Genomic DNA, 144,179 nt, shown 5'->3' on the forward strand with positions numbered 1-144,179 from the left:
GAAATCTCCACATGTAACAGCCCCAAAGAACTGACCCCATCTGAAGCCAACCAATAAAGATTTAATTAAGATGTTAGGTACTTCAGATGTGAAAGCAGCAATGCCAGACTACAAAGAACATGGAAAATCAAGAAAACACATCATCACCAAAAGAATAATTTTCCAATAACTGAGCTCATAGGTATGGTGTTCTGTGATCTAGCTGATAATTCAAAACAACTATTTTGAAGAAATTCAATGAATTACAAAAAAAACTTAATTCAATTTTATCAGGGAAAAATGTACATGAACAAGATGAGATGTTTACCCAAGGAATAGATATTATAAAAAATTATTCTGGAGCTGAAGAAATTCAATGAAGGAAATGAAAAATGTGATAGAGAGCATCTATAGCACAGTGAAGCAAATAGAAGACAGGATACATGACCTGGAAGACAGGAATTTGAAATAAGAGCAGAAAAAAGAAAAATGAGTGAAAAAGAATAAAGAAAGTCAATGTTATCTATGAGATTCCATCTAAAGAACAAATATATGAATAATCAGTGTTCCAGAAAGAGTAGAGAGGGAGAAGGGGGCAGAAAATTTATTCGAAGAAATAACAGCTGAACAGAAACCTGAGGAGAGATTTGGATATCCAAATTCATGAAGATAACAGGTCAACCTATGATCTCAATGCAAAAAGACCTCCTTTAAGACACATTATAATGAAGTGAAGTTGCTCAGTCATATCTGACTCTTTGCGACCCCATGGACTAGCCTACCAGGCTCCTCCGTCCATGGAATTTTCTAGGCAAGAGTACTGGAGTGGGTTGCCATTTCCTTCTCCAGGGGATCTTCCCAACCCAGGGATTGAACCCAGGTCTCCTGCATTGCAGGCAGATGCTTTACCATCTGAACCACCAGGGAAGCCCATCATTATAATGAAACTGTCAAAAAATTAGAATTCTGAAAGCAGTCAGAAAAAAAAGATTATATAACTTACAAAGGAACCACCATTAGGCTATAAGCAAATTTCTCAGCAGAAACTCTACAGGTCAGAGGAGAGTGGAGTAACATATTCGAAGTGTTTATTGAAAGAAAAAAACTGCCAGCCAGGAATACTTTATCTGACAAACTTACCCCTGAGACACGAAGGAGAAATACTTTCCCAGAAAAACAAAAGCTGAGGGAGTCCACTAGACTTGCTTTGCAAGAAACACTGAAAGGAGTTCTTCGAAGCTGGAATGAAAAGATGCTAGTCAGTGACATGAAAATGGGAAAGTATACAACACACTGGTAAAAGGTATGAATATAAAATCAATTACGGAATCAGTTGCATTTATATTTGCATGCATGCATGCTCAGTCATGTCTGACTCTGTGACCCCATGGATTGTAGCCTGCCAGGCTCCTCTGTCTATAGAATTTTCAGGCAAGAATACTGGAGTGGGTTGCCATTTCCTTCTCCAGGGGATCTTCTCAACCCAGGAATCAAACCTGCATCTCCTGCACTGGCAGGCAGATTCTTTACCACTGAGCCACCTGGGAAGCCCCACATTTATATAATACCAATAACAAAATATCTGAAAAGAAAAAAAAATTACCCCATTTACAATGGCATCAAAACAATAAAACATTTAGGAATAAATTTGACCAAGGAAGTGAAAGATCTGTACAATGAAAACTAGGAGACTTTGATGAAAGAAACTGAAGAAATTGAAAGATATCCTGTGTTCACAAACTGGAAGAATTAATATTGCTAAAATGTCCATATTACCTAAAGTCATCTATAGAGTCAATGTAATCCCTATCAAAATTCCCATGGCATTTTTCACAGGAATAGAAAAAATAATCCTAACATTCATAAGAGATTTAAAACAAAAGACCCCAAATATCAAAAGCAATCCTGAGAAAGAAAAAAGCCACAGGGATTACACTTCTTCGTTTCAAACTATACTGCAAAGCTATGGTAATTAAAATAGTATGTTACTAGCATAACACACACACATAGATCAATAGAACAGAATAGAGAGCCCAGAAATAACCCGCTGCATAAACAATCAACTAATATTTGATAAGGGAGCCAACAACTCAATGGGGAAAGGACAGCCTCTTCAATAAATGGTGCTGGGAAAACTGGATAACCATATGCAGAAAAATGACACCCCTATCTTACATCACTCACAAAAATTAACTTGAAATGGATTCAAGACTTAAAGATAAGACTTGATCCCATAAAGCTCCTAGAAGAAAACATAAAGAAGCTCCTTGATACTGATCAGTGTGGTGATATTTTAGGTATGACATCAGGAGCACAAGCAACAAAAGGAAAATCAACAAGTAGGGCTACAAACTAAAAAGCTGCTCACAGAAAAAAAAAAAGCAACATATGGAATGGGAGACAGTATTTGCAAAGCATTTATCAAGCAGTTAATAGCCAAAATATAGAAACCAAACAAGAAAAAAGCAAATAATCTGATTAAAAGATGGGTATAGAACCAAACATTTTTCCAAAGACAACATCCAGGTATATGACAGGTGCTTAACATCACTAATCACCAGGGAAATGTAAATCAAAACCTCGTATGTTAGAACGGGTGTCATCAAGAAGACAAAAGTTGTTGTGAGCATGGAAGGATAAGGGAACCCTTCCTTGTACCCTGTTGGTGGGAATGTAAATTGGCACAGCCACTACGGAAAACAGTACAATTCCTCAAGAAATAAAAAACAAAACTACTTTAGGACCCAGCAATTCCACATCTGAGTATACATGCAAAGAAATGAAAATAGGATATTAAAGAGATGTATACACTATGTTTACTGCAGCATTATTCACAATAGCCAATATATGGAAACAACCTAAGTGTCCATCAACAGATGAATGGATAAGTTATACAGACATACATACAATGGAGTATTAGCCATAAGAAATGAGGAGTTCCTGCCATTTGTGACAACATGTGGCTAATGCTAAACCTCTATCACTCTACACCTACTTATATAAAGCAATATATAAACATATCTAATCAACACATTGAACCCTGGCCTCCTGCACTTCACGTGGATTCTTTACTGTCTGAGCCACCAGGGAAGCCATTGTACACTTTAAACTTACACAATGTTATATAGTTTACTATATACCTCAGTAAAATTTTAAAAATTGTACTCTATTGACTTTAGGGAAAGGCCCAGCACTACCCTTGCTGCCTCATTTGAGAGGGCCCCTTAAATCAAGAATTCTATGCCTAGGCCCTCATGTAGCTGTATCCCCATCTGCAGGGCCAATAGGATATGACCACCTGGAGCCCATTTCATTTCAATCTAGGTCATATTTAAGGTACCTGGGACTCAAACTTCCTGCTCAGCTTCCAGGCCCATTTTCCCAAAAATGTACCCTTATATTTAAGGGTGGTCAAGAGGTGGCTCTTTGCAGGGGGACAAAACTTAGGCATGTAGGCTGAAAAACCCACAAATGTTCCTTAGTGGCTATTAAGAGATTGAATGGTGGAAGAGGAGGAGAGGAATGGGCTGTGGGCTGGCTCTCCCCTGGCTACCACCTCTGGAATTCTGAGAAATCAGAAAATTCTAAAATCCAAGCTGCATGTGCATGTTGTGTGAACATAATAGCTTGTTTGCTTGATTTTATAACATCAAAATATTTTGACCTGTTTCCTCAGGCCCTGCAAATATTAGGGGGAGGATATAGGAAAGAGAAAGGCAGTGATTGCTAAATAGATTTCAGGCAGAGTCCTTCTTATCAGAGATGTCACAACAGAGTCCTGATCAGTTGTAGGTAAGTCGACTACTTAAGACCTACCACCATCTTTAGCCAGTGGACATTTACATTCCCATATCTAATCTGTTTCTTGCTGAAGTTTGAGTCAACCAGAAGGACAATAGAAAGTTCTAAAATATCTTTATAGGTTCCTCGAAGCCAGAAGACTAATCCTAATTCCTCTGTTACAAAGTTATGTCATGGTCCTTTTATGCCTGTGCCACTGTATGCAAGCTCATCTGAATAAAAAACTGATTCGTTGGTAGACTAAGATCATAAAGGCAGTGTTGTATAGTGGTTAAGTACACAACTCTATAATAAGAATGCTTGGGTTTAGTTCCTAGATTGAGAGTCAGTTAATGTCCCCAGGCACAATGACAACATGCTGGACGTGGCTTGCACCAGCTCAGGGAGAGCCCATTACATGTTTATTTTCCCATGATTCAGTGACATCATTGGTAGTTTGCTATTAGCCATGGTAGAAGTATTTACACCACAAATTGTTCAAATTAGTTTCTTAGGTTTTAAAGTTAGTAATAACAGTAGTTCCCACATTATAGGGAAGCTTAGATAAATGAGAATATGTGTGTGTGTGTGTGAGAATCATGTAGCAAATGCTCAATAAATGCTACCAGTTATAATACATGGTCAGAATATACTAAGGCCAGAGTTTACAAAGCAGAGGAAACAAACTTTGGAAACAGAGACATATACTTCCACTAAGTATAAAGTGTTAGTACAAGATCTTTGTACTACTGATCTTCCTAATTCTATTTCTTTGAAACTTATTTCATACAGGTTTTGTGGTCTTTCTCAGTAGAGAAAGCGGGGGGAAGGGAGCTAAAATAAGATTAGACAGTAATCCTAACTGGTCAAGCCAGAAAGCCCTCTGTGGTAAAGCAGAGGTATTGGTCGAGATCTCTGAATTTCTGAAAGCTTGTTTTTAACCTCTAACAGCCAAGAGATAGAACCTATAAACTTGTGGGAGCTATTGAAGAGCAGGTAGTAAAACTGTTGGAAGTTATCATCACCTCCCATTATAACATGCCTCTTATTTGTACAGCGCTTCATTTTTACACAGCCCTGTGAAGTGGGGGATGAGGAAATAAACTTAGATGAAGACATTTGCTCAAATGTATGGTTAACTGAGTTTCAACACAAGCTGACACTAAGTCTAAGACACTTTGAACTAGAAATACAAATCTCAGGACCCTCATTTTTGAAAGGGTTTACCTACCAAACATTAGGATTTAGTTAGCTTCCTCTCAGTTGACATAATTCAAACTAAAGCACAGTATCTTTGATAATTAGCCTTTTAGGGCTTCTGATCTATGTGGATGTATTATTCTAGTTATTCTCATATAACACTGATATTAAAGCAGCATCCATTTATTACAGCAGCATCCATTTTGCAAGAGGATGATGGTCTAGAGAAATGACAGACTTGCCTAAAGTGAGGATCAGGAAAACCCAGGGATAGTCTTCCATGAAGAATCACACTGTACTCCTTTATCTGATTTTTCAGCACAAAATATACAAGTCCTTTTACTCGGTCAACACAAATTCTACTTAAGCTCCTGAGTTTCAGAAGGGCTAAGGCCATTTCTTCTGCCTTTGGAAGATGAAGCATCCTCCATATCCATCTAATGACCCTCAGTGTACTGACAAATTCATTGATTGTATCAAACATTATTGGAAGTGGGGCCCATCAAGAAGGACATAGTTATTTTACCAAGTATTTGTTATCAAGAAAGGTTTTGACTTGTTCCTGGAAATCATAACTTGGATATAATGCGACAGCACAGATCTGCTAATGAATTAGACAAAAGCTATTCCTGAAAGACTAATTTTAGGGCTTCCCCTAAGCCTGGCAACCACACACAGCTTAAGACTGAAGCTCCTCTTTCTAGTGACCATCTTCCTACAGTAAGTCCATGATATTTCCAACGGGACTGACCCTAGGGAGGGATGGGTACTTCATAATTTGTAACAGTTGAGTAACTACTGTTCCCCAGATTTTTGTGGGCGTGACTGACTCCAGGAGGTAGCTGGATCAGGTTTGTTTTCTCACTGATTTGAAAATGGCGTTGCACTTCTAAGGTTCCAGATATTGCAATCCACATCTGAAACTAACATAAGAGCAAGAGCTAAATATCGACTAGAAATTGAGTGGGTCTTTTTTTCCTACTAGCATAATTTGTAATTTTACCATAGAATGCAGTAAGAGAAAGTACTCTTAGGAAAAGTATCATTAAGGACAATGAATATTTCTCCCTCAGTTCACTGATACTCTTAAACATCTGAGGGTTCAAATTGTGATGTGATTTCTTAGAATTAAAAAATTTTTTCTTCAATACCAAGCCACCTAATCCTTAGCTTTTTTACATTACCCAGATGGCTACATAAAGTGATCTCTCTCTCCATTCTTATATTCTTTAAAAAACAATCCATTATTTGTATGGTACTTCATAATTTACAAGTCTTCACATACATAATATCTCACGTAACCTTCACACAAAGCAAAAATTTTCATCACTTAACATGAGAATACTGATCCTTTACCCAGGTGATTTTACTGGTAATGGGGAGTATCAAAAAGAGAACTTGGGACTTTGAGACCAGTATTCTTTTTTTTCTTATACCAAGCCACTCTTAAGTATAAAAGATTCTGTTCCAAAGCATTTCTATTTGTTCATAAAAAGTTTTTTAAAAAACCTAGTACAAAAATTCACAAAGATAAAATGACTTGCCCTCAAAGCCTTACTGGTGGTACACTGATTTCTGGAGTCACACAGTCATGTCTCAGCATGTTCAGCACCACGTAGGTGTGTTCTACACCCTACACAATCACTGCCCTACAGCTTTCTGATCAAATCAAGTACATTACAAGAGAGGCAGGATAATACATTACTACGGACCTGAATAAATGACCTCACAAAGTGAAACAGACCTTTCTGAAAGCTTACCCGAGTGCAAGCTGTTCCATCCTCTGACTGGGAACTGGTAATGGAATATTAAGAAGCTGAAACTGAGATTCCTGCTATGAAACTAACAACACAAAATACTGTAATTTTAGAAAAGTTTGTAAAAGATTGCTGATTGGCTATGTTCAAACTATCAGTGGCCAGAAGCTACATTCTGAAAACTTAAATACCAGAAATCCATTTTAACTTTTAAGAAGTTCAGGGATTGTGAACATGGCAGGCAGAAAGAGAATCTGTACATCTAAATTCCAACAAAAGGTCTGAGAGCACTGGCCTGTTGAAAAAAAGGATTACAATATGATGACTATTCAAAGCCTTCCAGTTGGCATTCTGGCTAGGATATAGGATCTTTTTCTAAAATGTGTTTCTTATATGTGAAAAGGATTTAAAAATTATAATACCATATATTAAGTGCAAGCAAATTATTACCTTCTTAGGGCACTAAAATTGATTAGTTAAAAGAATGTTAAAAAAAAAAAAATGTTAATTGTAATCCCCTTCTTCAAAAGAAATCATAAACATGCTGCTCCCTTCTTGCCTTTGGGGCAAATTTCCTCTTCTTTGCTAGCTCGAGGCCCCCAGTCTGTAAACCAGATCTCTAAGTAAATAATTTCCTGCTGCTCCTAAGTTACTACAGTCATGTCTGAACTCTTTGTGACCCCATGGACTACAGCCTGCCAGCTCCTGTCTATGGGATTCTCCAGGCAAGAACACCAGAGTGGATTGTCATGCCCTCCTCCAGGGGATCTTTCTGACCCAAGGATCGAACCTGCATCTCTCACGTCTCCTGCATTTGTAGGCAGGTTCTTTACCACTGGTGCCACATGGGAAGCACTAAATAATTTCTTCAGCACTGTTTTTAAATGAATAAAAAATAAGATTCCTGGGTATTTTTCCAAACCTGTAAGGTCCCTAGTTGCCTAGCAATCAGCAAGAAAATAGCAGGAAAGCAAGAATTCCTTTCTTGCCTCTAGCTTGGCAGAGGGGCTGGACCTCAATGGGAATCCCATAACATAAATCATCAAACAAGGCAAAGCTACAGCTTTTGAGCTATAAGCCCAAGATTCAGGCATAATACTGTCATGTTGGGTACTATGTTACGTTTGAAATAACTTGGTTCTCACAGCCACTGAGCAGCTGGAGTTGTAACTGAAGCTCTGTTCTCTGCAATGTACTACTTTTTCTAATTATAAAATATCACAATGCCAATGCTGAAATACCAGGATTGTGGGAAAGACATTTAAAAAGCATTGCCTGAGGACTTCCCTGGTGGGTCTGTGGTTAAGAATCTGCCTGCCAATGCAGGGGACACAGGTTTGATCCCTGCTCCGGGAAGACTCCACATGCTGTGGGGCAGCTAAGCCTGTGCACCACAACTACTAAGCCCACACATGTTAGAGCCCATGCTCTGCAACACAAGAGAAGCTACTGCAATGAGAAGCCCACACACTGCAACTACAGTAGCCCCTGCTCACCGTACTAGAGAAAGCTTGTGATGAAGACCTAGTGCAGCCAAAAATAAATATTTTTAAAACTATAAAAAAAAAAATGAAAGCAAATGCCCGACAGAATGGAAAGATGAAAAATTATAATCTTCACATCAGATTTTTATTCACTCATTCAAGCACCTTCTTTTCCATGTGGTTCAAGTGGTAGAGGTTACAATCTATTACTACTAGTACAAAACAGAATGAATCAACATTCTTACAACACTGAAAGACTAGGATCATTCCTAACACTACTTTACTTTACTTCTTACTCCTAAATTTTAAGTCATCCATTCCTTCAATATGCAATATCTCAGCATTAATGAAACAATGTTTTATATCTAGAGATTTTCTAAACTTTATAGGGAACTAGATTTATAAACTGGAAGATTTTTTTTTCCAGTTATTAATACAAAAAAACGATTATTTCTGAGGTTTACAAGCTAATTATTGTCTGCAAAACTGAGTATTCTTCCTCTATACAAAGGTAACCAACTTAATTTCTCATTAGAAAAGAAAATAACCAAACAACAAACACAAAATAAGAAATTAGCCAGAAAGCTATGGCTTGTTTCCCAGTCATAACAAAAGTATAACTAGTAACAAATAAGGTACAATTTCCATAAGTGGATATTTTTTTAAACTTGTAAGGTTTCCATTTCTAAAACAGAAGAGTTGAGACACTTTTCTAAGCAGCTTAATCTGTCAGAAGATTTCATATCAATATTTACACCCTCAGTGCTTTCTATTTTGCTTTTACACAGTTAACTTTACAAGGCAATTTCTCCCATTAAATTCATGTGTTACTAAAAATGTAGGCTAAAGTTAAATGGGCAAAGATAAAGGCCTACAATGTATTTTGGGGGAGGGGAAAGAAAGTTATTTCCAAAAAGCAAGAACTCTTTGGTGAGAAGTATTTGTTACTAACACTTACCAATTTTATTCTTTCACAATTGGATGCATCAACTTGAGTCCAATGAGCATCTGGATTTGCCACATCTCGTGATTTCCAACCTTAATCATAATTGTGTCTTCTCTTTTTGTACTCATTTATACGAATGGAGGGCAAGAATACAATAACTATTTTAGTGATTACATGAGTTCTATACTAAGACAGTGTGACCCTGCTAAGACTGAATTTTTGGCTCACAGACATTACTACCATGAGGTAACTTGTTTGCTGCTGATATAAAAAATTCTCTGGTATATAATAGGCAATTATGGGGTGTAATCTTATGAAAACTGAATATATAAAAATAGAGAATTGGCTGAAGTAATTACAATCAATAATTTAAGAGCTGGAAGGAAATTTAGAAATCATCTAATCTTAATTCCTAGATAAAAAGTCAGATATAAAGACTTGGTTGTCAAAAACCACACTTCTCATGAGTGCCAGAGCTAGAATTTGGAGTTAATATTCCAGGTCAATTATTCCTCACAGTATACAATACTCATAGTTAAGAATGAATTACTTGGAAATTTATTTCCCAACAGATCTTTGTTAGACTAAGAAAATCAATCCAAACAGAAATGTTCAAAATCTGCTATCTATTCTTCCTTCTTAGTTCATGTTGCTGAATAACAGTTAAACTTTAGAAGGACAAAAGGTCAAGGAACTCAAGGAACTAGATCAAGGAACTAGATAACTTAAAGTGAATAAATTCAACATCTGAGCATAATCCTTTTCTCTAGTCCTGAAACAGGTCAATTTCAACACAAATTCTTAGATATTTGCCACTTACCTTTCAGGCTTAGAGACAAAGTTGTAACAGATCTCAATGTGGAGTTGATTCAATGACAAAAACTTAATTTGAGAACTTTCCTTCATGGTCGCTACTACAACCACAGAATCAATTTCTCTCAAAGGAGGTTTCAGTCTCAGAGGGCTCACATATAATCTCAATTAGCGAAAACAATAGGCAGCTTTCTGTTTATTCTTTACACTATGTATATCATAGATGGGAAGAAAAAGGGAGTAAAACAAAAATTAACCTAGAAGAAATTTTTTCACTTAGACAGATTACCTAGACATCAGCTCATAATGAACTGGGAGTTCTATAGTATACTGTACGGTAATTTAAGGCACAAAGCTTTACAGGATTTGAGGCAGCTGCTTACAACAGGAGCTTAAAGCAAGATGAAGACAAGATACCTTATAAAAGAGACAGAATTTAATAAAATTTTAATGGCAAGGGGTAAATCAAAATGAAAATTTGAAAAGTTAAAGCATATTTGTTTTTATTTATAGACAGTTATCACAAGAATTGTAAAGAAAAAGAGAATATCAGAATGGAACTGGATAGATGTTTTCATGCTATAGCTAAGAATAAACAATGTTCCTTACATATTATGGTCAGTGAGCACATTATAACAGTGAATTGTGGTTATTTAAAAATATGTAGACCATAATCTGTGCTTTAGAAATAACTGTATATAGTGTTATAAGCTGAAAAGACTTCAAAAGAATACCAAATATACACCTGTGTATAAGAATTCAGAAAAGGTTGCATTTTGTAAAGTCAATCAGCTGTATTAAAAATGACACAAATTCAAAACAAGATGCATGTTATATAAAAAAGGACTTTGTAAGACTTGCTTGCTGCATTAAACCCATAGTTTAATCCACAAAATTTCCTTTTAATTATCATTTAGACAGAAGCATGCAAATAGTTCTAGGATCTACTTCAAGTCTTCCCCAAATCCACTAAGGCTACATATTCTCTCTTCAGGAGCTAAGCAGGTATTCGGGTAGCTGCTTCCTCCTCTGCATCTGCTCGGTTTGCGTTAATTTCTGCAAGTGTTCGGCCAAACCGTGCCCATTCATCATTTCGGGGGACAGCAATCTGCTGTTAAAAGAAATACAATGCTTTATGTACAATGAAATAGAAGATCATCTTACCCACTATTTTTCAGTGTTTTCAAATAATTTTTCCATTAAAAAGTAATAATTGACTTGAATGTCCCTTCCATAATTACAGCTACTATACCAATGATTTATAACATTTCAAAACAAAAGATAGTGTTTGAGAAGTATGTTTTGACAGCCTCAGAAATGATTTTGCTATTATCAGCATCTGTGCAAGAGAGAATGACAATGATGCTCTGTAAATATAACTCCTATGCACTATCTCATGGATTTTCTGGTGAGCAGGAATTCCTGAAGAATTTTTACTTCTTGCCCATTAGTATGAAGTAATTTTTGAAACATGGTTCATAAGAGGTTGGTTTCTTGTTTAAGTATTTTTGTTTGGAGCATAAGATAACCTTTCTTGATGTATCTTAAACCTTTCGTCAAAAGGTATGCTGCTACTTACCAATTCAGTGACACACCAATAGTAAAAGAGGAAAGGACGCTTGTGATATATTTCCCTCACTGAAGCAGTTCAATAACCAAAAATTTTTGACAGCTGTCATTATAATATTGGAGGAATCTAGTAAGCCATATTAGGGCACAGAGCATTCAGTGTGGCAAATGGATGTGCCTGCTTCTAAATCTACTGTACGACTTTAGACTAGATTGGACAGTGATTATAGATTGGACCCAGTATTGTAGCTCCCAGACAAATGTGACTATTTACATTTAAATTACTTAAAATGAAATAAAATTGAAAATTCACTTATTCAATTGTTATAGCCACATTTTAAGTGTTCAGTAGCCAAATCTGGCTAATAGCTACTATGTTGGATGGTGCAGATACAGAGTAATTCCATCTATGCAGACAATTCAACTGGCTGCTCTAAATGATCCAATTTACCTCTCTCCAGATGCAGCTGCTAGAGACTGTGGGATTTCCAGAAAGGATGGAGAATCATAAGGCACAGCAAAAGAAAAGAGTGACTAAGGCACTAGCTAGGGCTAAAACATGAGGAAACCACTCCTGAGCATTGTGCGCAGTCAACCCAAACAGTAAAGATGAGAGGGCTGCAACTCATCCTGTTGGGTTCACTCGTAATGGCTTTGCAACAAGGCTCAAGGAGTCAAGAATGACATTTCACATAGTCATGAGATAGCTCTTAAAAGATACTACTTTTTATTTGAGCTACTTGGTCCAAACAAATCTACGAATACAGAAAAATAAAATCTTATCTCAATGTCAATTCTGTAAAGCCCCCAAGTCCAACTATAACTCAATTTCTTTTGCTTGAAGAATTTCTAATTTCCAGCAACGCATGATGGAAAGTACTTTCGACATATGATACTACCCTCAAAATTTGTTGCACAGGACATTCAGTTTAGAACGGAAACTAATCTCAAAAGTTGCTTCTTTAATGAAAAGTAAGTTTTACCTTCACAAACACATGAGTTATTCAATTCATGAACCTCAAAGACTAGATTTAGCCACAAAGATACTGTCACTATAGTTCCATGAAAGCTAAATAGATGTGTCAAAATTATAGGCAGTGAGCCCCATACCTCTCCCACATCATATATAACAATCTGTCCTTCAGAATCACCCACGGCAATCTCTCTTCCAGAATGGGTCCATCTTACACGATTAAGAGCAGGATTACCTTCCACAGAAATGCTTGCAGTTGGCACCTGAAGTCATTTAAAATATAGTTCAGTGTTAAAAGTTTCATCAGGATTTCTATAAACATGTAAAATAGTAATTCCTTTTTCTTCCAATCTGGCTAGGTTTTTGAAAACAAAGATGAAGATACATAAAGAATTTTCCCAACTTCCTTCCTGTTCAGTGATACATTCTGAATGACATTACAGTCAATCCTTGAAAATGGTTTGGGAAAATAACTTAAGTCCTTTCATAAGAAATCTTCACATGACTGGACACATCATTTTGAGAAATCTTCTCTTTAATAAAGGATTCTTTGTTGTTTTGACTTTTTTAAGAAGTCAAGCCATTTGAAAACAGATGGCCAAAACCTCATTTAAAGAAACATCTCAAAAGCCCGCATAAACAGATTATGGTTCAATTTTAGAGGACAGGAGTTACTTTTGTAGCTTGTGTCTCCGTTAGCTAAAACCTGTGATTTGATCCACAGATTCTACAGTTCATACTAAAGATGTAGTATGGGTCATTCCAAAGCCCTTGTTCCCATGAACTATCTGGAGCAAGGCAAGATGACAGCACCAACACAATGGCACCATCCCTTGGATTATGACTGTACCCTTGCTATGCTGAGGAAAAAGAAATTATTTGCCACTCACAGAGCAAACCCTTAATGTTTGACTCAGAACAGAATCACAATATTTTTAAATTTTTGAAACCTGATTAAAAATAATCCTTCTATTTAACACAAGTCATCCCCAAATGATTAACCTTCTAGAATGTCAAAATAGTTGTAAGAGAAAAATTATAACTTAGCTTTATTGAGTTAAATTATAGAACAGATCCAAATTTAATTGTAACCACAAATGCCTAACATGAAAATCCAAATTAAGAAAATTGTACCACTCTAGGTAACTAGAAATGTATAATTAAGTCCAGTCATGTATCCAGGACTCAATATCTTTCCCTAGCAGTATCTGAATGTTGCTCTTCAAACTACTAGAGCAGAAGTTAGCATGATGTTAAAATACTTGTATTTCCAATATATAAATTCCTTGTCCTGTATAATCAACTAATTTACTTCAAGGATTATGATAACACATATTTAGCCAGTAGAAATATCAAGAGATGGGAGAAACAGTGGCTGTGAGAGAAGGCACCAAGAGACTTTCTCCTCAACAACTTTTATTGACAGAACTGCTGTTGTCACTTCTTAACCACCACGTTGCAATACAGAACTCTAAGAACACGCTAAGCCTCTGTCTACATTGATAAAAACAAACATGGTTAAAAATAAATAATAGCTGCAGCTAAATTTCATTCCAAATAAGTCATTTTAGTATAATAATTAGGAAATTTGATTATTTCTATATTAATTTTATAGTAATAGTAACACTGTTTTTAATCTTTCACAGAGCAGGTCATGAAAATACATTTTGTGTCACTCAAGTCAGCCTAACCCTAGTATTTATGGGTAATATACAATTCTACCAAGGCTAAGAGATGATTCAGAAATTCAGAATTAAGGTTAATGTATGTCAACAGCCTGAAACCATCTGCTTTCTAGCCTATGAATGAAAAATATCACAGTTGCCTTATGAATGAGACTTTGCCAGGACATGAAGAGACGTGACAATGCTTTTCAGAAGTAAAAGGAATGCCCCAGTGCTCCTGGCAACAATATTTCTCCCTTCAGTTCTGCACAGCAGGCTGTTTATTATTTAAGGTACAAAGCTTATTTGCTTTCTTTGTGATGAAGCTACAATCACAGAGTCCTTTCACATTCCTTGGGATAAAAGGAATTTCACAAATTATTCAATAAATCTCCAATTTTCTATTTTTCAGTGCAATTTTTGTTATTTTCCTGCTCACCTCTGTGTCATTATTGAGATTCCACAAATCCAGCCTACCCATGCCATCCACACAGGCAAACAGGGCTGGGTGAGTGGGTGACCACATAACATCATAAACATAGTCTGAATTATCTTCAAATGAGTACAAAGGCTTGTTATTCTGAAAGGGAAAAGTTGATTTTTAGCACAGTCAAAACATGACATACATTCAATAAGTATGATAACATTTTATGATACTTAACTCAGCCTAGAAGAAGTTCCTATAATCTGTTTCACTATAGAATTACCTGTAGTTATGAACTACGAATCAACAACTGGATCGCATTTTCTATTTAACTTGTAGACACCATACTATTTTAAAAAAAGGAATCGGATGTACTTTAAAAACATTTCAATGAGAAGATTCTGGAAAGATGAGAGCAATGGCACTGTACTTTTTGAATCTCCTCTAAATCTCCCCATAAACCCAGACAAAGCACTGAGGATAGCAAAACCAAAGATTCATAAACAACATCTACAACAAAATCAGGAGACAAAACTTCAAATGTAAACAGGTGGAAACCTTGGCCAACTATGAGATCTGCATGGTTCATCTGTGTGAGAAGTATAGGAAGGCACGAGGGCTTCTCACAGCTGGAGAATAGAACAGAAAAGCCTCAGAGTACACAGTGGGTGATCACTGGACAGCATGGGGGTCAGTCTGAGAACAGCAGTAGAGACTGGGAGGGAGTTAACACAATTTCATTTACACACTGAAAGCAGACTCCACTGTGATATAAGTAAGGTCTGATGATGCAGTCTGAGCCCCGAAAAACTCGCAAAATTAACAAATCAAAGCTCCCTTTCCAAGACAAAGTCTCACCAAAAAGAAACTAAAGGGAATGGAATCCAAGTTGTGGAATACAGCACAATAGGGACAAGGGAAAGAGAGGGTTCAGATAAAGGCAGTGGAGAAGAACGGAAAAGATACATTTCAGAAAGTACAAGACACAGAGATATATATCCACCTTGCAAAAAACCCAGGAGAGCTTTAACCTAGACTACAAAACTAGAAAGGGCTTCCCGGGTAGCTCAGTGGTCAAGAATCCACCTACCAAAGCAGGAGACACAGGTTCTATCCCTGGTTCAGGAAGATCCCCTGGAGAAGGAAATGACAACCCACTCCAGTATTCTTGCCTGGAAAATCCCATGGACAGAAGAGCCTGGCAGGTTATAGTCCATGGGATTGCAAAGAGTAGGACACAACTGAGTGACTAAACAACAACATGAAAATAGAAAAGTTATCCATGCCTGTTCCCTCCTCCTTAAACACAGAGAAAAACTCATTTCACTACTAGATAATAAGGAACAAAAAAAAAGGATCTCAGTCAAATCTCACGCAAAGTTATTGTGACAGATCTTTAACGAGTGTAAGGATGTCACGACAATTAAATATGAAAAGAACAGTCTTTTCAACAAGTGATGCTGGGACAACTGGATATACACATGCAGAAGAATGAAGTTGGACCCCTCCTTCCCCACATCAAACCCAGAAATTAACTCAAAAATATCTTAGATCTGAATATAAGAGGTAAAATAATACAACTTCTAAATACAAGAGGTAAAAACAGTAAAACTTAGGAGAAAGCACAGGAGTAAGTCATTGTGACTTTGGACTTGTCAATGATTTCTTAGATGAGATCAAAGCACAAATGACAAAAAAAAAAGTATATATATTGGGGTAAATCAAAATTTAAAACCCTTGTGTTTCAAATAATACCCTCAAGAAAGTGAAAAGAGAGCCTATACAATTGGGCAAAAATATTTGGAAATAATATATCTGTAAGTAACTTGTATCTACAACTCTTAACAAAACTTTAATAAAAAAGCAAACAACCCAATTAAAACTTGGGCAAACTTTTAATAGGCATTTCTCCAGAGAAGATCTACAAATACAAATAAGCACTTGAAAAGATGTCCAACATCATTATCCATCATGGGAATGCAAATCAAAACCACAATGGAATATCATTTCATACCACCAGGACAGCTTAAACAAAATCCCCAAACCACTGAATTGTACACTGTAAAATGATGAATCTTATGGTATCTGAATTATGTCTCAATAACACTGTTATTTTTAAAAAAAGAAGAGATAAATTGAATTTTTTTAAAGTGATAGACAAATGAGATTAACAAAGATTTACCTGTAACAGCAGGCCCTAAAAAAGAAAATCAAAGCAATACTATAGAATACAAAAATAATAATTTTAGAGAACTCTCCTAAAATAAAAGACAGCCTGAAATTCATATTAGAGTATCTTGTGTATCTATACAATCAACCCTTAAAAAAAAAGAAAAAAACAATTTGATCCAGATTTTTAAAGACCAAGTTATGAGGTGATGGAAAAAAACAGGATTGTCATCAGACTTTTTGACAATGCTTTTGCCAGAAAACAAGAGTAATATATTTAAGGTAATCAAAAAATGTAAACTGTAGATTTTATATATAAGCCAAACTGGTTTCCCTGGTGGCTCAGTGGTAAAGAATCACCTGCAATGCAGGAGAAACAGGAGACACGGGTTTGATCCCTGGGTCAGAAAGATCCTCTGGAGGAGGCCATGGCAACCCACTACAATATTTTTGCCTGACGAATCCCATGGACAGAGGAGCCTGGCGGGTTACAGTGCATGTGGTCACAAGAGTTGGACATGACTGAAGCGACTTAGCAGACAGCATAAACTGACCTTCATAAACAGACTCTTGTGAATACAAGAATAATGCACCCATGAGCACCTCCTGAGGAATCTACTGCAGAAGCAGTTCCAGATGACCAAAAAGAATAAAGAGACGTCAACATAAGGACTGGGGTACACCAAGCTTCTCCTTACAGAATTATAAACAATCTACAACTATACACAACAATATGAACGATACCACAGAATGCAAAATCCAGACTGTGAGAAACTAACAGGACAACCAAACTGGTTTCTTCAACAGCAGTAGCAGCAAGAAAACAAGACAGAGAAGGAAACCCTATTTTTAAGAGAAGGGCTCAAAGGATGTGTCAATCATAAACAAATGAACCTCATCTGGATTCGGCTTCACACAAATAAATGGTAAAAAAAAAAAAAAAAAAAAATTTTTTAATTGAATACCGATCACCTATTTGATGAAATTAAGGAATCACTATTCATTTGGGGGGGAGGGTGCAACAATGATATGGTAGTATTACAGGTTTTTTTTGTTTTGTAGATATAATATTGTATATTATAAGTCTTTGTTTAAAATAATCCAGTGGTAGGGAGGGAATGTATGTAGGAATAGATCAAACAAGGTTGGTCATGTGTTGATAATTTTAGGAGCTAGGTAATGAGCACAACGGTTTAATTATACTCCTCTTTCTGCTTTTGTATCTATTTGGAATTTTCTATAACAAAAAGTTTAAAATTATGAATCTAAAATTTTCCAGGTATCAAAGTAAATGTCAACTGCACAATTATCTTAAAAGCCAAAAAAAATGTTTGTAATTAAGAAAATAAGAATTTTAACCAAACTTAAAAGTAAGCTAAAAACAGAAAGTAAGAGTTTTTTCCTTCTTAAGATCATTATTTTCCTATAACTCCCCTTAGCAAACATGCCAAGTGAAGTCTCCCTTCAAGGTAGTGGATTTCAACTGGGATGAGTATCACAATCATTTGCAGAGCTTTTAACAAATTCAGATGCAGGGTCCCACCTTCAATGTGCATCATGAGTCTCTCTGGTGTTGCTCCACTAAAGGTTCTGATGCACATCAATGATTAACAAACACCCTGCTTAGAAATAGCAAGGAAAGATAAGAAAGCTTTCTTAAGTGAACAATGCAAAGAAATAGAGCAGAACAATAGAATGGGAAAGACTAGAGATCTCTTCAAGAAAACTGGAGATACCAAGGGAACACTATAAGAAAAGACGGGCACAATAAAGGACAGAAATGGCAAGGACCTAACAGAAGCAGAAGAGATTAAGAAGAATGGCAACAATACACAGAAGAACTTACACAATAATGTCTAATGACCCGGATAACCACAATGGTGCGGTCATTCACCTGGAGCCAGACATCCCGGAGTGTGAAATCAAGCGGGTCTTAAGAAGCATGACCCTGAACAAAGCTAGTGGAGGTGATGGAATTCCAGCTGAGCTATTTAAAATCCTAAAAGATGATGCTGTTAAAATGCTGCACTCAATATCCCAGCAGATTTGGAAAACTCAGCAATGGCCACAGGACTGGGAAAGGTCAGTTTTCATTCCAATCCCAAAGCAAGGCAATGCCAAAGAATGCTCAAACTACCATACAATTGTGCTCATTTCACATGCTAGCAAGGTAACATTCAAAATCTTTCAAGCTAGGCTTCAACAGTACTTGCACTGAGAACTTCCAGATGTATAAACTGGATGTAGGAAAGGCAGAAGAACCAGAGATCAAATTGCCAACATCCGATGGATCATAGAAAAAGCAAGGCAATTCTAGAAAAAACGTCTACTTTTGCTTCATTTTCTACACTAAAGCCACTGACTATGTGGATGACAACAAACTGAAAATTCTTAAGAGATGGAAATACCAGATCACGTTACTACCTCCTGAGAAACCTGTATGCAGGTCAAGAAGCACCAGTTAGAAATGGACATGGAACAATGGACTGGTTCAAAATTGGGAAAGGAGTATGTCAAGGCTTATTTAACTTATATGCAGAATACACCATGTGAAATGCCGGGCTGGATGAATCACAAGCTGGAATCAGACATGCAGATGATGGCAGAAAGTGAAGAGGAATTAAAGAGCCTCTTGATGAAGGTGAAAAAGGAGAGTGAAAAAGCTGGCTTAAAACTCAACATTTAAAAACTAAGATCATGGCATCTGGTTCCATCACTTCATGGCAAATAGATGGGGAAAACGTGGAAAACAGTGAATGATTTTCCTGGGCTCCAAAATCACTGCAGTGACCGCAGCAATGAAATTAAAAGACGCTTGCTCCTTGGAAGAAAAGCTACAACAAACCTAGACAGTGTTTTGCAAAGCAGAGACATCACTTTGCCGACAAAGGTCCATACAGTCAAAGCTATGGTTTTTCCAATAGTCATGTACGGATGTGAGAGTTGGAACATACAGAAGGCTGAGAGCCAAAGAATTTGATGCTTTCGAACTGTGATGCTGGAGAAGACTCTTGAGAGTCCCTTGGACAGCAAGGAGATCAAACCAGTCCATCCTAAAGGAAATCAACCCTGAATATTCACTGGAAGGATTGATGAAGCTGAAGCACCAATACTTTGGCCACCTGATGTGAACTCATTGGAAAAGATCCTGATGCTGGGAAAGACTGAAGGCAGGAGAAGGGGGCGACAGAGGATGAGAAGATTGGATGGCATCACCAACTTAACGGACCTGAGTTTGAGCAAACTCTGGGAGACAGTAAAAGACAGGACTGGCATGCTGCAGTCCATGGGGTTGCAAAGAGCTGGACACGACTTAGCGATTGAACAACAACGTCTATAATCCTGAGGTGATTGTATACTTCAAGAAAATCCTGTTTTTAGGCAATTTTATGGTCTCTCATCAAAGACTTAAAACAGTTGTTCACAGTCATGTACACATACATGTTCAACTCTGTAAGAATATATATTGGTCTGCAAGATTTTTTTTAATTTAAAATACTGGTAAAACTATTTTGGAAAATTGCTCAGCAGTATCAACTGAAAACATGCATATCTTACGGCCAAGTATTTCCCTCCTAAGTATGTGCCCAACAGAAACGAGTGCTTATGTTCACCAAGACACCTACAACTATGCTCATAGCAGCATTATCCATAACCCAACCCCAAACTACAATCAACCCACATACCATCAGCAGCAGAATGGATAAATTATAGTATATTTACATAAGGGAATACTATATATCTGAGACAATGAACAATCTAACAATCTACAACTACATTCAACAAAATGGACTGACTCTCACAAACATAATGAACAAAAAAGCCAAACACAAATAAGTATGTATCATATGATTCCATTTTTTATAAAATATGAGAAATTTAATGTACTAATTTGATTAAAACACATAGAAATTATATATAAAGTGAAAAAGAAGATTGTGGAATGTCTCAGGAAATTATTAATAAAATTCTTCATCTAATTCAGTGGACTATGATGCAGCCAGAGGAAAAGAGCAGGATGCATTAAAACTGGGTAAAAGTATATTAAAAATAAAAATACAATAAATGGCAACATGTTTCCAAATTTATAAAATGTAATTAGAAACCTTTGGTAATTTTTTCAAGTTTAATTTAGAAAACACAGTCATCCAAGGATTAACAATTTTCTCCCTCAAAGAGAAAGAAAGAACACACACAATACCAAAATTGTTCATTAATATATTAATCTTATATATGACACTGCAAATTAAAATCACAAATGGATCATTTGAATTAATTTGATGAGAACTTCTGCCTAAATGGAAGAGAGGCAGCAGGAAAGAGCTGAAGAGGGACACAGGACCTAGACTCTTATTTCAGGGCTACCAATAACTAGCTTTAAGGCTTTGGAGAAGTCATCTCATCATTGCAGGCCCCTACTTCCTTATTTGCAGAACAAAAGTTCTGTATCAGTGGTTCTGAACTTTGACTATACACTGTAATCCCCCTAATCCTGGAGGGATTTTCAAAATTATGCTGTTGCCAAGTCTCCTTAGATATTATGATTTAATCAGTCTCAGGTGCCAGGTGAGCACTAAAAGTTTTCAAAATTGCCAAGGTGATTCTAATATGACCAAAACTGAGAGCTACTGAACTAGATCAAAACTAAGAGCTACTGAACCAGATGATGTCTAAAGGTCACTGCCGCTCTAAAATTCTTACAAACAAAAGGTTTGCAAATACATTTGCCAAGAAGAATGAATCAAAAGAATGCATTGTTTCTTGAACAACAGGTAGAATTTGAATAATCAAAGGCAGCTCATTGTAGTACATGGTGAAAATAAACACTGAATGGTCAAGAGACAAACCATATTTTTTTTAGTTCTTTACAGTTATGTATTGGGTTAAACAGTGTCCTGCCCACCCCAACCCCCCAACTCCCTGCCAAATTCAAGTCTTTTTGGAACTTGTAAATGTGATGTTATTGGAAAAAGGGTCTTTTGCAGACTTAATTAAACTGGGGTTATATTGCTTAGAGTAGGCCCTGAATCTAGCATGACTGTCATCTTAAAAGAAGAGAAAAATCTGGACAGACATGTAGGGAGAGTGCCATGTTGACGACAGAGGCAGAAACTAGAGTGATGCACCTGGAAGCCAAAAAGCACAAGATTGCTGGCAACCCTGAAAACTAGAAAAGAGACAGGGAAAGAGGGATAGATTCTTCCTCAGAGCCTCCAAAAGTAACCAACCTTGCCAACACCTTGATTTCAGACTTCTAGCCTCCTGTGAGAGCATAAATTTCTGTTAAGTTACCCAGTTTGTGACAATCTGATACGGCAGCCCCAGGAAATGAATACAGTAATTCTGTATTTTTCTGGGGGCATCTGGGAAGTTCTAGATTAATAACCAAAGAGTCCCTATAGTAAATCCATGAACATAACAGTGAGGTACTCTCCAGAGAAGTGGGAAATAAGTACATACTCACTTGAATCAAGGTAGAAAAAAACAGATTCTCATTAAAAAGAAACAATTCCAAGGGCAGAAATACCTTTCTATATAACCTGAAAGAAGATACTAACTTTTTGAGAAGGAATGTATGCATCCATTAAAAGAAATGGAAATATAAAGAAGCAATCTTATAAGAAAACTGAGGAAATGCCTAATTAAAGCACTGTTCTGGAGACAGTGTCTCTGTCAAAGGATTCTGAGGATTACCACCTATGGCAGGGTTATCTCTATGTGAAGATGAATGAATCAGGCTATCTTTGCTTGATGCCATTAAACATTCAAATTAGAAAACGTCTTTTGCTCCAATTCCCTGCTCACCAAGCAACCTTCTGATTATAATTTGGCTTCTCATGTGGGTTATCCAATAGAGGGAACAATGAACTGGTCAGGCAAGTATGAGTATCTGGGCCTTCTGGCAGTTGTTTCTCATTGTAAATTAATACATTGACCTTCTCCAATGTATCGGTGTCTTAGACACCTGTGAGTTCTAATTAGCACTCCCTAGCTAATCAACTTAGTAGACTGATAAAACTGAGTTTCTGAGTATGCAAAGGACAGGCTGGACACTGGCCAACAACAAGTTATTACAGTAAATGTTGCCCTGGAGGACTGGGTCCTGATGGTCACTCAGCATTTTCCAAGAAACATCCCAATTTCAGAGCATTTCTTCATTTTGTCTAATAGGTGCATAGTTGCTATTAGAAGCATTAGTAAAATCTCTTTAACCCTGTTTTAATGCATATATTTTCCAAGAGTTAAATAGGTTAAAGCTTTTCAAATAAGCAGGGAATTTAAGACATCAGAAACTGTGAAAAAATTTTAAGGTGTATATGGACTGCAAAAATTCAAGAACTACCTATTCTGAGAAATACATTAATGATCTTAACTTTGTCACTTTATGGTAAATATGCTCCCGAAAGGCATCAGTTCTGAGATTAGAATATACTGTGCATATATTAATACATTTTGTCCTCCAGATAAATAATTCTTATATTTTTAAGAGTAATCTGTAGTAAATACAGTTAAATGTGGTTGGAATATTAAGCTTATTTATCAGGTCTACCCCTAATCAAGTGCTCATAGAATCCTCAAGTTATCTTCAAGATAACTATTCTATTTCTCCTACTATTTTTCAGGACTGCCAAAGTAATTCTGTTGTGAATTTTCAAATTTGGTATTTAAAAAAGTTAACAGTGTCCTTTAACTATATTACAAGCAACATCTTGGTTGGTTTAAATTAAACTTCACCAAAATGCGGGAAACTATCTTTATCTTCTTTATTAAAAATAACTGAGTTCAAAAAAGTAAAGAAAACAATTTGATGATCCAGAACCTTGTCACTGCATTAAAATCCCTGACTCTGCAAAAACTAGAAGATGACAGAAGATAGATTACTTGAAACTAAATTTGAGGCAGTACCAAATTGAGATTTTAAGTGATACACAGAGGACTTACAGAAAGGGAGAAAAGGAAAGAATCTTGTTTCGCTATTGGGGCAGAGCCAGATCTTAAAAGATACAAAGATACAGCAATATCTAATGATTCATTCTTCCAGTTTATGGGGACTCAATTCCTAGAGTCAGAAAACACTTAAAAAGTAGAGGCAAAGAGAAAAACATTTAAAGTCTGTCAAATTTATGAATTTGAAGACACTGGTTTAAAAAGCTTAAAGCTTTTTAAGCTGGAACAATGTTTTAGGAAGAGATTATCTTAAAATTTTGCCTATTATTCATTATCATCATATTGGAGAGCAGAGAGGCTCTACCAAGTTTTTAGGGAAGAAATGAAGACCAGTAACACAATTAACCATGAAGTATAAATCCAAGGTCAAAGCAACAATGACTTTGGGAGTCATAATATGGCCAAATAAAAAGTACTTAGCAGATTGTTGCTCTTTCTTCCTTCATAGACTAGAACTATTTATGTGATGAAAAGTCAGAATAAAAGGTAATTCTTCTGATATAGTTTTGAGGGTATATCATCTATAAAATCACCCTGTTCTGTGTTGTCCTATTCTTTGGTCACTAACATTGGAGTGACCAAAGAATAGGGTGGTGGGGGAAGGGAGAGCCATGTATTACAGTGGAATGACTAAATGAGTCTTCTATATGAAGCTTACAGAAGGAAGCAATGCCTAGCTCAATTAGCAAAGAAAGAGATATGGCTGGCTGTCATTCTTATTCAGTAGGCAGTTTTACGTTGAAATACAGGAAAATACAAAATCAAAAAATATCAACCACCAATCAACCAGCTGTGTAGTACCACAAAAGCAAGCACCAGTCAGTCCACTATCACAGATGCAAGTACTGTTCTTATTTAGGCAAGATGAAGTCTTCATTTTCTAGTCCTATTTGGTGGTTTATTTAAGAATGGAAGCCTCAAATTTAAAGATAAAAGGATGGCAAACTGAAGCCCTGAGATATTAAAAATAACAAATCTACAAATAGATAAAAGATTCTTTTCAAATACTGAAAAAGGGTACTGGCCAACAATCTAAGATGTAAGGTCTCCTGTGTCTCTATAGAGGACTACTAAGGTGAAAGCATATCCAGAAATCTAGCTACTTAGGTGGCCACCTACAGCGTAGAGAGAAACAATTGGCTTCATCTCTCCAATTCTGCATTTTGCTTTGTTTTTGCTAGCTGGATTATGCATTTCTTTGCTTACAGACGTGAGAATCTTCTACCTCTACCTTTCTCCACTGTATAAATCTCATTCAAAAACAAAAATTCAAGAGCAATCAGGGAAAGAAAACAGATGATGAACTAAATGCATTAACACTCTGCCTGATCACCATGGAGGAGAAAAGGAGGAACTGAAGGAAGCCTGTGAAGTCTATTAGGCTAGATAGACACTGTGTTAAACAGTTTTTAATACGTTTTCCTTCATTAGACTTAAATGCTGTTTTTAATGCCTGCTAATTAATCCCAAATGTGCTTAGTCGCTCAGTCATGTCTGACTCTTTGTGACCCCATGGACTGTAGCCCGTCAGGCTCCTCTGTCCAGAGGGATTCTTCAGGCAAGAATACTGGGGTGGGTTGCCATGCCCTCCTCCAGGGTATCTTCCCAAACCAGGGATAGAACCCAAGTCTCCCCCATTGCAGGCAGATTCTTTACCATCTGAGCCACCAGGGAAGCCCAAAAAAACTGGAGGTAGGTAGCCTATCCCTTCTCCAGGGGAACTTTCCGACCCAGGAATCAAACCAGAGTCTCCTACTTTGCAGGCAGATTCTTTACCAGGAAAGCCAATCCCAAACATGAAAACGCTCAATTTTAAGAGACAGTTTTCTAACTCACTTCCTACTACACTGAAAGAAAGCATCAGGAAAGGACAAGAGTGAATAGTGAGTTCATCCCTGATTTCCAGGGTCAACATTTGATAAATAAATGATTCCACTGTAATAGTGAAGAAAATCTCTTAAGAGCACCAGGTTTTCTTAAAGAAACTGAAGAATCAAAGTTAGGATAAGGCAGATGAAAACATGAAAAAACACAGCCTAAAATTTAACTGAATTGAAATAGAATCTGATATTCTAAGAATGCAACTTTGTCAGCAACAATGTAATACTGCAGAAAAGCTAGACAGCAAAGTAAAGGCACTTTGGATTTGCCTTGAGACTTTCAATAATTCATGGCAAAGTCACATATTTCTGGAATTGCTGGAGGATCAGGAAGCACTTCTTAACATAAAAGGTTTTTGAAGCCTTATTTAAACCCAAACAAACTACTTGTATTATGTATTATGGTCAACAAAAATATATATGCATCCATAAGTATAAGTATTTACTTATATATAAGTATTTATTTACAATAAATTTACTTATTTAATATAAAATAATTTTAATATGAAATAATATAAATTTACTTATACTATAATAATTTATAAGTATTTACACAATACTTTCCTAATGACTCAAGTTTATGACATAGTCTTATTGTATAACAGTTTTTATCTATCTTTTCTCCAGTTTCCATCAGCTCTGTGAGTCACTGCAGTTCTGAACATCTTCTAAAGGCTCTTCAAAGAGCAAATGCACAGCTTTTGTGACAGGCTATAGGGGAGCTGTATGAGAGTCATGTGAGATCTTCAGAGGCTTTTCCCCCAGCTCAGTTCAAAATAAGAAGTTCTATGCTTCAATCTCTTTAACAAGTGGTGCTGGGAAAACTGGTCAACCACTTGTAAAAGAGTGAAACTAGAACACTTTCTAACACCATACACAAAAATAAACTCAAAATGGATTAAAGATCTAAACGTAAGACCAGAAACTATAAAACTCCTAGAGGAAAACATAGGCAAAACACTCTCTGACATAAATCACAGCAGGATCCTCCATGACCCACCTCCCAGAATATAGGAAATAAAAGCAAAAATAAACAAATGGGACCTAATTAAACTTAAAAGCTTTTGCACAAGGAAACTATAAGCAAGGTGAAAAGACAGCCTTCAGAATGGGAGAAAATAATAGCAAATGAAGCAACAGACAAAGAATTAATCTCAAAAATATACAAGCAACTCCTGCAGCTGAATTCCTGAAAAATAAACGACCCAATCAAAAAATGGGCCAAAGAACTAAACAGACATTTCTCCAAAGAAGACATACAGATGGCTAACAAACACATGAAAGGATGCTCAACATCACTCATTATTAGAGAAATGCAAATCAAAACCACAATGAGGTACCATTTCACACCAGTCAGAATGGCTGCTATCCAAAAGTCTACAAGCAATAAATGCTGGAGAGGGTGTGGAGAAAAGAGAACCCTCTTACACTGTTGGTGGGAATGCAAACTAGTACAGCCACTATGGAGAACAGTGTGGAGATTCCTTAAAAAACTGGAAATAGAACTGCTATATGACCCAGCAATCCCACTGCTGGGCATACACACTGAGGAAACCAGAATTGAAAGAGACGCGTGTACCCCAATGTTCATCGCAGCACTGTTTACAACAGCCAGGACATGGAAGCAACCTAGATGCCCATCAGCAGACGAATGGCTAAGGAAGCTGTGGTACATATACACAATGGAATATTACTCAGCCATTAAAAAAAATACATTTGAATCGGTTCTATTGAGATGGATGAAACTGGAACCCATTATACAGAGTGAAGTAAGCCAGAAAGAAAAACACCAATACAGTATACTAATGCATATATATGGAATTTGAAAGATGGTAACGATAACCCTATATGCAAGACAGAATAAGAGACACAGATGCATAGAACAGTCTTATGGACTCTGAGGGAGAAGGTGAGGGTGGGACGTTCTGGGAGAATAGCATTGAAACATGTATATTATCATATGTGAAACAGAACACCATTCCATGTTCGATGCATGAGACAAATGCTCAGGGCCGGGGCAATGGGATGACCTGGAGGGGTGGGATGGGGAGGGAGGTGGGAGGGGGGTCCAGAAGGGGAACACATGTAAACCCATGGCTGATTCATGTCAATGTATGGCAAAAACTACTACAATATTGTAAAATAATTAGCCCCCAACTAAAATAAATAAATTTATTAAAAAAAAAAAAAAAGAAGTTCTATGCTTGAAATGCCAGAAGTGGTGGGACAACTGGTCTTGGTTATGAGTGGAGTTACCATACCTGTGAGCATATTTTTAAAAAACTTCAACATCTAGTTTCCACTCATGTTCTGTGTAACTTACTAGGTTTGATTTATCAGTAAATCATTCCAAGCTATTAGGAGGCTCTTCATCTTTTCCATGTGGTATTACAGCACCACCTTGTGTCAGAAACCTGAGCACCTGACCAGACATCTGTTTTGAGATACCTTAGTTGTCCAAAGTTTTACTGTCCAGTCAAATGATGAAGTGACAAAAAGATGTGAGAAGTCCACTGCTCCAACAGCTGAATGACAATGAATGCCAGTAATTGGTCCTTGATGTCCCTCGAACATCTCACTGATTCCAGCTTTGCTATTTCATAAGAGTGAAAATAGGGAAATCTCTTGTAAGTAGACCACTTGCAAATATGTTATCACAGGTTTATCTATTATTATACTTTGACATAATTTCAACAAACTTAACTCTGTGCTCATAACGCATCAGAATAGTTGTGTTGAGTGTTACTCTATCCATATTTGATAACACCACAAAAACAGTAGTAAGTACATTTTGGAACCATAAACATCATGTTATTGATGACAGAACTCAAAAGTCCAATATCCAAGGTTCTGAGGTGGTGGAATAGAGACAAAGGGATGCTACACGTAAGAGAGAGAATCTAGGTTACTTTTAAAACAAAAGCTTTCAAGTGAAGGTGATCTGTATTTGCGATGAAATCTGGACACTCAATTTTTTTCTTACAGGAAGCAATTGATAAGGTACAGCTAGACAATTTCAAAACAGATTGAACAGCAGGAGAAATACTAGTCAATTTAAAATGTGTACGTGACATTACTGTACAATTATCAGGAGAACTGAACTTTGAGCCAAGAAGGCTCAATGTCCAAATAAATCGAAACAGAAAAACAGTTGCAAATCTTATTTACAACTTTAAAGGTCAGTATGTAGTACATGAATTTTTGTATTTATAACTGCAGAATGTTACTTCCTACCACTAACTTTTGTGAACACGTCCACACATACGAAAATCACAACACACCACATCCCTCAAAATCTATTACTAGAACACATTATGATCTAAAATGACCTTTTATTTTTTAAAAGTATTTTATTTTATATACCTGAACTTAAATAACTTGTCACAAATAAGTGGCTCTAGGAGAGATTTCTACTTGAATTAAAAGGCAAATTGTTTTAATGAGATTATTCAAGGGAGAATTTTAAATAATTGCAAATTCCAGTTTAGATTTACCTGCCATGGCGACATGCTGTGTACACAGAACCTTCCTCACTTCCAACAACGAAGTTGTTGACATCTCCAACAGGGAAGGACATAGATGTCACAGCAACTGCCTTTGACTGTTTATGAACCAATTCCATGCTATCCTACACAGAAAAAATTGAGATTATTTTGTAAACTTACAATTTTTAAATTTTTAAGAACATTTTCTAGTCTTAGTTTATAAACCTTCTTTTCCTATACTACTTACATAAATTTCATTGATTAAAAGCAGGTTTGAAAATGAAGTATATATATCACAGATTATATTTAATACATGCTTAGATTTATAAACTGCTACTATAACAATATTATAAAACATTTATGAAAAATATAAGCTGGGGTTTATATAGACTTAAAAAAAATACCAATATTTGCCTAGTTTAACCTACCTGTGGGTGGGAAAGCATGTCCAGACTCCACGAACATATTTTTCCATCAGTAGAGATACTAATCAGATTGTGAGCATTCTGTGTTCCAACAACATTTACACAATATACAGGATGCTAAAGAAAGAAATATTAAAGAAAGTTCTCTGGAATTATTTTCACCAAAAAGATGAAATAATTTTTACTGTATCATCACAGGTATTCTGTTTCATATCCAAACAGTCTCACATTATAAGGGCATTTTTAATGTGAAGTTTGATCCTGTTCTGTGGATTAACAAAAGATTATCTCAGAAGAGAGATGAGTTTCCAATAAAATAGATTTCCAAAAATACACACACACAAAAAAATGCCGTCATTCTTAGTTGCTAAATGATGAGGAATTCACACATCAAAAGCAACACATTTTGAGACTATTTTGACAGACACGACTAAGTATTTAATGATGAAGGAAATCTAATGGAAATAACCTCTTTACTTACTGTGTGTGCTGCAGCTGACAGTGGAGTTCTTTGCACTGGAGTTCTTTTATTGCTACGGTTATCCCACAGCACAATTTGGCCTGAATACGTACCACCCACAACCAGATTTGGATGAAATTTTGCAAATGTAGCAGACATAACGGCTGACTGCAAATAAGTAAGATTTTTATATTTAAGGGTCAAATGGAAGAAATGTGACAAGTTATAAGAATAAATCTATAACCAAAACATTTTCCCCTTTATTGTAAGCTATCAGAGATTAAAACCACCAGTAAATAAATATACTTAAAAATGTCATTTTGTTTAAGAACATAAAGATATAGCTCTAGAACAGTTTTGCTTAAAAGTCGAATGTAATGACTGTTTACAGAAATATTTAAGCAATTTATCCAACAAAGCAAAAACTATTTGATTACAGCATTAAATCAAAAGATAACTGGCTCTACTTTAGCCTTTGACAGAAATCTGACAACAGAGTATAATGCTAGTTTTGATTCAGTTAAGTGTTTTGGAGAATTATTATATTATTAAAAGATTATAACTTATGCAACGAGAAAGGTTTGCAAATTCTAACCTCCCACTAAATCCACTTTAAAAATCTGCATCTGTTTCCTACTTCAAACATATGTTTCTACTTAAAACTATCTAGTTCCAGCTCCTCAGGCCATGTATAAGTAATTCAGTGGGCCAACCATCTAATTGTATATTCAGCAAGTAAGTTTCTGCGAAACTCCCTGCAGAAAAGACATTTTATAAAAGATTCCTTTTATACAATCAATCACAATAACAGAAAATCACAACAGCAAAGGACTTTAGGTGTGATTAAACATAAGAGACATCAGAAAAGCTAGAAAACACAGGTCATGTTGAACGGAGAAGTCTTCAGTTTTTTGTTAACATCTGTTTGCAAATATGGGGTGGTTTAGTAAATGCCAATTCAATGAAATCATTACGTTGACAAGAAAAGAAAAAAGGCACTGTCTAAATTCATTAGTGAATTCTTAAACTGGGGGAAGATTGCTAAAAGACTATCTTACCTGGCAGTGAAACACATACTCTGGAGTAGTTTTTTTGTATTTCATATTCCACACAAGGGCCACACCATCAGGCTCATGAGGAGCATCTTCGTTGTTGTTATAGGAAGCCACCAGTAATTCTGGATACTGCTTGCAAGAATCAAGTGGGGAAAAAATGCTATGCATAATAACTGTTTTACATTCCTAGTTACTCAACTGTTTTTATTAAATTATTCTGAAAATGCAAATTCCTAACACTTCATCAAGAAATACATCTCTAGAGTTATGCTCTCTGCAACATTAGTAAAACTTTGAATTGGTAAGGTTATTTTAAAGGTTTTAATGTTAAAACATTTTATTAAAATGTGTTGCAATTCTATCCAAAGGCTAGAATTAAAATAGGTAAGCAATTAAAATAAGTAAAACTAAGCTGTGGCATAAATAAAACCTTGAGTTTTAAACAGTGTTCTCAATCCTTTCTTCCTAAGTACAGAAGGCAACCATAACATTAGAGCAACCATAACATTAGAGCCATCACCCATTGTTATACACATTGATTTAATTATACAAAGTTTCCACAATTAAAATACAACTACCTGCTTATTGTAATTCAAAAAATAGAAACCAATTTTGTTGTTGTAATTTACCTGAGATGACCAATCCAAACAACTAACAACCCGATGCTTTGACCAACGTTCGTCAAAAAATTGTCGATTTAATGACAGTTTAGCACCTGCTTGAATCTCTCTACAGAAAAACAACAAAAACAAAAAACCAACAACTGTGTTATAACTTCCAACTCTTAAAGTAATTAAACATTGCTGACACCATAATTTTAGCAACTCGACTTACCCTTCTTTGTCTTCCAAATCTCTTCCACTGTAGTCAAAGAAGATGTTAATCTGCTCTGAAAGAGCTCTTTCTACAATTCTTGTGGAATGGTCAAAGAAACTTAAAAATTCCTCAGAGTGCAAGATTTGCTGCTTTTCTTCTTCAGTCAGCTCATGAGGAGGAGCTGTAAAATAAATGTTTTTCTAAAGTCTGATTTATGCCACTCAAATCATGTCACCTCACTATCACAATTTGGATCACTGAATGCCACTCATTTTTCAAGCAGATTCACTTCTTCTATTTAGAGCATTTTATTCTACTTTAGCGCAAAAATAATAAAAAACAATCTTAACAGGAATCAATAAAATTTTTTAAATTCTTTTTTTTTAAGTTAAATCCTTTAAGATACCTTTACTATCACTTTCTTCATCTTTCTTTAAAGTCTTCTCTTCCTCAGGTTCGATAGGTGGTTTAGGGGTCACCACGTCATCTTCTTCTTCTTCATCTGAATAAAAACAAAACAGTAACACAAAAATTATTTTTATGATAGTAACTGATAGGTCTTGAGGTAATTATTTCAGAAAGTATCACAACTTTTTACGTAAAAGCAAAAGTGAACCACTCATAAGACAGAATGAGTAGAAATAATGTAAATTTTATCAATACAATTTTTTAAAAAGAATTAAGTGGAACTTCTTTATACATACCTAACATGGTAAGTCAGCAACAGCCATATCAAATTCTGTAGCTATATAAACTGAAATAAGATATATAAGCAACTAGGATGAGTTCCTCATGGAAATATCTAAAAGCTTGCAAGCATTTATCATTCCAGACAGAACAACATGCAACTCCTACATAGTTTTATGTAGCATGCTGACATATTAATGCTGTAAAATGAAGAAAATAAATGTCTAAAATAGCCTACAGAGCTGGCTGCTTACTTGTGATCTGAAACCATCAGTGTCTAATGGATCTTCATATGGCATAAAGACGGCTTACATTAACTCTCAGGTTGCTATTTGAGAGGCAGATTTTAAAGATAATAGCTGTGAGTCCACATTTTCTATTCTGTCATTTTAAATGCAAGTCTCATTATCTACTGTTATATGATGTGGCAATAAGCACTTAAAATAATGTTTTCTTAACTTGAATAAAAATACACATTGAGACAACAATGTTTATAAGACTTTTAAAAATGACTAACTCTCCTCTTATACAACCAAACCAGGAAATAACTTTAAATTAGTTATTTTAAAATGTTATAGAACATACAACTCTGCCTACCTTCTCTTTCACTACATATGGAGATGGATTTTTATGAAGAAAATGCTTATTTTTATTGCCTAAACAGATGCGTCATTTGTCTATGAGGGAATGGCAGCAGGCATCTGTAGCAGAGTGCATCTCAAGTAATGAGAGCCTATTCAATAAGGGGACTTTACTTGTTATAGTCATTTCCCCAACCCATGTTCAAAATTATCTAAAACACACTAACATACGACATACACAAAAGAATGGTCAAGTATGGGAACCAGCTGCCAAGTCATGGTCCCAGCAGCCAGGCCAGCTGACTAGATAGCAACAACCAGATGGCACTGCTGGGATTGTGTCTTTCTGCTACAAGGTGGCAATGGGATGGCATAACATTCTTCCGCTTGACTGCTTCCAATCCTGTCTCTCCCCAATGGCGAGCCTGTGCAATTACCCACACTCCAGGAGGCCTACAGATAAGCCTTTACCCTGCAAACAAAATGCAGCTTGTAGGCCACACCAGCTGCCAAACCACACACATAGTGTTAGGTTTGGAAAGCTATGAAAATCTTTCTAACTCTATAGTATAAGCAATAAAAATATAACTGCACCTTTAGGAAAGAAAGCTTTAAATGACACTGTATAATGCACACAATGATACAACCTCCAACTTAATCAAAATGATAATGACGTATGCCAATCCTACATTACTTGAAATTGAGCGATTTTTACGTTCTGACAAGTTTACAGAACTAGGATAAATGGCACGAATGATTTCAATATATGCTCATACTTTTGAACCAAATGGTGAAGGTTAAAATTTTTCCTTTCAAGGGCCTCAATCAGCCACAAAGGAAAACAGTAATCACTGTCTTTTCAGCCAGCCCAACCGCATTTGTCAGCCCTTTCTCCGTCAATGCAGCCAGAGCAATCAACCTGCCAAACATTCAGAATGGAAAAACAATCTGAAAATACAGGGTATAATGCACCTGCCAGTGAAAATGGCCATTTCAAGAAAAGCTAGTGATCTCAGTGACCCCGCTGAGGAGGCGGTGGTGCAAAGGGGAAAGAACACGCAAAAGAATTCTTAGTGATCGCCACTCTCTTGCACATTGACACTTCCTTACAAAGCATGCCAATTACAGCTTTTGTGCTACTTAAAAAAATGAAAGCTTTTTTGGGGGCAAAATAATCACACAGAGAAACAGAAAGACAGTATTCCCTTTTAGATGAATTCTCATATACAATGGATTATTAATCTGAGAACAGTGTATCTGGTAACAATTCTATACTGTACTGCTCAAACATTACAATGAAATTCTACCATCAAGTCACCTGCCAGTATAATGTAATGAAAATAATTTAATTACACGTATGCTGACTTTTAGGATAACAAGATATCTACTTCAATTAAAAATTAAGTCTGAAAATATGTATTTTTCCATTTTCTTCTAATACTATCAGTTATCAATTTTGTTGACTAGTAAGTTCACTGTATATAAATCCTAAAATCAAAGACAGGGAATCTGAGTCACCCTGGACAGGTCATCCTGAAGCGTTGTGAATTATAAATTACAGCCTCCTATCCACATCATATCTTCCTCCCTCAACTTTGTTGCATTATACGGCTTCTAAGTACCATTTCCAATGACAGGTGTCAAATTCCTGTCATAATGCATATGGTCAGTACTTTAGTGCTAAGTGACCTCATAATCTACACATTTAACAGAAAAGATCATGCTTACAGACACTCTTTTCCTTTTAAAATTTAAAATGTAGATGAAGTATGGTAGACAGTGATCTAACTCTGCCTACTTCATGGCATTTGTCATGCTTATTTGCCCATACAGTTTAGTTGTAGCTGAATGATGACTATATCTATTTAAATACTTGTTTTCAGGATTTCATTTTAGAATGAAGGTACTACCTCTTTCTATATGAATTAAAAACTGATTCAAAAACTCAGATACTTAAGAATCAAGCTTCATAAAATGGCTAACACTAAGAAAAATTCCAAGAACATTACAAAAATGATCTGCTTTAAAAATATTTTTATTATTAAGCTGATTATCTACACATACCAAATATTTGGCCAAAAAACGTCTAACATCAGTAACATTAGAGACTGTTCCTCTGAAACAAATGCTCTTATTAAAAATGAATACAACTAGCTACTAAAAAAATATTAACATGACCAAAAATATAATATTACAATTCTAAAGATTCTCTAAACTAGTCCCTATTATATGATAAGCCATAACATATTTAAAACTGAAAAACACTACAACAGAGCAGGAAGACTGAAAAATGGGACTGCCATGTCACATCAATTTATTGATGAATATTCATTGCAATATGCTAAGCGGTTAACTCCATGCTTTCTCTGACAGGGAATCTAAGATTATAAACTGAGCAATAAAGAATGCATAAAAGTAGTAGTTACTTTTAAAATGACAAACCTCTTGTCAATGAATGCTAAGATTAGGTTTAATGAACCATTGAATTTTTACTGAGTTAACATCAAAATTGTGACGTATTTTGGTGAGATGGAAAGAAAAGCGGTCTGTAAATTAAGCTGCACCTAGAAATAACATGAAAGAATGAAATTCCAGTTGTTGGAATAATGTTACAATGGAGTAGGTTAATCAAAGTTAAATCATCTGTGAAATGGGTGGCTTTTGTTAAGCTGAAGGAAGGAGTCTTCAGAACAAGTTTTCTCATCTGTATGTCACATTGAGTTAAAGAGATATCTAAGAATAAGCCACAAAGCACACTTTGAATTATTTTAAAATACTGTAACACATAACAAGGAATATGCAAGATCCTAGAAAACACTCACTAAAAACTGATACTCTTTAATCTATCACTTATCACAATTAATTCATAGCATGAGGTCAAAAATAAATCTATATCATTTGTGCATTAATGCTATTTAGGAAACAGTTGTCTATAAATTTATTAACTAGTTTCATCATACTGATGTACTCTATTTTAAGATAGTTTAATATCCTAATGAAACATTCCTAATTTACAAAGTAGTGTAATTACTCACTACAAAGGAAATTGCCAATGAATTCCAAAAATGAGGAAAAATGTGTTGCATATAAAGACATAATTTAATTTATAAAAATTCTACTTATAAGTAACTTCACAAACAAAATGAGACTATTAGAGGGAAATACTTCAATCGTAAGTTTAAAATTACATGTTAGATATGAATGATTTTCCTTTAATATTTTCAAAATAATCCCTTCTTTTCTGGTTCAATATCCTTTTGAATCACTTCATTTTGATTCATTTGTCCATAATTTCATATTCTTATACTTTACTCTTTAAAAATCAATATTAAGAAAATATTAGGACAAAACTTTAGGAATGTATCAGTGGAATTCATTCCTTTTGTTTTTTTAAACACCTAGAATCAAATGCAAGGTCACTTATTTCTTAACAATTTAGATATTTAACAAGGGAAAATTTTAATGAGGAAATGTTTTGAATACAGATCTAATGCTAATTTGGGAGATAAATAAAAAGAGAGTAATACTTTAATTATACCATTTATTTTAACACAGAATTTGTCTCTCTACATTGTCTCATTTTATGTAAAATTCAAATTTTTATTTAGGCAGTATTGGCATCATTAACACAGATCCTGTTATCTGTGATCTCATAAATATTACATTTTTCTGAGGCCACAATTTTAAATATGCTGATTAAAGTCTTTCAATCATGGTTAAGAACAAATGCTTCAATTTTCAATTATTTTTATATTCTCACAGATTCTTTGAGGGTTAAAACTAACTTATTACATATGTTATTTATTCCAAAAAAATTTTTTTAAATCCATTTTAGACAAGAATAATATTAACCAGAAGGCCTAACAATTCAGTCTACTTGGGAAGTGTGGATTCCAGATGTTAAGATCATGTAATCAAAAATTAAGAGCTATTTACATATAACATTTTTCTACACATTATATATTCTAATCAATGTGAGGAAAAATATGATTACTAAATCAATACCAAAAACCATTATGAAACTCCACACAGATAAGAAAGTAGAACGATATAAGAAACATAGCACTCCAGTGGAAATCAAGAACCAAGTTCTGACTATAGCCTGATATTCTTTTATATTGTGCCCATAGGGTCATCAATGAACATTCTTGGGTCTCAGTTTCCTCAGGTGTAAACAAGCTGATTAAACTCTGGAATTTCCTCTTTAAAAATCTGTGTCTAAAAATTGCAACAACAACAAAAATCCATGCTGATGATTTTTGGTGAGTAAGAAAAGACAATGCCATTTTCAGAGAGCTAAAAACTTCTAAAAGATAAGGGAAGAAAGTAACTTTTCCAGGCATGTATCTGTGGGTATTACACTCCTGCCATGAGAAGTTTTTTTTACCTGCTGGGAGCAAAATTGACTAAGGTCACATATTCCTAGTCAATTTCATTCACAGTAGGTGCTTTAAGACAGCAAAGCACCTCAGTTCAGAAATGGTACTATCAACTTATAGAGTAAACTTGAAAGCAAGAACATGTGCTTTTCAAAAGAATAGATTCAGACATTTTTTAAAAAATGAAAAAGAGAGTTAAGTCTAAGACCAATTTTTATCTTCAATTTGATAACTAACATTACTTCTGTACTAATTACACTGCTTACCCAAGTTCAATTTACTGTCTTTTACACTCAAACTGTGAATTTCACAATTTTGTCTGATGGTGAGTTTTGGAATTTATTACATATTCTTAAATGCAAGCCAAGGAGGCTAAGTTTGAGAAGCTCTGTATTAAACCAATGGAAAAGCAGAGGTAGAGTTAAGCACAAAGTGTTCTCATTATAAAACTTTAAGTGTAGGGGTTTTTCACCCCTCTTTCTAAAAATTCCATAAATTGGGAAATGAAACAATGTAAGAGCCCTGGACATGGAAATAACTGTAATGATACAGAAAGGAAATCTCATTTTTATAAATAGTTCTAAAGGCTAAGGACAGCCCCATGGTATTACAGTATGTTTCTCATTCTCCTTCACTTATATACCTCAGTAGTAGTGTAATGACGTCCGATCCTTTGTGACCCCACGGACAGTAGCCTGCCTGGCTCTTCGGTCCACAGGATTCTCCAGGCAAGAATACCAGAGTGGGTTGCCATTTTCTTTTCCAGAGGATCTTCCCAACCCGGGGATTGAACCTGGGTCTCCTGCATGGCAGGCAGATTCTTTTTCATCTGAGCTACAGGGAGGCTTATATACCTCAACCTTAAACTAAAAAAAATAATCAAGTAGATAGCATACACTCAATACACTAGTAGAATCACTGAATTCTTGTTAGGTTGCAAATGAATAAATGTGGATCTTTATAAAACTAATATCTAAGTCTAGTCCACAGAGGGAAGTTTTAAAGAGAGTGGTACATAGGTGTACCCATTAGAAACTGGGCTCAGTTTATGTATCTTGCCACTTTTACCCTCTATTAGTGAAAATAAGAAAAATTCTATTTAACAACATGAAAGATCAAAGCTGTTTATTCATTACTCTGAGCCAATCACTATAAAATATTATCTGATGCAAATTTACCAATAAATAAGTAAGCCATGCTATCTTTTAATGAAATGTTCTTCAACCTACAGGTCAAAGCCAACAATTTAGTTATGGCCAACGATGAAAAAAATGAAATACAGTAAAAGCAGAGAAGTATCATTTCAAAAAACTTCTGTATCAGTTACAAGACTCCCCCCTACTATCCAAAAGTCGAGCAATCCTTGAAAACTTTCTTAAGCTGAAATGGTGTAAAATGAAGAAGCAATTACTTTAGGACGCATCTTGTTAACAGGTGCACAGAATAAATACAGCAGATGCTCAGAGACAGTTTAAAGCTATAAAGCTATGGCAGCTTTCTGCTGAGATGCTTGGGTTTGTCACAATCCCAAGTGGCATAAGTGAACTTTTGAAATTTGAAGGATACCTGTACACATCTGTATCTACATTTGTACTAGACTGTAATTAATACAAATTGAATTTCTTACCACAGGTAACTATCATAAAAGAATGAAAGCGCTGCTTCAGTGACAGCATAAGAGAGAAAGCATACGTTGGAATCAGCCAAACTTGGTTTAGAATCTTACCCTTGATAAGCTCTCTTTCAGCTTCAGCTTCTTCATATGTAAACAGAATTGGTATTTAACTCTCAAGGTTTTGGTTAGAGGATTAGAGATAACGTAAGTGCCTTACACTCTATCTGATATGTAGTAAGAACTCTGCTGTTACAATTTTCAGTCACCAGTTTAAACATGAGGTATGAAGAACTGTAACAAACAAGTAGCTAAGATAATATATTTGAGAGATGCTAACAGGTCCAGTTTTGCTCACAGCATTCACAGGGATACACAGAACACAGAGTAACAGCATATGTTTGTATCTAGGTCATCACAGAATTAGAGAAGGCTATAAGGGAGGATGTATGTTTCATTTATGGATCTAAGAGCAAATAACGACTACAACATGATATAGTCATATTAAAATCAAGAGCTCAGACTATACTTTCTCACCCAATTTCATCAATATTGTTACTGTAGTATTAACACTCGAAAATAATATTTTCCCAGCAGTTACTTCTCAAGAAAAGGCATGGGGAAAAAAAAAAATCTCAAGTAAGTAAATCATTCTCCTAAGTAGGCAAAAGCAATTAATTCCTTCACCAAATATTTACTGACTTTGTATTCACTACACATCATGCACTCTCCAGACCAGGCATTATAGCAATGAAGAAGAAACAGTCCCTATTGTGTTCTGGAAAATTTGGCAAAAAAGCTGAAGTATGATGATGCTAAAAGCCTTGCCCTAAACAGGAGAACCTGTCTGTAATGTAGGAGGCATAAGAAACACAGGTTCAATCCCTCAGTCAGGAAGATCCCCTGGAGGAAGACATGGCAACCCACGCCAGTATCCTTGCCTGGAGAATTCCATGGACAGAAGAGCCTGGCGGGCTACAGTCCATGGAGTCGCAAAGAGCTGGACACGACCAGTTACTTAGCATTCACGCAACTAATTTCAAAGTGAAAAAATACAGTTTATCTTGAACTTCTGGGTAATCAGCTTACAAATCACAATCTTTTAAATTTTCCCATTAATTTCAAAACAAAAATGGAAAAAAAGCATTTTTTACAAAACTGCCAGTCATATACTATGTAGTATACATTCAAATTAGCTCAAAGACATTATTTCATGTTCACTTTAAAATTTAAATGCATGTCAAGAGTAAGCAACTAAAAATGCAAATTTCAGGTAGGATATAAAACTATATGTGTGCTTGTGTATACATATATAATTTTTGAAAAAATGTATCATAGAAAACAGACTGGAAACAAAATATTAACAATGGCTACTACACAGTGATATCATAGGCATATTTCCTATCCTTTCTGTCTTCTCTAAATTCTCTATGATATACTACAGTAATTAGAAAAAATTATTTTAAAAAATGGAAGTCTTGATTTAAACAATATATATAATTATAGGTGTGTTACAATAGGCATTACCTAAAATTGCTTCAGAATTGCTTTACATTCTAAAACAATCTAAAATGCATTTCGTAAATAAAACTAAATCTTCATAGTATTATTAGAAGGAAAAAACCCTAATTTATTTTTTAAATGAGATACTGTACCCTCATTTTGGCTATTTTGCTTACTTTCTATTTAACATATCTAGCATTTCTCATTTAACATATCTAATAATGTAGCTCCCAAAAGACAGACATTTCAATATTTGAACATATTAGTTAGTAAAATAATATCTTCTGGAAATTATAGAATCCTACAGTATTAGTTTTCTCCATACTGGTAGTTCAGAACTTTATCTTTCCTCTTTTCTTTTTTTAAAGTGGCTTATGTCTCAAACAAATCTATCATCAAGGACTTTTTTTCTGGTAAGATGAGGGATTTTGCACATGTGAAAGCTATTTTACCAATCGATGGAGCAACAGGAATGAAAATAGAATGAAAATATCCATAGAAATGAATATTCACATGGTCAAGTTATAAAAAAACTATTGGACAAAAACTTATTCCGATCTCCTCAAAATTTTTGAGTTTAATTGTACACACGATAATGTCAAATCCTTTTGGGAACAAGAAGAAAATCAAAGGAAAAGTTTATGATATTTATTTCATGTCTATCCTTAGGGGGCAAGGAAAGGAGAGTTGTTAAAAGTACATGTGATGATCTACTATTAAGTTTAAAAAGTCTATAAAGAATTATAATGGCTCATTTTCTTTTGAAGTATATATAAGTATGAAAATTTAAAGATTTTCACTGGTAATAAGCTAGGAATTTCAAGGATTACCCCCGCCCCCTACTCTTGCTTACTTGTATCTCAGGGCTTTCTGCAATGAATATTACTTTCACTTCTCCTTAATGGAGAAATGTGGTAATTTAATTGAAATTTTAGAGATAAATTAACTTAAACATTTGATAAAGTGCTTAAGCTTGATATTCTATAATTAAACAATAATAAATTTTTCTGGCTGAGGAGAAAAAAAATGTTCTTTATGTACAGACTGCTAAAAGGATTATAATAGGCCCACAATTTCAAAATATCATCAACTCTAATATCCATAACTCTTTTGGTGGTAAACCCTAACATGACCAGAAGTAAAGGTATCTATAATCATTATTTATCTCACTCAGTTTGACTATTCCTATCTTTTGCTGTTGAATATTTATGCCCAAGATGCTGTTGTTTACATGGTACATATAGTACTTAATTACTTCTTTAAAATGTAAAAAATTCTGAATTCCTATATATATATACACCTTCATAGGTTTCACATAAGAAACTGTGAATCTGTACTAGGGATCTTAAGTAAACTTCTTCTATATCTAACAAATTTATTAGTTTCCCTTGGAAAAACAAGAACTATCACATTAAGTTTATACTTAAATCATTAGCTATTCAATGAGATTTTAAAAATTAGTCCCCACTGTAAAAATGGTCAGCTCCTTCTGATTTAAGACACAAAGGACTCCACATTCAATATAATGTCTATGTATACTCCTTCTGTTTCACAGAGATTATAGGCTGCTATATAATCAACATAGTAGAGCCCTTAGATCATAAAACAGGAAGTTTATGAATTAGGTCTAGATTTGTTCATTAATACAGATAATTGGCAGTATATCAGAATATAGTACGCACCAAAGAAAGTAATTTACATTATTTCATTTACTATGGGATATACTCTCATTTTGGGAAGAATTACATTCATGACACAGAAATAGAACATTCTTAAGTTTATTTTTTGCTTCTAAAGCAGCACATAGCAACAACAAAATGAGAATGGAAATATTTGTATTTATGCCAACAAAATTAAAAATTTAACATGGGGATTAATGACAATCGTATTTAAGGACAGATACTCACCTTCTTTGGGTTGAGCCATAACTGGAGTCTGAGTTTCCTTTGTGTATGTGACAATTTCACGAGGAGGAAAGTCAACTTGTGTAATTTTAGCCATTCCAAGTTTAATAGGTCCTCGTCTGGATAAAGTGAACACAAATATTTTCAAACACTACAAATGATACACTTCAACTACATCAAACCATGTTTTTTTTGGAAAAGTAAGAATTAAATATCATATATCCAACAGTGAAATTTAAACCCGTTTTATTCAAGAAATTTTAAATGAACAATTAATTGGATTTAACAAAAGAATTAGAAGGTAGCAAGAACAAAAGATATTTCTGAATCATTCAAGGTGTTTATTTTTCACTTTAAAGAGGCAAATAGTTTTTTAGAACAAATGTGTGAGTAATAACAGAGTAAGAGGATGGGAATTTCAAAGTAGATTGCTGAATATGGTTGGTTACGAGAACTGTTTTTAGCAGGGATATGATTCTGGAATTTTTTGTTAAGAGTTAAATATATGGATCTCACTCATACCACATTTAGTCTCCCTTCACCATTAGAAGACATCAGCTTTAAGAGTGAGAAATAACTTTCTGTTGAAAACAACTTTTTCTACTTATATTTTGCAGAAATTGAGAAGCATACAGTCAATCTAGATTATAAATAAATAAAACATTTAAACTTTAAGTCTCTAATCTCTGTGTGATCAATATTGTCCTTGATTCACACATGGACAAACTATTGTGCAGATTATTTTAGATCTAAACTAAAGCTGTATATCTTCTGAATATCATGAAATTACTAAAGTCACTCCTATTTTAAATAAGTGAAATACATTATTTTTTGACAGAAGAGAGTTGTGGATAATGAAAATGTATCAAATGAAAAATATGTTTTATTCTATATCTGGGGTAATTTTTTCTTATTATAGTAGATGTCTAAATTCTAAACCAAATATAGCATGCTTCCAAACTCCCAAAATTCTCAATAATGAATCTGTCTTACAAGAATATAAAGCTGGATATTTGAAATATATATATATATATATATTTGGTAATATAACTTTTTTCTTATACAAACATCCTTTTCAAAATCCTGTACAAAAAAGTTTAGTAAAATTAGTACATTTAAAGAATTAATTTTCTCTAAGGTCCAAATGTGGGCCACAAGAAATTTTTCATGTGTTTTCTACCTTGGAAATATCTTAGAGAAAAAAAAAAGCATAATCAAAGAATTAAATGGAAAAATTTAGGAAGATTTGAAGTAACTTAGCATTCTAAGAACAAAATCTGAAAGAAATTTTATATTCTAATTTTCAAGATGTAAACCATATGAAAAATAAATTACTCATATCTGAAATATAATTTCAGATATTTTTCATATCTGAAAAAAAGTGCTTGAGTCAACAACATTAAGAACAAGTTACTAACCTGACTACATATAGGGTTTAATAGATAAAAATCACAATACTACAACAAACAAAATAAGATTTAGGGATAGATTTGGGGAGGTAATACCTTACTTAGCCAAAGACACTTTTACTGAGAACAAGCAAGCAGTTGGGGTGGGGGAGCCTCAGGGCAGCCAACAGAGAGGACTTCCAGCTAATGTTTAAGAAGCCCATGTACTTTTCTTACACGGCCTAATTCAAGGTTTATTTAAGGACTTCCCAGGTACCACTAGTGGTAAAGAACCCAACTGCCAATGCAAGATACATAAGAGATGTGAGTTTGAGTCTGAGACATAAGAGATGTAGGTTCGATCTCTGGGTCGGGAAGATCCCCTTGGAGGAGGGCATGGCAACCCATTCCAGTACTGCCTAGAGAATCCCATAGATAGGGGATCCTTGCAGGCTACAGTACAAAGAGTTGCAAAGAACTGGACATGACTGAAGCAATTTAGCATGCATGTAAGGCTTATTTACTCTTACTTTAGACATAACTTCTAAAGGTATTAGGGACATATGTTTTAGAAGCTGCAAACTATCCAGGGAAAAGAGCTATCTGAGTCAGGCACAATGGCAGAAGTAAACATTTATAGTTTGCATTGGAGACTAGAATAAATAAGTAAATGAATAAATGAATAAATCAACAGCAATCTGGAGCCACAGTGTAGAAACCGACAGCTCTGTTCCTCTCAAAACCTTAAATATCATCAGGGAATTTTAATATAGGAAAATAAATTTTCATGTTGAATAACCTAGAAAAGATTCAATGCACGTAGAGTATGTATTTTTAAAAGTTTAGGAAGTTTGTAATACACTGTAGAAAAACTTACATCAAAAATATAGCAATAATAAAAGTAATTTAGACATTTAAATTCATAGACTTAGGGTACCTATAAAATCAGATACATAAAATATTTCTTTCACTAATGATAGAGGATAAATGAGGTGTCACAGTGAAATATCAATCTTCGTATTATCTGCACATTAGAAATTTAAGAAAAATAAAATTAGGACAATTTCACAGAGAATCAAATTAATTATAAAAGAGGGAAGGTAATAAATCTATTCAATACCCCAAATCGGAATCTGAGTGAAGCTGAAGAACTGATGGATCTGTATCCCAATGCAGCGTCCTAAATGGTTGTAGGACAACCATGAAGCATTAGCAAAAAAGGCCATAAGTTAGTCAAGCAAATACATTCTAAGAATAGCTAAAGTACTGTTCACAATTAAAAACCACATGTTCTGGTTAGTACAAAAAAACACTAGATACCACTCAAATGCTCTAGTGCATGCAATGCAAACATACAACCTAGAATAGTTAAAAAGACAATATTTTCAGATTATAAGAAACTAATCTTGCAAAATAATGGATAAGAACAGACAAAACATCCAACATCCCAAATAACAAATTATTTTTGGATGATAACAAGCTAGGCTATACATGTAGTTGAAATTTGAAGTTTCCTAATGAAAAAAGCGTTAGTAAAAACATCTTAGTTAACATATCATAACCTTGCCCAAAGCATTAAATGTGTGCAGGAAATTGTCATATTGGTAAAGGAAATGAGTCAACACATAAGCCTTTTGGTAAGAAAACCAAAGACTATTCCACTGGGATACAAAATAGCTTAAGTTTCCAAAACGTGACCCTTATGTAATTTATGGGTTAAGCACTGCCTTGGGCTTACATGTCATCTGCTTTAGAAAGCAACTAAAGATTTCTGTCTCTAGGAAAAAGCAGCCTTTTTTTTGCCAGGAAAAATATTTTACGTTTAAAGAATTTATCTAAACTAACTAAACTTTTGGAGAATATCAATCCTAAATAAATATTTGGTTGTGTTTAGCCTTGTCTATTGGGTAAAAACTTCCACGGGATCTTTTCCAAAAGATTTAAGGAAAATTTAGTCATTACTAGAACAAAAGGTCCTTTATCACACTGGTACTCCTGTAGATTAGCAATATGTAAGATAATTATGTATAGTACCATATAATGCTCAGAATTCCTATTAAAAAGTTAAGCACAATACATTCAGTGCTACCATCTTTATCAAATGTATTTGTTTCTCATTTATGCAACAAATTATAATGTACAACTAAAACTACTATAATATTTAAATATAAGAAATGAAATCTATACTTGCCTATGCAACTTAACAGTAAAAGCAATCAGATGAACTAGAGAAATGCTTCATTTTAAAAATATAAAGAAAGATTTTGGGATTTAAATGGTAATGTGTGTACACAAAGAAAGAAGCCACAGTGAAGATTTACTTTATACCAAGCAATGAATAGCAACAAACTCAGGCTTTGTTAAACCAGAAGAGGTTCTATGAGATGCTCTCCAAGGAATGTTCTGTACATACCCTTTACATTCTCTACGAGTTCGAGCTGTTACCAATGACATAGAGCTCCTTGTTAAGGATGTCATTTTGGTCTAAAATAGAGTAAAACTCTACCTCAAAACAGAGCCAGTACTGAAAACATATTGCACAAAGTATGGGATTATATTAAAGGCATCTCCAGACATATAAATTAAAATTTTAATATAATCCTGACACATGTAATCAAAAGTCCAAGAGATAAACTGATCAAGAATGTAAAAAAGGAATAAGCAGCATGGATTACTCATTGAATAACTGTTATCTAAATCTTAGAGTTAACAAGTGATTGAGAAAGTGAACTAGAATCTTAATGATATGCAACTTGCCAATCAGCAAAGTTACAGAAATATCATTTTTCATGGCCTCCTATGTATTTATTCATAAATTACCACCAGGTCGAATAGAAACTTTTGGCATTGAGAAACTGTGATTCAGATGTTTTGATACCATACTAATGTTTAATATGTTTTTTTCCTACTCCCCAAGTGCAGTAATTGTCGATTGTCTTGGCCAGCTACAGGAGTTGAGTGTATTTACACATCTCACACATCTTCATGCATTTTGCTGTTTATTTTTTCATCAGCATCATGCCAGCTTAATTTATAGCCATTCTGTTTCTTTCTCAGACTCTAGCATTCTTTTAAAAAGTCACATATTTTAAAATGCGATTACTTCACTGCCAGTATCATCAATTAATCAACAATATTAATTATTTCTCTATTATGGAATCTGGAGATGATTTAAAGGAATTCATGTTTTCTCACTGTGTGTACATACACATTAAAAAGTGAATATATTTAGTCCTCTTGAAAATTAACAATTAAAAATTAGTTTGGATTCTCAAAGGAGATGACATATATTAACACTAAAAAGATATCAAGTCATCTCATTCAAAAAGAGAATTTATTTTCTCTCCCATTAATCTTGTACTCATTCTCTAATAAAAAAACAAATACCCTTTTTTAAAAGTATCTTTGATATTAATTTCTCAAATGCTTTCTTCTCTGCAACCACCCTGTGTGATTTTTCAGTCTTTTAATTTTACTGAAGCTTTCAATAGCTAAGTCAAAGATCTCTCTTGGTAATTGTCACATTGCATTTGAAAATACGTGGACTGTTTTAAAATATCTTTTGATCATGATTTCTAACATAATTTCACAGTGATAACAGACTTGAGAGCACAGGTATGATTTCAATACCTTTAGACCATGAAATTTTTGCATCTTATTTTATGTCCCTGGATATGTTCCAGTGTCTCCAGGTCTATAGTCTATAGGAACTTGAATAGAATTTGTATCCTGCTGTTGTGTGAAAACTGTATAAATCTTAATTATGTTGAACTGGTTCATAGTAATTTTCAGGTCTACTATATCCTTCTACTTTTCTGTCTGTTCATTCTACTAATTTTTGAGAGTCTGATATTGAAACTCCAACTAAAAATACTTATGTATCTTAAAAAATTGTAATATAGTGGAACTATATGTAACTTTGTTCTATATTTTCCCAGTTTCCTGTAAATGTTATCATATTTTCATAATTTAAAAAATAAAAATAAAAACACATATCCCTAAAGATACTTAAATACTTGTTTTCTTGTTTTACATCTACAAATCTACACTTTAAACACAATTTAGCACATTATTCTTAGGATTTTTCAATACAATGAATTCTATATTTAAGTTGTGTAAATTAATGAGCATTAGAATGCAAGTTCCATGAAGGCAAGGACCAGGAACATTATTTTCTGTGATAGCCTATAGCACTTACATTAAACTGGCAATTCAATTAATATGTATCCTATCAAAATAAACATATTTCTTAACAGTTATTTACTTCCTATACCAATTTACAATATTCCAATTGGGTCTCTCTAATAGTCTTCAGGTTTTCCAATGAAACTCAGGTGGTCATATTTTAATTTGCATACATGCTACACAGTATTTTTGAAAGCAAACTAGCTGATGCTGCATTAGAGTAATCTTTCTATTCCTGTTCAAAATCAAGAACAATGAATTAACACAATACAGTATAGGCATTAAAATAATATATAACATCAAGTAAAGAAATTTAATAAATATTTTTTTTGTTTTTTACCTTGGGAAATATTTTTACTTTGGTAATTAATGTATTGTAAGGGGAAAATAAAACCCTTCTGAAAATGCCACTTGTTTACTAGGAAAGGAATACTAACATATTTGTATAAAAATACAGAAGTACAAAAGCATGGAACAAATTTAGCATTTAAAAATGAATTTAGACTAAATAAATTCAGCCTTTAATCTATAATATATTCTTTTATCATGTCACTTAACATCCAATAAGGGTATTGTTTAAATCTGCAGTTTCAGTTCTATCAACGGAACAGGTTTGGAAAGCACATCTCAAACTCAGACTGGTGAGCCTTTTGTGTCTCCTAATTGTTAATGACAACTTGATTATTCAGAAATTGACTAAAGGACTGAGTTTATGGATTAGTTAGCCCCCTTTCTTCTTTTTTTGTCTTGTCTTTTAGATACTCATTACTTGTTTGCAACTTCAATCGAGGTGCCTGGGCACAAAGAAGATAAAACTTCTTAGCTTACTGCTCATTGGCAGGTTTTCCTGAGGAAGACATTTAACTTCCTAGCCCAAAATAAGGATTCTGAATATAGATTTTTAACTGGCTATGTTTAATCTCATTTCAGCTGCCATAAGAAATCAAAATGTAAGATGTTGTTAAATAAAGATTTGGTATTATTGGGAGTGTGACAAAGAGAAGTAAGTAATACTTTTCTCAGTATGGTATCTGGAAAGAAATTGAAATCTTACTGAATGTTTGAAAATCAAGTCCCAACATGTATGCAGGATGATAAAACAAATGTGAGATACTGTTTTTCAAGAAGATGCAAGTTCAGGAAAACTTGGCAGCGAACTTTTTTTTTTAATTGATGTATAACTGGCATATATCAGTTTCAAGTATATAACATAATGATTTAATATTTGTATATATGGTGAAATGATCACCACAATAAGTCTAGTTAACATCCATCTTACATAGTTACAAAATTTTTTCTTATGATTTTCTCTTTAAGACCCAATCTCTCAGCAACTGTCAAATATACAACATACTACTGTTAACTACTGGAGAAGGAAATGGCTACCCACTCCAATATTCTTGCCTGGAAAATCCTATGGGCAGAGGAGCCTGGCAGCCTACAGCCCATGGGGGTCACAAGAGTCAGACATGATTTAGTGACTAAACCACCATAAGGTGTTTATATATACACTGTTAACTACAGTTTCCATGCTGTATATTTATATCTCCACGACTTATTTTATAACTGGAAGTTTGTACCTTTTGACCCCCCTTCACCCATTTTGCCACCCCTTATCTCCTCCACCTCTGGCAAACGTCAAAAATTTTAAAAATGAAAATAAAAATGAACCAATCTCTTCTCTGTATCTATGAGCTAGTTTCATTTTTTAAATTTCACTTATAAGTGAGATCATACAGTATTTGTCTTTCCCTTTGATTTCTTTCACTTAGCATAATGCCCTCAAGCCAGTAAATACTTCTTAAAATTTTTATCGAAGCCAGTAAACACTCAATGTTTCCTTAGCAATTATTCCTTATTCTTGATATTTTATGCATTATTTTCTACCTAATTAGAATAACTTAATAGAATAGAATTAGGCTGTTTAACTGAACTGTTTATTTCAATTACTGAGTGGAAATTAAGCATAAGAGAGATTTTACACTACTTATACCCAAAACGCTCACATAATAACCAATACAATGCTACTTAAATAGGAAAAATAATTTAATTAATTAACACTTCTATTTTTAATATAAGAAAATCAGCATAAATCAGTTAACTAGTCAGTAGCTAAACTAATCAAGTGTGACAGTAAAATAATGTTTTTAAAAAATTTCCCAATTTACAACAAACAATTTCTGTGTCATTTAGATTTCAAAATGTTACGACTAACTCAACATAACTATTTATAGTTGCTCTATACCACTGACAGTAACTGGGTAGTAAATACATTCTATCATTAAAATATTGAAAGAAAATTACTGTACCTAGATCCCACCGCGCCATCTCCAGAGTCCTGGCTCCCAGCTTCGCTTGGTGTGCTCACAGATTTGGAGGATGGAGACATAGGAGGAGGGACTAAATAGTGAAATAGACAGGTATCCGCTGTTACTACACGGAGAGGTTGCTCAGCTTATGATGTTTCAAAAGTAATTTAATATGAAGTAATTAACAAAAAAGAAAAAATAATGGCAAACCAAAAAACAAAAGTACATGAATGAAAATGAACAGTAAAAGAAGAGGAGAAAGACAAAGTTAACAACGCATGCTGACAATTCATGCAATTTCTCTGGCAAAATGCATTTGGGCTTTATATTAAAAAAAAAAAAGGCAAGATTATGAAAGGATGCATTTTCATCTCGGCCAACACCAAATGTGGGTACTAATTTTCAAAGGAAAGCATTCCTTCTCCCATAACTTTTTGCTTTTAAGATCACCAGATCATTTATTTTTTGTCAATCTTTTCTTTCAAAAAAAATTAATGTCTTAAGTGATATAATTCTCCCCTCCAAAAAAATAAATAAAAAGAGTCAATTTAGAGAAATGACTACCAGTAAAGGAATGACTCCTTTAAAAGTTCATTAGTTTCCAGCAATTTGGGTGAAAAATGCAAACAGGCCATAAAACAACATGCCTTCTAGACATGATGCATAACATAAAGTGATGCATGCAACTTAAACAAGGCAAGGCTTAATGGTAACTTCCTTACCCCAGTATTCAGAAAAAACTGAAGTGTACAGACAAAGATACAGACACCCAAAATATTCTTAATCCCTTCTTATAGAAAATACACATTTTTCATAGTATATAAAACAAATAGCAAATGCTCTCCCCTAACTTGTTACTTTTAACATTAGATACCAAAAGTTGAACATGAGTATTTCATGCTATTACACTTGTAAATTTTTTGATTACCATTTCAGGGAGTATAAGAGGATCATCACTGCCATCTTCTGGTTGAATTTTACCATAAATGCCCCCAACCCCAAGTATCTTTTTAAAATAATTTTTCAGTATACAATATCAAGTGACTAATACATTTTATGCTGAACTGCAAGCCCTTCTTTTTATAGTTTACTGAAAAGAAGGTTAAGTTCCTAGTTATATAGGAACTAATCTAAAGAAATATGTACTTTAATTAAAAGTCTGTTTTTGGAATAGTCACATTCACTGAATCCTTAAAATTATGTTTAAATGTTTACACATGCTTCAGTAAAAACACTGGGTTTGCTAATCTAACAAAATGCACAAGTATAGTATGATGATTTATATCTTAAACATAGGTACAAAACAGATCAACCTTATTTTTCAATGCCAAATTCTACTGGAAACCAATAGGAACATTAGAAGGGAAAAAAACATAGCTAGAATGTTGATTTCCTGAGATACTGTGGTTAATTCTTGCTCAAATTTCAAAAGACCATAAAAACATAATAAGAGGTTTCTAATTTTGCAATTAAAATCTCTTGGAAACAATGCTAAAACCAGATTGCCTTTATATAATTCACATGTGGCTAGTACTGTGCTAGGGGCTGCATGTATAACTCAAAGTAGCTAATCATGACTTGTATCTGAAGTAAAAGCACTTTAATATCCCCCAACTTCTCTTACTTTGCCAACAAAGGTCTGTCTAGTCAAGGCTATGGTTTTTCCAGTAGTCACGTATGGATGTGAGAGTTGGACCATAAAGAAAGCTGAGCGCCGAAGAATTTGAACTGTGCTGTTGGAGAAGACTCTTGAGAGTCCCTTGGACACCAAGGAGATCCAACCAGTCCCTCTTAAAGGAACTCAATCCTGAATATTCATTGGAAGGACTGATGCTGAAGCTGAAGCTCCAATACTTTGGCCACCTGATATGAAGAACTGACTCATTGGAAAAGCCCCTGATGCTGGGAAAGATTGAAGGCAGGAAGAGAAGGGTCAACAGAGGATGATATGGTTGGATGGCATCAAATCAATGGACATGAGTTTGAGCAAACTCAGGGAGTCTGTGATGGACAGGTAAGCCTGGCATGCTGCAGCCCATGGGGTTGCAAAGAGTCGGACACGACTGAGCAACTGAACTGAACTTCTCTTAGGTTAGGTTTTTCCTCAACTTTTTGTCCAGCTCTCATTGTGAGGCTTCCCCCAAGTCCCAACTGATACAGTAATAAAAGTAATATCTAACAGTGGTTTGTCTACTGTGCTGTAAGCATAAGAACAAATATGTGTATTGAGTTATAGTGAGGTACTACAATGTTTTCATATTAAAGATTTCCAAAGAAGAAATTTTTAGCCTTTTAAATTACATACTTAACTTTAGGCTTAGGAAAATAATTTTTCTAAGTATACATAAACGGAAGATTTGAGGAAAATAGTGATATTCCTATCAATCTAATTGTGATAAATTATAAAATTCTTTTCTAGTTAATGTTTTTTCTCCTTTCTGGTGACTTTAACTCTAATCAATAAGTTCATCGCCAGTATCTTAACTAGTTAAGACTGTGTTAAAAAAAATGCTACCTCAAATATTTTATGAAAACAGGTTAAACAGTAATTATACATACATAAGTAAATACATTAAACTAGGCAATTCTCAAGTAAAAGTTTCAGAAATAAAAAATAAATCACAGGGGTGATGGAATCAAATTATCACAGATCTTCAGCCAGAAGCAAAATAAATCACAACTTCAAATTCGTAACTAGACAAAAATCTCTTTCCCAGAACTATTCCTTCAACCAAAAGACAGTTTCCACACCAGCTGATAAAGACACTCATTAGGGGTCAAAGTTATATCTGGCCCACCAAACTCATCTTGCAACATCAATCTATACCACAGAAGGGACAAATCTAGAAAAAGAAGATGACTATAATTGAAAAAGGAAGAATGTAAACAGGAACAAAGGGAAAGGAAGCATTATTTGGTGACTATCTTATTTTAACCCAATTAGTCTAGAAAAGTCAAAGAATACAGTAACTGCACAATAAGGCAATGTCACTATACTCCCAGCCTCCAATAAACAACACCCAAAAATGAATAAACGCATGCACTCAGGAAGGCTTAAAAAAAAAAATAACTAAATAGCTCATAGCACTCAAATTTCAGCAAACACTTAATTCTAGAATTCATTTTTTAAAATGGTTTAAGAGTACCATCAGCTTTAGAAATAACATAAGCTTTATTAATTAGCCTTTGCCAAGTACCTGAAATATGATTTGCATGATTAGAACAGTGATTCAATCAGATCACCTTCACCATACAGTTCTCTATATAGTATAAAATAAGGCTTTAAAAATGGTACAAAATAAAAGATTTAATATTAACATATGAGTAAATCAAGTGAAGGAATTTAAGTTTCTTAGAAGTTTAGAGCAGAGATATCTAATCCTTTCTTCAAACACCAAGGAAAAAATGTGAAGTAAACTGAAAGACAAATCTACCCCCATTAACCGATCATGCAAGTAATACTGGAAGGCTGTGACACTGATTCTTTTCGACAAAAAGCTAACCAAGAACCAAGAAGGCCTTTCCTACTAGCTTAGAGCTTGGCCTTCCTTCCCAGGATATAAAATTAATGCTGCTGTCAACTGGTCTATGAAAAAAACAACTAGAAATTTTAAAACCACAAAGGACCTGGGTATGAACCTAGATTTAGAAACCAGAGTCAACTTTGAGTCAAGCACTGAAACTACACAGAAGTCACAGACATGAACGAGGATGGTGCACAGCCCAATTATTTTCAAAGTAGAAGAAAGTCTCTAGCAAGAAGGGGCTCTTGCCAGGAAGAACCCAGAAAAGGTGGACAGCCAAAGAAAGTAAATGTAGGAAGTGTTGGCAGAGCACAAATGGGAGGAATGAGCTTCTGAGATAACCAAACGATGTGAGGCCTCTTATAGCTCATCTATGATTCTTGGCACTCAAAGGCTGAGTCTCACAGTAATGCCCTCTTGTGGCTCTAAGTGTTTCTAGACTGGAATATTAACATTTAAATAACTGTTTAAGTTTTCATACTTAATCTTTTTTGTCTTGAAAGATGATCCTTTAAACTTTAATTTTCTGAAATATCAATTTCTTCCTTTCCTATGACCCCTTCTTCTGATAGTGTTAAATCCCTCCTCTAATCTCCCCTGAATGTTTCCTTTATTCTCTTTAATGTTTCAGAGCACAGGTAAATTTTGTAAAAGAAATTAATAAAATTTTATAGTATTAAAATACTATAAGGAATTGTTAAAATTAAGCTAAACCTGAAAAAAATGACTTGATCACATAGAAATTATTCTATCTAAAAATCAGAATTACTAGTTATTAGATAAATAAGTGCTAGGGAATGTTATACATGATGACTAGAGTTAACACTGCTGTATGATACATAGGAAAATTTAAGAAAGTAGATTCTAAGACTTCTCATCATTAGGAGACATTTTTTATTTTTATTTTATCTATATGAGATGATGGCTATTAACCAAATCTACTGTAGTAATCCTTTCACTATGTGTGTGTCTGTGTGTGTGTATATATATATATACACACACATATGCATATATACATATGCACATAAATCAAACCATCATGATGTACACCTTAAACTTACACACTGATGTATCTGTCAATTATTTCTCAATAAAACTGGAAAAATCAGATTTAAAATATTGGAAGTTATAAGAGAGGGAGATAAATGTAGCTATACTTATTTTGCCTACCAAACTTCGTTTATTCCTAATAAAAAACTGATTATCACAGTATACAAACTCAATATACTATGCCCTACTGATACAGATTCAGGCTACAGAACTGACAAAATCTGTTTTCATCTCTTTGTAAGATGGTTAAAACAGTGGTCACACCTTCAAAAAGATTCACTTTTTTGGGGGTGGGGGAGATCAATGTTTATTAACTCCACATTTGATAAAATACGTCTTGCAAGTTGTGCTTAAAATTAACTTTCTTAAGACTGGCCACTTAAATTTCATTAAAAAAAAATCAAGCCATATTTCTTTTGTGAAATATTCAAATTTCAATTTCCACTATGCATTTTGCTTAAATTTAAACAAGATTTTGTTGTTACTGTTTTTAAAGCAGATGGCTTTTATTGGTCTTACTAGGTGGAAAGACATATGACCTAATAATAATTTAACAATCATTTAAGCGTCCAGTCTGCAATGGACACCAGGGATAAAAAATGTAATATGCTATCACTGCTCTCAAGGACCTCTGACAAAAAAACAATCAAATGATCAAATAAATAAGAATCTATCAGCAAAGAGAAGCTAAGCGCAGTCTTATTAGCTGTATCTCTTTAAAAAAAACTAATTCTTTTCAGTAGAATTCTTTTTAAAAAAGGGAAAAAGTCCATTTTAGCTAAAACCAGACTGATGTTTTTAATAAATCCTTTTGAATAGTCTAGTGGTATTTTCATACTTCTATGATTTAAAAATATTTAATAAATACATTTGTAGTGAAAAGAAAAACAAGTATCCATCCAGGTTATGATACAGAAACTATTTTTATTGTTATTATCAAGAAAGTTTGACAGCCAATGCTTTCACCTGTATCCTTTATTCTCCAGGCCTAATTTCAAATATGCACTCGATATGCCAGCAAATTTGGAAAACTCAGCAGTGGCCACAGGACTGGAAAAGGTTAGTTTTCGTTCCAATCCCAAAGAAAGGCAATGCCAAAGAATGCTCAAACTACCGCACAATTGCACTCATCTCACACGCTAGTAAAGTAATGCTCAAAATTCTCCAAGCCAGGCTTCAGCAATACGTGAACCGTGAACTTCCAGATGTTCAAGCTGGTTTTAGAAAAGGCAGAGGAACCAGAGATCAAATTGCCAATATCCGCTGGATCATCGAAAAAGCAAGAGAGTTCCAGAAAAACATCTATTTCTGCTTCATTGACTATGCCAAAGCCTTTGACTGTGTGGATCACAACAAACTGTGGAAAATTCTGAAAGAGATGGGAATACCAGACCATCTGACCTGTCTCTTGAGAAACCTGTATGCAGGTCAGGAAGCAACAGTTAGAACTGGACATGGAACAACAGACTGGTTCCAAATAGGAAAAGGAGCACGTCAAGGCTGTATACTGTCACCCTGCTTATTTAACTTATATGCAGAGTACATCATGAGAAACGCTGGGCTGGAAGAAACACAAGCTGGAATCAAGATTGCCGGGAGAAATATCAATAACCTAGATATGCGGATGACACCACCCTTATGGCAGAAAGTGAAGAAGAACTAAAGAGCCTCTTGATGAAGGTGAAAGAGGAGAGTGAAAAAGTTGGCTTAAAGCTCAACGTTCAGAAAACTAAGATCACGGCATCTGGTCCCATCACTTCATGGGAAATAGATGGGGAAACAGTGGAAACAGTGTCAGACTTTATTTTTTGGGGCTCCAGAATCACTGCTGATGGTGACTGCAGCCATGAAATTAAAAGATGCTTACTCCTTGGAAGGAAGGTTATGGCCAACCTAGATAGCATATTTAAAAGCAGAGACATTACTTTGCCAACAAAAGTCCGTCTAGTCAAGGCTATGGTTTTTCCAGTGGTCATGCATGCATGTGAGAGTTGGACGGTGAAGAAAGCTGAGGGCCGAAGAATTGATGCTTTTGAACTGTGGTGTTGGAGAAGACTCTTGAGAGTCCCTTGGACTGCAAGGAGATCCAATCAATCCATCCTGAAAGAGATCAATCCTGGGTGTTCATTGGAAGGTCTGATGTTGAAGCTGAAACTCCAATACTTTGGCCACCTCATGCGAAGGGTTGACTCATTGGAAAAGACCCTAATGCTGGGTAGGATTGGGGGTGGGGGGAGAAGGGGACGACAGAGGATGAGATGGTTGGATGGCATCACCGACTCGATGGACATGGGTTTGGGTGGACTCTGGGAGTTGGTGATGGGCAGGGAGGCCTGGTGTGCTGCAATTCATGGGGTCGCAAAGAGTCGGACACGACTGAGTGACTGAACTGAACTGAATTTCAAATAAATACTGGAAAGATCTTTAGATACTTGTGAGAGAACAGAAGGTGGAAAACTATACAACTCACTTAATGAGATTACTATAATCATTATAATAAAACCAGACAAAATATAGTAAAAAGAAAAAAACTACAGGCCTGACTCTGAGTTATAGATGAATTCCTAAATAAAATATTAGTGCTACGTAAGAAAAATATTTTCTCACAACTAAGATGGATTTATTCCAAAATGTAAGCATGCTTATACATTTGAAAACCTAACAATACAAATTATATTAACATATTAAAAAGCAATAAAAAGCATATGATCATCTCAAAATATGAGGAGATCCATGAGTTTGTCATGCATATTTTGGTGATTTTAGAGAATGTCGAAATTCTTTGTGAATGTGGGCTGGACTTAGTGACTCTCTTCCAACAGACAGAATATGGCAGAAGCCATGTTCTCTGACTTCCAAGGGTAAGTCATAAAAAGGATAGCTTCTTTCCAGCTCTCTTTCTCTTTGGACTGCTGACACACTGCAGCCAGGTGACATGCTGCAAGGATACTCAAGCAGGTAGTTTTATGGAATGGCCCAAACAGATAAAAACTCGAGCCTCCCACTAACAACGGAAGCCAACCTGCTGGCCATGTGACTGAGCAAATCACATGGCTGGTAAAGCAAATCCTCAGGCCCCAATCAAGCCTTCAGATGACTTGCAGCTCTGACTGATCTTGACTTCAACCTCATGAGAGACCCCAAGCCAGAACCACCAAGCTAAGCCACTACCAAATTCCTGATGGGCAGAAACTGTGAGTGATAATAAACCTTTATTATCTTTTTAAAAAAATCAAACTGATACAAGAACAAAAAACTTGAATAGACTATAACCATTAGAAAAACTGAAATGGTCAATAACTCCTGCTCTCCACTATCCTCTGGGGACAAAAAGCATAATCTGAGATAGTTTTACAGTTGAGTCCTACCAAGTGTTTAAGGAACAGATAATACCTATCTTTTACAGCTGTTCCACAAAACAGCAAGAGAGAAAGCTATCCAATTTATTTTAAAACCATAACCATGGTGGCCACTGAACATGAACAGCATAAGAAAATTATAGGCAAATTTCATTTATAAGCATATATAGAAAAACCCTAAATAACATAACTAAATGGAGAAAAATTAGGTTGGATCCCTACCTTCTACTGTATTAAAAAAATGTAACACAAATATCTAAAGGTGAAGGCTAAAATAATAAAGAAAATGTAGAATATATTTGTATCCTCAAAGTAGGAAAGGATATCTTTTAAAAGAAGACCAAAAAGGGGGGGAGGGGCTGTCTATAGATGGTAGATCTGACCACTATTAAAATAAAAAATTTGAACATATCAAAATGTTCGATCCTTGGTCAGAGATCCAAGACCCCACATGGTCCAGAACAACTAGCCCCATGCTGCAACCACTGAGCCTACGCGCTCTGGAGCCCATGTGCCACAACCACCGAGCCCAAGCACCAAACTAGAGAGTCCATGCGCTGCAAGGAAAGAGCCCTCATAATGCAAAGAAGATCCCAGGTGCCGCAACTAAGACCCAATGCAACCAAACGAATAATTCTTTTTAATGAAGAATTCTGTTTCAATAAAAGATACTATGATGGAAGCAATCTAAATGTCCATTGACAGAGGAATGGATAAAGAAGATGCAGTACATATATACAATAGAATATTACTCAGCCACAAAAAAAAGCAAAATAATGACATTTGCAGCAAAATGTATGAACCTAAAGCTGTCATACTGAATGAAGTCAGACAGAGAAAAACATATCATATGATATCACTTATATATGGAATCTAAAAAAAAAATAGGTACAAATGAACTTATTTACAAAACAGAAATAGAGTCACAGATGTAGGAAACAAACTTATGGTTACCAGGGGGGAAGAAAGAAGGGATAAATTGGGAGATTTGGACTGACATATACATACTACTACTGTACAGCACAGGAACTCTTCTCAATACTTGAACTATATGTGAAAAGAATCTAAAAAAGAGTGACATATGTATAGGCATAACTGATTCACTTTGCTGTACATCTGATACTAACACAACATTTTAAGTCAACTATACTTCAATAAAAAATTTTTTAAAATACTGTAGATAATAAACTAGGAGAAGGTATTTTTAAAAAGACTAAAACAAAGAAGTCCTCTCTTAAGTATACAAGGAATTTCTACAGCAAGATAAAGAACCCTAATGGTAAATGGACAAAGAACATGAATATGCAATTCGTAGAAGGGAAAATGTGAAAAGTAGATAAATGAAAAAATGGTCACTCTCACTGTAAACAGATAAATGTATATTAAAACATTTTGACATACTATTTTACACTGATCAAGTAGACAAAAATTAGAAAGTTGGATAATATCAGGATACAGTGAAAACAGTTACTTTCTCACACACTGGTAGCAGAAGGATAAACTTAGTTATTCTTCAGAGTGGTAGGTAGGACCTAAAAAATATAAGTCTACAATAACATACCAAGCCAATTCTTCAGCATACGTTCCAGAGAAACTCTTCCACAGTCATTTCAAGGGAAAAGAATATATTCTTTGCAGTGCTGCTTGTCAGAGAAGGCAATGGCACCCCACTCCAGTACTCTTGCCTGGAAACTCCCATGGATGGAGGAGCCTGGTAGGCTGTAGCCCATGGGGTCACAAAGAGTCGGACATGACTGAGCGACTTCACTTTCACTTTTCACTTTCACGCATTGGAGAAGGAAATGGCAACCCACTCCAGTGTTCTTGCCTGGAGAATCCAGGGACAGCAGAGCCTGGTGGGCTGCCGTCTATGGGGTCGCACAGAGTCGGACATGACTGAAGCGACTTAGCAGCAGTGTTGCTTGTGAAAGCAAAGCAAACAGATAGAAGAAATCACTATGGAACAGATAAGTAAAATATAGTATATGATAGAATATTATGTATCAGTCAGAAATAAATAACTAGATGTATATGTAACAACATGAGTAAATCTGGAATACAAACCTGCTTTGAAAAAAAGGAAAAAACAAAGTGAAACACGGAGCACAATACCACTTATACACATAAAACATACCCACACATAGATGTATAAAAACTTGAAAAATGTCAACACGTGCCAGACTGATCAAAAGGATGTATGTTAAAAACCCAAGAATCAGTACTTAATGCAAGACTGTGAAGGCGAATGGAATTGGAGATGGGTGATGAAGGAGAAACACACACACAACTAAAGAACATTCAAGAATAGATGATGGAGCTGGGCCATAAATTGAGAAATATGAGCAAGTGAATTTAGTGAAACTGAAGTCCTAAAGAGAATAGAAAAGAAAAAAAAAATATCCTATGGGAGAAAACCAAAGTCTCAGAAAAAAATGATCACTTAAAGCCTGTAACAGCAAACAAGCAACTTGGTTTAGGTTCTAGGGTATTTTTTTTTTAACAAGATAAAACTGTTCTGATTCATTTACTTTTAAAATTGCAATACGCAACATAAGTTTATTAAATAAGAGACATAAAAATTAAAGTATTTCAATCTTCAAATTTTATCAATAAGAAAAAGACAAATAAGCTGAAAGGGCTTCCCTGGTAGCTCAGCTGGTAAAGAAACCGCCTGCAACATAGGAGACCCCAGTTTGATTCCTGGGTCAGAAAGATCCCTTGGAGAAGGGATAGGCTACCCACTCTAGTATTCACGGGCTTCCCTGGTGGCTCAGATGATAAAGAATCCACCTGCAATGTGAGAGCCCTGGGTTTGATCCCTGGGTTGGGAAGATTTCCCTGGAGGAAGGCATGGCAACCCACTCCAGTATTCTTGCCTGCAGAATCCCCACGGACAGAGGAGCCTGATGGGTTATAGTCTATGAGGTCGCAAAGAGTTGGACACGACTGAGTGACTAAGCACAGCACAATAAGCTGAAAGAAATAACAGTGAAGCCAAACCATGAAAGTAACCAGCTTTTTTCACCTTAAAACTTTTTAGAAATAGTAACTCTAATAAGACAGTTGTAATACTTAAAGACTGTTACGTTGCCATTCACAACAATAGGCATACAGCAGGTACTACCTCTGTTGTTTGTCCTCTGGACTAGATGGAATTAGCCCACAAACTAACCCTGAAATTTTAGGTCCCTAAATGACAAAAGCCACATCAAGCTAAAATACTATGTAACAGCACTCAGTTCAGAATTATTTTAAGTAAGCATTTAATGTCTATATGTAACAAGATCATCCTCAGTACTTTTACTATTTCAGCTTTTTGCTCTAGTACTGTTATAAAAATGAAGAGCCCAGAAAAAGAACATGATGAAGCCAAACTGCTGCCAAAATCAGCTACCAATATTATTTCCCTTATTGGCACTGACAGCAGAAGGTTATAAGCTTCTCCTTCCACTGCTACACCTTTGAACATCAGTACACTTTTAGAACTTTGATTCACTATACCTCTCTTTAACTTACAGAAAGGATTACAGAGTTAAGAAGATCAGGAATCACAATCATCTTTGAGCTTAACACAGTATGGCACAGAAAACTAGTTCAACAAATGTCTGTCAAAATACATTACTGATTTAACAAGAAAAGTCAACTGGCTTATGTTAATAAACACAGTCTTGCAGCTCTTCTGAACAAACAAAATAACTATGTATTAATACATCTGAAAAAAAGTCAATTCCAAACAAATTATAAGATTAATGCTTTTTATGAGGCACAAATAAGAAAGATATACAAAATACATTAAATCAACTCACTCATCTCATGTATATCTGAGCTGAGTAAGATCTATGCCTCTCTTTTATTAACAGATATAATCTTATCCTTACCAATGGGGGATTCTGCAGTTAGACCCATGCTTTGAAGCAATGCTTCAGCTTCTCTTCTCTTTTTTTCAAGATCTGATTCTTCTTGCACAGGAACAACTGCTTCCTTCTTCTGATCAGTCTAAATTTTTTAAGTTAAAACTTAAATTTACACATGGTATGAAACATTTCTATTTGCAAAAATACATATGTTTTAAATAATGTGCTAACATTGTATACATTTGGAGGTGGGCTTAGTTTTGAATACACATTATAGTCACTACATGATCATTCTCAAGAGTTTTAGTAAAAATCTCCAAATTATATGTATTAAATTGATTCATTTTTATATGTAATCAAGAAGTTCTCACAAAAACATACTGAGCAGATAAGTTCAAAAAGTATAGTCAATTTCTACTTAATTTATAACATGAAATTGCTATCCATGGTCAAGAATTGTGGAAATCTCACAAATACATAAATATCACAATGCTATGAAAAAAAAAAAAAGACTATCATTTAAGACATAACAAGTTTTAAGTAAATGAACAATTTGATTTGAAAAAGTACAGGTGCCTCAAACTTCTATATGTAGTCCTCATTGTATTTATGCAACTTTATGTAGAGGATGTTTGTCAAAAATTCATCTGGAGAAAGCTTTTATTTTTATCAACTATTGGTCTTATTTTCACAGTTTGGTAAAATTAAAATTTACTCTTGCATAGCACAGAGCATTTTTCGTTATTGAAATTTTTACCAACTTTTATTTTAGCCGTTTATAGTTTTAGCAAAATCTTCCAGTTATAACCCTCAATACTCTCAGATCAGCCAAAACATCTCAAGGGAAATTTAAGCCTTAAAGGGGAAAGCCTTATGTATACACCTCAAAAGTCTATTTCGGCTAAGACAACCATTACTCATACAGTTATGGGCAGTGAACTTTTTTTAGTCATAATATTCTATCATACCATTTTAACTTAAAAGAGTCATCAGAAAATTTCATTAAAATAGCCAAAGAGACTATATTATGAAGTAAACACTGTATCGATATATAACAATTAGACTTACTGTTTAATAGATTTAATGTCTCTTGTAATGTTTGATAAACTTTAAATTAGATATAAATCATGTAATAGATATTCTGTACAGCCACGTATGGCCATGTTTAGAAAACAAATACCAAATCTGCTCTCAGTTCTGAAGGGTTTAAGACTATAGGTACTGGTTCGGAAAGGTTCTGCTAGTCTTACTCATGCTTCTATCAGTTTTTAATCAAATAGCTAACCTAAAGGTCCAACACTCTTACAGTAATGGATCACAAAAAGGTTCAGAAGAAACTAGAAAATTATTCAATTGTAGGCTTTACAGCATCATAGCAATGCTGCACATAAATTGTACCTTTGGTTTTTCTTTTTCCCTAAGAGATTCCAAGAAGTCTTGGCTGTTATTTAGGCCAGTGGTCCCCAACCTTTTTGGCACCAGGGACAAGTTTCGTGGAAGACAATTTTTCCATGGACGGGGGGTGGAGAATGGTTTCAGGGTGATTCAAGCGCATTACATTCATGGTGCATTATTACATCAGCTCCACCTCAGATCACCAAGCATTAGATCCTGGAAACTGGGGGCCCCTGGTTCAGGCTATCACATAGAAAAACTTCATACTAATGTCACATTAGGACCAAACTATCTTAACACTGGCCATTGAAAACATTGAAGATAAAAATATACAAATCTGTCTACACAGGTTTCATAGGGACAAATGTACATTTCAAGACAGGAGCAAGTCAAATATCTCTAGCTCAGGGTCAATGTATATTTGCCATACATAATAAAATGGTGATGCCAAAAATCAGATCCAAGTATCTAGCCCATCTTCATGATAGTATCAAACCCACTACCTGGTAAAAATATTTCAATGACCAACTCATGACAAAGGAGAGACAATCAATTAAATAATCCCTTAATTAATAATCTAGTCTGTATTTCTCTTTGCCATTATTTATTCTGACAACTAGCAGTTCTGACTGGTAAAATATTCAGATAAGCTCAAAGTCCAAACTAAGCTACAATTATATCATGTTTCATCAGTAATTACAAGGCAGATGCTCCTTACTTTATATAGTAAACATATTCCTAGAAGACTAAATATGTATATTGAGCTTTTCACCTACAGTGCTATATGCGCAGTCACATTGCTGGAATTTTAATTATTCTTAAAGTATTAAAGGTATAAGCACTTAAAATCCAATTATTTTATATTATCTTTTAAAAAATCAAACATACTTCCTTTTTCTTTCTTTCTTCTTCTTTCCTCTTCTTTTCCTCTCTGATTTGAGCCAACCGCTGCTTCTTACGTTCCAACTCTGCCTTTAATTCACTTTTGTCAGACATGTTTGCAACCTTAAGAAGCATACAATCATTTACAATCATTAAATTGGTAAAAGGAGCACTCTTTTAAAACTCTGTCTTTCAAGAAGAGAACTGTCTTGAAAGGCCATGTAGTTCAAGGTCATCAAACGAGAACATGTACACTCTACTTTTAAAATAAAAGAAGCATAAATACTACTAAGACCTGAAAATCATTTTAAACAGATGTATATAGGAAATACTCACAGTTGAGCATAGTAATTAGCACTCAGTAAACTCTTTTAATGTTCACATGCTCAAATTTAACCCAATGTCTCTGGTTCTTAAAACAGAGGACATGGATTGCCATTAAAAGCCAAGCTCTAAGACACAGCAAATCTACCAGTTTTGCATTCACTCCTAGAAATCTGATAAATCAGGCAGTCAGACAGAAAATTTCTATAAATTCTGAAACATTTTACCATGCAATAAAATTCTACTGTGCAATAATAATACTATGGAGAAGCAAAACACAAATACACCATCAATAACTATCAACTGTACTTAAAGGTAGAGCTTCCCTGGTGGCTCAGGCGGTAACGAATCTGCCTGCAATGCAGGAGACCAGGATTCTATCCCTTTGGAGAAGGAAATGGCAACCCACTCCAGTATCTTTGCCTGGAGAATCCCATGGACAGAGAAGCCTGGCGGGCTATACAACACACACACACACACACACACACACACACACACACACTTTAAGTATGCTGGGGTCGCAAAGAGTCGGACATGACTGAGCGGCTCTAACACACTTTGAGTCAAAGCCCAACAACAAAGTCTGATTGAATAATTGCATACAGATGACAGGACCGCTCAACCTGCGAGAGGCCGGAGCCTCCAGGCCTGACACATTCACTTTCTCAAAACTCCAAGAAAGAGAAAGTCTCAGGAATTTTGTGCTACAATCTCCGTGTCTGGGTACTTTCTAACACACACCGGGTGAGCAAGACGAAAAGGAGTCACTTCTCCCCTGGGTATGAACCAAGAGGGCGCGGTTCACCTAGGGCGTCTTGGGGAGGTGGCCTCGAACGAGCCTCAAGCCTTCTCGGGGCCCCTCCGAAGGGTACAGAGAGAACGGAGTGGGTTCGCCGAGGCCCTGGCCTTCCTGACTCACCCCGCCTCTCCTTCCCAGGGCCGGGCTGGGCGGCATTGTCAGCAGGCCAAGCCGCCCTTAGGACTGCGACGCGAGACACAGCAGACAGAAGGAGACGGAAGGGCAGTCCACCCACCTGTTCGGTGGCGGGATGGGGAAGAGTCCGCCTGCCAGCGACTTCCCGGTAACGTCCCTCTCCTTCGCCCACAACAGCAACAGCCGCCGCCACTAGCTCCGCGGCTTCCCCCAGCACACAAAGAGGGATGGGCGGCGGCTGCTACGGCGAGAGCTTAGAGACAAACGGCTTCGCCCCAGCCAAGTCGCTCGCAGAAAGCAAGGCAAGGCCCCAGCTGCGGGAAGGAGTAGCCTCTCTACCACTTACCTGGGTAAAGCACTAGCCAAGAGATGAGACAAAGACCACCCAAGGACCCGAACTGTTTCCCCTTTGCCGAAACTGGAAGACTAAGCCTGATAGCCTGAGGCTGGCTAAGCAAACGCCGCCCTCGCCGGATTGGCTCCAAAGAGAACTACAAGCCCCAGCTGTGAGGGAAATCCGCATTCGACGAGCAATGCACTCTGGGGGTTGTAGTCAACGGTGGTCGCAAAGCATGCTGGGACTTGTAGTTTTCCCTAGTCTTTCGCGTTCCCTCTCTGAGGCCTTCCTTCAAGATTCCAGAGACAAGCTTCCAGCTGTTCTCTTTCATGTAGTCTCCTTGGTCAGTGCTCACAATGTTGTATGTGTTATATCTTAAGATATTTGATTCCACATTGGCCTAATTTTAAAAAGTGGTGAACCTATGTATTACACTGCACATTTGGTGAACATTTCTAAAATATTTATACCAGTATTAGAAAAAAACGCCTTATAGAGGTTTGCTGCTACTGCTAAATCGCTTCAGTCGTGTCCGACTCTATGCGACCCCATAGACGGCAGCCCACCAGGCTCCCCCGTCCCTGGGATTCTCCAGGCAAGAACCCTGGAGTGGGTTGCCATTTCCTCCTCCAATGTATGAAAGTGAAAAGGGAAAGTGAAGTCGCTCAGTCGTTTCCGACTCTTAGCGACCCCATGGTCTGCAGCCTACCAGGCTCCTCCGTTCACCAGCGTTCATGGTTGTAGACTTGATTAGCTGGATCATTGCAGTTATGAAAATTAACAGTAAAGTCTCTGATTGCTATATTCCCTCTTAAATTTCTTCATGTACACATGGAATGTCTATTTGAGCCTGGTGTTGCAATCAGTGAATCAATAAGAATATGATGTACTCTTTTCCAGCCAGGGACCTAGAAATATTAGGAACAGATCAAGAAGAGAAAATTTGTGTACCAGAAGGTAGTACCTGAAGGAACTATCCAGGATGCAATATGGAGAGACAAAAAGATAACAGGTAAGAAAGATTTAGAAACATGGAGGATAGGAGGAGTAGATCTAACAAACATCTCATGAAATTTTAGATGAGAAGGGGAGAGAGAGTAGAATAGAGGCAATTTCAGATGAAAATACAGTTTTCCATAACTAGTGAAAATCACCAATTCACAGATTCAAGAATTCTGGTTAGTTCTAAACAGGATAAATGAAAAGAAATCCAGAATTTGATACAGCTGAATGTAACTGTAAAAAAGAAAAAAAAAAATCAATCCTGGAAATAACAAAAAATTCCATTAACTGATGAATGGATAAAATTGTAATATATTCATACTGTGGAATACTATTCAGCAACCAAGAGGAATGAACTACTCATATACTCAATGGCATGAATGAATCTTGAAAACATCATGCTAAGTGAAAGAAGCCAGACATAAATGGCTATGTATTGATCTCATATTTATGAAACCCTAGACAAGGCAGAACCCTAAACAATGACAAAAAGCAAGCCAGGGGTTGCCTGAGTTGGGCTGAAGAGAGTAACTAACTGTCAAGGAGGCAAAAGGAAACTTCTGGAGTCATGGAAGTATTCTGTTACTGTGGCTTGGTAGTATGTTTTGCAATCAGGAAGTGTGAGACCTACAACTCTGTTCTTTTTTGAGATTGTTTTGGCTGTTTGGAGTCCCTTGAAGTTCCATATGAATTTTAGGATGGTTATCTTTATTCCTGCAAAAATAAAAAAAAAGGCTGAACGGATTTTGGGGACGGATTGTATTGAATCTGTATATTGTTTTAGGGAGGACTACTGCCATTCTTTCTTTTTAAAACCTTTAACCAGACTCATTAAGAAAAAGAAGGAGGGGGCTCACAACAATACAACTAGAAACAAAAAAGGAGTTACACTGGATACCATAGAAATTCAAAGGATCCAAAGAGACTGTTACAAGCAACTACATGCCAATAAAATGGACAACCTAGAAGAAACGGAAAAATTATTAGAAAGGTCCATTCTTCCAAGAATGAATCAGGAAGAAATAGAAAATATGAACAGACCAATCACAAATACTGAAATTGAAACTATAATTTAAAAACTTCCAACAAACAAAAATCTAAGACCAGATGGCTTCATAGGTTAATTCTCTCAAACATTTAGTGGAGAGTTAACACCTAACCTTCTGAAACTCTTCCAAAAAAATCCAGAGGAAGGAACACTCCCAAACTCATTCTATGAAGCCGCTATCACCCTGATACCAAAACCAAAGATATCACACACACACAAAAAAAGAAAGAAATTTACAGGCCAGTGTCACTGACAAACATGGACATAAACATCATCAACAGAATACTAGCAAGCAGAATCCAACAATATATTACAAGGATCATACACCACGATCAAGCAGAATTTATCCCAGGGATGAAGGGATTTTTCAATATCCACAAATCAATCAGTGTAATACACCACATCAATAAACTGAAGGATGAAAACCATATGATCATCACAGTAGATGCAGAAAAAACTTCTGACAAAATTCAACACTCATTTATAATAAGAACTCTCCAGAGAGTACTGCTGTCTTAGAATCTTCCAGTCTGTGAACTTTCAGTCTTCTGTGACCATGGAATATCTTTCCATTGACTTCCTGCTGCCGCTGCGAAGTCACTTTAGTTGTGTCCGACTCTGTGCAACACCACAGACGGCAGCCCACCAGGCTCTGTCGTCCCTGGGATTCTCCAGGCAAGAACACTGGAGTGGGTTGCCATTTCTTTCTCCAATGCATGAAAGTGAAAAGTGAAAGTGAAGTCCCTCAGTCATGTCTGACTCTTCGTGACCCCATGGACTGCAGCCTACCAGGCTCCTCTGTCCATGGGATTTTCCATTGACTTAGTCCTTCTTTAATTTCTTTCAATAAATTTTTCTCCTTTTTTTTGGTTTCATTGGTTTTAGTTTTTAATGTACAGGTTTTGGCCTCCTTGGTTAAATTTTATTTAATTATTGAATTCTTTTTTATGCTCTTGTAAATATATTGAATTTTTAATTTCCTTTTTGGGTTTTTCATTGCTAGAGTATAAAATACAGCTGAGCTTTGTGTGTTCATCTTGCAATCTTGCATCCTAAAACTTTGCTGGATTCATTTATTTGCTCTAACTACTATTTTTGTAGATTCTTTAGGATTTTCTGTTCACTGTAAGGTTATGTCACCTGTGAATAGAGATAGTGTTACTTCTTTCCAATTTACACATATTTTATTTATTTTTCTTGCCGAATTTCATTGGCTAGAATTTCTGGTACAATGTTGTATCAAGTGATGAGAGAGAGCACACTTGCCTTGTTCCCTAAGGGGAAAAACTTTCAGCTGTGAAATTCTTTCTGTTTTTAAAGGTCAGAATATCTCCTCCTTTCATTGGAAGAGTAACCAAGATTATTTCATGGAGTCTGGTCTCCCTTAAGACCAAGGGAAACTCTTCAGCTGTTATTTGGCCCTACTCACCCAGGGAACTATGTCAGCTCTGGACTGGAGTAACTGATGACTCCAGCTTTCAGGCACTGGGCTGAAAGAGGTGTGGGAAATATCTAGATATAGTTTGGAATTTCCATCCACCTAATAGGGAATAAAGGCTGTGTGAAACCCTTTAATTAGTTTCTATCTCCTAGTGTCCTGAAATTTCTATCTCAATGTGATTAAAGAATCACTGGCCAAACAGGGATGCATATCTGTTTTTCAAATTCTAAAATCTAATTAAGTAAGTAAAGGTATATATAGCCTTAGAATGCAGTACCATAAAACTTTTGAGATTAGTGTGGTAGTTCTCTACATGCTAATTGCAAATGGCCTTCATTCTAATTTACAATTGAAAAAAGTAAAGTACAACCCATGGCTGATTCATGTCAATGTATGCCAAAAGCCGCCACTATATTGTAAAGTAATTAGCCTCCGATTAAAATAAATAAATTAATTTAAAAAATTTTTTTTAAATCTAAAAAAAAAAGTAAAGTACAGACTCTCCAGAATGAAAACCACAATCACAGAAAGCTAACCAAAATGATCACATGGATCATAGACTTGTGTAACTCAATGAAGCTATGAGCCATGCTGTGCAGGGCCACCCAAGATGTGCGGGTCATGGTGGAGAGTTCTGACAAAACGTGGTCTACTGGTGAAGGAAAAGGCAAACCACTTCAGTAATCTTTCCTTGAGAACCCCATGAACCGTATGAAAAGGCAAAAAGATATGATACCATAAGATGGGTCCCTTAGGTTGGTAGGTATCCAATATGTTACTGGGACAGAGTAGAAAAATAGCTCTAAAAAGAATGAAGAGTTTGGGCCAAAACAGAAATCACACCCAGTTGTGGATGTGTGGTTATAGTAAAGTCCAATACTGTAAGAACAATATTGCATAGGAAGCTGAAATGTTAGTAGGTCCATAAATCAAGGTAAATTGGACATGGCCAAGCAAGAGATGGCAAGAGTGAACATCAACATTTTAGGAATCAGTGAACTAAAATGGACAGGAATGGGTGAATTTAATTCGGATGACAGTTATATCTACTACTGTGGGCAAGAATCCCTTAGAAGAAATGGAGTAGCCCTCATAGTCAACCAGAGTCTGAAATGCAGTACACGGGTGCAATCTCAAAAATGACAAAATGATCTTGGTTCATTTCCAACGCAAACCATTCAACATCAGAGTAATCCAAGTCTATGCCCCAAACACTAATGCCAAAAAAGCTTAAGTTGAATGATTCCATGAAGACGTACAAGAACTTCTAGAACTAACACCAAAAAAGAGATGTCCTTTTCATCATAGGGAATTGGGATACAAAAGTAGGATGTCAAGAGATCCCTGGAGTAACAGTCAAGTTTGGCCTTAGAGCACAAAATGAAGCAAGGCAAAGGCTAACATAGTTTTGCCAAGAGAATACACTGGTCATAGCAACAACCTCTTCCAACAACACAAGAGATGTTGTGGAGATGTACACGAAGACATCACCAGTTGGTTAATACCAAAATCAAATTGATTATATTCTTTGCAGCCAAAGATGGAGCAGCTCTATACATCAGCAAAAACAAGACCTGGAGCTGACTGTGGCTCAGATCATGAGCTCCTTATTGCAAAATTCAGACTTACATTGAAGAAAGGGGGGAAAAGCACTAGGCCATTCAGGTATGATTTAAATCAAATCTCTTATGATTATACAGTGGAGGTGATGAATAAATGCAAGGGATTAGATCTGGTAGACAGAGTGCCTAAAGAACTATGGACAAGGGTGTGTAACATTGTTCAGGAGGTAGTGACCAAAACCATCCCAAAGAAAAAGAGATGCAGAAAGGCAAAATGGTTGTCTGAGGAGGCCCTACAAATAGCTGAGAAAAGAAGAGAAGTTAAAGGCAAAGGAAGAGGAAAGATATACCCATTTGAATGCTGAGTTCCAAAGAATAGCAAGGAGAGATAAGAAAGCCTTCCTCAGTGATCAATGCAAAGAAACAGAGGAAAACAATAAAATGGGAAAGACTAGAGATCTCTTCAAGAAAATTAGAGATGTTCCTTCAAGGGAACATTTCATCCAAAGAAGGGCACAATAAAGAACAGAAACAACAAGGACTAACAAAAGCAGACGATATTAAGAAGAGGTGGTAAGAATACACAGAAGAACCATACAAAAAATGTCTTAATAACCTGGATAACCATGATGGTGTGTTCACTCACCTAGAGCCAGAAATCCTGGAGTGTGAAGTCAAGTGGGCCTTAGGAAGCATTACTATGAACAAAACTAGTGGAGGTGATAGAATTCCAGCTGAGCTGTTTAAAATCCTAAAAGATGATGCCGTTAAAATGCTGTATTCAATATGTCAGCAAATTTGGAAAACTCAGCAGTAGCCACAGCCTGGAAAAGGTCAGTTTTCATTACAATCCCAAAGAAAGGCAATACCAAAGAATGTTCAAACTACTGCACAACGGCACTCATTTCATATGCTATCAAGATAATGCTCAAAATCTTTCAAGCTAGGCTTCAAAAGTACGTGAACTGAGAACTTCACACTCTTGAGCTGAGTACAAGCTGGATTTAGAAAATGCACAGGAATCAGAGACCAAATTGCCAGCATCTGTTGGATCATAGAAAAAGCAAGGGAATTCCAGAAAAACATCTACTTCTGCTTCATTGACTATACTAAAGTCTTTGACTGTGTGGATCACAACAAACTGTGGAAAATTCTTAAGGAGATAGGAATACCAGACCACCTTAGCTGTCTCTAGAGAAAGCTATCTACACATCAGAAAGCAACAGTTAGAACTGGACATAGAACAATGAACTGATTCAAAATTGGGAAAGGAATACGTCAAGGCTATATACTGTTATCCTGCTTATTTAACTTATATGCAGGGTACATCATGCAAAATGCCAAGCTGGATGAACCACAAGCTGGAATTCAGATTGCCAGGAGAAATATCAACAACTTCAGATATGAAGATGATACTGCTCTAATGGCAGAAAGCAAAGAGGAACTAAAGAGCCTCTTGATGAGGGTGAAAGAGGAAAATGAAAAAGCTGGCTTGAAACTCAAAATTCAAAAAAGTTAAGATCATGGTATCCGGTCTCATCACTTCACCACAAATAGATGGGGAAAAAGTGGAAACAGTGGCAGATTTTATATTCTTGGTCTCCAAAAATCACTGGAGACTGTGACTGTAGCCACAAAATTAAAAGATGCTTGCTCCTTGGAAGAAAAGCTATGACAAACCTAGACATCATATTAAAAAACAGAGAGATCACTTTGCCAACAAAGGTTTGTAGAGTCAAAGCTATAGTTTCTCCAGTGGTCATATACGGATGTGAGAGTTGGATCATAAAGAAGGCTGAGTGCTGAAAAATTGATGCTTTTGAATTGTGTTATTGGAGAAAACTCTTGAGAGTCCCTTGGACTGCAAGGAGATCAAACCAGTCAATCCTAAAGGAAATCAACCCTGAATATACTTTGGAAGGACTGATGCTGAAGCTGAAGCCCCAATATTTTGGCCACCTGATGTGAAAAGCTGACTCACTGGAAAAGACCCCGATGCTGGGAAAGATTGAGGGTGGGAGGAGAAGGGGATAACAGAGGATGAAATTGTTGGATGTATCACTAATTCAATGGACATGAGTTTGAGGAAACTCTGGGAAATGGTGAGAGCGGGGAAGCCTGGCTTGCTGCAGTCCATGGGTCTGCAAAGAGGCAGAAATGACTTAGGAACTGAACAACAACAAAGTACAGAATAATTTGCATAGAATTAATCCATTTTTGTAAAAAATAAACATCTGTGTGTGTGTTATTTTTGCAAGGATACACAAGAAGTGAGTAATAATGAATGTCTAGAGAAGAGGGTTAGATATCTAGGGTAAAATGAAGACTTTGTTCTGTGGCCCATTTGAATTTAAAAAAAAAAGTAACATGTGACAACAACCAAAAAAAAAAACCCACATAATTTTTTATTTCATTTCAGTTTTAACACTTAAAAAAAACATTATCAGTGTTGATTAAAAAGATTATAATGGCTGAGAAAAGATCAGTACTCCAGATATTATTTAGTTCAAACCACCATGCCATTCCTGATTCTTAAATTGACAAGACTGAGAAGGAATCGTGCAAGCATTAGTACTGAAGGAGTTTTTTATTTTAGGGGAGAGCTGAGAAGCTTGCATTTTAAAACTTCCTAGAATAGCTTGTAACAGAATGTAAAACAGATAAAAATTGCGTTTGTTGAACACATTCTTATCTAGAGTTACGCTTGAACTCAATATGCCAATATATAGAAAATTTTAGAAAAGTAACATATTGAACATACTTTCAGGATTTCATTTATATGAAAGTTTAAAGCAAGAAAAATTAATCTTATGATATAAGTCAGAATACCAGATATGAGTATGGGAATATACCCCAGAACTTTCCTTGAAGGGGAAATGGTGAGGTTTGTGGGGTGCTGGTAATGTTCCATTGTGGTGGTGGGGGGATACACAAATTTATATATGAAAAATTCATTGTATAATTATACATTGCAAAATTGTATAAATTTTATGATTTATATAATCTGTAAAGAAATTCTACCTTAAGTAGGGTCCTCTTTACTGTAGATAGATTATATTTAATAGAGTAGCGAAGAATAGAGTAGCATATTAAACTGTTTCACTTAAACTTACAAACCATCAGAAAGATGTAACACCCAAATCAGAAGAGGAAGGAATTTGAAAGGGTTAGAAATGTGTCACCCAGTGATCCAGGCATCACTAAATATTCAGGGGACTCTACTCTTCCCCAGGTAGTCGACAATAGTGTTTATAACCTTGTGGTATGTATGCACCCTCATCATACAAAGTTTATGAAATGATGTTGTAAAAAAGAAAGAGCCAGATTAGTGATATACAAAACTTTCTGATAATTATACTTTAAGTATTTTTCTGTAAATGTCACTTGCTTGATTATAACTCTGCTAAAATGAAATATACTGAAATTTAATATGTACATTCCTGTGAGATTTTAGCAGGCTAAGAACGTATTTCCTGGGATCCTCTCATAAATATTGCATTTCTCTTCTTTTTTCCTCATGTTATTCAGAGATCCTATAAGATTTCACTTTGGTTGCGTTCCTGATGTTTCCACCATCCTGCCTTTGTGCTTTGAGACTGCTCATCTGTTTTTTTTCTCTCCCGAGACTGCTCAACTTTTTCATGTTAACGATTCCTTCCAAGTCACTTGAGTTTTTAATATTTCAATATTTCTAAATATTTCCACTTCACTTTCAGGAAATCTATCTGACCTTGTCTTTTAGAAACATTGCACAACTATTTTCTTCCAACTTGAGATCTATCTTAACTTTCCCATTTCCTCTCACGCCTAAGGGAAGCTCTTTAAGAAATTAACTGCCCGTCAGGGAAGTGTTTATGAGCTGACCAGCAAATCTCTCCTCATAATTTAACATCATTACTTTTCTATTATCCTTATTATTGTTCTAGTGTGTATTTTTCCCTTTGGCGTGTTTGCTGCATTGTACTTAATATAGGTTTTTTTTCCATTATTTCCTCTACTTGTCTTGATGCACATATTTTCTCTCTTAGTGTCAAAATAAGGTGATGGTGAATTATGAGTCCCTTCTGAGCTGAGGACACTTTTGTAATCTGGTAACCTTTGGCAGGAAGTACATATCCTAGTGAATGATGGAGCTCTTAAGACTGATTCACTGTAGAGCATTACAGAAAATAGGCTGAGGGTTCAAAAATTCAAGGCAAGTTTCTTCTCCTCAGTGTGGTGTATATACTGTGCTTTCACTTTTGTACCCCCTATTATGTGGTTAAGAGAGAGGAGATAATGACGGCTTCTTAAGGTTACCTATAATGCACTCAAAACTCTGTTAGGTGTAATGGTTTTAAAAGGTAGAATGAAAACACAGCTAGGAGATCAACACAAAAGGAGTCATTTTCAGATAGAGACAGCAAGGCTTGTGAGCCTCTTGATACACACCTGCAACTTCCATTAACTGTGACAGGAATTATGAGTGCCCCATTAAAGGAGTGTATACCCCCATCCCAAATGTGGTAAGGAGAAACCTTTCTCCCCCAGAACTTCTATTGATCCAGTTTCTTGTGGTAGAACCAAATCTTGTATCACTACATATTCAATATATTGTCTTTCTAACGTAGGGGTGGAAAACAACAATCACTAATTGTCCGTTGACTCAGTGGACATGAGTTTGAGCAAACTCAGGGAGATGGTGAAGGACAGGGAAGCCTGGCGTGCTGCAGTTCATGGGGTTGCAAAGAGTCGGACATGACTTAGTGACTCAACAACAACAACAACAATAATATAGTTAAACAACCATCAACCCTATGTAAGCCCAAACCAGACCCAGATTGATTAATTTTCAGGTTAGAAGCATTGATCTGTAATATCCCTCTTTGAATAAATATCCATTCAACATTTGACCTTACTCAGTTCAGTTCAGTTCAGTCACTCAGTCGTGTCCAACTCTTTGCGACCCCATGAATCACAGCACGCCAGGCCTCCCTGTCCATCACCAACTCCTGGAGTTTACCCAAACTCATGTCCAAAGAGTCAGTGATGCCATCCAACCATCTCATCCTCTGTCGTCCCCTTCTCCTCCTGCCCCCAATCCTTCCCAGCATCAGGGTCTTTTCCAATGAGTCAACTCTTCGCATGAGGTGGCCAAAGTATTGGAGTTTCAGCTTCAACATCAGTCCTTCCAATGAACACCCAGGACTGATCTCCTTTAGGATGGACTGGTTGGATCTCCTTGCAGTCCAAGGGACTCTCAAGAGTCTTCTCCAACACCACAGTTCAAAAGCATCAATTCTTCGGTGCTCAGCTTTCTTCACCATCCAACTCTCACATCCATACATGACCACTGGAAAAACCATAGCCTTGACTAGGCAGACCTTTGTTGGCAAAGTAATGTCTCTGCTTTTAAATATGCTATCTAGGTTGCTCATAACCTTCCTTTCAAGGAGTAAGCGTCTTTTAATTTCATGGCTGCAATCACCATCAGCACGTTACTGACTTTAGACAAATTTCAGGGTGGTTAACACAGAAATGAGCTTCTAATTATACAGAACTGTTGATTAACAACATGTACAGATTTGTATAATGGGAAAGGAACTTTGGGTTGCTCAGTGATCTTTCTAGCTATACATGAATATAGAAATCTTGGTCACTGACAGGTGCTGAGCTTTATATGTATATATCCCTCACTATCACCCAAGCTCCCAAACCGTGCATCCAACTCCCCACTGGATATATCCTGGAAATCTACAGATGCGTCAAATTGAGCATGTCTGAAACTGACCAGTCATCTTTCCCAGCAAGACTGCTCCTCCTCGTTCACCATCTCACTGAATGGAAACCACAGTTCCTTCAGTCATTCCAGCCACAGTCCTGCAAAACCATCCTTTCACCTCCCACATCTATCACTGTTGATTCCATTCCCTAAATATTTTCTGGAGGCAGCAGAAAGACATCTGTGGTGCTGAGCGGGCAGGCTGCAGCAACTGTGACTCTAGCTAGCATCAGATCCAGGCAGATGGTCCTCACACTGCCCAAGAAATGTGGCAGCAGGAAATAAGAATCTAGGCACAGTGACCAACAGGGCTAAGGTTCAACCAAAACAGCCCTGGGCTCAGAGAACTAATAGATTGGTGAGACAAGCCAGGGGTGGAGACACAAAATAGGGGCTCCCAGGGTTGGGATGGTAGGCAGGGACTAGGCCACACATGGCCTGAAAATAGAGTCAATTGCTAGAAGACACAAGGTGAGAACTGAATCAGCATTAAGGGTGACCTCAGGCAGAGCCACAGAGCAGTAGATCCCATGGTCCTTTTGTTTCCTTGGTCCTGAAGCCAGTTAACCTCAGAGAAGCTGAAATGGGAATAAAGGAACAGGTGGAGTTAGATCAGCTTTTGGCTTCTAGGACTTTGGGGCCAGTGGTCATCACATCAGCTGTCACTGGGCGCTTTTTATAACTCTCTCACTAACAGCTCCCTCATTGTTTTAACTTACTGCCTAAGAAGCTCTTCTCTAAACAATTGCACAATATCAAAGGACCAATATTTGTGCCATTGATTTCACTGTTCTCAAGTGTATTCCAGACTATCAAGTTACCAAAGTAAAGACAATAAATTGCAGGAGATGAGGCCTCCATCTTGCTTGGCATCAGTGCTTCCCTGGCTCTGAGAACTGCGCCTAGCCCATGGTGAACACTCAAGAAATAGTCATTGAATTTTGAATGGATTACAATGATATTATAGTGGTATTTATCACTTTGGGCATTACAGATTTACAATTCTAATAGTTCAAGACTCACAAAATCCTTTGTTATAAAGGCAAGTGAAAAAATAAGAACATAAGTTTGTAAATAGAGTATGGTATCAATCACTTATAAACAATTATGCAGGGAAAAAACTAGAGGGAAACTCACCAAAATGTTAAGAGTGAATGCCTTTGTGTGGCGAGACAACAGGGCCCAGAAGAGGAGTTAGTAAAGGAGAGCTGGATGGTCCTAGAGGGAAAAGGTTTCATTGACTGAGTGGGGATATAAAACCACTCAGGGAGAAACAAACTTTCTCAGAAAGCATGACATCCTCTATGCAAAGGACAAAGGGAGTGTGACATCAGAGAACATCACATTTTAGCAGCTTTTAGACAGTTAAGACAGTTAAGGCTGAGAAAGTACAGCCCTGCAGAAAGAACTTGATGCTGAAACAGTGTTTGTCAAATTGTGTCCCACAGAACCCAGAATTCAATATGTAATAATATTTAGGAAAACTGTAAGTCTCTGATTCAAATTTCTTCAATGTTTACATCACTAAGATAGCAACTATTATCCATTCACCCTAGTTTCAAGTGCATGTTTTTATCCAATGTGTGCTTTTTGATTAACTTTATTAGTAAATGTTAAGTGTTATAAAGCTGACTGCATAAAATAAATCTGTGCTGATAAAGTGCTAGTCATTCAGTTGTGTCCAACTCTGCAACCCCATGGACTGTAGCCCGCCAGGCTCCTCTGTACAAGCAGGCAAAAATTTTGGAGACAAGAATACTGGAGTGAGTTGCCATTTCCTTCTCCAATGCTGATAAAACATTGGTCTTATCGATTTTCCATATTGGGCTTTGAGTTTTATTAGAAAATTTTATTGGGGAAAAAAAAGGTTCTATTGCTTAAAAACAAAAGTGAAAACTACTGCCTTCAGTTTCCACCGTCCCCATCTTGAAGCTGCCCGCTGTGCAAAATGGAGGAAGCTGAGTCAGGGCCCACATTACAAATGCTAGGGAGTTTTATCTTGATGGCAACAGAATCACTGATGCATTTGTAAGCAGAGGGGTTACATGTTCTAATTTTAAGACATATTTTGGGGAGCTGTTTGAAGATGGACAGGTGGGCAAACCAAGAACAGAGGCAGGGAGAGCAGTTAGTAATTTAAGTGAGAAATGATGAGATGAAAGAGGACAATGTGAGAGCTGGGAATAGAGTTGAGAAATATTTATAAGATAGAAACAGTAAGATTCCAGGGCATAGCACACATGAGAACTCTGAGCAGTATTATAATCTGGTTCATTTAATGAGTTTAGGTGCAAAGTGATATTCTATGAACACAATTTGAATATGAAAGCAATCAGATGTAGAAATTTGTGTACTAATTTACTTTTATTGAACAAAAAGCATAGTCAGTAGACTAAGAGATGACACATCCAAATTAGAATAACTCAAGGAGAGTGCATTTACCAAAGGGACCATAACTTCCCCAGATACGAGGGGTGAGGGAAGCACTTAACCAGTCCTGAATATCCATTGAAATCAGTCCTTAATATTCATTGGGAGGACTGATGCTGAAGCTGAAACTCCAATACTTTGGCCATCTGATGTGAAAAACTGACTCATTAGAAAGGATCCTGATGCTGGGAAAGATTGAAGGCAGGAGGAGAAGGGAACGACAGAGGATGAGATGGTTGGATGGTATCACCAACTCGATGGACATAAGTTTGAGCAAGCTCTGGATGTTGGTGGTGGACAGAAAGGCCTGGCGTGTTCCAGTCCATGGGGTTGCAAACAGTCGGACACGACTGAGTGACTGAACTGAACTGAGGGAAGAACGATGGATGATACTCAGGAACCTGCGTGGAACTCAAAGCTGTAGAGCTGTCACCAGTCCTGAAGCTTAAAAGATGAGAGGAAGGAGCGTAATGGAAAATTCTGAGAGGAGAGAAGATTCTAGGGTGTGAATTGACTTGAGAGGAGCAGTGACCTTCTAGCCAGGAACCTAGGCAGCTAAGTGTATCTTATAGGGAAGCCACTAGGGGAATATGTGTCCTGATGTCACTCTCACTCTAATCTTCCTGGGGCTGTCTGTTAGCCAGACCCACTCAGAAGCCAGAGAGCACAGGAGGTGATCCAGGCAGCTCAGCCTCCTGAAGCAGAAAGAGGGGTGGAGAAGGATAAAGCAGGGTGGAGGGGTAAAGTATCATAGAGAGAGTATAGGATGACCTGTTAAAGCTGTTTTAATTCAAATAATAGAATAAACACTTGTTTCTGGTAGACATCTTTGCATACTAAGTTTTGGATTTCAGCTATTTGTAACTACTGACTTCATCTCAGGGTAGGTACATGTCAAAAAACACTCAACAGAGATTAGAACAGTGCCTACAAGGAGTGTGTGTGTGTGTTTTCACTAGTCAAGGGCAATATTTTCCAGGAAGGAGAACAGTATGTTTTTTGTCACTTATATAAGAAACTGCATATGGAAGTGAGTTAACTGGTACCATATTTTTAATTAATTCTAATAATAGTTAGAATCTTGTTGGGCAACATCTCAACCTTTATTTTGAACTTATGGGATATAGAGGAAGAAAGGAGATTGAGGACTCTAGAAGTCTTTAAACGTATTGTATTTTATGGAGATAGATCCATAACTTCCTTTTTTCTCCACCTAAATGCAGAATCATTTAAGAGAGAGAGGGAGAGAGAGTTGGAGAGAGATGAATTCAGGCAGATGGAGATCACAACATCACCCTATTATTGGTAAAGCTGCAGGACACTGTAACATTCTAATATTCACCTTTGAACTAGGCAGCCTCACCTAGTCAGTCACTGACAGCCCTGAACAGCACCTGGTCTCCTTGGGGAAGGGGGCACAGCTTCTATAAAGCCCCCATCAGAGAAATGAGTGTGCTTTCTTTAAGTACATGGATGCCAAAGGCAACAAGAAAGAATAGAGGAAGAAGGAAACTGATTATACCCAATATTTTTTCTCCCAAACTCACCAATTAGATAATTCTCTCTTCCTCTTATAGGGAGGAATAAGGGAAGGGATGGGAAGAGGGCAGGAGTGGTACTCTGGAAGAGATCTCATGACAAGGAAATGTAAGGTGAGGAGAAAGGAATCTCTTTGCTGATAGAAGGCAGTATCTTGGCTAACTGGATGCTATTAGGGAATATATGAGAAGAGGAAAAATTGTGACTTAGTTTGTGAAACGTTTGCCTTGACAAGCCGCTGTACATCCCCATCTTCCCCTTGAGAAGAAGATGGAGATGTACAGCAGGCAGTTGTATAAGTGGATCTGGAGTTCAAGAGAGGAATTGGGCTGTAAATGTAGATTTGAAAGTCATATATGTATAGATAAATGAAGATGGATATGGATAACAATGCCTTGAATTCAATGTACATAAAAATAGAAGAGAGCTCTATATGGAAGCCTGGAGAACACCAGTATTCAAGGAAACAGGTGGAACAAAGTGATTATAAAAAGTAATGAAAAAAGAGACGAGAAGAGTCAAGAGTAAGTGGGATTATGTAATCTACAGATTCCACAAGAAGGAAGCCACTACCTGTTACACTAGGCTGCTCAAAGTTGTGAAACCATCTTTGACTATGCTCTTCATATCTAACTTGGTCAAAGTCACCTTGGTGAACTAGTTTTAAGAGGAACCCAATGACTCAGCTGGGATGAGATAGAACACAGGTGAAGGTATTCAGGAGTAGAGTTTCTGAACTCAACTCAAATTAGTGGGTTTTCATTATGCACATTTATAAGGTGTGGTGATTAACAGTATAGTGGGGGAGGAAACACAGAAATTAGGAAAATGTAGGGATTTCCCCCAAGTTGGGACAATACCTTGATTTAATTTTTCTAGTCTACCTTCAGTTCTGGAACTTCTGACAGTATCTGAATTGGGGTAGAGGTAGTAGGGAGTCATTCAAGAGGGTGGTCTGGACAACTTTATTAACAATGAAGCAGGGCCACACACTGAGGAAAGATCCAGAAGTCAATGCCTCTTCTGTACCTTATTCATAGAGATTTTTTGATTCAGGTGGTTTAAGGCATTAATTGGCAAACCATCAGTTAATTGAAAAAGTAAACTATCTATTACATCCAATTTCTCAACCAGACTAGATTATTAAGATGTGTGAAATCATTGAAAAATCAAAGGAAATACATATATATGCAGAGTAAATGGATCATCACACTTGAAGCTAACTCAAAGAATAGTAAGGCCCATGCCAAGATGCATCTCTGCGTGTGTGCGCGCTCATTTCTTAAAATCATTCTTTGACTGACATTTATTTTATAGGGCTTCAGGATGAAATAAGAAAAAAGAAAAATACATGAAACTTATTTAGAAAATTGACTATCACATAGTGTCCAATGAACATTTTTAATTATTATTATCATTATTGTTACCACTATTACTCCCCCCTTTTAGGAATATAGAAATAGAGGAACTGTGCATATAGATAGAATCTTTCTTCAAGATACTTCCAACAAACAATTTGAGATTTAGAAGCCTCTGGAATGGTAATTTTTGAACTTTTATAACTCAGAGAGGCTGGTGAAAAATGCAACCTCTCCTTGAGTGAATTCACCTATACACAAAATATTGCACAAATTTTGAAGGAATAAGCCCTTTCAGCATAAACTCTAGACTTTGCAGGGTGGTGAGACAGGGAGCCAGTTGCAGTTACCGTAGACAATGTCTACAAGCACTATGTTAAGTGTGGAGATAGAACACAGACACATTTTAAAAAGATTTTAAAATAGCCACTAACCTCATGCAGCCAACATTCAATGGAATAATAGTGTGTGTCCAGGCCTCTGTTGAACATTCTGGAAAATGCTAATATCTGTAAGGCTCTAGATGTCAGGATCTCAGATTCTTGTGGTGGAGAAGTACTAGACCAGAGTCATGTTCAAAGTTCAGAGGCACAGGGCCAGGAGCCAGCTTGCTGGAAATGGCGACTGAGTGATTATATTTTTTCCTGTAAAGCTTATGATGAATTAAAAATGTATTTACTGAGATGCTGTAGTCAATAAAAGCCCCAATTAAGGCACCATTAAGGGACTTAACAGTGTAATGGTGAGGAAGACATTCCTGAAAAGTTCAATGATCTCAGATCCTGACACTGCCAGAAAGTCATTAGTCATTAATTCCATGTCTGGATCTCAATTACAAAGTTCTCTATAAGAAAAACCCATGGCATTTAATAGCACACAAGATTATACCTGATTTGTTACAGAGAGGAAGATATATCTTTTCAAATGTATTGTTAAATCTCTATGTTTTCAGTTAAGAAAAGTGGCCAGTTATGAGCAGAAACTGCTGAGTGAAAATTCATAGCATGATCACGTGCCAATTAGATAAGTATTACCATTGAATTAAAAAATAATGGAAATGTAAAATTGAACATAGTATTGTGCTGATTAATAAGACTATGACTGTGCCTATATTGTTTAGTTGCTAAGTCATGTCCAACTCTTTCGCAAGCCCGTGGACTGTAGCCTGCCAGGCTCCTATGTCCATGGGATTTTCAAGGCAAGAATACTGGAGTGCGTGGCCATTTTCTTCTGCTCGAATCTGTGTCTCCTGCATTGGCGGGTGGATTCTTTACCACTGAGCCACGGGGGAAGGCCCATCAAGTAATTCAGTTAATTCCCAGTGCAATGTGTAGCAACTCCTTCAGTGTAAAGCTACATTGAATCTAGAGAAAATTAAGCATATAGAGTCTCTTCTGCCTTCTTAAATATTCGTGCATTTATTCATTCATTCAACAGCTATTTACTGCGAACATCTGTATAAGGCTTAGTGATGGGCACTGGGAAACCATGTGAGCCATACAGTCAAGGTACTCATGAATTGTACAGTCCAAACAAATGATGATCAGCTGTGATAAGTACTGGGAAAGAGTAACCCCAGTGCGGGTAACAACAGACTGAAGATCTTTTAAGATAAGGTGGTCCAGGGAAGCCCTCTCAGGAGTTAGTTCAAAAAAGATCTGAATCATAAAGAAGTCAGTCTTAAAAAGGCAAGCAGGGGAAGAAGGGAAGGGTGGAACTTTTGGGCTCCTTAGCATCTGAATTCCTTTCCTGAATGCCTTCTCAGGAAGCAAATCTCAGTAAGGGGCTGCTGCTGCTGCTGCTGCTAAGTCATGTCAGTCGTGTCCGACTCTGTGCGACCCTTAGACAGCAGCCCACCAGGCTCCTCCGTCCCTGGGATTCTCCAGGCAAGAATACTGGAGTGGGTTGCCATTTCCTTCTCCAGTGCATGAAGGTGAAAAGTGAAAGTGAAGTCACTCAGTCGTGTCTGACTCTTCGCGACCCCATGGACTGTAGCCTACCAGGCTCCTCCGTCCATGGGATTTTCCAGGCAAGAGTACTGGAGTGGGGTGCCATTGCCTTCTCCGCAGTAAGGGGCAGGCTTCTCCAAAGCCCACCTACTCTTCTTTCTAGCCTTCCTTGCAGTTAGGGTTTTGGAATGTGACCCAAGTTCGGTCAGAGTCATTTGTCCACGGCAGTAAAACTAGTGATACCAAGAAGCAGAGTTGAGAATTTCTTTTGATCACAGTGAGCGTAGTAGCAACATTCAGTTTCTAGAGCAGTGATTCCAGGATTCCCTTGTTTAAGGGAGCTTTGCACTCAGAGGCAAAGGCAATAGAGCCCTCTTCAGGCTGGTTCTGGGTGTGATTTTGCCTAAAGTTCTGTATGTCCAGCTCTGCTTTATTTCTCCCTAATCTTCAAACCTTGTATTGCAGTCTTCCTGGAAATTCTGGGAGCCACCCAATGCATTCCATTTCTCTTAGGCCTCAACTGGCCAGAGTCAGTTTCTGATGATTCCATCTAAAAGTCCTGATAGGTTGGAGTACATTGTAGCAGAGGCATATGCAATAGTTGTCGTAGGAGAGCTAGAGAGAGAGCTTGGAGGAATGAAGAAAAACCCTGGGTGGCAGCATTAGCAAGAAAAGGTGACTCGTGGATAAGATGGGTGCAGCCAGCAAGTCTGGCAAGAGTCAGAATGAGCAGGCCTCTGGAGCAGAAGTTGGAAATGTGCTGAGCCTACCTTTTCTCAGGGAGACTCATCTAACTCCTGATACAACATGTCTCTACTGATGTCTGAGGACTCTGAGGCAGGACTAAAGTGTTCTGGTTTGGTGGTTGCCACTCTGTTGTGCCAAGGAATTCCAGACCATGCTCTACTGAGAAGACTAAGCCTGAACTTGCCATTTCTAACTCCGTGAGATCTCTCTCTCTCCTTGAAATACCAAGATGTGTGTCTCTAAAGGCATTTGTAACAATTTGGTTATATCTTTTACAATGTCACATCGATCAATAGACACTAGCTAACTCCCTGGGGTCACAGTGGAGAGGTGGGATGATTTCATGCTTTGGATTAAGACAGATCTGGATTTGGGGGGAGGTTCTGTCACTAATAAATTATATGATCTCAGACAAGTTGTTTCACCTCTCAGAAGCACGATTTTCTCACTTGAAAAATGAGGATACCAGTCCCTCAGTGAGGATTATAGCACTGTAAATTACTATGCAGTACCCACCACATAGTAGGCACTTTTAATGTCAGTCCTTTTGTTCCTCAGTATTTCATTGAATTGAAGTCTTCTGCAGCTACAAAAACAATATATTAATAAATTCGTTGCTTTTGTGCTTACCTTATTGTAAAGTGCTAATTTAGAATCAAGTAACATATATTACTTTCTTAGGTAAGAATTTGATTATGAAAATTTCCTTTTTCTCAAACATTCCCTAAAAGGTTATTGCCATTTACTCAGCTCACTCCAGCAAAATTACTAACCAAAAAAAAAAGTTTTTTCCCCCTTACAACATCCCTACATTAATAATGTAGAGTACAGGTAAAACACTGTGTCCAAAACCACAAGGTAGATTTTGTTTCTCTTGAGAAGCAGCTGTACTAAGTCACTTCAGTAGTGTCTGGCTCTTTGCAACCCCATGGACTGTTGCCCACCAGGCTCCTCTGTCCATGGGAATTCTCCAGGCAAGAATACTGGAGTGGGTTGCCACTTCCTCCTCCAGGGCATCTACCCAACCCAGGGATCAAACCCATGTCTTCTGTGGCTCCTGCATTGCAGGCAGATTCTTTATTGCTGAGCCACCGGGGAACCCCGGAGGAATATATTATTCAAATTCTGAATGTCCTAGCCAAAATATTCCCTTATATAATATTCCCTGGGCTTGAGTCTTTTTTCATTTTAAGAACTTGAAATTATAGATGCTCTATAGATTTGTCATTGACCAAATACGTAACTGAGCTCTGAAGACATTAAAAACTTTGAAACATTCATTACCAAACAAAAATCCTAGAACCTCCCAAGCCCCTTGCTTACTGACTTGCTTAAATAATTTAATCTAATGAATTGAGAGTCTTTTAGAATCCTTTTCTTTCCTCCTTGCCTCCTGGTCTTTTAACATACATTTTCTTATCTCCATTTTCCTCTGATTTCTTTCTTCTGTTTCCTTGATTTTGGCATAGTTTCTCTTCTCACGTCTGGCGCTGTGTTGAGGAAAAAAAGAGGTTATATATGCAAACACACAATGTTTCCCTTCAAATGGCAAATGAGACAAAGCAGCTAGGATACAGGATTCATTTGTCTTTCTTCCTCTAACTACTTTCTGTAAACTACAAGCGCTTGCAACCAGTGAGAGACCAGTCAAGGTAGATCTTGATTTACATAAGGGGTTTGATAATGCTGTTTTTGAAAACCTGCACTCCTCTCTTTAAAAATTTCCACCTTCTTGGCATTGAAGTAGCACTCAACACCGAAAATTCCTACTTAGCCTTGGTGATTGGAGCCTCAAGTGAAAACATCACAACTTCCCACAGAGGGAAGGGAAGAAGCTTTTATTGCTGCTAAGTACAAACGTGAAAAATAATGAAAATTGAAGAATATTCTTATGGGATAATCAGGTGCTTGTAGTCATTTCTTGGCATGTTTGCTTTGGAATTGTAATCACTAACAACAGTTCAGATTCTCAGAGAAAAGAGTATCTACTCGTGAAAACCCTTAGGCAAGACAACTGGAAATGCTTATTGTGAAGAAAAGCAAAAATACAGCAAGATGTATCTGTGGCACATGAGAGGAATGAATAAGTGAGCATTGGAACATTCTTTTGGTATTGGTCTTGAGGTGCAATTGTTTTAGGATTTAACCAAATCAACTTTGAAAGCATCTTGCCTTCATGTAAAGGGCTAATCATACTTAGTAGGAGGAATCAATGCTCAATTCTGCTCTATGGTATAAGTTTTACACACAAGTAAGTAACTGATTTCCAGGCCTCCAAAACCAAACTAGTTAATGAGAGTAAATGAAACCCCTGACTCAACAAACAAACTAATTTAGGGGACTAGCACAACTATTCCATCTTTAACTGTAGGTTTCTGGTGGCCTACATTTAGGTGAGTGCATTCACCTAACTTTCTGCCTCCCACATCCACATTTAAGGAGCCATGTGATTTCATTGGGCCCACTCAAATCATATCATCATCATCTTCTTTTAAGATCAGCTGATTAGCAACCTTAATTCCATCTGCAACCTTTGTTCCCTTTTGCCATGTACCATAACATATTCACATGTTTTGAAGAGTTAGGACCTGGTTTGGTGGGTCCTTATTCTGCCTATCACACTTCTCAATCAGACTGTAAACTCCTTATGTGTCATGTTTTTCTCCGCATTTCTCATAATAAGAATAGGGCTAACTATATTTGCATTTTGATTGTTTCTTGAACTTCTCTTAAAAGCTTCTCAAAGGGTGGTCCAAGGAGCGTTGGTGGTCTTTGACTTTCAGGTATATTGCAAGTTGTATTAAAATTCAAGTCTGAAAAATGTGTAGCTAAAGAACCCTCAACAAGTTGTCTTCATTGCCAATACAAATTTATATTATTTAAAAAAAAGAAAGAAAAGGAATTTAGTGACACTCTTCTACAAAAACAAAGGAGTAAGCCAAGAAAGAAGACACAGGACGTGGGAAACAGGCGAGACAATACAGGGCAGGGGAGAAGGGTGTTCTCAACATCTAACAGTACTGGATACAACCGAGCCACGTGGGAGCTGGAGAGGGTGCGACTCCAGTGAGATGTCTGTAAGATGATTAAAATGGAACAGCTAGATTACTTGGTGTGTCTGATGTACTAGAAGGATACTTACACTTCTTTCAGAGAGTTTGGGGATGAATCAGAAAATTAAGCAAATGAAAATATGAGGCAATTATTGTACCATAAAGAAAATGTATTTCCAGAATACTATGTAGCTTCACTGAGAATAATAATCATTAACAAAATGAATATTGAATTAAATGAAATATTGATTAAATTGATACTGAATATTGATTAAAATGAAAATATAACTACATAGGAGAATGAAGAGAAGATGGTGAGGAGAATATGTGGATAAGAATGAAATTCTCATCTTCTATAGTAGGAAGTCAAATAGAATCTGAAACTGAAAAAAAAAAAATCAAGAAATAGTAGCCTAAGAATATTATCTAGAAACAAGGATAAGCAGCTAAAAGAGCAGATATTATTGGAGGGGAAGTTTGGGGCAGAGTCCTTGTATTATTGTTTGACTGTTTAAACTACATATGTGCATTAATTAATTAAAAATTAAAATTAAGACAAAATATGTCTTAACATTTTGAAAAAAAATTTTTTTAATGGAAGGGTTATTTATAAAGGCAAAATTCTTTTACAAGTTGCCCTCTTTTTCTCTTTCTTTATCTCTTTCTCTTTGTCTCTTTTGCATATGGCAAGTAGTCCACAGGAACTTCTATTCTAACCAGCTGCTGCTGCGAAGTCACTTCACAGAGTGATGTTATTTTATTCCTTGATTCTAAAACTGGAAGGACTACAGTATGATTTAGCCTATTAACAAATCAACATGCAGGCCAGGTAAAGGTGATCAGATGGTGCCTGTACAAAGAGATCAGGAAGAACTGTGCCAGGAATGGCAGGGCATTTCAGGAAGAGTATCTAATGGGGATGAAAAAGAGTACTGATAAGGAAATAATCTGGCTTATATTTCTGTCAAACTGAACAATTGGCTGTTACCTAAGTGTAGCATGTTTTCTTTCCAGTTGGTTCTTCATATACATTTATAAACCAAACATAACTATATTCATCATTACTGATATTACCTTGGATATCAGAAGATGCTGAGCTACCCATGCTTGCATTATTAACTCTTTTACTTTTTTTCTGGGGGGCTGTCCATGCTTGCTTTGTAGGATTTTAAATAACTCCTAAAATGACATATCCAGAGGAGACAATTTAATTCAATTAAGATTTGGCAAAACCTCTTGCCTCCTTCCTGTTCTCTCTCTGCCTTATAGTTTAATAATTATGAGCACACAGTTAGGCAATGATTTGTGGGGCAGTGAGACAAGATTGTAAAAATTAGAATTGTCTCAGTAGTTCCAGCAAATGTGGTTATCCCAGGTTCTCAATTGCGTGTTTTTTTTTTTAAGTACCAAGGTAGTTGGGCAAGGTTATGGATTTACAGATTAGTTTTCTTCTACTTGTTTTTTGAATTAAGAGGCCCTAATCTTCATTGTGTGTGTGTGTGTGTGTGTGTGTGTGTTGTGTGTGCTCAGTCGTGTCTGACCCTTTGGGAGTCCTGTAGTCCACCAGACTCCTCTGTACATGGAATTTTCAGGCAAGAACACTGGCGTGGGTTGCTGTTTCCTTCTCCAGGGGATCTTCCCAGTCCCAGAGCTCGAACCTGCATCTCTTGTGTCTCCTTCATCACAGGTGAATTCTTTACCACTGAGCCAAATGGGAAACCCCAATCTTCATTATACATTTTCCCATTAAGTTGGGCAGTTTGATTAGTCAACCCCAGGAAGAGGTGTTTGGAAGCAGGAGGAACTGGAGCTACCAGGCCAAAGAAGCTAGTCAAGAATGGCAGGCAGTAGATACAATCAGGCAAGAGGGCAATGTCTCTCCCTGATTCTGACAATATCCAGTAACAATGGCTCTGTTCTGTTACAGTTCATTCAATTTTTACTAAGCATCCCAGTGCCTGCCACTGTTCTAGATGCTGGGGATACAGTTGTGAACACAGTGTCATAATTCTGTCCAGTCTTATCTTTTTCAGATGCAGCCATGCAAATTAAGAATACAATTGAATTTTCTAACCCTTATTTAAAACCCAGTCCAGCATTCTTACTGGCTTCATTTGACCAAAAACTTCAGAGGAAAGAGACTTTCCCATGAAATTTGCAGTGTCCCCAGCTTCTGATCCCTCAGGGGGAAGAAGCTTTATTTCTTGGGTAGTTTGCTCCAAAGTGTTCTCCCACCCCACCACCTCTCAGATAAAGGACTAAATTCCATGAAAAGCCACAGCTACCTGGAAGGAAAAATCAGTCCCTAATAATATTACACTTGCACAAATTGAAATGGGGTTAAAAGCTCAGATTGTGGATTCTTAGATTTTTTGCTAAGCTGGAAGCTTTTATGGGCTCACTTTAAATTGAGAGGCAGAGTTTAGATCCTTTTGTTACTTAAGAGACTGAGCAAATTAGCAAGTCCGAGGCAAATCTTTTTTGATTACTGAACTATTACAAATGCCTCCTGGCCAAAGAATAACCTCTCTCCAGAGGGAAATGTGCAGCAGGACCTTTTGCTTAAATTCATAAAATCTGTTAAAGCAAATCTCTCACATTTCCATTAAGTCGGTAAATTACTTCTAGGGGAAAAGGATAAAATGCCAGCAATAAAATGGCTGGACTATATTAATGATGGGAGGTGGAGCTGCAAAGGTGGAAGAATTGATGCTACATTTACGGCGCAGAGAATTTCAGGCTTTTTCACGTGTTGAGCTAAATGTAAATGATGTCACCTTCTCCTCCCCTAGTGAGAGACAAAGTTATCTGTCCGCAGAGGCTTCACCAAATGCGTTGTGTGGCTGACATTAAAATGACTACAAGGTTATTTCTTTCCATATCTATCCCCTTGGAAAAATTTTCAAGATTTCATTGTAGATGGGAAAAATGCATAATGCCATCGGAAACAAAGCCCTCGCTACATTCTTGCTACTGGATTATTGCCATTCTATCTCAATGCTGATTGAAATCCAAGATTTGGTATCTGAGCCTTAATGAGATGCTGGCAAATATCTTTCTGCCCCGCTGGAAATGTAATCTTTCTATTGAACATTTTGTCCCAGTAAATCTCATCTGCAATAGCATTTTGCATTTGAATCAGGGAGGTCAGTGCTTGATAGCAGACCATGTGGTGCTGGCTCTGTTCACTTTTGGGTGAAATTGATCCCTGAAGGTGTTGAAAGTACAGCAGTGAGTCATTAACCATAATTATCTCATCGCTTCATCCAGATGATTAAAGTCATCATATCACTGCCCAATTTGTTATGTGTCTAAAAATCAGACTTTCCTATAAAAGTAACTTGCCAATTCCTGTGTCCACAATGCTTCCCAAATATATAGAATTAGCATATTGTCTCAATGCATCTAGTATACAGGCATTATATTTACTTAGAGAAACTCATGTATGTCATAATGGTTGTCCCTAAAAGGGTCATATTTTTATACCTTTCATACATTTCTGTTTTGCGTGAGTGAAGAAGTAGTTCATGCTGTGAACTTAACCTAAAATCTAAAGTTAAAATACTCTCTTTTCTAACCATCAGCATTTTCTGTGCCTTTGAACAGAGTTAATCATCAAGCATAATGCTAAATTATACTTTTGTTTCCTAAGGCTGAGATAGCAGAAAAGGGAGTGTCTAGCTAGTGGTTTTTTATACAGAGTAGAAGCAGCAGCAAAACACATTTTACAAATATTTGGCTTGTTAGTTAAATAATTTATTCCATATCTGTAAGGCCTCTAGAATGCATGTACACATATATATGCATATTTTTAAAGTAAATGTATGCTACCAAAATATAAAAACTTGCTCTTCATGCTGTGCTAATATCAAAAGACTGAGCATTTAACTGCTATGTGGACATGGCTTTGCACATATAAATTGCAAATTTACATGTAAATTTGCACATCAAAAAGGCCTAGCGTATTCTAATTTAAATTCACTTAATTTAAATGGTGACAGATTATGGTTCTTTGCAATATGATCAATTTAATCAAAAAATGAATAGAACTACCAGAGAGATTTGCCTATATTAGTAGACCAAAAGATTGGGTTGCAAACCCAGTCATTGAAATTTTAAGTATTGAAGAAATTCTAGAAAATAAACAGCTAGTAAATGAATGAATTTTAAGTTTGAGCAAATATAAGACCTCATACAATTTCAGAGTACTAAACTCACTGTCATCATAATGTAACCTTAAATAGAGAAAAAAGAAGGGACAATTTTGGTACAATGATTTAATAATGCTGCTGCTAAGTTGCTTCAGTCGTGTCCGACTCTGTGCGACCCCATAGACGGCAGCCCACCAGGCTCCCCTGTTCCTGGGATTCTCCAGGCAAGAACACTGGAGTGGGTTGTCATTTCTTTCTCCAATGCATGAAAGTGAAAAGTGAAAGTGAAGTCGCTCGGTCATGTCCGACTCTTCATGACCCCATGGACTGCAGTCTACCAGGCTCCTCAGTCAATGGGATTTTCCAGGCAAGAGTACTGGAGTGGGTTGCCATTGCCTTCTCCGATTTAATAATAGACCAATACAATTTTCTCTAAGTAGAGAAATAAAAATATTTTAATGTGCCTCAAGTTTTTGTAATATGTATTTTAAATCTTAACATTGTACAAGCACTTTGAGCCAGCAATTCCAGTCTTTAGAAATTATACAATTGAAACTAAGAGTGTAATAAGGATGCTTGAAGGAGTTTAGTTACAATTATCATAGTGCTGTTCAACACAGCAAAAATAACATTAGAAAAGTCTAACAATTTTATACTAATGATTTGGCAGGGCACATTATTTCCAATACAGAATATGGATTCTATACAATGGAATACTATGTAGCTATCAAAATTATGTTGCAGAAATATAATTAGAGAAATGTATTTGTTGGTATAGAAACATATTTTCAATGTTATGCTGTGTAAAAAAAAGAAGTTCAGTTTGTACAACAGTACACAAGTATGAAGGACTTCCCATATGGCACAGTGCTAAAGAATCTGCCTGCCAATGCAAGAGACATAGGTTCAATCCCTGGGTCGGGAAGATTCCCTAGAGTAGGAAATGGAAACCCACTTCTTGCCTTGAAAATTCTTTGGACAGAGGGGCCTGGCGGGCTATAGTCCATGGGGTTACAAAGAGTTGGTCACAACTGAGCAACTGAGCACACATACAAGTATGATCCCATATATATGAATATGTGTATTAGGTGCATGTGTTTGTTTTCAGGAAAAGTCACCAAAACATTGAGTAGTGATCTCAGAGTGGCCAGGTATGCGATTTTTATTTTCATTTCTTTGTCTATTTTTTTATTTGCATAATTTTAAAAATTAAAAATATAACAGAAATGGATTGCTCCACCATGCCATAAGTGTTATATATTATTCTAAGATTATTCTAGGATTCAATCTGGCTTTGCCATTATTCTCTTAAAATTGAGGGAATCCAATCTTAGCAATTTTCCAATCCCCTCTCTTCTCTTGAGATTGGAAAAGAAACTCCAGGAAATTGGAGAAGAGCCTCTGCTCTCCAGTTCATTGTGGTTGGCACTTCTGATAACTCCTCATCCAAAAATGAGTGGCTTTACTGGTGGCCATGTGCTTCCTGCTCAGTGTGGCCACAGGGACCTTTACTGGGGTTTAGGGCTCAGTCCTCAGGCCTCTGTTCAGCCTTTTAACTTCATGGCAATGCTGGTGGGGCTTGGAAGGAGCTGATATTTCTACCCCCACTTCCAAATTAACAGTATTTAACAAACAGGATTTTTTTAAGGGAAGTTTCAAAAAAGTAAACTACTTTGTTATGCCCTTTATTTTAAAAAATGTACGAGGGATTAATCTCTTAAATACACAAACAGCTCATGCAGCTCAATAACAAAAAAGTAAACAACCCAATTGAAAAGTAGATGGAACATTTAAATAGACATTTCTCCAGAGAAGACACATAGGTGGTCAAAAAGCACATGAAGTGATGCTCAACGTCACTAATTATCAGAGAAATGCAAATCAAAACTACAATGAGGTATCACCTCACACGGGTCAAAATGAAAGTGAAAGTAAAAGTCGTTCAGTCGTTTCCGACTCTTTAAGACCCCATGGACTATCCAGTCCATGCAATTCTCTAGGTCAGAATACTGGAGTGGGTAGCCTTCCACGGATCTCTAGGGGATCTTCCCAAGCCGGGGATCAAACCAGATCTCCCATGTTGCAGGCGGATCCTTTCCATCTGAGCCACAAGGGAAGCCCAAGAATACTGGAGTGGGTAGCCTATCCCTTTTCCGGTGGATCTTTCTGACCCAGAAATTGAACTGGGGTCTCCTGCATTGCAGATGGATTCTTTTCTTTACCAACTGAGCTATCAGGGAAGCCCCAGGTCAAAATGGCCATCATCAAAATAATCTACAAGCAATAAATGCTGGAGAGGGTGTGGAGAAAAGGGAACGCTTCTATACTGTTGTTGAGAATGTAAACTGGTACACCCACTATGGAGAACAGCATGGAGGTTCCTTAAAAAACTAAAAACAGAACTACTATATGATCCAGTAATCCCACTCCTGGGATATATCTGGAGAAAACCATAATCTGAAAAGATACTTGGACCTCAGTGTTCATTTCAGTACTATTTACAATAGCCAGGACATAGAATCAAGCTAAGTGTCCATCAACAGAGGAATGGATAAAGAAGATGTGGTACATATATACAATGGGATATTACTCAGCCAAAAAAAAGAACAAAATAATGCCATTTGCAGCAAGATAGGTGGATCTAGAGATTGTCATACTGAGTGAAGTCAGTCAGACAGAAAAGTACAAATAGTGTATGGTATTGCTTAAATGCAGACTCTAAAAAAATGATTCAAATGAACTTATCTACAAAACAGAAATAGTTATAGCCGTAGAAAACAATCTTATAGTTATGGGGCAGGGAGAGATAAACTGGGAAATTGGGAATGACATATACACACTACTATATATAAAATAGAAAACTAATAAGGACCTACTGTATAGCACAGAAAACTCAACTCAATACTATGTAATGACCTATATGGGAAAAGAGTCAATTAAAAGAGTGGATATACGTGTAATGATTAATTGTACTGTATAGCAGAAAGTAACACACAACATTGTAAATCAACTCTACTCTAATAAAAAAAATAATAATAAAGAAGGTAATGGCATTTAAGCCTTATTTTTAAATATATAAGAACAACAGCTAACTATTCCTAACACTTTCAGGCAATGAATGACACCAATGAAGACACAGTCCTTGTCCCCAAGAAACACAATTAAATTAGCCATTTTTCACTGCTTCCTGGAGAAAAATTAAAAGCCAGTCTATGAACAAGAAAGACTTGTTCAGGTCAGTCAGCTGCATTTCCCTCTCAGCTCCCGCCTCTTCCCAAATCCACCATTCCCAACCCTTGCTACTGTTGCAATGTTGGGTGTTGGGCTAGTCAGCTCGATAGTATAGCATTAGCCTGAGATCCCCTTCTGGATGAATGAATAGGATTTAATGCTGGGAGATCACTGGACTGGCTGGAGATGGTATAGTGTCTGATCATATACAGGCCCATGGGAAAAAAACGGAATTATTTGTCATTGTCTATCAGGGGCTGGCTCTAAATGATTTGGTTTCTGCAAGGTTGGAAGAGGGAAGGAAGCTTTACACAAAAAGGTGCTGGCATCGATAATACCCACCAGACTTGAAAACAGCCCATCTGCAGAGAGAAGGAGACTGAAGCCCAGAGAGCCGACACAGCACACACCATCTTGGTGTCTGTGTGTTGGACATGTGGATGGTGACATTTGAGCCCTACCCTTGTCACATGACTGTGTTGCTTAAGTAAGAGCACCATTTAATTGGACATAAGACAAATAGTTCATAGTTGTGGTTTTAGATATTTAATTGAGATTAAAAAACAAGACCCTTAATAATGACCTTCCAGAATGTCATGGACTCACAAGCAAGAAGTGATCAATTGTCTTCCACCCTCACTCTAGACAGATTGAAAGCTTGAATTATAGCCTGAGAAAGTTCGATTTTCGAAGAGTCAGTCACTTAGCTATGGATTATGTGTGTTTCTCCTTAGTGTTACTACAATGTACTCCTTATTTAGCACTTACATTGCATCAGGTCCTGTGCTAAACATTTCAAATGCTTTTTTTTCTTCACTAAATTTGTACAGTAACTCTGCAGAGTAGGTATTACATACCCCAAAACACAGGTGAAAGAACTGATGTTTAAAGATTTTAATTCTTGAACTTTCCTGGTGGCACAATGGATAAGAATCTGCCTGCCAATGCAGGAGACACGGGTTCAATCCCTGGTCCAGGAAGATTTCACATGCTACAGGGCAACTAAGCCCACGTGCCGCAACCATGAGACTGTGCTCTAGAGCTCACGAGCTGCAACTACTGAGCCTTCGTGCTGCAACTACTGAAGCCCACCCGTCCACAACAAGAGAAGCCATTGCAATAAGAAGTCCATGCACCACAACAAACAGCAGCCACCCCCCTCAACTGCAACTAGAGAAAGCCTGAGCAAAGCAACGAAGACCCAGCACAGCCAAAAATAAATAAGTAAATAAAAGAATTTTAAATGGCTACTGGCAAAATGCAGCCTAAAAATTTTTTTTGAATTCTATTTCAAGTTTACAAGTATCAAGTTTGCCTGATTTCAAAGCCTAACCCTTAACTGCTACTTTCCAACCACTTAGGATGATTTTGGCTGCAAGGAACAGGAAAATCCCAGCTCAATATGCCTAAAGGAAAGTGTTATAACTAACATAACCAGAGTCCAGAGGGAATGTGGCTTCAGGGCAGCATGTCGGGGCCCAGGATCCTCTTCAGAGAGGCTCGCTTGATTCTGCCCCCACTCCCACACCACCCCCTCCCCTCTGTTTTAGCTTCATTCTCAGGCTGAGACCAAGAGGGCCCATCAGTTCCAGGAATCATATCCTGGCTAAACAACATCCAGTGGAAGAAAGGAACCACGCATTTTTTGTCTCTCTTTTAAGAATAAGGAGAAGACCTTTCCTGGAAAGCCCCCAACCCTCTGAAGACTTTCTCCTGCATCTGTTTTTCCAGAAATAGATCATATACATTCTTAATTACTGACAAGAGGAATGGGGTTACTATGACGGGCTTAGATTAATCATCTAAGGAGAAACAGATTCTGATGACTTGGGAACTTGGACCACTGTACTCCAACTGTTATCAATTAATTGTAATGCTTAGAACCACCTGTTAGGTTTACCACTAGCAATGTCAAAGACTTTGGATAGTAACATTACCTTGAATTTTATCTTATTTTCTACCTCAGTTTTTTCCTATTCTTATTTTCAAATATATTGAAATATGGGTTTAGTTGTAAGTGACCTTTTTAGAATGAGGTGGAGTAAAAATAATAATGATTAAATATAATTAAGTAACTATTTATACACTTAAATTTTAAAATAGTGCTGATTTTATTTGTAACCTTGCTTTATTATAAATAAAATAAAACCTTGCTAATAAAACCTTGTTTTATTATCTGTGGACCTCTTGTGAAGAAACTGTGCTAGTACAAATTATGTGCATATTTATGACATTTTGGGTTATTCTGCAAGACCAGGTTATATTTTTAAGAGGAACTCCTTGACAGTAAACATTGTTAAGCCTAGGATTGATGAGATTACTGGATTTCCTCTAGAGGTCTTTGCATATAAAAATTAAAAATAACTACCCATGTGATTGAAGCAGTTTTGCTGGATGAAGAGGATTTGATCAGTCAATTGTTTATTCAAAACCCATCTCTTATTTTTCTAGACACTAAGCAGAATGGAAAAGTATGAGATTCAGATTCTTCCCCAAAGGAGTTTACCAACTAGATGGTGAGGCAATTCCTCCTACACAAAACAATCAGATAAAAGTCACAGACACTGCATGGTTCAGGTAATTCTGGGTTAAACTCTATTTTCCTATCTGTAGTGAAAGAAGGTTGGGCTGTCCACAAAATTTCTTGATTCTGACAGTGCTTTAAACTTCTGTAATCCTGTGATGCTTCTAATGCTATGAATCTGTCTCTATTTCCTCATCTCCATATTGAGACTTAATAAAGGTAAAGATAGGCCTAAAACAACACTAAGGCTAGAATCAAGGCAAACCCTGATACAGCAGGACACTCAGTTAATGGGTTTTGTGGGCCCCTTTGTTAGGGGGAAACAAAATAACAGCAAAAGAATCTTATGTCAGGTTGCGGTTTATACAAAACAGAAGAGAACTTCTGAGATAAATCATGAGGTCTTCTCCTAAGTCCTTAGTATCTACAACTAACAGATGAGAACCCAGGATGGTCACTGAGATATCATGATTTAGCAAAGAAAGATTTAAGTATATTCATTGTGCCATTCTTATGAAAGAAAGCACTTAGCACATAGTAGGTGATTAATAAATATTTATTGATATAATTAAATAAATTGAGTGATTGAATAAATGAATAAATTTTATCAAATGTTTCAGAATGATAAAGATGTGATACATATATACAATGGAATATTACTCAGCCATAAAAAAGAACAAAACAACGTCATTTGAAGGAAATAGATAGACCTGGAGACTATCATATTGAGTGAAGTAAGACAGAGAAAGACAAATATCATATGATATCACTTATATGTGGAATCTAAAATATAGTACGAATGAGCTTATTTACAAAACATAAATGGACTCATGGACATAGAAAACCAATTTATGGTTACAAAAGGGGAAAGGGGTGATGAAGGGATAAATTAGGGGCTTGGGATTGATAGATACAAACTACTGTATATAAAATAGATAAATAATAGGAACCTACTTACAGCACATGCAATGATATTCAATATTTTATAATAACCTATAATGGAAAAGAATCTGAAAAAGAATAGATATGTGTGTACAACTGAATTACTTTGCTTGTACACCAGAAACTAACACAACATTGTATCAATAAATCAACAATAGTTCAATTATTTTATATTTACTTATTTGGCTGTACTGAGTCTTAGTTGTGGCATATGAACCCTTAGTTGGGGCAAGTAGGATCTAGTTTCCTGACCAAGGATTGAGTCCAGGGCCCCTGCATTGGGAGCACACAGTCTTAGCCATAGGACCACCAGGGAAGTCCCTATAGTTCAGTGTTTTTAAAAAGAGTTTTAGGCTGGGTTTCCTGTTAAGCAGAATCAAGAGACAGAGGGGAAGGCAGGGAAGAGGATGAGAATGACCAGGCAGAGAAATGAGCTCTGATGCAGACTGAATGAAGGCCTCCACCAACCACAGCAGGGCTCTGGAACTGCCGTGGTCTTCCAGAGTCATTCCAAATTGGGTTAAGAAGGCCTAAGCTTTATAACCACTCTGATCAGCTTTGGATGTGGGCCATCCATAGAAGGAAGCCCTGGACAAGGAAGTTCCTTAAAGAGACAATTCCCAAACAGAGCTGACAGTGGAGAACTGTCTTCTGAGAGTCCTACCAATAGGGAGAATACGTCTGCAGCAGATTGAATAGTAGCCCCCAAATGATACGTACACATTCTAGCCTGTGACTGTGACTTTATTTGGAAAAAGCATCATTGCAATTGTAATTAAGTTAAAGATCTCAAGATGAAACTACCCTGGATTACCTAGGTGGTCCCTAAATCCAGTGACAAGTGTCTTTATAAAAGAGGAAGAGGAGAAGACTCAGAGACACGGGGGAAATGTCCATGAGAAGACAGAAATGTAGATTGGAGTTATGCAATCACAAACCAAGAAGTGCCTGGAGCTACCAGAAGCTGGAATAAACAAGAGAGGTTCTACTCTAGAGCCTTTAGAGGGAGCGAGGTCCCACTGACACCTTGATTTCAGACATCTCGCCACCAGAACTGGGAGAAACTAAGTTTTTGTTGTTTCAAATGACACAGTTTGTGGTAATTTTTCTTGCAGCATCCCTAGGAAACTAAGTCCTTCTTCCTGAATGGGGATCTCTGGGTAACTCATCTCAGTGTCTACCAACACAAGGATTGAGAAAGATGGGGTTTCTGGTTAAACCCATGAAAACTTAGAAAACTGTTTTTTAATGTTTCAATTCATTTAAGGTTTTTTGAAGAGGGATTGCTTATGAGAAGCGATACACCGAACAGACATTAGTAATCTTAACAATTACTGTACATGACATAGAATGACTCCAGATTCTGAGGCTGGTGTATGTTCTCAGTATAAAATGACCTAATTACCTGGTACGATCCCTGTAGAATTCCCACAGAGGCAGACTACACTGGTATTCTTTCAGAGACACCTACTTTACTTACTCTGCATTCTTACCTAGAAAGGACATTTTTGCTATAATATATCTTATTTCCAAAAAAGAATTATAATGTTTCTTATTCTAATGTGGTAACTGTACATTTATAGACTTTCTACAAAAATTCTAAATTATATACATTATGTGACTATAATTGCTTATAAACTGTGTGTGCTATAATTTAATTGTATTTTCAATAAAAGATTTGCATTTTTTAAGAGCATTAGGTATTTGGCTACCAAGTCACTAAAAGAAAAGAAATCAAATTAACATGGAAAGTTTAAAAATATTTACATTTTAACTAAAATAAAAGGGGGGGAAACCCAGATTTTTCTTACAGAGAATTAAAGTAATCTTTACAATTCAGAAATAATGTTCCATCAAGAAAACTGCATTTGTGCTATTTGAAAGGCAAGGAGAGGGTATATATCTATGAAATACAAAGCATAGAACTGAAGGTTTATAGAAAAACCTGGAAAATCATCATAGCTTATTTTTGAAAAGGCTCTTGCCCCCATGAAATTCTGATGTGTTCTTTACATAGATAAATTGTTTCCCTTCATTGTTGAGTGTCACAAGGCAGAGAAGTCTAGAATTACCATGTTATGAGTGTGACTGAATTAGTTTCAAAAAATTTCAAAATAGGTAGTTATCAACAGGGGATTGAAATTCTCATTTAACAATCAGTATTATTTTAAATGACTGCAAGATTTTTTTTTCACATCTAGGCAGTACTAATTGGTCACACTGAACACAAAGAAATGTTATACTTGGTAATATTTAACATCAGTTAAAATACCTTGATACTTGGGTTTCAGCCCAATTTCTTTGCTTCTTTTAAGTCAAGGAAACCCTTTAAGGAAGAAAAAAGTGACTATAGCAGGAGGGAGCAAGTAAAGAGAGAAGGAAGACTGAGGAGATGAGAGGAATCAAGAAGCTCAGAGACAAACGGGACAAGCATTCAAGGAAGAGATTTCCAGTCTCAGACACCTCTAGAGAATAGAAAAATGGAGAACACAAACTCATTTTATAAAGCTAGTATATAGCCTTTATACCAAAACCAGGCAAGTACAAAAAGAAAATTTATAGGACATTTTTCTCGTGCACATAGATATACAAACAGGTGGTCCATGTGATCAGATCGGCTAGTTTTCTGTGATTGTGCTTTCAGTCTGTCTGCCCTCTGATGCCTTCTCTCAGCGTCTACCGTCTTACTTGGGTTTCTCTTACCTTGGACGTGGGGTATCTCTTCACGGCTGCTCCAGGAAAGCGAAGCCACTGCTCCTTACCTTGGACAGTGGGTATGTCCTCACGGCCACCACTCCTGACCTTGGACGTGGGATATCTCCTCTCTGCCGCTAGCCACTCCTGCACCACAGGAGAAATTGAAGAAAGTGGGGAAAACCACTAAACCATTCAGGTATTACGTAAATCAAATCCCTAACGATTATACAGTGGAAGTGAGAATTAGATTTAAGGGACTAGATCTGATAGAGTGCCTGATGAACTATGGACAGAGGTTCATGACATTGTACAGGAGACAGGGATTAAGACCATCCCCAGGAAAAAGAAATGCAAAAAAGCAAAATGGTTGTCTGAGGAGGCCTTACAAATAGCTGAGAAAAGAAGAGAAGTGAAAAACAAAGGAGAAAAGGAAAGATATACCCATTTGAAAGCTGAGTTCCAAAGAAAAACAAGGAGAGATAAGAAAGCCTTTTTCAGCGATCAATGCAAAGAAACAGCGGAAAACAATAGAATGGGAAAGACTAGAGATCTCTTCAAGACAATTAGAGATACCAAGGGAACATTTCATGCAAAGATGGGTTCAATAAAGGACAGAAATGGTATGGATCTGACGGAAGCAGAGGATATTCAGAAGAGGTGGCAAGAATACACAGAAGAACTGTACAAAAAAGATCTTCACGACCCAGTTAATCACAATGATGTGATCACTCATCTAGAGCCAGATATCCTGGAATGTGAAGTCAAGTGGGCCTTAGGAAGCATCACTACAAACAAAGCTAGTGGAGGTGATGGAATTCCAGTTGAGCTATTTCAAATCCTGAAAGACGATGCTGTGAAAGTGCTGCCCTCAATATGCCAGCAAATCTGGAAAACTCAGCAGTGGCCACAGGACTGGAAAAGGTCAGTTTTCATTCCAGTCCCTAAGAAAGGCATTGCCAAAGAATGCTCATACTACCGCACAATTGCACTCATCTCACACGCTAGTAAAGTAATGCTCACAATTCTCCAAGCCAGAGTTCAGCAATACGTGAACTGTGAACTTCCAGATGTTCAAGCTGGTTTTAGAAAAGGCAGAGGAACCAGAGATCAAATTGCCAACGTCCACTGGATCATCGAAAAAGCAAGAGAGTTCCAGAAAAACATCTATTTCTGCTTTATTGACTATGCCAAAGCCTTTGACTGTGTGGATCACAATAAACTGTGGAAAATTCTGAAAGAGATGGGAATACCAGACCACCTGACCTGCCTCTTGAAAAATCTGTATGCAGGTCAGGAAGCAACAGTTAGAACTAGACATGGAACAGCAGACTGGTTCCAAATAGGAAAAGGAGTCCATCAAGGCTGTATATTGTCACCCTGCTTATTTAACTTCTATGCGGAGTACATCATGAGAAATGCTGGGCTGGAGGAAGCACAAGCTGGAATCAAGATTGCCAGGAGAAATATCAATAACCTCAGATATGCAGATGACACCACCCTTATGGCAGAAAGTGAAGAGGAACTAAAGAGCCTCTTGATGAAAGTGAAAGAGGAGAGTGAAAAAGTTGGCTTCAAGCTCAATATTCAGAAAACAAAGATCATGGCATTCGGTCCCATCACTTCATGGCAAATAGATGAGGAAACAGTGGAAACAGTGGCAGACTTTATTTTTTGGGTCTCCAAAATGACTGTAGATGGTGATTGCAGCCATGAAATTAAAAGATGCTTGCTCCTTGGACGGAAAGTTATGACCAACCTAGACAGCAAATTAAAAAGCAGAGACATTACTTTGCCAACAAACGTCCATCTAGTCAAGGCTATGGTTTTTCCAGTGGTCATGTATGGATGTGAGAGTTGGACTATAAAGAAAGCTGAGTGCCGAAGAATTGATGCTTTTGAACTGTGGTGTTGGAGAAGACTCTTGAGAGTCCCTTGGACTGCAAGGAGATCCAATCACTCCATCCGAAAGGAGATCAGCCCTGGGTGTTCATTGGAAGGACTGATGTTGAAGCTGAAACTCCAATACTTTGGCCACCTGATGGGAACAGCTGACTCATTTGAAAAGACCCTGATGCTGGGTAAGATTGAGGGCAGGAGGAGAAGGGGACGACAGAGGATGAGATGGTTGGATGGCATCACGGACTCGATGGACATGAGTTTGGGTGGACTCCGGGAGTTAGTGTTTGACAGGGAGGCGTGGCGTGCTGCAGCTCACAGGGTCGCAAAGAGTCGGACACGACTGAGCAACTGAACTGAACTGAACTGAAAATATTGCCAGCCTAAATCCAGCAGTGTATGAAGAAATAATAAACCATGATGAGGTTAGGTTTATTTCAGAAAATAAGAGGTAGTTTAACATAGTTTTATTATCATTATAATATCAACAAAAAAAGAAGAAAAAGCACATAAACATTTCAGTCAATGTAGAAAAAGAATTTGATATGCAGTGAGAAGAATTTTTGATTTTAAACAATGCTTGGCAAATCAGGAGCAGGAAGAAACTTTTACTCTCATGAAAGGTGAACATATTACATAGAGTGAACATTACATATTCACTTTTCCAATTACATAGTGAACATTAAATTTGCATTGTGAAAGTCATTCTCTTTAAAGTCAAGGATAAGACAAGGATGCCCACTATTATCATTACTGCCAGTTCAATATTGTACTGGAGGTACTTGAGGAGAGGGAGGGAGAAAAAGATACTAAATTGTCAACATTTTCAGGGGGACAGCCAAATAAAATGAGACCCTGCCATTATAGAAGAATTGCTTTGCTGCCAATGCTCTAAAGACAATGTCCACAAGTATTTGCTGTTGAATCCCTGGGGTACCCTGCTTCCTACATCTTCTTACTCTGTGGAATGTGCTTCTCTCTAAATAAATCCACTTCTTATCTGTTGCTCCATCTCCACGTTCTTTTACAATGAAGCAAGAACCTTAAATTCACCAGCAACAAGAGCAACAGTACAATCTGTAATCCCAGAGCTCAAACATTACAGTCTAGAATCTACATGAGTATAACACGAAGGCCCTATAGATACTGGCACAAAAGGCCACTCCAGGCAAACACCATTCAACAAACTGACAAACAGACCCAAGAAACCACTCAGGTCAGTGCACTATTTTCCATTTCTGCCTTCAGCGGTTTTTCCAGCATCAACTCAGAGATCTCACTGAACTGCCATCTTGTATGAGAGCAGAGGTTTCTTCTTGGGCTCCCCAGTACCATTCTGGTACATTCTGGTACACTCAATTTTGGTTCCAGGTCAACATTTTCTAACTTGACCTATGCATCCAGTCAGTGATTTATCCTGAGTTGCTGATCATTCACAATCACTCTGTTATCTGCTTTGTATTATAAATCATCACTATGTCTTGTCTTTTGCAAAGAATGTGGCTACATCATTAGATCAATAAATGTTTTTAAATAACATTAAATTAGAATTTTTAAAGAAGCTAATGCATGTCTTGGCTGCAGTTAGAAGTCAGAATTTATCAGTGTCATTGATAAAGTTTCCACCTTTGCACACACTCTCTTCTGTCCATCTCTCCCCACCACCCTCCTGAAGGTTGTTATTAAAACACCTCTCTGATTGCCGGGGGGGAGGGGTGGTTGGTTATAGTTCCCTCATGTATCTCTGCTTTGCAATGGCATTTTAAAACATTCAAAGGACATAGTATTTTCAATCATGGAAAATATAGTTGGGCTGCCCTGGTGGCTCAGATGGTAAAGAATCCTCCTGCAACGCTGGAGACCCGGGTTCAATCCCTGTTCGGAGGATCCCCTGAAGGGGGGCATGGCAACCCACTCCAGTATTCTTGCCTGGAGAATTCCACGGACAGAGGAGCCTGGCAGGCTACAGTCCATGGGGCCGCAAAGAGTTGGACACGACTAAGCGACTAAGCACAGCACACAAAATATAATTAGTAATGGCAATTTAAAACAGTAGCAGCAAATCTAAAATTCTCAAATTATACATACAAGGTTAGACAGCTTTGAAGAGCCAAAAATGACTCAGATTGGTCACCTTGGTCTCATGGTGAACTTTAAATTTAACAACGGAAACTCAACAGAGATTTGATACCAAGGATAAAACATATCTAAGGGGCAGATGATGAAATTATTACATCCCCCTTAAAAATAAACCTAAAGCCACCATAAACCTTGAATTTTTGTAGTTTTGAAACCAAGTTGCCTTTATCATCTCTGTTCACATTTTGAAGAATAGCAGTTGTACATTTTGTGAGAAAATGCGCATTTGACAGTCACTTACTCTTGTACTCCCCCAGCATAAAGTCAGAAATATTTATTTCAGAAAGGTTAATTTCAAGTCAAGCTTCACTTTTTGTTTTAAAATAGGTCTTAAGAGAGACTATTTAAGCATAGCCTTAATTTAATTGGTTTAGCACCAAGGAAACTCATTTAAAAATAAGGACATTTATAACAAAGAGAAACTACCATGGCAAAGAAATTATTACATTCTCTGCTTCCTTCAGATTTTTAATTCATTGTTTTACAAGCCCACCTCAACTTAATCGCTTTTTTTTTTCTTTTCTACCCCATAAACTTATGAAATGGTCTCAGCCCAGGAAAACTGCTGCCATTTGCTGGAACTGGCAAATAGGTCATCCTAGTCAGTAATAGCAACCAAGAGCAGGTATCAAAAGATGCAATTTCAAAAACATAGCTTTTAAAAGAACATACATAATGTTTTTCTCCTTGCTGAGAGAGCCAGTAAGTGTTAGAAGCAACATTTAAATTGAGATTTTCTGTGGACATCATCCCTATTCTTCATCCCACAAAATTTTGGAAGACAGAGTTAAGTCCCAGGTCATTGGAGCAGGATTAATCTTGAAAAAAAAGAATGATATATCTCTGACATTGCTTTTTAAGGGCTAAGTTCTGAAAGATATTATTGCTTCTCTAGGAAATCAGCCTTCAGGCTCTTGGTTTCAGATTTTATTTCATTCCTCATGTCACTTTCCATATGATATGTGGATGAATTAAAATCAAAATCGTTCAGTCTGGAAAAGATCTAACCTGAGATCTGAGGAAAAGAGGCTGGAGATGAAGAGCAACCTCAAAAGTTCATGAAGAGACTATGTCAGCTTAGGAAGAAAGTACCAAAAGCCATACTCCAATAAAAGTCTGGAAAAATGTAGATATCAAGCAACAGATATGTGTTTCCAATCACAGGGGGAAGCTTGCAAAATTTTGCTGGATGGCATTGGAAGTGTGAGAACTCCAGAAATTCTTGGCACAAATGACTTCATACAAACCACGACCCTAAGAGATGTGACCAGATTCTACCACAGCTGCTAGCAGCCTAAGACCCAGGCAGGCTTAGTGGTAATTCAGAATCCAAGACCAGACAAACCAAAACCCAAAACAAACAAATGAACCCCAGAATGTTTAATGTAAATGTTACAGGAACTCACAGCTGAAATCAATTTCAAAGCTTTCCTTTTTGAGTGTCAAAGAAAAGGCTGGTAAATGTACCATGAGACGTGAGAAAGAGGGCTAAAGAACATTTTTGGGAAAACCACTGAAGTTCCTCAAAAATAACAGTCATCAATTATATTCAAATAGTTATGATGTTGGCTAGAATGAAAAGAATATTTGTTATCACGATGTTAAAATTTATTTTAATAATATTAGCTTCCAAGTTTGGAAACAAATCAAGATAAAACCATCTAAAGGATTATAATATTTTTAAAATACTTTTTCCAGTGTTACTTTTACTAGGAAACTTGCCTCAACACCTAAAAGTTAATGTGAAGAAGATTTAGAACGACCTATGATGAAATGATCTGGAATTCAATGTAAAGGAATGAATTCGTTTGAGGTGGGGGTTGGTGGGATGAGAAAGTCATGTTTGAAAACCATGTGGTTTAGAAGGCTATCCTTGGGTGTATCTGTTGGTCCATATCCAAACCAGAAATCAATAGTCACATGAGAGGGAATATAAAATGTCTTATATCCTGGCTCTCAAATGTTTAAGAAGCTCTGCTATGGAAGGTCTGCTGCTTGAACAAAAAATATAGAATCTGCGCCCAGAAATACGAGTGCCTTGAAGAATTAACGGAAAGGAAGAGGAAAGAGAAACACCAACTTAGCCATTCAATTGGCTAAGCAGACATGGGGCTAAATGTTTGCACCTAGGTATGAATAAACAAATGTGCTGAAATCACTCCTCTGTAAAGTTGAAGGTTTTGTCCTGAGACAGAAATTTACTAAATTATAAGAAAGGGGGTCTTAGTATTAGAAATATATTATCTAGGAATTTATTAATGTTAAAATACCTGTTTTATTTCTATAGCTATCCCAGAGGTCTATATCTTGGTGTCTTATTTTGAGAAATTGGGACTAATCGGAGAAGAAAAATGGAAGTGGTTTGAAAAATAGAATTCTTTAATCTGGCTACTTCTACATATAAGCTATCCCCTGGAAGTGGTACAGATATACAATTTAACTCCTGGTTTCCTTACTTTAGGCTTTTACATTTTAAAATGATATATTTAGTGTTTTGTGCTTAGGCAAAGAAATTTAGATTTTCTTAAAACAAATCAAAAGCCAACCATTGTCTGGGTAAGGAAAATGTTTAAATGGTAAAATGAAAGTGATCAGCTAAACCAAGGCTGAAAAAAGTGAAAGTGGAAGTCGCTTAGTCGTGTCCAACTCTTTGAGACCCTATAGACTGTAGTCTGCCAGGCTCCTCTGTCCATGGAACTCTCCAGGCCAGAATACTGGAGTGGGTAGCCATTCCCTTCTCCAGGCGATCTTCCCAACCCAGGGGTTGAACTCAGGTCTCCTGCATTGCAGGCGGATTCTTTACCATCTGAGCAACCAGGGAAACCAAAACCAAGACTATGATTTATTGAATAGATATTTAATGAGCTTCTGTCATTTAAATGGCACTATGATGATTGGCCAAACAACCTGAATAAGAAAATGTGAAAGTGCTTATAATGTCAGTGAGGACTCTCAGGGTTAAAGGGGATAAACACAGCATTCAAACCAGCTTTTTTTTTTTTTTTGTAACAAAAAATGATAAAGGGAATTTACTGGCTCAGTTCAGTTCAGTCGCTCAGTCATGTCTGACTCTTTGCGACCCCATGAACCACAGCACGCCAGGTCTCCCGGTCCATCACCAGTTCTCGGAGATTACTCAAACTCATGTCCACTGAGTTGGTGACGTCATCCAACCATCTCATCCTCTGTCGTCCCCTTCTCCTCCTGCCCCTAATCCTTCCCAGCATCAGTGTTTTTTTACAATGAGTCAACTCGTCACATCAGGTGGCCAAAGTATTGGAGTTTCAGCTTCAACATCAGTCCTTCCAATGAATACCTAGGGCTGATCTCCTTTAGGATGGACTGGTTGGATCTCCTTGCAGTCCAAGGGACTCTCAAGAGTCTTCTCCAACACCACAGTTCAAAAGCATCAATTCTTCGGCACTCAGCTTTCTTTATAGTCCAACTCTCACATCCATACATGACTACTGGAAAAACCATAGCCTTGACTACACAGACCTTTGTTGGCAAAGTAATGTCTCTGCTTTTTAATATGCTGTCTAGGTTGGTCATAACTTTCTGTCCAAGGAGTAAGCATCTTTTAATTTCATGGCTGCAATCACCATCTACAGTCATTTTGGAGACCCAAAAAATTAAAAGTCTGCCACTGTTTCCACTGTTTCCTCATCTATTTGCCATGAAGTGATGGGACCAGATGCCATGATCTTTGTTTTCTGAATATTGAGCTTTAAGCCAACTTTTTCACTCTCCTCTTTCACTTTCATCAAGAGGCTCCTTAGTTCCTCTTCACTTTCTGCCATAAGGGTGGTGTCATCTGCATATCTGAGGTTATTGATATTTCTCCTGGCAATCTTGATTCCAGCTTGTGCTTCCTCCAGCACAGCATTTCTCATGATTTACTCTGCATAGAAGTTAAATAAGCAGGGTGACAATATACAGCCTTGACGTACTCCTTTTCCTATTTGGAACCAGTCTGCTGTTCCATGTCCAGTTCTAACTGTTGCTTCCTGACCTGCATACAGATTTTTCAAGAGACAGGACAGGTGGTCTTGTATTCCCATCTCTTTCAGAATTTTCCACAGTTTGTTGTGATCCACACAGTCAAAGGCTTTGGCATAGTCAATAAAGCAGAAATAGATGTTTTTCTGGAACTCTCTTGCTTTTTCGATGATCCAGCGGATATTGGCAATTTGATCTCTGGTTCCTCTGCCTTTTCTAAAACCAGCTTGAACATCTGGAATTTCACGGTTCATGTATTGCTGAAGCCTGGCTTGGAGAATTATGAGCATTACTTTACTAGCGTGTGAGATGAGTGCAATTGTGCGGTAGTATGAGCATTCTTTGGCATTGCCTTTCTTTGGGATTGGAATGAAAACTGACCTTTTCCAGTCCTGTGGCCACTGCTGAGTTTTCCAGATTTGCTGGCGTATTGAGGGCAGCACTTTCACAGCATCGTCTTTCAGGATTTGAAATAGCTCAACTGGAATTCCATCACCTCCACTCGCTTTGTTTTTAGTGATGCTTCCTAAGGCCCACTTGACTTCACATTCCAGGATGTCTGGCTCTAGGTGAGTGATCACACCATCGTGATTATCTGGGTCATGAATATCTTTTTTGTACAGTTCTTCTGTGTACTCTTGCCACCTCTTCTTAATATCCTCTGCTTCTGTCAGGTCCATACCATTTCTGTCCTTTATTGAGCCCATCTTTGCATGAAATGTTCCCTTGGTATCTCTAATTGTCTTGAAGAGATCTCTAGTCTTTCCTATTCTATTGTTTTCCTCTGTTTCTTTGCACTGATCATTGAGGAAGGCTCTCTTATCTCTCCTTGCTGTTCTTTGGAACTCTGCATTCAAATGGGTATATCTTTCCTTTACTCCTTTGTCTTTGGCTTGTCTTCTTTTCTCTGCTATTTGTAAGGTCTCCTCAGACAACCATTTTGCTTTTTTGCATTTCTTTTTCCTGGGGATGGTCTTAATCCCTGTCTCCTGTACAATGTCATGAACCTCTGTCCATAGTTGATCAGGCACTCTGTCTATCAGTCTAGTCCCTTAAATCTATTTGTCACTTCCACTGTATAATCATAAGGGATTTGGTTTAGGTCATACCTGAATGGTCTAGTGGTTTTCCCTACTTTCTTCAATTTAAGTCTGAATTTGGCAATAAGGAGTTCACAATCTGAGCCACAGTCCGCTCCCGGTCTTATTTTTGCTAACTGTATAGAACTTCTCCATCTTTGGCTGCAAAGAATATAATCAATCTGATTTCAGTGTTGATCATGGGATGTCCATGTATAGAGTCTTCTCTTGTGTTGTGGGAAGAGGGTGTTTGCTATGACTGGTGCATTCTCTTGGCAGAACTCTATTAGCCTTTGCCCTGCTTCATTCTGTACTCCAAGGCCAAATTTGTCTATTACTCCAGTTGTTTCTTAACTTCCTACTTTTGCATTCCAGTCCCCTATAATGAAAAGGACATCTTTTTGGGGTGTTAATTCTAGAAGGTCTTGTAGGTCTTCATAGAACCGTTCAACTTCAGCTTCTTCAGCATTACTGGATGGAGCATAGACTTGGATTACTGCGATATTGAATGGTTTGCCTTGGAAGCAAACTGAGAGTATTCTTTTTATTTGAGATTGCACCCAAGTACTGCATTTCAGACTCTTTTGTTGACTATGAGGGCTACTCCTTTCTTCTAAGGGACTGTTGCCCACATTAGTAGATATAATGGTCATCTGAGTTAAATTCACCCATTCCAGTCCATTTCAGTTCACTGATTCCTAAAATGTCGACATTCACTCTTGCCATCTCCTGTTTGACCACTTCCAATTTGCCTTGATTCATGGACCTAACATTCCAGGTTCCTATGCAATATTGCTCTTTACAGCATTGGACATTGCTTCCATCACCAGTCACATCCACAACTGTGTGTTGTTTTTGCTTTGACTCTGTCTCTTCATTCTTTTTGGAGTTATTTCTCCTCTGATCTCTAGTAGCATTTTGGGCACCTACCGACCTGGGGAGTTCATCTTTCAGTGTCCTATCTTTTTGCCTTTTCATACTGTTCATGGGGTTCTCAAGGCAGGAATACTGAAGTGGTTTGCCATTCCCTTCTCTTTACTGGCTACTATTACTGAAATTTCAAGCACTGCTTCAGGCACTGTTAGAGCCTCAGTGTCTTATCTCTCTCTTTATCTCTTGACTCTGCCCTAAAGGAGTTAGAAGAGCTGGAAAGGAAATTCACAATTTAAAGACTTTAAGGTCATGTTTACAATTACCATTAAAGAAAATACTCTTGAAACTCATATGTCTTGGTTCCGATTTCTTTTTCCTTTAAAATGAATTATTTGAACTTTCATCTCAAAGTTTCTTTCAGCTTCAACATTTACATTTAGCAAATAAAAATAAATACATTTTAATTTCAGAAAAACAATAAGTGATTTTTTAGTCTAGGTATGAACTGAATATTGTGTAGGACATACTTATACTGAAAAGATTTCACTGTTTATTTGAATTCAGATTTAACTGGGCTTCCTGCCTTTTACCTGGCCACTCTAATCCTGGACTTTAATTTCCATCCATTCACCCTTTCATTCATTCTCTTATTTATCCACTCCTCCTTCCATCCATCTATCCACACACCCACTCACCCATCCACAGGTTTATTCAAACAGACAGTAGATGAGTACCTGTTATATGGCCAGATAGGTGCTAGAAATATGGTGAAGAACAAAAAACAGACAAGATTTCTGCTCTTATGGAACTTTCAACCCCTTACCTGGGAAGAGTGACAATAATCGTATAACTGACATAGATGACATATACATGATAATATATGACAATAGTATATAATTGCTAGCTAACTTAAGTGTGCTGAAGGAGAAAGGAGAGCATGTTACAAAGGATCAGAGGTCAGAGAAAGCTTCCCTAAGGAAGCAGTGTTGGAAATGACAGCTGAAGGCTGGGAGAAGAAAGAGCATTCAAGTTGAGAGACTAGCCTGTGTTTCTTGCCTATGTTGAGATTAGTGCCTGCAGAGTTGGACTGAAAGATTGCTTGGCTGTTCCTGGGCAGAGGTGGAGGAAAACATGAGTAGGGGCACCCTCTTACCTCCTCAGTCATTCAGTTACACCCCTAGCCTTGCTTTCCATGAATACTAAGTACCACTGTTACCCTAGGTAACTTTTCCTCGAATGTCATTATAAGGAAGCGTGGGCTTTAGAAGATACAATTTATGGTGCCAATCCTGAAAACACATTACTGGTCCTATTTCACTTCTGCTTACTAATGATGAGTAACGACACATGGAATTATTTTCTGAGTCAGGAGACCTGGATTCTGGCATTAGTTTGCTGCTGGCCAGGTGGTGAGGGGGGGCATGCCACTGAATCTCCCTGTGCCTTAACTTCCTCAGTTATCACATGGGATTCACATTATGAATTCAGCCTCACTGCATTGTTGTGAAGGTTAAAAGAATACAAAAATTTACGTTTGAAAAATGAGTTTTATTGTTATTATATTGCTAGTCATACTGAATCAGTTACTACTGTTTTTGGTGTGGAATAACTTCTATACAATTTTCAACAAAATATGTCTCCTGATGTCTTACTGGGTATAGTGAGACTTGGGCAGATATAAATGTGAATAAGTGCCTTTACAGGTTTTTCATCAGTTTAAGAAGAATACTAGTATAGTACTTGCTAGGTTTCCACCAATGCGGGGTTGAGAGGGTTAATGTGCTTAGAGCTTTTTGAAAGTAGGTTGCTTCCTGAACACAAATATAAATCTCACTTGTTATTATTACTATCATTATAGCTGATGTTTCTTTTTTAACACATTAACTTTCCTCCACTGAGCAAACTGCTCAATTGTTGGGAAGATTCATGTCGTCATTTGTCTCTTCTTGATGTGTCTCGCTGCTGTTGAGCTAAACAGTTCTTTAGCTCCCAGGGTGCTTATTTAATAAATGATGCTGTGAAGTTCCCAAAGAAAGACTTTCAATTTTCCTCTTGTGTGATGGCTGTGATCAAGTTCCAACACCCTGTGGTCTCGTTCAATGAGAATGTACACTTGGAACTCATTCACTAACTTGCTTGTTGTATTTAATCTGTTAAGTTCTATAAACTGTAGAAGTACCTAATGCTTTTCTTCTTCTGACAATTTTCTCCTTTACTTTCCCTCAAACTTGGGGAAAAAAAGTTAATTGCTATATATTTTTGAGATAATTTTCTCTGACTTCTATAAGATACTGTGAAGAAGGTTATCTGTATTTTATGTATCTCTTAAAATGCACAAACACACACACACACTACATCCTAGCTAGAAGTTGAGTGGAAATAATAGTTGGTGCACTGAAGTTGTAGAATCATGGAGTTATCAGAGATTTTGAGATCAAGTTTAACTTATTCATTTCCCAGGTGAGGAAACTGAGGCCAGAGTTTATATGTGGAGCCAAGATCACATGACAAAGGCAGTGCTAAAATGTGACCTGACAACCAAATCCAGCCACACCCATTCGTTGTATTGTCTGTGGCTGCATTTGCACTACAATGAGGTGAGTAGTTTCCTTTTCCTTGTTTTGTTTCTAATTTTACTTAATTATCAATTATTTTTTAATGAGGTATAATTGACATATGACATTATATTTGTTTCAGATGTACAACATAATGATTCGATATTTGTGTATATTCCAGAGTTGAGCACTTTTAACAGAGACTGTATGACTCTCAAAACAAAATATTTACTGCCTGGCTGGCCCTCACATAATAGATCACCCATCTCTCTCTAGACTTTTGGAGTCTTCTGCTTCCAGCTGGTAGGAGAGCAGACATGAAGTATATATGAAGTGGGGGCTGGAGAGGCGTGGGGGTAGCCAGGCCTGGAGGGTATACATTGTTTCTGCCCACTTTTCATTGGTGAGCATTCATCATATGGTCCCACTTAGATGCAAGAAGTGTCGGGAAATGTAGTGCTGAGCAGCTGATCCTCAAAGCAAACGCTACTTTATGAAAACGGGACCATGACTTTTAACGGATAGTTAGTTGTCTGTGCCACACTTTAGCAGAAACTGTTGGTTTCCTACAGTGTAGTAGATAGTTTGTGGATATCTGCTCAATATATCGCCCCCATCCCTGAGACCTATAGCCTTCCAAAGAGTGGGCCTCTTTAGGCATGTCTTTACTATCTGACTCCATTGCTTGTTATACATAATTACTGAAGTAGAGGATGACATTTGGTCCAAAATATGATTCCAGAAATTTTGAGCAGATACTAAGAGATGATCATCAGTCTCTGGTTTTTTGTTTGTTTGTTTTAATATTCTTCACTTACTAAACATTTTAACTGGAATGATATATACAGACTCTCAGTAAAGGCCATGTTTTGCTTTAGATCTATTCCAAATCCAAATGTTACATATTCCTGAACCTTTAAAAATAATACACATGGCTTATTTGGCTAAGATAGTTGTTGTTGTTTAGTCACTAAGTTGTGTCTGACTCTTTTGCAACCCCATGGATTGTATCCCGCCAGGCCCTTCTGTCCATGGAATTTCCCAGGCAAGAATACTGGAGTGGGTTGCCATTTCCTTCTCCAGGGAATCTTCTGACCCAGGGATCAAACCCACATCTTCTGCATTGGCTGGGAGATTCTCTACGAGGGAAGCTACCAGGGAAGCCCAAGATACAAGTAAAGCATCATAATTATAATTAGTAATATAAAATTTACAAGAAAGGCAAAAGATTACTGTCTTTCAGTATTCTTCAACACCACAAAGTGTTTCAATTGGACACAGAAGCTGTGGGACAGCCACCTGTAGTCCTCACAGAAAAGCAGAGAAAGCCACACGGCAGAATGAGTAAAGGATGAAGCAGAGACACACGAAGCAGACAAGAGGCCACGGGACTCTGTGAAGAACACAGCTTCTTTAGTTCCTGGTTCTTTTTGGGTTCCTGGTTCTTCTTTTGCGTGAGGCCCATGTGTCCTTCCTAACTTTGAGACTTTTGAGATACCCATGGTAGTGGACATATATGGTTTTATCTACCCTGAACCTTTTCCTTTATATAGGGGAACAACTCTTCCTCCATGCCATACTGTGACCCAACATGTGATCACAAGACCTTGCTTTTTTATCCTCGGTGATGAACACACATACATACATATATATACACATATATAGCTGACTGTTGAACAACACAGGTTTGAAATGTGCGAGTCTACCTATAGGTGGAGTTTTTACAGTCAATATACAATTAGTCTTCTGTATCCATGGATTCCATGTCCATGGATTCAATCAACTTCTGATCATATATTAAAGGGACTTGAACCTCCATAAAAGGTGGGAAGCTGTCTTCAAACCAATGCCCCATGGAAACAGAGGGACAACTGTGTGTGTGTATGTGTATGTATACATACATAAAGTGGAATAATTATTATTCACCCTTAAAAAGAAGGAGATTCTGTCATATGCTACAGATGAGGAACTTGGAGGGCATCATGCTAAATGAAATAAGCCAGTCACGAAAAGACAAATCATGTATGATTACAGTTATATGAGGCACCTAGGGTAGTCAAAATCACAGAGACAGAAAGTAGAACAGTGGTTCCGGGGGCTGAGGTCTTGTTAAGACCAGGCAGATCCACGGAGACAAAGAGTACGTTAGTGCTTGCCATAGCTGGAGGGAGTGAAGAATGAAGAGTGACTGCTGATAGGGACAGGTCTTCCTTTTGGAGTAATTAAAATGTTATGGAATCAGATAATGGTGATGGTTATACATCTTTATGCACATAATAAAAAACTGCTGGGTTTTTAATTATTTTTTATTATTTTATTTCTATTATTTTAAGGAATTGTATACTTTAAAAGCATGAGTTTTATGGTATGTAAATTCCATCTCAGTGAAGATGTTATTTTTTTGAAAACACTGCAAAGGATTGCAGAGCATATCAGTTGCCGTCTGTCCCCTGCCCAAGTCAATTATACTCCCTGTAGTTACAGACCTACAAGGTGCATTTTCATGGCCCCCACGTATAAAGCTCTATCACAAGTGTATTTTTGGTGTTGATCATGATAATAGTTACCTAAAACGCATTAATTGCAGGCCCAGAGTAATGGACTAAATAATTTCCCCCAATGCTTACTTTTTCCAGGATTTAGCAAATATATGGTCCTTTCTCACTGAAGGTATATGAGTTCTGATGCTCCTGTTTCTCTACTGCAACCATCTTGAGTCTCAAAAAACAAAGGATATATCAGCAGAGAGTATGAAATGATTTCAGATCTACCTTGTGACTGTAACAAACATAAAAAGAAGTTTGAAACATCTTGGCATTTTCGACTGCTGACCAGAACCATACTTATGCAAACTGTCACTGTGTTGTTACTGCCATCATCCTCACTTTGGGCAAATCAAATGCAAAAAAGGAAGAATGGGACAAGTCCTGTCGAAATAAAATGGGAATGCTTGTGACTCAAGGTACATGGTAATTTTTTTAAGTTCCAAATTTATCAGTTTAAGTGGAAGATAAACCAAAATCTAATTTGAAAAATTGTCCCAGAGAGATGGAAGGGATGAAAGGAGAGAATCGTAATAGAAGACAGACATTTCTAAAGTTACTTAGATATTTGACTTTGGAATCATGTAAATGTTTTACATGATTAAAATAACTGTGAAAATAAATGAAATTAATAAACCCAATTGTGGATTGAGTGGGTGACTTAACTACACAGAGAACTATTTAAAAGTATTTTAAAAATAATAATTTGATTGAAATGTATCCTAATACAAAAGAACTGCAAACTTGAATTTTTCCAGCAGTCATATTGCTAATAATAATATTGATATAGCTATTCTAAGCTATTATATATGTAATAAGATAAAACAAATAAGTAATTGTGTTCTTTAGAAGCCAAGATTTTCAACATAAAAGAATTATAAAATATGAGAAGTTAAGTAAAACATATGCAAACCTAAATTTGAATTAGAAGTATAAATGCATGATGCATTTTCTATTAAAAAATATTTCCTAGTTCCATCTACTGGAAAGGCCTAGGAATAATGATGAACCCAGTTTCACTGATCTATTCTGGCACCCAGACTGCAGTCTCTAAATACAACTTCCAACCAAAAGCAACTAAGTTCTCTTGGGGAAACAGCTAATTAATTGGGGCAGGAAATGATTATGACAAGCTTGGAATACCTTGTTAGAAAATCAGGACACTATGAAAAACTACTGGTGTCATGACAAAAGGATTCAAAAGCCAATATGAAGAGACTCCCCTAGGCTACAATAGGGACAATTCAAGCATCAAGATGAATAACTGCAATGAAATGAAGTACACTAAAACCAATAAGTTTCATCTTTGGTGAATTCTGGGAACCTAGTCATTTTTCTGAAAAAAAAAAAAGAATCAAGATTTTATTCTGACTTCCCTGTATTAATTATACCTCAGGACAATCAAATTGTTGATGAGAGAAACCTTTACTTGATAGATTTAGGCTAGTAAATGAAGAAGGAATGATAGAAATAGAATATGATCATTTTATCACCCTCTAATGAATTTGTGGATATAGGTTACCATCTCAATGGGCTGCTGACATTACAGAAACAACCAGACATTTTTCGCCCCCTAGTGGAAGCTCACCATTATGACGTATACTTGATAAACAAGCAAACCCAAATCCAATACAGTAGCAATTAACAATGTATCTATATTTCCATTTCAATTAACCTAATTTAAATTTCAATTAACCTCTATGGGCTGTCCAATATGGTAGACACTAGCCATTTGTGTCTATGGAAATTTAAATTAATTAAAACAAAATAAAATAATTCAGTCCTTCAGTCGCGTTAGTGCAGATAGAGATGCAGATACAGAATGTAGATATAGGACATTTCTATCATCATAGAAAATTTTGTTGGACAGGGCTGAAAATGTAACTACTAGTTTACAAGAAGTACAGGAAATAGAAGAACATGATTCACACAATGTGAGGATTCAATCATCAATTCCAGAATGTTGGAAACTCTATTGAGACAGATGATCTAGGTATTTCAATCAATAAATTACAAAGAGGGAAAGAGGCTGGGGAGGGAGAGCCTATATTTTAAAAGAGACAAGAAAAACATCAACCAAATGTAAAGTATGGATATCATTTGAACACTGACTGGATATTTGATGATACTATGAAAGTAGTATTATCTTTTAGTGTTAGTGACATTATGGTTATATCTAATACATCATTATGTTTTAGAGATATATCTGGTAATGTTCACAGAAGTAACGATTTAATGTCTAGATTTAGCCCTAAAATCCAGTAGAGACAGAAAGTAGACCAGGGCATAAATGGTATAAGATTTGCCATACATTGACAATTCTTGAAGTTAGAGATTCTGCTAAACTATCCTGGTTTTTCTGTATAGGTCTGAAGTCTGCCAGAAGAAAAGTTTAAAAAATGACTGGTTTATCTTTTAGATTCATCAAGTAGGACTGAAACTGTTTGGTACTTTCTGCTGTTGTATCTTTTTTTATTCTCCATGTCAGAATGCTTGCAGCACAGAAAGGGTGGCATCACATGGTGACACTTTGTTCTCTGATGAGCTCTCTTACCCTTTGACAAGTTATGTAAATGTGCTTTCCCATTACATTAGCTGTAAGACCACTTGGTAGGTGTCCACTAGCCATTTGACATTCAATGTACACTAAGAAGTGATCATGGCATCCAAAGAATCATGGAAGATGTTGGAAGTTCAAAGATTAATAAAATGTAGTTCTTGAATTCATGGAGTTTACACTCTGATGAAGAGGTGGTCATATAATTCATAAAAAATAAACTACTAAAATAGTCACAAAGTTTAGAGAAGCCAGAAGAAGGGACTGGTCCATTACATCTTGGGGTGGTATTGAAAAAAGACTTCATAAAGAAGGTGGACTTTGCACAACACTTTGAGAGAATGAAAACATGCTTTCCAGGTCAATAGCATGAGCAAAGACAGGCAGGCATGAAAGAGGCTGGCATGTCTGAGAGACTACACACACTGTATCTCAGTGCTCTGGGGGTGTTCATTAGTAAAATTCAAGTGATTACTGTCTTATTAACAGGAAATCTCAGTTCAATTCAATAAATCCAATTCAATAAACTTTCAGTTTGATTTAATTAATACCTAGCAAAGCAAGTGAATAACTGAAAATATTCTATCATTGAAGCAGTTTTTATGTACTTAACACTCCCCTAGAGTCTGTGGAGGGTCCAAAAGAAAAAAATAGGAAAAAATCCTAAAGGATTTTTTGCCTTAGTAGAGAAGTAGGATTTACATGTGGAATAATTGCAGAATGATTAGAGAATTCGCAAGGAAGACAAAAAAAAAAAAAAAAAACAGAATTTCAAAGAGACTTAAAAACCAGGGTTTTGTTCTGAGCTAATTTTGTTGGTAATGACAGTCAACACTGAGGGCTCCAGGGCATATATGAAGCACTCACACATATTTCCTCATTTAAGTTCAAGTTCATGAACAGAAAAAATCTAGGTCCCAGTGACTTGTATAATGGATATTTTTCTTCCATATTTTAACTGTAGATACTGGGACTATCATCCATCAAGTTTGCCTTGCTAAGTCTTCACACATACACGTGTGCCTGCATGGGGGTTGGGAAGTGTGGGGAGGTTGGGTGTATGTGTCATGTGATGAGACTGACACAGGGAAGACTTTGGGCTGCCTGACTATGGTGAGACTTGGTGTGAACAGATGAGCTGGGCCAATGTGATTCATTCTCTATGCAAACTGGTCTGCAAACACAGAAAGAATTGGCTAGAAGAGGAGAGAAGGGACAAGGGAGCAAACACATGAAAAAGAAGAAGCTGAATCACATTAATGGCCAAATACCAGTGAGAAGCTCCTATGGTCAACCCAATTGCCCATTCTGGCTTTTATAAGATCTAATTATCTGGATTTTTCCAAGGTCTCTTTGCACATTCATCCTTGTATAGATAGTATGAACTTGAGAGTCTTAGGACTCTGTTTGCAAAGATGTTTTTCTAACTCACCTGTCATCTTCGGTTTCAACTCAGTTTCTCTCAGATAAATACACATCAGATATGGAATTCTTCCTCCCCTGTTCTCCTTCCTTTCTCCTAGAGGGATATATATTCCTGCATGGAGAGGAATGGGGATCAAGAAGGAGATCTGGCCTGTGAAATGTTCACCCTCCCTGAGACCCACATGGTCCTGGGTGATCTCCTTTACTTTTATTGCCTCCCTGGCTGATGACCTAACCCCAATAATTCTGAGACTGGTCCTACACTGTGCCTCTTGCTCCTTCAGGGGCCCAAGTAGTCACTCCCACTTCCTCTTTGAGGGTCAGAGATTCTTGACTGTGTTTCCTGAACCATGCAGGAGTACACTGGATCTGATAGGATGCCCTAACCTATGACACTGACGTGTTGCCTACTGTGCTAAAGAGACAGGTTCAAAAACCATACAATAATGTGTGCTCAGCCATGTCCGGCTCTTTGCAACCCCACGGACTGTAGCCCTTTAGGCTCCTCTATCCATGAGATTTTTACAGGCAAGAATTCTAGAGTGGGTTACCATTCCCTTCTCCAGGGGATCTTCCTGACCCAGGGATTGAACCTGCATCTCTTGCATCTCTTGCATTGGCAGGCAGATTCTTTACCACTAGTGCCACTTGGGAAGCCCTAGGAGGCAGGCTGGGGATGCCCTAATCTGGTCTAAGACAAGATCTACCTGAAGCTCCACCCTCCACCTCCAGTATCTCAGTCTGCTCAGGAACAGTGTTGGATGCAGCACTTCTCTGTGAGGTTTGCCCTCTCCTCAGCTACACCCCTCGGCCCATGCACAGCCCCTTCTGTCCATGCATGCGTGCTCAGTCGTGTCCGACTCTTTGCAACCCCATGGACTGTAGCCTGCCAGGCTCCTCTGTCCAGGAGCCCCCCAAATGCTAGCTTTCATTTAACAACCTACACTCTGTCACACATGATTTAGCCAGGCTGAATGAAACCCAAGTGCTGGATAAGTTCTTCTAGAATCTTCTTTCCCATCACCTGCTCAAAATTCACTTTTGAAAGATAGGTAACCTGCTCTTGTGTGTTCGCGTAAGCTTCTCCTCTCTGGGTGTTGTTGCTTCATGTTCTTCATATTGAGCCCTTTCAGACAACACAACAAGACTTGCCTCTCTCAACCAGTCTGGCTCCTGCATTGGACAGTTTACTTCCAAAATTAGTTTCATTTCTCTTCTTAGTTTTAAGAATCTAAATTGGAACTCAAAGGTAAACAATGATTTCTTTGTTCTTGCCTTTATACACTCTCTTGCTAAAGACAGTGAGCATGCTGAGCTGCCTGCTGTCTGAAAAGAAGAAGGAGTGAAATGGTTACAAGAAAGCTTGGGGAGAAAGCCTTACTGGATATTGCAAAGTGTTATCTGCTATATAACAATACTTGACTATCTTAGTAAAGTTTCTTACAACCTGTGCAGCACAGCACCAGAATCCTCTTTAAAATGCTGATATTTGAGCTTAAGGATGATTTATGATACAGATTTCCCGAGCTACAGTGCAAGATTTGTATGACCTTCTGTCCACAGGAAACAGTCTAACCCAAAATACACCCAATCTTTGAAATAGCTTCATTACTAGATTGTTCCACATAACTGATTCTTTTTACTTTACATGTAAGATACATGAAACCCATAGATAATCTACTCAGTTCATTTTCACAATTATCTCCAACATCAATCTAAATATACTCTTTTTATAAGCATGGGCAATTACCTTTAATAAAATAATTAAAATACTAGTTTGAAATTTTTCCTTTTCCAGTCCTTGAGTAGGATATTAATGAAGAGGAAATGGTGTGGGGGGCAGTGGCGGGGGCAGTGGGTGGAAATGGCAGATAAAATGGTAGAGATTCTTAAAACCCAATCCATTTGGAACAACTAGTATTATTAACATGGCCATACTACCCAAAGCAATCTAAAGATTTAGTGCAATCTCTATCAAAATACCCAGGACATTTTTCAAACAATTAGAACACATAATCATAAAATTTATATGGAACCACAGAAGACTTCAAATTGCCAAAGTAATCCTGAGAAAAAAGAACAAAGAGAGAGGTATAAACCTCATAGATTTCAGACTATTCTACAAGGCTACAGTAATCAAAGCAGCATGGTATTGGCTCAAAACCAGACACATAGATCCATGGAACAGACTAGAGAGTCCAGAAATAAACCAGTGCACTTACAGACAACTCGGACACAACTGAGCGACTGAACTGAACTTCATCTATGACAAATGAGACAAGAATATACAATGGAGAAAAGAGAGTCTCTTCAACAAGCAGTGCTAGGAAAACTGTATAGCTGCGTGTAAATCAATGAAATTAGAACACTTCCTCACACCATATACAAAAACAAACTCAAATGGTTTCAAGACCTAAACTTAACACCTGAAACCATAAAGCTCCTAAAAGAGAACATAGCTGGAATACTCTTTGACATAAACCATAGCACTATTTTCTTGGATCAGTCTCCTAAGGCAAAAGAAATAAGAGCAAAAAACAAATTGGACCTAACTAAACCTAAAAGCTTTTGCACAGCAAAGGAAACCATCAACAAAATGAAAAGACAACCTATGGAATGGGAGAGGATACTTGCAAATCATGTGACTGACCAAGGGTTAATATCCAAAATATACAAACAGCTCATACAACTCAATTTCAAAAACAAACAATCCAATCAAAACATGGGCATAAGACTAGAATAGATATTTTTCCAAAGAAAACATAGAGATGGATAACAGGTACACAAAAAGATATTTAACCACTAATTTTAAGAGAAATGCAAATCAAAACCACATTAAAGTATCCTCTCATATCAGTCAGAATGGTTACCATCAAAAAGTCTATAAGTAAGAAATGTTGGAGAGGCTGTGGAGAAAATGGAATTCTTCTACATTGTTGGTGAGAATGTAAATTTGTGCAGCCACTATGAAAAAAATTATAAAGTTTCCTTTAAAAACTAAAAATAGAACTACTATATGACTCAGCTAGTCCTTTTCTAGGTATATATCCAAAAGAAACCAAAAACACTAATTTGAAAAGATGCATGCACCCCAATGTTCATGCAGCATTATTTACAATTGCCAATGTATGGAAGCAACCAAAGTGTCCATCAACAGATGAATGGATAAAGAAGATGTGGTGTGTGTGTATATGTATATATACATACATATACATTCAAATACATACATACATCCAATAAGATACTACTCAGCCACACACAAAAAAAGAATGAAATTCTGCTATTTGCAACAACATGGATGGACTTGGAGGTTATTATTCTAAGTGAAGTAAGTCAGACAGAGAAAGACAAATCTGTATGACATGATTTGTATGTGGAATGTAAAATATAATATAAATGAATGGATAGGCAAAACAGAAACAGATTCACAGATATAGAAAACAAACTTCTAGTAAACAAAGGGGAAAGGGATTGGGGAGGGAAAAATTAGAAAAAATTAATTAGAAAATATGGGATTAATAGACACAAACTATAATATATAAAATAGATAAGCAACAAGGATATACTGTATAGCACAGGGAATTATACCCAGTATCTTATAATAACCTACAATGGAATATAATCTGCAAATACACTGAATCACTATGCTGTATACCTGACACTAACACAATATTGTAAATCAACTATACTTCAACAAGAGAAATAAAACACCCAAACCATGCTAGAATTAAGACTATGTAAAATGAATGCATGCAAATTCAGGGCATAAACGAAGCCTAGAAAATGGAAGCCAGTTGACTTTTTAGTGAGGAAGAATTGTGATGCCTTAACTCTTTAAAATTTTTAGCTAACATTGTGTTAGAGGAAACATTCTAAAGCACAAAATAGTTTAGATTTACAACAGAAAGATCATTGTTAGAGATTGAGAGGAAATGGGAGAGAGAGTAGAAAAATAAAGTCTAAATCATCTTTAAATCCTGGTGAATTCTAACTAATCAATTCCTCTTGCCTGGGAAAAAATGACAAGAAATCTATGATATTTAGAAATTACGTTAAAACAAAGTTCAATCATCTCTCACAAGTATGGGTTGTGTAATTAATTTCATTAAATGTGTATACAGAAAGGAGACAGTTTCCTTTCAACTGAACAATTTAGTTGTCTAATTTGAGGTCGGATCCCTTTTTGCAGAAGGCTTTTTTTTTGGTCTGGCGAGTACAGCAAACGCTGAGCCTCTCCTACTCGTCCTCTGTCTGGACTATTTGCTTACTCTGAGAAATGAAAGGATAGGATGGTTTGTGAATCAGGAGTTGTTATTCTTTGCCTGCATATCATGTTGGCTTTTTTTTTTTTTGTAAGAAAAATCACAGGAATATATAAAAGTTTTTGATGAATAGAACCCTTTATTTTTAGGAGAAAATGGATGGAACAGTTTGGGGCTTTGGGGCCGCCTGTTGCTTTAGTGTGAGCACCTCCCACTGCCTTGACTTTTTATTCCCCTACATACTTGGTGCCAAGTTTTACATGGCCTCGGTGGGGAACAACTGGATTTAGCATAAGTAAGAATAACTGCTTTTCCCCTGGGGAGAGACAAAAAGGATAAGTGCACAAGGGGCAGAGACAATATTATCAGGAGTTATATTCTTGTTCGGCTCTTTTATTCCCTCTGAATCCTGGATTCTGTTGCAAATAATAAAAGCAAGAAGCCAGTTGGCTTGGAGCCAAGGTCTGGGATTAGCAGAAGAGACTATTTTATTTGGGGCTAAAAATATGTTTGCCAGTGATGGCTCTATACATTACAAACATGGCCATTTTGATTAAAATTTGTTTCTTTCTTTCTGCAAATTGAGATATTGCCAGGAAAGCACAAATTAATAGCGATTTGAATTAGGCAGGGAAAGACGCGTGACTATGAGTGCCTGGGAAGCCGCCCACTATGCAGGAACACCTGTTACTGCTTGCCACACTCTCTCAGTTTGCACTGGGTTCTCTGAATTTGGGTTGGGTTGTTATTATTCCCTGTATAACCTGCTTCTTGTTCTCTCCATTAATTCAAATTGTGAGATACTTTTTATTCTAACACTCTAAACCAAACGATGTCATTTTTCCCTTTCCCCACTCCTTTCAAATGTTGCCCCCTCCCCCTTTTCCCCTATAAAATACATCGAATTAGTTACAAGAACTTCATTTTGAATGCAGGCAGACCTGGGTTGGAATCCTTATCTCCCTACAGGCTACCACCTACCTTTGTGATCCTAGGGAGATTAATTTTTCATTTCAGTTTCTTCATCGATAAAATGAGGGATACTAATAGTACACATCTCATTAAGTTTTGTGAAATTATATACAAAGAGCATTTTGCATAGCACTATGCAATAGTAGTGTTGCATAGTGATGGCAAACACTCAAAATTTTAACTCAATTGTTATTGTGTGGTAAAGTGCTATTCATAGAAAAATTTATAGCTAAAAAATACAAAAAATTAAGAAAACCTAAAGAACGAGATAAGCATTCAACTTTAAAAGTTAGGAAAAGACAATGTTACAAATATGATGACTTCCATTTCTGGTTATATGGAAGACTAGATGTCCAGAGAAGTCTTCCACTATGGAACTAAAAATTCTGCATAAAATAAACTTCAGTGAAAAGTGAAAGTTGCTCAGTCACGTCCTACTCTGTGCGACCCCATGAACTATATATTCCTTGGAATTCTCCAGGCCAGAATACTGGAGTGGGTAGCCTTTCCCTTCTCCAGGGGATTGTCCCAACCCAGGGATAAAACCCAGGTCTCCCGCATTACAGGTGGATTCTTTACCAGCTGAGCCAAAGGGAAGCCCAAAGGGAAAAAGTTGGGGATCTTTCCCCCAAAATCCTTAAAATCACTTGGCTGGCCTGTTGGGAAAAAGAGGAATATCCTTGCAATAAATAACAGTTCAGTTCAGTTCGTTGCTCAGTCATGTCTGACTCTTTGCGACCCCATGAACCGCAGCATGCCAGGCCTCCCTGTCCATCACCAACTCCCAGAGTTCACCCAAACTCATGTCCACTGAGTCAATGATGCCATCCAATCAACTCATCCTCTGTCATCCCCTTCTCCTCCTGCCTTCCATCTTTCCCAGCATCAGCGTCTTCTCCAATGAGTCAGCTCTTCGCATCAGGTGGCCAAAGTATTGGAGTTTCAGCTTCAGCATCAGTCCTTCCAATGAACACCCAGGACTGATCTCCTTTAGGATGAACTGGTTGGATCTCTTTGCAACCCAAGGGACTCTCAAGAGTCTTCTCCAACACCACAGTTCAAAAGCATCAATTCTTCAGCCCTCTGCTTTCTTTATAGTCCAACTCTCACATCCATACATGACTACTAGAAAAACCATAGCCTTGACTAGACAGACGTTTGTTGACAAAGTAATGTCTCTGCTTTTCAATATGCTGTCTAGGTTGGTCGTAACTTTCCTTCCAAGGAGTAAGCGTCTTTTAATTTCACGGCTGCAGTCACCATCGGCAGTGATTTTGGAGCCCAAAAAAATAAAGTCAGCCACTGTTTCTCCATCTATTTTCCATGAAGTGATGGGACTGGATGCCATGATCTTAATCGTTTTCTGAATGTTGAGCTTTAAGCCAACTTTTTCACTCTTCTCTTTCACTTTCATCAAGAGGCTCTTTAGTTCTTCACTTTCTGCCATAAGTAACAAGAAAGTAAAAATTCAGAGAGGTAAACCTATGTGATGATGGTATTTGCCAGGAGGTGTCTGACCATATGCTGAGGAAGACAGACAAAAGCATGAGGCCTGTAAAAAGCCGAGATGATGTACAGGAAAACATACATATGAAGCCAGAATTCCAGAAAGGTTGTTCTAGGTACATTCAAGAGTGTTGACCAGAGATGTGGTGTTGAGGGTGGGGTGTCCTAGAAAGGGAGATAGTGGAGGGAATTTACCTTTGTTCTTGGATTTAAATAAAATGTAAAAATAGGGAAAAATACTTGGAGAATATCTGACTGCAAGTTTGTCATCACATGTGTTTGAGGTGAGAATTTATACCATCAGTGTTATCCACCACCTCCCCCAATCAATCTGAGCCAAATATTTGGTTAAAAGTGCCCCCAAATATCAGAGAAGGCAATGGCACCCCACTCCAGTACTCTTGCCTGGAAAATCCCATGGACGGAGGAGCCTGGTAGGCTGCAGTCCATGGGGTCGCGAAGAGTTGGACACGACTGAGTGACTTCACTTTCACTTTTCACTTTCATGCATTGGAGAAGGAAATGACAACCCACTCCAGTGTTCTTGCCTGGAGAATCCCGGGGACGGCGGAGCCTGGTGGGCTGCCGTCTATGGGGTCGCGCAGAGTCGGACATGACTGAAGCGACTTAGCAGCAGCAGCAGCCCCCAAATATTTGGTTAACAGGAACAGAATGTCAGAATAAATCTTAAGAAGGCAGAAGGATGGAAATAATAAGAGAAAAATTAATAAATAGAAAGTAAAGGAACAGTCAAGTACAGTCAGACTAATAGTAGTGATAAAGCTTCAGCGTTGCCCAAGAGGAGAAAACACTAACAACATTAGCAAGAGGACATAATTTGCCAATAAATTTGAAAACAGGTGAAACACACAAACTCCTGCAACAGTGTTTCTCAGACTTCAGCTTGTATCACAATCACCTGGAAGCTTTTTAAGAAAACTGATTGCCAGGACTCCTCCCTAGAGTGCCTGATTTAGGTCTGAGATGGAATCTGAAAATTTGCAGTTTTAGTAAGTTCCCAGGTGATGGAACATTGAGAACACTGTCATGGGGAATATAAATCACCAAGCACATTCTGGAAGAAACGGACATTATTTTCTAATCCAGCACTTCCCTATTTTTGCACATCATGGTATATACACACAGAACCCAATAACATTGTATGACAAATGGGTAGACAAAAGAAACTGCCTTTGGCTGGGGATAATATGCTCTTGAATTCTGCTTATCCTGGGTGTGCCTTGACCTACCTGTTCTTTGCATCCCCATGGATAGAAGGAGCAGTTTCTGGGCTCACTTGTAATTCACACTCCACATACCAGTGTGCCTTGCTTCACTTGCTGGAAAGTGCTATGCTAAGATTTATACTCAGATGTAATAATTATCTATTGCAGCATTAAAAACTATCCCTCTCCCTCAATTTAAACATCTTAAAATAGCATTCATTTATTATCTCACAGTTTCTATGGGTCAGGAATCCAGATGTGGCTTGGTTGGGTCCTCTGGCTTGGGAATCTAACAAAGCTGCTGTCAGGGGGTGGGCCAGGAACTGCAATCGTCTTCTGGGGAAGAATCCACTTCCAACCTCACTCAACTTGCTTGTTGAAGGTAATTAGTTCCCCCCCTCCCCAGGCTCTTGGGCTGAAGTCTGCTTGGTTTCTCTGTTCTCTACAGGCCTTGGTTCCTTGGCATGTGAGCAGAGAAGCTTTTCAAGCATTGTATATCAAGAGGGATTGCCCAAACTTTCTTTGTTGGTCCTGAAAAGAATCATGAAAGAACAATAACTGTCATTCAAATTGAAGCTGAAAAGGCTGAATTATGGTTAAAGAAGCTGGAAGTATGAAGATTGATGTGTACAAGAGGCAAGGGTCCCTGGTATCTGTATCCAGTCATTGCTAAGGCATTTATTGATCATTCTCCACAAGCAACTCCTGACAACTAATCTTTTATTTCTCTAAGTACAAAATGTACTTTCTTTAGGCAAAAATAAGTTAATAAATATTAAAAAAAAAAAACAACAAAACTTGCTTCTCGCAAGAAAACAAGAAGAGACAGAGAATAAGAGCTAGGCAGAAGTCCCGTTTCTGAAACCTAATCTTAAGATGGCATCCCATCCCTCTTGCTTTGTTCTATTAGAAGCAAGTCACGAGGTGCAGCTCATCCTTCAGGGGAGGGAATTGCACACGGCTATGGAAACCAGGAGGTGGAGATCATTGGGAGCCATCTTAGAAGTCTGCTTACTGCACAGGAAGAGATATCACTGGGTGGTAGCATTAATGCACAGGTTCAGTTTTACTATTAACAGATAGTTCCAGATTACTACCTATTGCTGCAGGATGGCTGCCATTATTACAAATTCTCACCAACACTTGCCATTGTCCGACTAAAATTTTTGTCAATCTGGTGGGTATAAAACAAGAATTTGTATTTCTCTAGTAACTAATGAGGTTTATTTACCATCCAGATGTGTTCTTCTGCGCAAGAATGTTAATATTTGTCCATTTTTATATTAGAGTTTTATCTTTTTATGATTGATTCAAAGGAGGTCATGTGTCTGGTTACTAACCGTGAGTCCACTACACGTGTAATGAGTATCTTCCTCCAGTTTTTGACTTCTATTTTTCACTCTCTTGATATTGATATTCTTTGAGGGATAGTGAAAGAAAGTGAAAGTGAAGTCGCTCAGTCGTGTCCGACTCCTTGCGACCCCATGGACTGTAGCCTACCAAGCTCCTCCGTCCATGGGATTTTCCAGGCAAGAGTACTGGAGTGGGCTGCCATTTCCTAATAGCGGTTTTATTCTTTTAACGCAGTTGAATTTATGCTTCCAGTTTTATGTTAAGAAATCCTTTGTTGCTTCAAAGCAAGAAAGGTAATGCTCTACATATTCTTCTGAAGTTTTAAAGTTCTGTCTTTAAGTCCTGTTTCTATGGAGAAGTAATTTCTGTGTATAATTGTTAGATAGTTCACTTCATTTTTTCCCTCGTATGGCTGATCATTAACGTTGAATAGTCCATCTCCTCATCCTAGTCTGCAATGTCATATATAAGTTTTCCTTATATAAACCAATTCATATGTCTTATTCTGTACACGGTTTTGTTCCACTGAGCTATCTCTGAACTGATAACATGTTCATAATTATTAATTACTTTATAACCAATCTTCATATCTGGTAGTAGGACCATTGATTCTCCTGATTCTTCTCCAGGATTGTTTTGGCCGTTCTTGGCTCTTTGCTCTCCTGTATCTTAGAAGCAGCTTGTCATGTTCTATGTATAGAATATCATTAACTCTATAGGTCATTTTAGCAAAATATTGTTTACTTCCTCATTAATGTCCTTTACTGATGTTTCATGATTTTTTTTCCATAAAGGATTTGCCCATCTCTTGTTAGATCTATTCCAAGTGCCTTAAGTTTTTTGTTTGCACTGTAACTAGCATCTTTCTTTTAATTGTGTCTTTTATATATTTATTGCTAAAGGGTAGATTTGCAATTATATTTTGTCTTTCGATCTAACAGTGGCCTGAAAACTCATTTTCCCAGGTCTTTTCTGGTTTGAGTACCAAGGTTGTGCTAGCCTCAAGTAATGAGTTGGGTAATATTCCCTTTATTTTTCTATTCTGGAAGATTTCATGTATGATTGGAACTAACTTGAGTGTTCAACTGTGCTTGCCTTTAGAAATAGTGAGGCTTTATGTTTACTTTGTTGGAAAATTTGTTACTACTAATTAAATTACTTTAATGATAATAGCAGAATGTTCTGTCTGGTGTGCCATGTAAGCAAACTCATGTGTTCTGAATGGGCACCAGTTTTTAAACCCTCACACCTGAGGAGGCCAAGGAAGCTAAGTGAGGAGTGAACATGGGCTGTAGGAGCGTCTGGCCTGGTTGCCTCTGGTCATAAGCATCCTCATCCCCTTACTCCATTGTGCCTTTGGTATATATTACTAACACTTTTTGATCTCTCCGTAAAGATCTTGAACAATTTTGTTAGATTTATTCCATGGTACCATAAAACTTGTTGCCATTATAACCGGCATCTTTTTTCCAAGGCTGAGCCCCTTAGCTGTGTGACTCTGGGCAGGTTACTTAACCTCTCTGTGCCTCAGTTTATTCATCTGTAAACTGGGGTTAATGTACTCTTGCTTGACATGGGGTAACTGGATATAATTATAGTGGTATATTCATTTTTTAATAGCTCATAGACTATACTTTTTAACAAGAATTGGTACTTTTAATTTTTTTCTAATTGCTGCTGAAACACAGATGTGCAATTTTACTTTATCAACTGATCTTATTTATGGTAAATTTACTAAACTCTCCTATTCTAATTATTTTTCTACGTAATAGCTTTTGTATGTGTGTGCCGTGATAGGAAGAAGGGTGGGAAGCATTGCCTTGGAGAAGGTTTAGTCTTGGTTTCTTCATCTATGAAATGGGATTGAAAAAGTATCTGCTTCATAAGATTGTTATGAGGATTAAATGAGTTAATCCAAGTCAGGCAATATAACAGTACCTGGTAAACAGTAAGTGTTTAATTTCTGCTAGCTGCTATCCTGGGCTTCCATGGTGACTCAGACAGTAAAGAATCCGCCTGCAATGGAGAGACCCAGGTTTGATCTTGGGTCGGGAAGATCCCCTGGAGGAGGAAATGGCAACCCACTCCAGTATTCTTGCCTGGAGAATCCCATGGACAGAGGAAGCTGAAGGGCTACAATCCATATGGTCCCAAAGAGTCGGACTCCACTGAAGCAACTAAGCATGCACATTATCCTGCCTCTTCCTTTACTTAAGATATTGTATTCCCCTCCTGCAGGCTTATCCTGATACACTAGGCTTTCAGCAGTGGTTTTGATGTTTAGGTCTGATACCTGCTTTTAGAACCTGATAGAAGTTTTGGATCCTTACCCCAGGAAAATGCAAAGACAGATAACTTTGCATGTAATTTGAGGAATCTCAAGATTCCCTTACCTTCCCCAACCTCTGAAAGGTTTATAGATCAAGGTTGGAAATCCTGCTCTAGAACATTTCATCTGGCTTCCTGGAGGAGTTCAAACTGTTCTAGTGGGATACCCTGTGAATTGGGCTTAATGTACTTCACTTCTAGTCTGACTATGACATTGTGCCCCCGTCTGATTAGATGGGATGCCATCCTGCTCCTCTGACCTGTGGCCCAGCTTGGATAATCAGGGCCAAGTCTTAGGTCCCTTTTCAAGCCTGTATCTTGGCATACAGCTCAGAACCCCTGACATTCCTGAGATACGGGCCCAGCCCTATAAATGTTTATCTCTAGGGCAGGGTTTCTCCATGTTGGCACTATTGACATTTATGCTGGGCAATTTTCTATTATGTGTCTCTGTGTAGGGGCTGCTCTGTGCCTTCTAGAATGTTTAGCAGCATCCTTGACCTCTACTCGTTAGATGCCATTAGCATCTCCCAATTATAATAATTTAAAATATCTCCAGACATTGCCACCTGTCCCTTGATGAGACAAATTCACCTCCAGGTGAGTCACTATTCTAGGGTGCTTAAGCTTATGCCTGCTGCCTGGAGTCCAGCTGTCTGCTTACAGACCTCTGCAATACCAAGTTCTCCAAAGACAGCTTGCTCCTAGGTTTCACAAAGCCATGTTCTGCCTTCCAGTACAGAGGCCACTATAACTCGTGCAGCATCTTGCTGGTGCCAGTGGTTCGCCTGGACTACTAACTGTTCTGTTTCAAGATACAATTTTCTCTGGCTTGAGTGAATAGCTCTTCACAACCTGCACACACCCCACCCTCCAGCCCACCTCCCCGACACCTGCTAGCTTTTCCACAGGGATGGGGTGGGGTTGATTTCAGTCTTTGAATCCAGTTGAGATCCAGTTAGTTCTTCTAAGAGTAGCGGTGTTGTGAGATATGGCAGTGAGAAGTTTGTTTTCTTAGAAAAGTAATCTTCACAGTGGTTTTACATGAGAGAGCCTGTCCTTTTCCCATGTAAGTGGAGGTAGGGTTTTCTGAAGGCGATAAATTGCCCCATTCTACCGTGCAACAAGTCAGCCGGGAATGAGAAGCAGAACAACAGAACTGCAGCCTTAATAGATGCCAGCAACACAAAGGTGGTGAGCTTAATAACAGAGCCTTAGAGAGAGGGAGGAAGATTGATTGACTGAAAGCTTAGAGCCGAGAACAGAATGAGAGAAAGAACATTGTGTAATGCTTTTCAAAGAGAATTTATCTAAGAACCCCAGGAGAGAGAGAGAAGAGAAAGAAAGTGTAGAACAAATCATACCTTGCAGTACCCCAAACCTGCCCTGGTTCATTACAGTGGGGCAGGGAGCACTGAAAGGTGTCCTTCACAAGCTGACACAGATTTTGACATGGGGAGAAAATCCATTCAAGCAGGCAAGAAGTAGTATCCAATGGCTTTGACAAGTTAGAAGATTATCTCTCTCCTGTGGAGCAACTTTCCTTTGCAGAGCTTTTCCCCTCTTGTTGTTCTGTCATGTTTTGGATGTTTCCCTCATCTTTGTGACCAGGATGGTTCGTTCTCCCACCCGTGTCCCTGCTAGTAGAAAGAGGGAAAGGGTAGACACACCCCTTACCCTTAAAGGCTTAACCCAGAAGCTGCACGCAATATTTTGGCTCACATCCCATTGGCTAGAACTCAGTCATATGGCTACACCACATGGCCACACCTAACTGTGAAGGAAGCTAGACATTCTGGAAGGTCACCTGCCCAGATAAAATCAGGGGTTCTCTCTGAGAGATTTCTTCACCACCTCTAGCTTGAGGGCTGCTTGGCTGCAAACTTTCCTCCAAATTCAATTTTCAGAATGCCCCCAAGAACCTGTCTGGGAGATCTATCCTTGGAAGACAAAAGATGGAAAGGCAAACAGTGGGCAAAGATGGAGTGCTCTTGAACAAAAATGGGTTGCTAAGCACGTAGATTTTGTTTAAAAATTCCTAAAAGGGAGGCATCTATAACACCATCAGGCAGGCAAAGTGACCTCATCTTGTTAGGGCCCTGCTTCTATCAGTACCAGAAAAGTTGCTAAGAACTGCTGTGAAATTCCAGACAAGATTGAGGCAATGCTGTGGGCTGATAGCGAAGGGCACCTGCTTGTTGAACTGGGATCTGAAATGCACCCATTGTTCCAAGGCAGTCATCCCTGGTAATGTTCATCTTCCAAAGGAGTGCAGTTTAATTTGTGAATGCCAGCACATTTCTGAGACTAAAAGAATTAGAAACCTAGAGGGGGAATGTCTAGGCCACACTGGAAAAGACGCTTCGTTATACTGAGAACATCTGGATTATGCAGAATGTGGTCTCTTGGCTGGAAAATCACAGCAGTCTAGCCTTCAGCGTCAAGAGATCCAGAGGTCTGTGGTTACAGGACATCATAGGATTTGTAAAGCAGTGAAGACAGAAATGGAAATTAGGAAAGAACTATTTATATGAAAGATATTTTGATATAATGTATATAATTTTATGAGTTTTTTTTTTTACATTTAAATCAACTTTTTAGAACAGTTTTAGATTTACAGAAAAACTGAAAAGATAGTGCAGTTTCCATACATATCTTATATATTAATTTTCTTTTCAGAGATAAATGAATTTATTACAGCACAGCAGGAAGCATGGACATCTGCATATTTGTATCTTATATTTTTACATGAAGACTTTCTTATTCTGAAATATTTTAATGAGGAAATAAAGAACAAAAATTGGTCTGTAGTAGAAAATCAGAAAATGTACCATTTTTGCTGTTTTGCCACTCCCTAAACATGACACTTTTTAGCAAATCACTTAAACAACTTTGAATATGAGTTTTGTCACTTATAAAACAGAAATAAAACTAGTGTTTCATACAGTTGCTATGGTGACAACATAATAAAGTACACCTGTGAAATGTCTGTATATGGACCTATTGTAAACTCCGGAACACTGATCAAATTGTAGTTCTAGTAATTATTCTGCAGTGCCCTATGATATTTTAAGTGATTGAATACAGTACGTGAGCTGACATTCAAGAGTTATTGTATTTAATTAGCTTGTTGTAGTGTGGGCAGCTGACTCAAGGAAGGGTTACTAAATTGATGTTGGAAAAAAATTAAAATCATTAAACAATTAAATTTCTACTTGTAAAAACAAGTGGAGATTTTCCACTATGAAAATAAATATGAAATTTTAGATAATCTAATAAAAATTTTCCCCAAATAAAACATTTAATATGAATGATGAAGGGTGTGAAAAAGATATAGTCCTTAAGTGTCTCGAGTTTATTGTCTCTACCTCCTAGGATAAGGAGCGGAAACAATGTATCTGGAGGGGTTTTATGAACCAGAGGGGAAACAAGGATTTTCCTAACTTGCTAAGGTACTTGGGGAGGTTTATAATAGATTGTTATCAATGGTTATCTCTGGGTGATGGGATTTGGAGGTGATTTTTTTTTTTTTACTTTTTAACTTGCCCAAATTTCCTACAATGAACATGCATTGTTCTTTTGTAACAGAAGTTGTTTAAATGCTAAGTGTTGTCAATATTCCAAGTAGACAGATGGTGGGTTACCTTACCTTGTTAAAATAAAAACTAAGAATCGATTACTTACTTTTTGCTGGCTAAAAAAAAAAAAAAAAAGCTATGGATCTTAAAAAGCCCTATCAGCTACTAAGCATGCCATCAAGAAGGTGGCTGCTAAGTCGCTGCAGTTGTGTCCGACTCTGTGCGACCCCATAGACGGCAGCCCACCAGGCTCCCCCGTCCCTGGGATTCTCCAGGCAAGAACACTGGGGTGGGTTGCCATTTCCTCCTCCAATACATGAAAGTGAAAAGTGAAAGGTAAGCCGCTCAGTCATGCCGACTCTTAGCGACCGCATAGACCGCACCCTACCAGGCTCCTCCATCTATGGGACTTTCCAGGCAAGAGTACTGGAGTGGGTTGCCATTGCCTTGGAAAGAGTCATAAAATCAGTGGACAAAGTGTACTTTGTCTACTTCAGTCGCTTTTGAGATCCACAGTATCTCATTAGTCTCAGCGATACAAGCTTGAATTTTCTCTTTAATATAACAACTAGTCTTGAAAGAAAAGCTGCTTAACAGTCACCTGAAAATTCAAGAGAGCACTAAAAATAGAGAATGATTTTTTTTTTCCAAAAGCACAGTCTACACAAACTGGCTTGAATAAACACATTATTGAAAGTAGATACCACATGTTAACCCTGCCCTTTATTTGTGGAGGTCATTGTTTTACGTAATTTGCTGTTGTTTAGTTGCAAAGTCATGTCTGACTCTTGTGTGATCCCGTGGACTGTAGCCCACTAGGCTCCTCTGTCCACCGGATTTCCCAGGCAAGAATACTGCAGTGGGTAGACATTCCATTCTCCAGGGGATTTTCCTGACCCAGGGATTGTACTGGTGTCTTCTGCATTGGCAGGCAGATTCTTTACCACTGAGCCACCAGAGAAGCCCATTTTATGTAACTGAAAGTGAAAATGAAAGTGTTAGTCACTCACTTTGGCACCATGTCTGACTCTCTGTGACCCCATTGACTGTAGCCCACCAGGCTCCTCTGTCCATGGAATTTCCCAGGCAAGAATACTGGAGTGTGTAGCCATTTCCTTCTCCAGGGGATCTTCCCAACCCAGGGATGGAACTCAGGTCTCCTGCGTTCCAGGCAGATTCTTTCCATCTGAGCCAACAATTGGGAAGCCCCCAAATAAGACGCGGGTGTTGGGGATGTAATATTGGTCTTTGCTACTCAAGTGTTGTCCCCTGACCAGTTACCTGGGAAGCTGTTTGACAATCAAAATCTCAACTTCTACCCTAGATCTGCATTTTGACAGGCTCTGCATGTGATAGGTGATTTGTAGGCACATTTAACTTTAAGAACCATTGATCTATAGAATGTTTGGCATTTTCTGAGCTGCCCTATCTGATGGTATTGGCTAAGAGATCCAGCTGTTTTGGAAGCACTTATGGAATGTGGAGGTCAGTCATTGGTATCAGCACTTCCAAGAAGCTCATCTTTGTTGATTCATCTAAAAAAGCCTGTCGAAACCAGTCAGAAGTTAAGATGAAAGGTGGGGTAATTGTTCAAAGAAATTATCAGAGCTTTGTGCAACCCCCCCATATTTCAGAAATTCATCGTAATATTTTTAATAATAATTGAAAAGAATCTAATGTTAATCAACAAGAAATTAAAGAAATTATGGTGCATCTAATAGCTGCAAAGTGGCCATTAAAAATCATGTCACAGGAGAAAGTTTATTGGCTTGAGAAAATACCCACATCATATTCCCGAATGAACGAAGCTGGCTGCAAAATACGGCCTGATTCCATTTTCGTGTTTTAAATATACATATATGCACAACAAGAAAAACTGAAAGAACATACTCCGATGTGTTAGCAATGGTTACAGATTTAAAGTGATTTTTTTTGTTTTATTTTCACTGCACTTTTCACATTTTCCGCATGAAAGCAATGTTCATTTCGTACAAAGAGAAAGAGTAAGTGTTATAACCAAAGGACACAATCCTGTATTTCTGGCTATAAATGATAGAATTTTTTTTTCAAGTAGACATTGATTTCTGCTTTGAATCAACTAGAGCCAATATTCAATATTGACACTGACTTACTTTTGCACTAGAGCCATGGGTTTTCATCCTGGCTATATACTGTTTTCACCTGGGGAGCTTCAAAACAAACTAACAACAACAAAAAAGAACTGGTTTCTGCCCCCAAACCCCTTGGCACTGGGAATTTTAAGAGGCTCCTCAGAGTTGAGAATCACCCAACTGGATGGAAGGATATTCATGGTTAGTTGATTTCTGAAAACAATTACTACATTATGTGTTTTAGTTATGAAACCCTATGGTTATATATTTTAGGTTGTTTATTAAAGTATGGTTTTTAAAATCCTCCCATTATCATTTTATTTAGCAATACGCAGCAAACATTTATTGAACATCTAGACTATTTTGTTCCCTGTGAGTCCCACAGTAACCCAGAAGGTCAGTCGGAGAGGTATTAAGTCCATCACATGGAGGGGATGGCTCAGATCTCACAGTTCTTTAGGGAGAGGGCTCAAATCTGGGTTTCCAGAAGCTGAAGCCACTGTTCTTCCTTCCATCACCACATGGTTCCTAGTGTTCCAAATTTATGTTCAGCTTTGAGAAGGCATTTTTCTGGTTCATGGTTCTTTTTCTTTAAACACAGCTCAAGCATACTTAGTTTATATCTGAGGGATGTGGAAGAGTCTTCCTTTACATTGAACATTAGGCAGTGTCAGCTCAGAGATTTCTGAGGACCACTGTCATGATCATCATTTTGTTGCCAGAGCTGTCACCAGATCCTTGCTCAAAACTCACCAACCCCCACCTTTAACAGGAAGCAATATAAATCTCTAAGTCAGAGAGTCTGAAAATAAGAAAGGAAGCCATAGGAAGAGAAAAACAAAAACCAGATGGAACCAGCTGGAACCAAGATGGCAATGAATCTGACCCTCAACAGATCCTGAGTCTCATTACATGCTGATTTCACTACATTAGTGTGTTAACTGACACACTTCCCGGTGCAGCACCGAAACTGGAAGTAAAGGAACAAAAAAGGACAAAAAGAGGGTGGCACCCCTCTTCCTCAGAAAGCCCTGCCCTTTCCCTGGAAAACTACTATGTGTACCTCCTCATCATTAGCTTCACTCCTCCTCCCTGTGTCTTCACTCTTTAAAATCAAATCCTTCTTGCCAGGAGTGCGAGAAGTTCATTTGTGAACAAAGTTCCCACTTCTCCATTCTCTGGCCATTGAATAAAGCTCGCACTGCTTCAGTCTCAGCTTTGGTTTTATTTTCAGCTGAACCAACCCTAACAGGAAAAGACACTTCCCCACACAGGCAGAGGGCCATGGCCAGACTAGGGTCTGAGCAGGGTCCACAAGACTTAAATTGGTAACACTTTGGGGGGCTTAGGTGCTAAGGGGTTCAGAGCTTCTGAGTAAGAAAACCAGAGACTTGGTGTGATATATGCCAGCTGAATTTGGATTTTAGCAATAGCGTCCTACAAGAACACTGGAACTAGCTGTAATTTACCTACTGTCAAACAATTCTGGTAGCTTAGCCGCTAAGTCGTGTCTGACTCTTGCTACCCTATGGACTGTAGCCTGCCAGGCTCCTCTGTCCATGGGATTCTCCAGGCAAGAATACTGGAGTGGGTTGCCATTTCCTTTTCCAGGGACTCTTCCCAATCCAGGGATTGAACCCGGGTCTCCTGCATTGCAGGCAGATTCTCTATCCACTGAGCTACTAAAATGCAAATTCTTTAAAAGACTGTTTCTCTGAATATTTTAGCTGTTGACTTCCTCTGTACCTTCACAGCATAAATGTATGTCTTATTATCTGGAATCATTCACATGCCTAGTACACTCTGGGAAATAGGCATGGTTTTAAAATAAAAAAGCATTTCACCAAGGGTATTGAATAAAGAAGAAAGAAAGGGATGAAAAGAATGTGAGGCTATTTGTATTAGATATCAAACTATTGTTTATGTTAAGCGTGACTAAATCTGAATAATTTTTAATGGAAAATGGTTACAGTGTTTTTCTAAATCCCAGCACTAAAAGAAACAACCAAATCTGACTGAAACCACAACGTCCCTGTTGGTGGTGAGTAGTCAATGGCGGCCTTGGTTGCCCTTGGAGCCTGCAGGTTGACGGTCGTGCAGTTGCTGCCACCTCGTGGGAAGTTCAGATAGTGCAGCCAGGGAGGCAGCCTTGGCCACCCAAGGGAGCAAGTGCTCCACAACCCAGCTAGTCACTGACACTTTTATAATGCTTCAGCTGAGCTCACTTATTACGCTGGAAGCCGGAAGGCCTGTGTGGTTTATTATGGGTTTGTGGTGTTTATTAATCCACAACGGTATTGTTTTTGATAGACAACCTAAGATTAAGGCTAATAAAAGTCTCTGGGAATGTGGACTCAATAATTTTGTTGGCTTGGGAACAAAGAAGAAAGTCAGTAAATAGTACCTGGATCCTCCAGTAATTACTCCATCTTATAAATTACTGTTTTCTCTTATTCCAACTCATAGTCTGTCATTCTAGAAAGTATGATATATTAATTTTTAGCTAAGAAATATCCACAGGGAGTAATCAGAGTCGGCACTGTACAAGTGTTTTTCCAACGAAAAAGATTACCATTGGAATTATTTATAAATGACATCAGAACAATGAATATTAACAAAGTGATTTTCATCTGCTTATTAAATATCCAGAGATACATATGCACAGAATCATGTTGTTCTAGCTGACATTTGAAAGGTTATGTGTTATTCAAGAAAGAAACTTCCACCTTCAAGGTGCCATCATGGAAATTCCTTCCTATTCTTTTTCTTTTTTTCCTTTTAAATTTTATTTAAATTTTAATTATTATTAAATAGTTAAGTCCTACACAATAAAGATATAAAATTGATCATGGCTGACCCCACCACTCAGCTTAAGAAGTGAAGTGAAGTCATTCAGTCGTGTCCGACTCTTTGAGACCCCATGAACTATAGCCCACCAGGCTCCTCTGTCCGTGGGAATTCTCCAGGCAAGAAGAGTGGAGTGGGTTACCATTTCCTTCTCCAGGGAATCTTCCCAACCCAGGGATCAAACCTGGGTCTCCCACATTGCAGGCAGACTCTTTACCCTCTGAGCCACCAGGGCTCCAGCTTAAGAAACACAATGTAATCAATACAGGGGAACCCTCTATGAACCACCACTGCGTGCTCTTCCTTCCCACCACTTCACATTTTCCACTCCCATGAACCCCTAAATTTGGTGTTTGTCCTTCCCATTTGTCTCTTTATGCCTTGTATATATGTATATATATATATACATATATACATACATATATGTATACATATATAGTGTTTTCTATATATGTATATATACATATATATTGTGTTTTCATGTTTTAAAAGCTTTGTTTTAATGGCTTTTTTTCTGTAACTTGAATCTTTTTTCCTTCAATGTTATGATTTGTGAGATTCAGCCATTGCATTACTTTCCTAGGGCTACTGTAACAAGTTGCCATAAACTTGATGTCTTAAAACAATAGAAATTTAATTCTCTCACAGTTCTGGGAGCTAGAAGCTGTAATCAAGGTATCCTCAGGGCTTTTCCTCTCTCAGGACACAAAGGAAGAATCTGTTCATTCCCTGCCTCTTCCAGCTTCTAACAGCTTCAGACACTCCTTGGTTCATGGCTGCATTACTGCAGTCTCTGTTTTCTACCTTCACATGGCCTCCTGTCCTATGTCTGTGTCATTGGATTTAGGACCAATCCTCATAATCCAGGATGATCCTCTCTCAAGATCATTACCTACATCTGCAAAGACTCCAGATATTATATGGTGGAGGCAGATTTCCAATCCACACAGTTTGACTAACCCCTCTGATAGTTGGATTATATGTCTCTAAGCTCAGGTGGCTGGGAGTTCTGGTTATTTAAATAAAAGGCATTTTGTGTGGCATTGGTTCTAAAGCTCAACCCCAATGGGTGAAAACTAGTCCTGCGAGGTTACAGGTGGAAGAAATGGCACACTGGCTGGGGAGGCAAGAAATCTGGGTTCTGGAGTCAGTCCTCTGCATGCGTGCATGCTAGGTCACTTCAGTTGCATTTGACTCTTTGCAACCTTATGGACTGCAGCCCACCAGACTCCGCTGTCCATGGGATTCTCCAGGCAAGAATACTGCAGTGGGTGGCCATGCTCTCCTCCAGGGGATTTTCCTGACCGAGGGACCGAACCATGTCTCTTACATCTCCTGCACTGGCAGGCAGATTTTTTACCACAAGCACCACCAGGGAAGCCCCAGTCAATCCTCTCTTGACCCCCAAACTCCAAGGGACAGGAAGCCATTTTGTTCCTATTCCTCTTCCAAACCATTTACCTGATTTAACTGGCAGGGAAGTTGAGAAGAAATAACTACTGGCTCACTCCCTAAATTTGGACTTGAAGTGCAGAGTGGGATTTTAAAAAATACTTACTTTTTCCTTTTTTATTACTAAAGTAAATAATCTTATGGAAATTTGAAAATGTAAGGAAAAATTACTTTTAAGCCCACTACTCTAATCTATTTCTCATATGCACAGTTTTACAGTTGTAATCATTTCAATCTAATTTTATAACTTACAATAATATATCATTTTCTTTGTTGCTATATAATCTTCATAAATAATTTTTGTTAAGACACGTATTTTCATCTCCATTTTACAGTTGCAGAAACCGAAGCTCAGGAGACTGACTTACTAAAGATCCCACAGTTAGTAAGTGATAAAGCTGAGGACCATAAAGAAATTGTAATTTATAATGCCTGCTGCTGCTGCTGCTAAGTTGCATCAGTCGTGTCCGACTCTGTGCGACCCCAAAGATGGCAGCCCACCAGGCTCTCCCGTCCCTGGGATTCTCTAGGCAAGAACACTGGAGTGGGTTGCCATTTCCTTCTTCAATGCATGAAAGTGAAAAGTGAAACAAAATGCTGTGATTGGTACAAGGTTGTATTCACATATGTGGATATTTCTAGTAACCATCCAGTAACATTTATACAACTTACAGTTGTCTGTGGCCTCATAATAAATTACCTCAAAACTTAGTGCCTTAAAACAATGGTTGCTTTTATTTTCCTCGTGGATTTATAATTTGGGTAGGGCTTGGCAAGGACTTCTAGAACTAACACCCAAAAAAGATGTCCTTTTCATTATAGGGGACTGGAATGCAAAAGTAGGAAGTCAAGAAACACCTGGCGTAACAGGCAAGTTTGGCCTTGGAGTACAGAATGAAGCAGGGAAAAGGCTAATAGAGTTTTGCCAAGAGAACGCACTGGTAATAGCAAACACCCTATTCCAACAACACAAGAGAAGACTCTACACGTGGACATCACCAGATGGTCAACACCAAAATCAGACTGATTATATTCTTTGCAGCCAAAGATGGAGAAGCTCTATACAGTCAGCAAAAACAAGACCGGGAGCAGACTGTGGCTCAGATCATGAACTGCTTATTGCCAAATTCAGACTTAAATTGAAGAAAGTAGGGAAAACCACTAGTCCTTTCAGGTATGACCCAGATCAAATCCCTTGTGAGTATACAGTGGAAGTGACAAATAGATTTAAGGGACTAGATCTGATAGACAGAGTGCCTGATGAACTATGGACAGAGGTTCGTGACATTGTACAGGAGATGGGATCAAGAAAATCCCCATGGAAAAGAAATTCAAAAAAGCAAAATGGCTGCCTGAGGAGGCCTTACAGATAGCTGGGAAGAGAAGAGAAGGGAAAAGCAAAGGAGAAAAGGAAAGATATTCCCATCTGAATGCAGAGTTCCAAAGAATAGCAAGGAGAGAAAAGAAAGCCTTCCTCAGTGATCATTGCAAAGAAATAGAGAAAACAACAGATTGGGAAAGACTAGAGATCTCTTCAAGAAAATTAGAGATACCAAAGGAACATTTCATGCAAAGATAGGCTCGATAAAGGACAGAAATGGTATGGACCTAACAGAAGCAGAAGATATTAAGAAGAGATGGCAAGAATACACAGAAGAACTGTACAAAAAGGATCTTCATGACTCAGATAATCATGATGGTGTGATCACTCACCTAGAGCCAGACATCCTGGAATGTGAAGTCAAGTGGGCCTTAGAAAGCATCACTACGAACAAAGCGAGTGGAGGTGATGGAATTCCAGTTGAGCTATTTCAAATCCTCAAAGGTGATGCTGTGAAAGTGCTGCACTCGATATGCCAGCAAATTTGGAAAACTCAGCAGTGGCCACAGGACTGGAAAAGGTCAGTTTTCGTTCCAATCCCAAAGAAAGGCAATGCCAAAGAATGCTCAAACTACCGCACAATTGCACTCATCTCACACGCTAGTAAAGTAATGCTCAAAATTCTCCA

The 144,179-nt window shown here is 37.3% G+C and overlaps 1 protein-coding gene and 2 long non-coding RNA genes across 15 annotated transcripts; 1 reads left to right on the top strand and 2 right to left on the bottom strand.

Moving 5' to 3' along the window:
- Positions 1 to 10,436: 10,436 nt before the first annotated feature.
- On the bottom strand, positions 10,437 to 66,180 carry DYNC1I2 (dynein cytoplasmic 1 intermediate chain 2). Of its 13 annotated transcripts, XM_081577802.1 has the most exons (18): positions 65,798 to 66,180; positions 64,446 to 64,562; positions 62,187 to 62,304; positions 51,098 to 51,115; positions 50,376 to 50,466; positions 45,002 to 45,061; positions 42,497 to 42,612; positions 32,234 to 32,329; positions 31,846 to 32,008; positions 31,641 to 31,740; positions 31,015 to 31,140; positions 29,978 to 30,124; positions 29,500 to 29,613; positions 29,081 to 29,214; positions 28,035 to 28,179; positions 14,605 to 14,745; positions 12,639 to 12,764; positions 10,437 to 11,070 (listed from the first exon to the last, which is right to left on the bottom strand). In XM_081577802.1, exons 2-18 carry the CDS (start codon positions 64,551 to 64,553, stop codon positions 10,957 to 10,959), a joined length of 1,917 nt encoding a protein of 638 aa, XP_081433928.1. In that variant the 5' UTR covers positions 64,554 to 64,562; positions 65,798 to 66,180; the 3' UTR covers positions 10,437 to 10,956. The 13 variants fall into 13 exon arrangements, with proteins under 13 accessions (XP_081433928.1, XP_081433927.1, XP_081433925.1 ...); XM_081577801.1 differs by lacking the exon at positions 51,098 to 51,115 and having other exon boundaries at positions 10,437 to 11,067; positions 66,044 to 66,180; XM_081577799.1 differs by lacking the exon at positions 51,098 to 51,115 and having other exon boundaries at positions 66,044 to 66,180.
- A 10,544-nt stretch (positions 66,181 to 76,724) lies between these two features.
- Positions 76,725 to 78,133, bottom strand: LOC145541415 (uncharacterized). The gene is made up of 2 exons (XR_014078993.1): positions 77,986 to 78,133; positions 76,725 to 77,426 (listed from the first exon to the last, which is right to left on the bottom strand). It is a non-coding gene; the product is annotated as an uncharacterized LOC145541415 (long non-coding RNA).
- An 87-nt stretch (positions 78,134 to 78,220) lies between these two features.
- LOC145541416 (uncharacterized) lies at positions 78,221 to 117,194 on the top strand. Its single transcript, XR_014078994.1, has 5 exons — positions 78,221 to 78,334; positions 97,758 to 97,883; positions 113,916 to 114,052; positions 115,030 to 115,185; positions 116,647 to 117,194. It is a non-coding gene; the product is annotated as an uncharacterized LOC145541416 (long non-coding RNA).
- Positions 117,195 to 144,179: the final 26,985 nt, after the last annotated feature.

Source organism: Giraffa tippelskirchi, chromosome 3 (assembly GCF_054371585.1).
Source record: "Giraffa tippelskirchi isolate mGirTip1 chromosome 3, T2T-mGirTip1v1.2.pri, whole genome shotgun sequence".
Classification (NCBI taxonomy): Eukaryota; Metazoa; Chordata; class Mammalia; order Artiodactyla; family Giraffidae; genus Giraffa; species Giraffa tippelskirchi.

Bases quoted from the DNA above. Each gene is read 5' to 3' on its own strand.
- DYNC1I2 (XM_081577802.1), bottom strand. From the start codon at position 64,553: ATGTCTGACAAAAGTGAATTAAAGGCAGAGTTGGAACGTAAGAAGCAG. The intron at 29,614-29,977 runs GTAAGTAAAGAG...TTCTTTCTTTAG, and splicing joins TGTCAGCTGCAGCACACACA to CATCCTGTATATTGTGTAAA. The intron at 29,215-29,499 runs GTAGGTTAAACT...TTTTCTGTGTAG, and splicing joins ACATGCTTTCCCACCCACAG to GATAGCATGGAATTGGTTCA.